This window comes from Hibiscus syriacus, unplaced genomic scaffold, assembly GCF_006381635.1.
Source record: "Hibiscus syriacus cultivar Baekdansim isolate YM2019G1 unplaced genomic scaffold, ASM638163v2 tig00110044_pilon, whole genome shotgun sequence".
Classification (NCBI taxonomy): Eukaryota; Viridiplantae; Streptophyta; class Magnoliopsida; order Malvales; family Malvaceae; genus Hibiscus; species Hibiscus syriacus.
In genome coordinates this window covers 1,773,808-1,917,495 of record NW_024062574.1, presented here as the reverse complement: position 1 = coordinate 1,917,495, position 143,688 = coordinate 1,773,808, and the positions used below count along the sequence as shown (strand labels likewise).

The 143,688-nt window shown below is 33.6% G+C and overlaps 10 protein-coding genes, 2 long non-coding RNA genes, 1 other non-coding gene and 3 pseudogenes across 16 annotated transcripts; 10 read left to right on the top strand and 6 right to left on the bottom strand.

Annotated features, from left to right (window-relative positions):
- Positions 1-23,600: 23,600 nt before the first annotated feature.
- On the bottom strand, positions 23,601-26,262 carry LOC120213861 (ethylene receptor 2-like). The gene is made up of 2 exons (XM_039211910.1): positions 24,493-26,262; positions 23,601-24,178 (listed from the first exon to the last, which is right to left on the bottom strand). Exons 1-2 carry the CDS (start codon positions 26,245-26,247, stop codon positions 23,651-23,653), a joined length of 2,283 nt encoding a protein of 760 aa, XP_039067841.1. The 5' UTR covers positions 26,248-26,262; the 3' UTR covers positions 23,601-23,650.
- An 11,752-nt stretch (positions 26,263-38,014) lies between these two features.
- On the top strand, positions 38,015-38,532 carry LOC120213862. Of its 2 annotated transcripts, XR_005524816.1 has the most exons (3): positions 38,015-38,099; positions 38,204-38,282; positions 38,401-38,532. It is a non-coding gene; the product is annotated as an uncharacterized LOC120213862 (long non-coding RNA). The 2 variants fall into 2 exon arrangements; XR_005524815.1 differs by having other exon boundaries at positions 38,204-38,532.
- A 7,976-nt stretch (positions 38,533-46,508) lies between these two features.
- Positions 46,509-47,942, top strand: LOC120213653. Its single transcript, XM_039211735.1, has 4 exons — positions 46,509-46,920; positions 47,037-47,241; positions 47,293-47,676; positions 47,834-47,942. Exons 1-4 carry the CDS (start codon positions 46,509-46,511, stop codon positions 47,940-47,942), a joined length of 1,110 nt encoding a protein of 369 aa, XP_039067666.1.
- A 760-nt stretch (positions 47,943-48,702) lies between these two features.
- On the top strand, positions 48,703-49,678 carry LOC120213860. The gene is made up of 4 exons (XM_039211909.1): positions 48,703-48,889; positions 49,008-49,123; positions 49,257-49,367; positions 49,497-49,678. The coding sequence occupies exons 1-4, from the start codon at positions 48,732-48,734 to the stop codon at positions 49,499-49,501; spliced, it is 390 nt and encodes a 129-aa protein (XP_039067840.1). The 5' UTR covers positions 48,703-48,731; the 3' UTR covers positions 49,502-49,678.
- A 362-nt stretch (positions 49,679-50,040) lies between these two features.
- Positions 50,041-63,925, bottom strand: LOC120213859 (GPN-loop GTPase QQT2-like). Of its 2 annotated transcripts, XM_039211908.1 has the most exons (9): positions 63,920-63,925; positions 52,578-52,597; positions 52,320-52,439; positions 52,092-52,206; positions 51,725-51,951; positions 51,068-51,358; positions 50,597-50,802; positions 50,189-50,493; positions 50,041-50,154 (listed from the first exon to the last, which is right to left on the bottom strand). In XM_039211908.1, exons 3-8 carry the CDS (start codon positions 52,413-52,415, stop codon positions 50,205-50,207), a joined length of 1,224 nt encoding a protein of 407 aa, XP_039067839.1. In that variant the 5' UTR covers positions 52,416-52,439; positions 52,578-52,597; positions 63,920-63,925; the 3' UTR covers positions 50,041-50,154; positions 50,189-50,204. The 2 variants fall into 2 exon arrangements, with proteins under 2 accessions (XP_039067839.1, XP_039067838.1); XM_039211907.1 differs by lacking the exon at positions 63,920-63,925 and having other exon boundaries at positions 52,320-52,437; positions 52,578-52,655.
- An 8,218-nt stretch (positions 63,926-72,143) lies between these two features.
- On the top strand, positions 72,144-74,086 carry LOC120213578 (40S ribosomal protein S15-4-like). Its single transcript, XM_039211681.1, has 4 exons — positions 72,144-72,212; positions 72,327-72,475; positions 72,567-72,624; positions 73,707-74,086. The coding sequence occupies exons 1-4, from the start codon at positions 72,210-72,212 to the stop codon at positions 73,953-73,955; spliced, it is 459 nt and encodes a 152-aa protein (XP_039067612.1). The 5' UTR covers positions 72,144-72,209; the 3' UTR covers positions 73,956-74,086.
- Positions 74,087-75,077: 991 nt separating this feature from the next.
- Positions 75,078-76,365, bottom strand: LOC120213652 (transcription factor bHLH92-like; the record flags this gene model as incomplete). Its single annotated transcript, XM_039211734.1, has 2 exons — positions 75,078-75,197; positions 76,090-76,365. Coding segments are annotated over 2 exons (387 nt in total), but the record flags the coding sequence as incomplete, so codon positions are not given.
- Positions 76,366-78,859: 2,494 nt separating this feature from the next.
- On the top strand, positions 78,860-80,763 carry LOC120213856 (annotated as a pseudogene).
- A 692-nt stretch (positions 80,764-81,455) lies between these two features.
- On the top strand, positions 81,456-82,199 carry LOC120213855 (annotated as a pseudogene).
- Positions 82,200-83,492: 1,293 nt separating this feature from the next.
- On the bottom strand, positions 83,493-86,568 carry LOC120213853 (protein transport protein SEC23-like). Its single transcript, XM_039211905.1, has 2 exons — positions 85,666-86,568; positions 83,493-85,243 (listed from the first exon to the last, which is right to left on the bottom strand). Exons 1-2 carry the CDS (start codon positions 86,320-86,322, stop codon positions 83,585-83,587), a joined length of 2,316 nt encoding a protein of 771 aa, XP_039067836.1. The 5' UTR covers positions 86,323-86,568; the 3' UTR covers positions 83,493-83,584.
- On the top strand, positions 86,308-87,057 carry LOC120213858. Its single transcript, XR_005524814.1, has 2 exons — positions 86,308-86,342; positions 87,024-87,057. It is a non-coding gene; the product is annotated as an uncharacterized LOC120213858 (long non-coding RNA).
- On the bottom strand, positions 86,974-88,486 carry LOC120213854 (auxin-responsive protein IAA14-like). Its single transcript, XM_039211906.1, has 5 exons — positions 88,127-88,486; positions 87,725-87,945; positions 87,488-87,623; positions 87,351-87,412; positions 86,974-87,267 (listed from the first exon to the last, which is right to left on the bottom strand). Exons 1-5 carry the CDS (start codon positions 88,354-88,356, stop codon positions 87,230-87,232), a joined length of 687 nt encoding a protein of 228 aa, XP_039067837.1. The 5' UTR covers positions 88,357-88,486; the 3' UTR covers positions 86,974-87,229.
- Positions 88,487-99,872: 11,386 nt separating this feature from the next.
- LOC120213600 (auxin-responsive protein IAA4-like) lies at positions 99,873-101,008 on the top strand. Its single transcript, XM_039211701.1, has 4 exons — positions 99,873-100,124; positions 100,210-100,409; positions 100,497-100,596; positions 100,687-101,008. The coding sequence occupies exons 1-4, from the start codon at positions 99,898-99,900 to the stop codon at positions 100,760-100,762; spliced, it is 603 nt and encodes a 200-aa protein (XP_039067632.1). The 5' UTR covers positions 99,873-99,897; the 3' UTR covers positions 100,763-101,008.
- Positions 101,009-120,740: 19,732 nt separating this feature from the next.
- On the top strand, positions 120,741-120,813 carry TRNAN-AUU. Its single transcript has one exon. It is a non-coding gene; the product is annotated as a tRNA-Asn (tRNA).
- A 657-nt stretch (positions 120,814-121,470) lies between these two features.
- LOC120213852 lies at positions 121,471-122,851 on the bottom strand (annotated as a pseudogene).
- Positions 122,852-132,031: 9,180 nt separating this feature from the next.
- Positions 132,032-134,116, top strand: LOC120213851 (3-ketoacyl-CoA synthase 11-like). Of its 2 annotated transcripts, XM_039211904.1 has the most exons (3): positions 132,068-132,187; positions 132,241-132,959; positions 133,311-134,116. In XM_039211904.1, exons 2-3 carry the CDS (start codon positions 132,327-132,329, stop codon positions 134,106-134,108), a joined length of 1,431 nt encoding a protein of 476 aa, XP_039067835.1. In that variant the 5' UTR covers positions 132,068-132,187; positions 132,241-132,326; the 3' UTR covers positions 134,109-134,116. The 2 variants fall into 2 exon arrangements, with proteins under 2 accessions (XP_039067834.1, XP_039067835.1); XM_039211903.1 differs by having other exon boundaries at positions 132,032-132,959.
- Positions 134,117-143,688: the final 9,572 nt, after the last annotated feature.

Here is a 143,688-nt window from a genome sequence, read left to right as displayed (position 1 = left end):
CTAGTCATTTTCTGCTAAAAACGGACGATATTCTGAGTTGAATGTTAATTTGTTGATTGTAATATGATAAAACTCGATCTTAGAATTTAAAACGAGTATCATATCCTAGTCATCATATTAACGTCCACCTTAAACAACCGTCAATTTTTTAAAGGAAAATGACGAGTTTGGAACATAATGAATATCTGAGTGACTATTTTGTAATTTTTAATAGTCGACGGACTTAAAAAATAGTATCCTATAGTCGGGGACTATTTGTGTACTTTTACCCTTATTTCTAATATAATCTTATGCATGTATCTTTTCATTCTATGTTCAAACCTATCATTGTCAAATAGTTAAATCCCACATTTTTCTCATTTCAAAAAGGATTCATATAATAGTATCTCTGTATTTTAGATTGGTTTCTACTTCGTGTATATTTTTAATATATATATATATATTCAAATTTTATATTTTTCCAATTTTAATGATATATTTGAGATGTAAATAAAAAATTGTACAAAAGATAATAAGAAATTTTCCCTTAATACAATAATTATGTCAAAGATAGTGATTAAATAATCAAAAGGACAACTCAACATCTTTAGTTTGAATTTGTCAACAATGAAGCGAATAAGGACACAAAGTGGGGGCTTATTGCCGGATTAGAAAATAAATTGTAATTTTAAGTAAGTAAATTACACGTTTAGTATATAAACTATTGATTTTGGTTTATCTTAGCATCTAAACTTTTAATTTTAAAAAATATATATTTAAAGTTTATATTTTTTCCATTTTAGTACCTGTCGTTAAAAATTTTAGTTTTTGTTTTATTTTAGCACTCATGTTCAAAATTTAATGTTAAGTTTTGATTTTTTTTTAAGTTTAGGTACTAAAATGAATCAAAACTAATAGTTTAGGTACTAAACGTATTAAATTTTTAATGGTAGGGTACGAATATGAAATGAAAAACTGAACATTAAATATGGTTTTGAAAACTGAGAGTTTAGGTACTAAAACGGACCAAAATTGATAATTTAAGTACTAAATGCTAGTTTACCCTTTTAACTACTATAATAATGGGTAAAGTACACAAATGATCCCCCAACTACATGATACTACTTAATTAAGTCCCACGACTTTTAAAAGTTACAAATGGTCACTCGAATATTCATTATGTTCCAAACTCGTCCTTTCCGTTTAAAAATTGACAGTTGTCTAGGCTTTAACATGATAATTGAGGTAAGATAGTTATTTGAGATTTTAGGATCATATTTTATTATATCAAAATTAGTAGTTTAGCGTTCAACTGATAATATCGTCAATTTGTTAACAGAAAATGACAAGTTTGGAATATAATGAATAGTCGGGTGACTATTTTGTAACTTTTAATAGTCGGGGGACTCAACAAAGTAACACTCTATAGTCGAATGACCATTTTATAACTTTTAATAGTCAAATGACTTAATAAAGCAATATCCTATAGACAGATACTTGACCCTATAATAATTATATAATAAGGCTTTTGTCTGTTTCTATTTGTAGTTACATGAACTAATGAAATTCCTTAAACGTCTATTATGAATATTCAAAAGGTAACGATAACATTATGTCAAGAAAAGTTAAAACATTTCATGCTTTTGCTTCGTCCTTCTCATACGATGTTTAACATGTCAATCGAACACACTGATGTCAATCTTCTCATCGTTAGTTTAATATGATTGATCTTTGGATTCCGTTTCCTCTTAATTGGTGTAAGGTTAATACCGATGGTTCCCGAAAAATAGGTGACGAATTTACTACATGTGAAGGTGTTATTAGATCCTCGAATGGTGGTTGGATGCTTGGATTCACTAAAGCGATCGGAATTTGCTCTATCGTTGAAGCGGAATTGTGGGGTATTCATGAAGGCCTTTCTCATGCTTGGAATTTTGGGGAGAGGCAAGTAATGGTGGAAACTGATAGTTTGGAGGTTGTTCGAATGATGCAGGAAAGTTATAAAAGAGCTTCGATTATCACGCTCCTAGATTGTGTTAATGGGTTGTTAAATCGGGATTGGAATGTGGTCCTGAAGCATATTCACCGGGCTGCAAATAAGGTGGCAGATACGTTAGCGAAGTTAGCTACAGCAAGAGGTGAAGTCCACATGGTTTTCAACACTCGGCCAATGGAAGTCAGTCAGCTTGGTGCAACAGGAAGCTGCTGGCTGTGTGTTGGAAGCAGAGTTTTAATTTATGTAGTTTCTTCATCTTTATTTCATAAAAAAAAAGTTAAAAAAGAAAAAGTAACCATAACAGAATTGGCAAATAGAAACATATAAATCTCTGTGGTTTTTTATTACCAAACTGTCAAAAGGTAATTAAATACAACAATTGTAATATTCTAGATCGTCTCATTGTGTTTTTATTATTTCACACCTTAAACGACTAATCCATGCATATAGAGAGAGTCGATTGTAATTTAAATTTAGCTGATGAGCGATCCTTATGGGTTCCATAGATCAAGGAGTCTGTATTCAAGGGCGAAGACTTCTGAAGGATAACTTGTAAGCCTCGTTATAGTTGTACTCTTAGGAAGTTGTCGGGATTAAAAGGCGGAGCTGTTGAGTTGTACGGTGTCGATGTTAATTGAAACGTTATTAACGGTGAGTGGAGAAGAAGGATTGGGTTGGTTGGCATAGGCTTTTGTGGTTCCAAGCATTCGATTGTAGCTTGGATGTCAACTGAAGACAGACCTGCTCGTATGGATGTAGCTACCGATGGGGTGTGGTGATCGTGTCACTGAGTCTAGGAATCACCTGTTAATGGAATGTTCATTCGCTTGTTGTATTTGGGGTAGTGTGCTGCTTACAGCACGGACATTATGATCGGGATGCTGCTTTTGAGATGGACTGTGGAGAATTTCAGAGGTAAGTCGTCCTTAATTGTTCATATCTTGAAATTTGCATGGGTGGGGTTTTCTGTACTTTGTCTGGGAAGAACGTACTTCAGTTGCCGTCTTGTTGCATTAACAAGATGGATAGGTTGAATTTGAGGTTATATAAGGGTTGGGGGATCCAAGAATGATTACTTCCTTTTGAATGTTTTATTACAGCTTTGTTTAAAAAATAACAATTTTTATTTTTAATTAAAAAAAATAACATAAAAAGTACATTCATGTACGGATTAGATGTGCATAAAGGTCCATATTTGAGGACTTTCACATTTTTTTTATTTATCTCAATTTTATTATTCATCAAACGAATCATATTTGAATTATTTTAGATTAAATCAAAATAGAATTGGAGTCACAAACTCTAATAGAATTAATATAAGAGTTGAGGAAAATAAAAAAAATTGCATTATAATATTTAATTTGAATTTTATTGAATTATGATCGTTTAAACAAATAACCACAAAAAAATAATAAAATTAATTTATTTAGATTAATTATGATATATGATCTATAAACCGAATAATTTAGATGTTATAAAGGTTCATTATGGGGACACTCTCTAATTCAGTAGATGAAACAAAGCCCGGAAATGAGAAACTCCATGGCCCACGTTGAATTAGGATGCTAACATCATCCTTTGGCCCAATTAAGCAATTTAAAATAGGGCAAGTTACGCGTTTAGAATTTAAATTATTAGTTTTAATCGGTTTTAGTATCTAAACTTTCAGTTTTTTAAAAATCATACATAATGTTTGGTTTTTTGTTTTTAGTATCTCACCGTTAAAAACTTTAGCTTTTTTTTAAATTTCAGTACATGTTCAAAATTTAACGTTAAGTTTTGAAAATGCTGAAAGTTTAGGAAGTAAAACAGATCCAAACTAATAGGTTTGGTACTAAATATGTTAAGTTTTTAACGATGGGTACTAAAATGAAATAAAAACTAAATGTTCGGTATAATTTTGAAAATTTTAAAAATTAGATACTAAAACGAATTAAAACTAATAGTTTATGTACTAAATGTTTAGTGTACCCTTCAAAATAACTAAAAGATTAACCATGTTACCAAAAAATCATTAAAATATTAAGGCCAAATATTTTAAAGTACGTGCCCAAATGTTTTTATTTTGTATTAATAGACATATTTCATTATCTTAATAATATTTGATACTTTTTTTATCAATAATATATTAAATATTTATTTCTTCAAAAAAAAGTACAATTGATAAATTATTTTCAACCAATTATTATTTGATATAATCAAATGAGATGTTATATCTTTTAAATAATATTCAAAATATTAAATTTTGATATTATAATTAAAATAAAGTAAATTGAGAGGATTGCATGTATGATAGATTTATAGTCTCTTATTTAAATTAGTAGGCTTGTAAATGAATCGAACGAACACAAATGATGATATGTTCATGTTCGTTCGTTTAACTTTAACCGAACAAACGAACGAACAAGTAAACGAACAAAAATTCTTGTTTGTGTTCGTTCATAAAGAAATTTAGCTTGTTCTTGTCCGTCTTCGTTCGTTTAAAGGATAAACGAACACAAACGAACGAACATAAAATTATTTGGGTTTATATTTGAGAAGAGTTTTTTTCTTTTCAAATAATTTTAGGATTTATATTTTCTTTAATTAATTTGAATATTTTTTTATTTGGGTTTAAAATTAATTGAGTTTAAAAATATTAATGAATTTAATGTTAAAATGTATTAAGTCTTAACATTTTAAACGGGTCCAGAGAACATAAACGAACGAACATAGACAAACAACCGTAAATGAACAAATTATCGAACGTTCACGAACGTAAATGAACAAACAAGCCTTTTGTTCATATTTGTTCATCAAATTAAACGGAGATAAAATATTGTTCATGTTCGTTTGTTTAATAAAAACGAACATAAACGAACTTTCCATCTAATAGTTCGTTGAACGTTCGGTTCGTTTACAAGTCTATAAATTAGTAATTAAATAAATTTAGTCTGTATTTATTTACACGGATTAATCGAACCCAAAAAAAATTATGGGCAATCCATGTTATTTTAAAGTAAAAACTTTTCAATTTGCAATGCTTAATCATATTTTAAAAGTTAAAAAATGAGAAAATAACCTAAGTGACTAAAAATCCCATATAATATACGATTTTAACTACTTTTTTCCGGATTTGTCAAAATGACCAACAAAATCGCAATGCGATCGCTAATTCGCAACGCGATCTCCATTATCGCAAATCAGTTTCCAGATTCGCAACGCGATTATGACTATCGCAATGCGATTTTCCAATTTCACGTTGCGATTTTCCCAATTCAAAATGCGAATAAGTAAATCGCAACGCAAATTGGGAAAATCGCAATGCGATACTGACTATCGCAACGCGATAATACAAAATCGCAACTCGATACTGACTTTCGCAACGCGATACTTACTTTCGCAACGAGATAATACATAATCGCAATGCGATTTTCAAAGCGTCATTAGTATCGCAACGCGTATTTTATTTTCAAATTTCAAACACGAATATTAATATTGGAACACTGAACCGTCCACAGTATATCCCGTAATCGCAACTCATAACCTAAAACCTAAAATCACAACTCAGTCCCATCTCCATCTCTCACTCTCTCACCCATCTCCGACGAAATCCGTCCCCATCTCCGGCGAAATCCGTCTATCTCCATCTCTCAGAGCCACCATCACATCAGAAATGAAATCAACCAATCAACCACCGAGGTTAGTTTTTTTATTATTTTCGTTTTGAAATTTTTGCATTATTATTAGGTTTTTTCATATTGAAATTGATGATAAGTTTACTGTATTTCAATAATAGATTAACCATTTCACTTAGATTGCTTATTAAATCAACCGAGAATCGCAACGCGAAATGAAAATCGCAACGACAAAATCGCAACGCGATTTAGTTTCGCGTTGCGATAGTCAAATTCGCGTTGCGATAGTCATTTTCCGTGTTGCGATTTTCATTTTCAAAACTATTCTTCTTCTGCAAATTGAAACTTGAATGAATTGCATTACTTCAACTAAAAACAAAGACAAATACGAAATTCACAGTGTTGCAAATTTAGTTTGAAGAATAAACTACTATTGTTATCTTCACAGTGTAGTTTTTGGTATATCTAACTTAGTATGTTTATTGTTTTTGTTGAACTTTTATTCGGCTCAATTGACCTTAAGAAATAAAGTCAGCCTGGCCAAAACAATTGCGTCGAAGCTTTCACCTGCACAAAGAAAAATGTTTGAGGATACTTGCTTCGGGCCATGGCTAAAGTACAACATCCCGGAGATGCGATGTTGACACCTGTTTCTTCAAACCATGACTAGCGATCTACCAGATATTATACAACGTCGTGATGAAGAGATATGGTTTGATTTTCCACCAGCGTATACGTGTTTTGGGCGGGAGGAGTTTTGCTTAATCACCGGTCTACGCTTTGGAAACGATGATGTAGGTCGGTACACTAGACACATTACCCGCCCATCATGGTTATCCCGGGTTTTTCCTGAGCTGGAGAGGCCGAATCTACACGTGGAAGACCTGACGAGATTATTGAATAGAAAGATGGTTTTACTCGGATGGATGACGTCGATGTTGTCCGAGTATGCCTTCTAATACTTTTGCATGTCGGCTTTTTAGGCAGAGAGGCCAGACAACCTATTGAATGATCTAATCAAATTGGTAGAAGACCTAAATGCGTGGAACCTGTTTCCGTGAGGCTCGTATTTATGGAAAGCTACATGGAATAAGTTATCGTCTGCCTTGGATGATCGAAAAAGTTTACATGGCGATGGTTCCAAATACACTTTGACAGGCTTTATTTGGGCCTTTAAGGTAAGAATTTTATATAATGTTTCCAAAATTATAAGTAATTATTTAAATTACTAATGTTTGTTATTATTGTTTGTAGATTTGGATATTTGACGCCTTTCCCGCCATGAAGACATATGCAATAAAAACTTCAAAGATATTCCCAGGGCTATTTCCTGAAGAGGAAACGACCTTGCAATGGGAAGATTTACTACTACGACACAATAATGTAAGTTAACATAATACTACCATATGTTTATAAACAAATTATTACTAGTACATGTTAACTTTGTTTGAGCTTTTATATTATAGGAGGCCAACACTCCATTACAGAGGCTGACACCCACGGAAGCTGAGCTTGCCACTGATTGGTGGCAAGCTAGTAAGCGTTTTTTTATGGCACGGATGATGAGCAGCCTCCACTTCGGGAGCCATCACCTCACCCAGAGCCATCACCTGATTGACCCGACTATACACCTCCACAACGACATCAATCACCTATTATGTCACATCATTGAGCCTCTTCTCCACCATCACCGTAAGATAGGCGACCGACAAAGATGTCACGACGTTTATCTCCCTGTTCTCCACCTCCACGGATGAGTTAGGGGAGTTACGTGATGAGGTCATGCCTTGCGTGAGGAGGTCGGTACTTTACGCAAAGATGATGGTGCATGGCGTTTGAGTGTCTACTTTACGCGGTGAGGTAGCCACTCTACGTGAGATGGTAGCATCGTTGCAGAATGAGGTTCATACTCTACGCAACGAGGTAAGTTTAAGATTTTTCATATTTAACTTGATGATAAATTTACTCGTAATTTCACTTAGATTAACCATTTCACTTAGATTGCTTAATAAATTCATTTGGTTGCTGCCAATACTGCTAAACTATTTTTGTTAGTATTTGTTTTTGGTTTTGTTTTTGTCTTTTGGTTGAAGTAATGCAATCCATTCAAGTTTCAATTTGCAGAAAAAGAATAGTTTACTTTCACAAACACGAAAATGACTATCGCAACGCGGAAATGGCTATCGCAATGCGAAATAAAAATCGCAACGACAAAATCGCAACGCGAAATGAAAATCGCAATGCGATTTGTGTTTCGCATTGCGATTTTGTCGTTGCGATTTTCATTTCGCATTGCGATTTCATTTCGCGTTGCGATAGCCATTTCCGCATTGCGATAGTTATTTTCGCGTTGCGAAAGTAAGTTTCGTGTTGCGAAAGTAAAACTATTCTTCTTCTGGAATGTTTATATATGTTGTCCTTTTAAATGTTTATATAAGTGCTTACTTCTGGAATGTTATCTGATGCATTTTGTGAACTATGATGAAGACTTGGTGAAAACAATGCAAATTGAAACTATTTGTCTTTGTTTTAATATCATGTCTGTTATTATAATTTATGTATTAATTTTTTTAGCGGCCCGATAAGGTGGATGCTTTACGTCGGGTTTTCCTTGCACGACGGAGTTCACGCATCACACGGCGTGTAATATCCTCAATATCGGGTTAGTGACCAAATTGTAAAGTTTCAGAATTTGGTGACTAAAGTATAAGAATAAAATAGTTCAATGATTATTGGATACATATGATGAAGGTTATTTTGTAATTATTAAAGGAAATTAAGGGTTAAATGGTCATTTGACTTGAAAATTATAATTAAATATATATATATGGATAAGGATGGGAATATTTTTCCAGAAATCTTCTCTCTTTCTTTTTCATTTTCTCTTCTTCACGTGTGAAGCCAAGCAAAGGTGAGTTTCTCTTGAGCTGATTATGTGCTGAAATTTAAGTTTAGTTTTGATTATTAGATGCTAAATAAGATTAAGGAAGGATTAATTGCTTTAAAACAACAAAATGAGAGTTATGAGGATTTAAAGATTTGAGTTTTTGAATGAAATATCGAAATAAAGTTTATATTGAGAATTGAAAGTTGAATTTGACTTGTCATCTATGAGAATAAGAAGATAGAAGTGTTAGAATTGTATTTAGAATATATTGAAAATTTGGTATGATTTTTGAATCTTATATGGATGATAGAATTTTGAGTTTAAAGAGGATTATGGAGTAGAAAGGAGTTTAAGTATGTGTATGAAAGTTAGGAATATTAAAGGGAATGAAGTATGATGTGTGAGCTGAAAATGAAGGATTTTCGAGCTCAAAATATGATTCTGGGCAAGGGGAATCGGACCCATTCAAGGGGAACGATACTCCTTCAAACGAACAAGAATTTCCAGTATGTCATGGGGGAACCGATACCCCCATAGGGGGGAACCGATTCCCCCTAAAGGAAAATTGGGAATATGGGTTTAATAAGTTCGTTTAAGTTGCTAGTATCCAATTACAAGGTGTAGGTATCTAATGATTGCCTCAAAATGTACATGTATGTAGATCTACGCATAAAGCAATTCCGGAACGTTTTGGCAAGTAAGATCGATCAAGGAGAAATATAAGAGATTGGAATTTACTAGTGAGGCCAGGTGAGTGCATATTCAATAGTATACGATGTGCGATGGGAATAAGACTTGCGATGAGTCTATTTCCTAAAGTGTTACACATGAATTCATGATTAAAGGCATGAGTGGAATATGCATGTATGTATGCTTGATTATATGGATTGATCTGTTCTTTTATGTGTCAGATGATAAAGTATAAGTAATTACCTAAGAAAGGTTATGAAGTTATATGAGAAGATTAGAGGAGTTATATGAAATTGATTTAAGTAAACAGATTAGATATATATAAGAAGTAATAGAAGTGAGATGTGTTTATAAGTCTGCCATAGATGAATATGAATATGAATTATAAGAGTGCTATATGATTATATTAGGATAAATCGTGAGGATATATATATATATCTAAGAGAAGGCATAAGAGTAAGATATAAGCAATGTGACTATAAGTATATGTGCTCTAAGTGATTGACTTATAGGTATTTCTATTATAACGTTACATGATATGTTATGTATGTTAAATGAATTATGCGATGGTATAAGAAATGATATGAAATATATATATGTGAAAACAAGTATATGTTATGAGATAGGACCTACGACTATAAGCTACGTGAAAGTGTTCTAGTGTTTCTATATATTATATGAAGTATATGATCTTATGTGAATAAGATATGATAAGTATGTTTACATGAATAACTGTGATTGGGTGAGAAATGATAGAATTGTATGAAAACATGATATACGTGACATGTGAATTATATGGAAATGATCTACGTGTAAGTGAACTACGTGACTATGTGATAATATGAAAAGAACTATGTGAGAACTACGTGATATGTGAATGTGTGAATTGAAATGAAATAAATGATAACGCCCATGTTATGTGTCATGAGAGCTAGGGTATAGTGGCATGCCAAGAGTCGAGGGTTTACCTATGTTCTACGGAACATATGGACAATTTTACCTATGTCTTTCGAGACATATGGACATTATACCTATGTTCTAAGGAACATATGGACAGTTACCGAGGATCTTTATGACCTCTGGACAGTTACCGAGGATCTTATGCCTATGGACAGTTACCGAGGATCTTATGACCTCTGGACAGTTACCGAGGATCTTTTGACCTCTGGACAGTTACCGAGGATCTTTATGACCTCTGGACAGTTTACCGAGGATCTTTATGACCTCTGGACAGTTACGGGGTCTGTGTGACCTCTGGATAGGTCCTTCGGGACATTATATGAGCTGTGGTGACAGCATAGTGGTGCACAACCTCAATAGACTAAATATCTACAGTTCTCGAGGTGCACATGGGCTAATAAGAGATAACTGGAATGTACTGTATATGATATATGTGTGTTAGTGATTATTGTATATGCTATAAGATATATGATGAGCTTAAGGATTATATGAACAAGAGAATAGAAATATGAAAGGGATAATATAATAATGATAGGAAAGAAGATAATTATATGTATGTGTGGATATGTATATATATATATATATCTATATGAAAGGTGCATAGTAGGAATCATACATGTATGTGGGTATGGTGCTTGTATGTGATATGTTAGTAGAAATTGTTCAAGCATGATTACGAGTTAGAGTTTTATTATATGTTTTATGCCTCCTAAGTCAAAGACTTAGCGTGTGATTGTTTCACATGTAGGTTACAGAAGTGAGAAGAGTAAAGAGCTAAGAGGAGCAAGAAGTCAGTTTCCTTACCCAATTGTCAGATCAGAAAATATATGTACGGTATATAGAGTGTAGTTGGCATGAGTCTAAGATATAAATTGTATGAACTCTGATATATTGTAAACGTTTGAATAAGTTAATATTATCCAAGTTTTGATTACTCCTATTTTATACGAATAAATGTTTGAAAATCATGTGACACTTCGAACTCGTATCCGGGTCGGATACGGTTGGGGGTGTTACATTTAATGGTATCAGAGCTACGGTTTAGCCGATTCTAGGCTAAAAACGAAGTCGAAAGTGTTTTAAAAAGTGTACATGCCAACACAAAGTGAGAAAAAAAATTATATTTCTGATCTGATAGGATAAGGAGATGTTGTCTTGTTAATAGAGTAAATTGTTACGTTATATAAGTTAAGTGATACTGAGAATGATTTATGAAAATCTATATATATGTTTATATGATATGATGATGACATGTGAACATATGCAATTGACATATGTTTACAATATGAATTGGATGAGCATATGCACACGTGATATCTGATAGAAGAATGATATAGCACATGAAAATATGAGAGTTTCCAAAGTAAAATACAAGACGATAGACCTGAAGGTAATAGCATTCACCTGCCCTGGCCAGGCAGGGAGAAGAGCGAAAACCTCAGGAATGTCTGTATAAGATTAAAGAATGATTCATGATGTTGAATGATATTCCGATATGTTTTTAATTGTATACTTCGTTAATTCATAGAATGAATGATTGAAATAGTTAAAAGAGTTATGAGCACCCGATCTCAAGAGTGAATTTGAGGAAGGCTCTGTTACAGACCTTTGGATGTATGATATGAAGATAATGCTAGAAGATGTTCATTTCTCCATAGTGGAGAAATTAAATAGAGTAGTTTGTTATTATGTGGATAAGATAGAATATGGTGAACAGGTGTCACCATAAGAATGTTAAAAAGATCTAATGACGTGATGAGTACGTGTAGAGAACTCAAGGATAAGTGCATCAGTGACAAGTGTATAAGATGTATAAAGTCAGAGCTTATGAGTTTGAAACGAAGTGATAGTATTGCCATGACAGATATATTTATGATAAGGGTTTGCAGTTAAGATGGAAAGAGTTAGCATTGCTACTAGAGTATGTGATAAAATGTACTGGAATTATAAGATTTTAAGATATTGTCAGGATATGATAACCAAATCCGCAATGGATCTGGATACAGTTGCATATTTGGATCATAGTAATGTGGTATAGTAAAGGAAAAGGAAGTAAGAATTTGTATTTAAGTAAAGCTGAGGATTGATAAGAAGAGTTGAGAATGTGTATATCGATGATCAGATTATAGGACCAGGAAGTCAGAATGTTGAGTTTAAGCAAAAGAAATGAAAGGGATTGATTTAAAGGATCAGATACGATAAATATGGGAGTACAGAGGCAATTTTGATATAGAAATAAGACAAGTGTGCAAGGTAATGTGAAGATTGTTTGACTTCTTAAAGTATATGTTTAATCACATTGAAGAAGATTTAAAGGTTGTGTTTGGTCAAATAATGACGAAATACAAGTTTGGTATGGTTATAAGGTAATTAGAGAGTTATGAAGAAAGAAATGGATTTATGATATAGAGTGATGAGATGGATGTACTGTCACGTGATGAGTAACATATATGGAATTTTGGAAAGGTCAAAGGAAAAATGCATAGTTTAATGAGAGAAAAGACAACAATGGATTGGTATTACTGGTTATTGTTTATATGATAAGCAACAGAAGAGGAGTGTATAAACGAAAAAGATAGTTGGAAAACTAAAGGATTAAAAAGTAAGTTTCTTATGATGATAAGAAAGAATAAGTCAGGGAAGCAACATAAGACATTAGAAGATATGTTATTACTAAGATGTTCAGTGAAAAATTCGAGGACGAATTTTCTTAAAAGGAGGGGAGATTTGTATATATCCTCTATCGGGTTAGTGACCAAATTGTAAAGTTCAGAATTTGGTGACTAAGTATAAGAATATAAATAGTTCAATGATTATTGGATACATGAAGGTTTTTGTAATTATTAAAGGAAATTAAGGGTTAATGGTCATTTGACTTGAAAATTATAATTAAATGATATATATATATATATGGATAAGGATGGGATATTTTTCCAGAAATCTCTTCTCTCTTTTCTTTTTCATTTTCTCTTCTTCACGTGTGAAGCCAAGCAAAGGTGAGTTTTCTCTTGAGCTGATTATGTGCTGAAATTTAGTTTAGTTTTGATTATTAGATGCTAAATAGATTAAGGAAGGATTAATTTGCTTTAAAACAACAAAATGAAGAGTTTATGAGGATTAAAGATTTGGAGTTTTTGAATGAAATATCGAAATAAAGTTTATATTGAGAATTGAAAGTTGAATTTGACTTGTCATCTATGAGAAAAGAAATGAAGTGTTAGAATTGTATTTAGAATATATTGAAAATTTGGTATGATTTTTGAATCTTATATGGATGATAGAATTTGAGTTTAAAGAAGTGATTATGGAGTAGAAATGAGTTTAAGTATGTGTATGAAAGTTAGGATATTAAAGGGAATGAAGTATGATGTGTTGAGCTGAAAATGAAGGATTTTCGAGCTCAAAATATGATTTCTGGGCAAGGGGAATCGGTACCCATTCAAGGGGAACCGATACCCCTTCAAACGAACAAGAATTTCCAGTATGTCATGGGGAACCGATACCCCCATAGGGGGGAACGATTCCCCCTAAAGGAAAATTGGGAATATGGTTTAATAAGTTCGTTTAAGTTGCTAGTATCCAATTACAAGGTGTAGGTATCTAATGATTGCCTCAAAATGTACATGTATGTAGATTCTACGCATAAGCAATTCCGAACGTTTGGCAAGTAAGATCGATCAAGGAGAAATATAAGAGATTGGAATTTACTAGTGAGGCCAGGTGAGTGCATATTCAATAGTATACGATGTGCGATGGGAATAAGACTTGCGATGAGTCTATTTCCTAAAGTGTTACACATGAATTCATGATTAAAGGCATGAGTGGAATATGCATGTATGTATGCTTGATTATATGGATTGATCTGTTCTTTTATGTGTTAGATGATAAAGTATAAGTAATTACCTAAGAAAGGTTATGAAGTTATGAGAAGATTAGAGGAGTTATATGAAATTGATTTAAGTAACAGATTAGATTATATATAAAGTAATAGAAGTGAGATGTGTTTATAAGTCTGCCAAGATGAATATGAATATGAATTATAAGAGTGCTATATGATTTATATTAGGATAAATCGTGAGGATATATATATATATCTAAGAGAAGGCATAAGAGTAAGATAAGCAATGACTATAAGTATGTGCTCTAAGTGATTTACTTATAGGTATTCTATTATAACGTTACATGATATGTTATGTATGTTAAATGAATTTGTGATGGTATAAGAAATGATATGAAATATATATATGTGAAAACAAGTATATGTTATGAGATAGGACCTACGACTATAAGCTAGTGAAAGTGTTCTAGTGTTTCTATATTTATATGAAGTATAGATCTTATGTGAATAAGATATGATAAGTATGTTTACATGAATAACTGTGATGGGTGAGAAATGATAGAATTATATGAAAACATGATACGTGACATGTGAATATATGGAATGATCTACGTGTAAGTGAACTACGTGACTATGTGTAATATGAAAAGAAGCTATGTGATACGTGATATGGGAAAGTGAATTACAAGTTTATGTGAATTTGAAATGAAATAAATGATAACGCCCATGTTATGTGTCATGAGAGCTAGGGTATAGTTGGCATGCCAAGAGTCGAGGGTTACTATGTTCTACGGAACATATGGACAGTTTTACCTATGTCTTTCGAGACATATGGACATTACCTATGTTCTAAGGAACATATGGACAATTACCGAGGATCTTTATGACCTCTGGACAGTTACCGAGGATCTTTATGACCTCTGGACAGTTACCGAGGATCTTTATGACCTCTGGACAGTTACCGAGGATCTTTATGACCCTAGTTACCGAGGATCTTTATGACCTCTGGACAGTTACCGAGGATCTTTATGACCTCTGGACAGTTACCGGGGTCTGTGTGACCTCTGGATAGGTCTTTCGGGACATTTATATGAGCTGTGGTGACAGCATAGTGGTGCACAACCTCAATAGACTCAAATATCTACAGTTCTCAGAGGTGCACATGGGCTAATAAGAGATAACATGGAATGTACTGTATATGATATATGTGTGTTAGTGATTATTGTATATGCTATAGATATATGATATGAGCTTAATGGATTATATGAACAAGAGAATAGAAATATGAAATGTGATAATATAATAATGATAGGAAAGAAAGAATTATAGTATGTGTGGATATGTATATTATATATATATATATGAAAGGTGCATAGTAGGAATCATTACATGTATATGTGGGTATGGTGCTTGTATGTGATATGTTAGTAGAAATTGTTCAAGCATGATTACGAGTTAGAGTTTTATTATATGTTTTATGCCTCACTAAGTCAAAGACTTAGCGTGTGATTGTTTCACATGTAGGTTACAGAAGTGAGAAGAGTAAAGAGCTAAGAGGAGCAAGACAGGTCAGTTCTCCTTACCCAATTGTCAGATCAGAAAATATATGTACGGTATATAGAGTGTAGTTGGCATGTAGTCTAAAGATATAAATTGTATGAACTCTGATATATTTGTAAACGTTTTGAATAAGTTAATATTATCCAAGTTTTTGAATTACTCACTATTTTATACGAATAAATGTTTGAAAAGTCAATGTGACACTTCGAACTCGTATCCGGGTCGGATACGGGTTGGGGGTGTTACACGGCGTGCACGTGCTATTACGTCTCCGTCCACCCCAATAGTGCGAAGACTCCGCAAGAAGAAGCCCGACTCACCTGTCATCCCTCAAGAGTCCCCTCCAATCGTTCAAGAGGCCCCTATCATCCCTCAAGAGTCCCCCCCACCGTTCAAGAGGTCACTGTCATCGTTGAAGAGGTCCCTCCCACCATTCCAGAGCCCGATTCACATGGGGTAATATATCGAATTAATGAGAAACCCCCACCGTTGCCGGACATGATGGATGAGAGTTGGCTCTCGTATGAGTTACCGGCTAGTACCCTTCCAGTATCTGAAGTGGAGATGAGACAACTACCGGAAACAATTCTGGATAATACCCTTTGGGCTAAGACCGCAGTTGATTTTTATCTACATGAGCGGAGCCAAGGGTGTTACACTGACATAAGCAAACTCAACGATGAGATGTATTTGTTGCTTAATCGGTCTTGGTGGGGTGTGTTATTAGGGGTTGAAGACTGTGGCTATTTCGGTGGGGAGGTAAGTCTTATATTTGTCTTATATATGATTTTGATTAAGTTTTTTAAAAATTAATGTAATTCACTAATATATGTCTTTTTTTGTAAAACAGCATATCGATGCGTGGGTATCACGTCTTCTAATAATAAGGAAGCTTAGGAAAAAAAAAATCGTGATATACAATAATGATGGCGGCTTTTCATGCAGTTCACTTGAAGAATCAACGAGATGAATCATTTTCGTTGGGCAATGGACAAGCTAAACTTTATCCTGTATGGTGGGAGGTCGATAAGGTTAGTGTTTATTTTTTAAATTTTTTAAAGGTGTTCATAAATAAGTGCGCAAATAAATGAATTATTACTTATGATTGCAGGTGTTTATCCCTGTTTTGGAACGTCGTCATTGGCTTCTCGTCCAACTTCAGCTCCCATCCCTGAAGATAATAGTATATGACAACATGATAAATTACATATCACTGTCTGATTTGAGAGATATTATCAAGGGATGGAGCTCTCATTTGGGTAAGTTCTTGGATGCGAAAGTATATGACATCATGATAAATTACATATGATAAATGTTCTCGTCATTAGAGTTTCATAAGTTAACTTTTTTAATGACAGTTTTAGTTGAAGATTCATGGGTAAAGGCATATATTGTAAAACACCATGAACATTCTCCCATGACCCTCCAAAACACAAATCTATCCAAATATGATCAATATTAGATGATTTCATGGTTGTAAATTAATTTACTAAACAAATGAGCTGCGAAACTAAGACTTGTTGCCGGATGGGGAAGGATGTAGGAACGGATATAGGAACGGATGTCGCCGGAGAGAGTGATAGATGGAGATGGAATGAGTTGCGATTTAGGGATTTAGGTTATGAGTTGTTGCTGCTGCGTAGATATATACCCAAAAAATTTGTGTTGCGAAACTAAAACCTGTTGCGAACTTTGAAAATCGCATTGCGATTCTGTATTATCTCGTTGCGATAGTCAGAATCTCGTTGCGAAAGTCAGAATCGCGTTACGAAAGTCAGAATTGCGTTGCGAAAGTCAGTATCGCGTTGCGAAAGTCAGTATCGCGTTGCGAAAGTCAGTATCGCGTTGCGAAAGTCAGTATCGCGTTACGATTTTGTATTATCGCGTTGCGATAGTCAGTATCGCATTGCGATTTTCCAAATTCGCATTGCGATTTTCCAAATTCGCATTGCGATTTACTTATTCGCATTGCGAATTGGGAAAATCGCAACGCGAAATTGGAAAATCGCAATGCGATAGTCATAATCGCGTTGCGAATCTGAAAACTGATTTGCGATAATGGAGATCGCGTTGCGAATTAGCGATCGCATTGCGATTTTGTTGGTTATTTTGGCAAATCCGAAAAAAGTTGGTTAAAATCGTATATAATATGGGATTTTTGGTCACTGAGGTTATTTTTTCTTAAAAAATTAATTTTTTTTCATTTTTTTATTGTAAACATAGCCCCTATATCCTAGCCGTGATGTTTTGTAATAAATAATTAATTACGCCCACACGGAGACAGCAAACTCTTATTTATGGGTTAATTATACGGGTGATTATATATGTTTGTGTTTTATCTATTTTTAGTCACTAATTTAAAAAATATAAGATATAGTCACTTTCGTTTTTTAATTAAGATGTGGTCACCCTAGTTAACTGTCGTTAAAAGCCGTTAATATTTTGATATAATTACACATATGGTCTATGATATTTACATATTATCTCAATTTAGTCATACTTTTAATAAATTGAAATAAATTTAATCATCAAATTGAATGATGCCACATGTCATACCACGTAGGGGTGAGCGTTCGATCGAACCGAGCCGAGTCGAGTCAAAAAGATTTCTAGTTATTCTAGTTGACGAGTCCTATTTTACAACTCGAAGTTGACTTGAAATATTTTTTAGTTGAGTTGAGTCGAGTCAAATTTTTGAATTTATATTTAAATTTAATTATAAATATTTATAATATTATGATATTATTTGATTCCAATTTAAATGTTCTTTTATAACCATATATAATACTTGTGTATTTCTTCATATTTCTTCATATTTTTTCATATGTTATATACATTTATGATACAGAGTTGAAGGACTCAACTCAAACTTGAAAATCAGTCCACTAATTACTAAAATTTTCTAGTTATTCGAGTTTTATTTTACAACTCGGTTAACTTGAAAAATTTTCGAGTCGAGTCGAGTTTATGAAATTACAACTCGAAGTTAATTCCAGTCGAGTTTTGCTCACCCCTAATACCATGTGTCACCATTCAATTGGAGAACTAACTTTATTTTAATTTAATATATTTATTTTCACCAATCAAAGAGTGACATGTGTCACCCTCTGGTTGAAAGAAAACAAATGAGATCAAATTGGGAGACCATTTTATTTAAAAGTATTTATTTTTATTTTCATTTAAAAATATATATTTTATGTTAAAATTTATTTAAAAGTGTGATTAAATTATGAGAATATGTAAATAACAATGATCAAATGTGTAATTATATCAACTAGCACGTCACATATTATGTTAATTGTTAACAACATTTAACCTGTAATGACCGCATCTTAATTAAACAAAAACGAAAGTGACTGTATATTAATTAAATAAAAACGAAAGTGACAATGTCTTATGTTTTTTTGAAATCAATGACTAACAATGAACAAAACAAAAAAAATAAGTGATCATCCATGTAGTTAACCCTTTATTTATTTATACAAAAGGATTTTGTTATTATTATTATATCATGAATGAAATTAGATATCAATTATTTTATTTTTTAAAATAATAAAACTGAATTTAAATATCTATTGTTCAGATTTAAATTAAAATGTTTTTATAGATAACTCCCAATTTTGTTCATGTTTGAAATGAATTTGAAAAACTTAACAATTTAAAGATCAATACAAAATAAGAGTTATAATATTAGTGACCCTTATTCCCATATGTAATGGGATAAGGGGAGGTAGGATAGTAAGATGTCCCCAACATCAGGTTGAGAGCAGCTTCCGTAGGAGACCTCCGAATTATGAAATGCCTTCCATGAGACTCGATCCCACGACCCCAAGATTAAGAACCTTGTGTTCAAATAAGAGTTATAATATGAAAATGCTTAATTGTATTAACTCAAAAATTAATGTTTGATTTGAGTTAATTGCATCATATGTCTCCAAACTATGACTTTCATTTTAATTAGTCCTTAAAATTTTAAATATTTTAAATTCATCCTCAAACTATGAATCTCATTCTAAATTAGTCCTTAAAAATTTTATTCCCAAACTATGAATCTCGTTCTAAATTGGTCCTTAAACTCTTAGGTCTTCCGATTTCATCCATGAATTCATCAAAATATGTAACCATATCAACCATAGTTTAACCTAAATTTTATTTTTTTCAAACATATAATAATATAAATTGGCCTAATGATTTTATTAACAAGAGATGTGATCAATATATACGTATAATTTATGATAAAATTGAAATATTCAAAAAGTTTAGGGACCAATCTAGAATGAAGATCACAATTTGGGGATGAAAATGAAATGTTCAAAAGTTTGAAGACTAATTTAGAATGATATTCATAGTTTAAGAATGAAATTAAAATGTTTAAAAGTTTAGAGATCAATTTAAAATGAAAGTCATAGATTAGAGATGTATGATGCAATTAACTCTTTAAATTTTTATATCTTTCATGAGATTGCAGTTTGTTGTACTAAAAAGTAAAAAAAAATAAAGGTAAAAAGGCGTTAGAGATCCTTGTACTTTTGAAAAAAAATTAATGTGACCCTCGTATTATTTTCTCTCTCAATGTGGTCCTCCAACTCAGAAATTAAACTCAATGTAGCTCTTTGACCAACGTTTTTTCGTCGTTGACCGTTATAGTGTTGATGTAACAGTTCACAATACTGACATGACAGTCTAGGGTGGCAAATTAACGTGTCAGGTTGACTAAATTGGTAACTCAAACCTAGCATATTGACTGCCACGTCAGCACCATGAACTGACACGCTAGTACTGTAGCAGTCAACGACGAAAAACATTGGTCAAGGAGCTACATTGGATTTGTTTTCTAAATTGGAGGGCCACATTGAGAGAAGAAATAATACGATGGCCACATTGATTTTTTTCAAAAGTACAGGGACCTCTAATGTCTTTTTGTCAAAAATAAACAATTACATGGGCATGGATAAGATATAAAATTTCCTAAAAATAAAATGGTACCACCAGCACCCAGTGCAAAATTCAAAGTAATTATTTAATGGTTATCATTTTGAGGTATGCCTAGATTCACTGCTTCCATTCCACGGAAAGAACAAAATCATTTGTATTTTATTTGGAAATGGCAAGGTCCAGAGCCCCTGGCTCTCCACCTTTTCCCCATTAATAGTACAAAATCATATTCCCCCAACTTGATGTTTACGTCAAATAATATTTAAACAAGTTGTGACATTATGTACCACTCATATTTATTATATATGTTTTGATATTGAGATTTTGAGTTCGAACAGTTGTTTGTTCGAGCAGTTAATATTATACTTATTAAATATTTTTAGTTCGAGTAATTATTTGATGAGGATATGTGAATTATCAATGAATTAAAAAAAGTTATGAACATATATTGATAGGTTAGTCTCTACTCACCCCTTTTATTGTGGATAAAATATTAGATTTTAAAAATGGATAATGAATAGAAAGTTCACCTCTTTTGAATTAAAAAATTATTATTAAATAATTACATAATACAAGTGAGAGAGAAAAAATGAAAGCTCAAGGGTTATTTTTATCTCTGTAACAGACAGTGGCGGATGCACTAAGCCCCCATAGGGGCCAAGTGCATCCATATTATTTTGGAAAAATGGTTAAATTTAGCTTAATGTGTTAAGGAAAAAAGAAAAAAAATTATAATTTTTGCATACATATTATTTTTAAGAAAAGAAAATTAAAATTTTGGACCCCCATTGGTAACAAACTCAATTTATCGTTTTTACTTCTATCGTATTTATGTATCAAATTAGTCCTTAAAGTCGTTTAATTGCATTAATATTTAAAATATTTACTATTATTTAAGATTTTAAATTAGAGTTTAGGATTCAAGGTTCATATTTAAATTAAAGGTTTAAGAGTTTTAGGGTTTATGATTATACAAAAATAACTCCAAGGACTAACCTGACAAGAAAATATAATAGGAATAAAAACAATACATTAGATCTACTACGAGAACAAACATAGCGATTAAATCAAAAATAAATAACATAACCCATAAATGAAAAGTCTTACGTGCGACACCTTTAATATAAGACTAAGGTAAGGCGCTACAAGTTTTGTTATTATTTTTTTTAATAAATTTGGTAAAAATTTACCGTAAACATTATTATTTCTACCGGTTTTGTTATTATTGGGTTCATTACTGATTTTGTTAACATTTCTAGTAAAGTGCTATCGATTTTGTTATTTTTTTCTAGCGATTTTATTATTATTGGGCATTTTACCATAAATATTAAAAAAAATTAATATTTTAAATAAAAATAATAATAATTTAAATAATTTTTATTAATTTTATTAAAAAATAATAACAAAATCGATAATATATTAACTTAATATTATATTAAGTGTGTCGCACGGTAAAATTTACCTCCTATAGCTAAAATCAAGTTGATATTGGAAATGAAGCAACCCAAAAATTTGTCTTTTACCTAATCATGAAAACAATACCTAGAATTTGCGGAAGTTGATGAGACCAAAAGCGACAACTCATGTTTTTTTTTGGTGGTAAAAATGGTAAAAATTATTCTATACGTCAACTTGCTTCAAAATAAGGGTAAATTATAAATTTGGCAATAGAACTTTACTATTTCTCCTATTTCATGCAGTGTACTTTATTTTTCTATTTAACCCTATTAACTACTTAACAACGTATTGATAAAAAATAATGTATTAAGTTCAGTGAGAAAATTGAAAATTTTTAAAGTTAAGTGAGCAAAATAGAAGATAGAGTAAAGTTTAGTGATGAAATTTATAATTTTTCTTAAAAATACTGTAAAATATCCAACTCGAATGATATGACATGAAAATAAATACATAATATTATAAATTGAAAAAAAAATCATTATAATTCGCTAAATATTATTAATTCATTCTTGAAAATTCTTATCTCTCGTACAAAAAAAGGCAAGATACTGAGCATATTCCTAGGTATAGGGCTACTAGGATAAGAAAGTGGTCCACGTGGAATGGCATGGTTCAAACAAAAAAGGAAGGGTAAAGTACATAAATGGTCCCCGACTATAGGGTGTTGCTTCATCGAATCCTTCAACTATTAAAAGTTATAAAATGGTCTCACAACTATAAGACATTGCTTTTTTTAAGTCACCTGACTATTGAAAGTTACAAAACGGTCACACGACTATTCATTGTGTTCCAAACTCATCATTTTATGTTAAAAAATTTATGGACGTTTGAGTTGGACGTTAACCTACTAACTGGGATATAATATAATATGAACCCAGAATCTCAAACGACTATCAATCCCAATCAACAAGCTAACGTCTAATTCAAACTACCATCAATTTTTTTTAACAGAAAAAGGATGAGTTTGGAACATGATGAATGTTAGAGTGACCATTTCGTAATTTTTAATAGTTGGGGAACTCAATAAAGCAATACTCTATAGCCAAGGGACCATTTGTGTACTTTACCCAAAAAGGAAAAACAAAAACGAAGAAAAATAGCTCCATATTATACGTACTTAAAGTATAGGTGTTCGTGCATGAATTTGGAAAGCAAACCAAAGAAAACAACACAAAAGGCTATGGCCGTAAATGGCCCCATTCCCTCCCATCATTCCATTTTACCCACTTTCTCAAAGCCGCCATTGTTTCATCATATCTTGTGAATTCAGTTCTCTGCGTTCTTGGATTTTTCTAGTTTTTGTCGCTTTCGTATCGAATATTTTATATTTGTATCCGATCCGACTCGATTTCGAATAAGTTTGTTCCACCTGCAAGTGATTTGCAGGTTCATGCATTAAAACAACAATGATACGGGGAGTACGTTCGAGATGTTAAAAGAAAGTATAAAATACGAAACCTGAATCATGGTAACTGTTGTAAGATCTGCAATAATTTTTCATCTTTAATCTAGTTCTTTGCACTGTGAATGTAATCTGTTTTTGTCATGAGTGATGTGTTGTAGAGGATTCTAACAAGAGTTAGCTCTGATTGGATCTGAAAAACTATGTATGTGAATCGAACATGAACTCGAGCACGTTAATCCGGGGAGAATAGGTGAAACGGGAGCTGACTTTGTGCACCGTTTTGGTCGGAATCTGGATGCGAATAAGCACGGTGCGATTCGGTGACCTATACTTCGTTTGCCTGCATCAAGACTTTCCGAAGCTCGATGGCGATTTCTTGCAACAGTATTGGTTTACGAATGACTCCGTTGATTCCGATCTGCGAACATTTTTCCCATATATCTTCTTCGTCGCTAGCGGTCATGGCAACGATCAACGGCCAACTGCGGCTTCGGAATTTCCGGATTCTCATTGCAACTTCGTATCCATCTAGCTTGGACATCTGAAGCTCCAAAAAGACGATCTGGAAAGGAGATGTGGCTGGCCCGATGGAACTGAGGCAATCAAATCCGGATGGCACAGCGGAGACACTGCATCCCAACTTCTCGAGAAGTTTTCGAGTCCTGGCACGGTTCACATCGTCTTCTTCGACAAGTAAAACTTGCAAGCCTTTGAAAAGAGAGTTGGAGCACGGCTGGTCTGAAGATTCTCCGGGCTCGTTGATGGATGGTCGGACTTGAAACCGAATAACGAGTGCCATGCTTTGAGCAGAACCTTGAGGATTTTGTACTACCCAGATGTTCCCATGCATCAGCTACACATTGGTTCGAAAACACGAAAAAAAATTAATCGAGCAGCATAGCATCATTTGTTTCGTCACCGAGTAAATTTCCGGCTTGCATTAACCGGCGGTAGAAACAATTAACACCTCTACCCCAGCAAATTATTATAAAAACTATCGACTGCGGATAACGTTCTAAACGAAATTCAACCACGGTTTCAGAATAGATCTAAGCATCAAAAGCATTAGCATTATATAGCACAAGTACCACATAACATACACAAGCATGCAATAAGGTAGTGATCGAACAACGGATGCAGATTCGGCCAACAGTTTAGCATTCTTACCTGCACTAGTTTTTGGCAAATGCTGAAGCTCAATAGTTCCTCGGCTCTATGGCTGTTGTATTTTCTCCCACTGATCTGTAACTCTGAAATCGAGCTGCCCTCTGACTGAGAGTTGCTATTTTCGATCCTAATTTCGAACCTGATATGTACATCTCCATCCAGAGAGCTGTGCCTCCATGCAGCCCGTCTACGATCATTCCGTTCCCGACTACCGTTCTCAGAGACCACCCGAAGTACTACGGTTCCGCCTTCGCTGTTGCCTTCCAATAGGCTCCCAACCATATGCAGTAGTACCTGAAAAACTCTCATATCATCACCATAAACAAGATCGGGCACGGATTTATCAACCTCAATTGAAAAGCCGAAACCCCTATACACAGCCAAGCACTTGGCAAGACAAGCGGCTTCTTTTATCATGGAATGTAATCGAAGAGCTCTCTTCACCAATGAGGATCTTCCACTATCCATTGTTGAATTATCCATCACATCGCTTATCAATGTCGATAGCACATTACTGGTCTTCATCATTGAATCGACGATAATACGTTGATTGCTATGCAGATTTCCGTCCTGCGTCATCGAAAGCAAGCCTAAAATCGAGTGCATTGGCCTCCTCGTTCCATCACTCATCACCTTCTGAAACGAATTCCTAACTTGGCTTGCCCTCATAGCATTCCGTCGTGCCAATTGCAACGCTTGATTTTGCTCCACCAATTGATCCCTCATGAGTTGAGAGTCTTCGAGAACGGCAGCATGAGAGAGCGCGACAGCCACCTGATCAGCAACGACTTTAACCATCTCTAGTTCCTGGTTGGTCCACGACCGATTTTGCTCGCTCGGAAGAACACAAACCAATATCGCATAGCATGTCTGAACTACCTCAGGAGTCCCCCCTTTGAAATTCGATACTCGAAGCATTGGCATTCGAATTGCAGCCACTGGTCCTGGCTCACCAGACTCTCCATTGCTAGCAGTGGCGAGAACCGAGTCGGGATCAAGAATGTTCACTTCATCACTTTGTTTAATCCTCACGACATCCCGATCCGAAATCGGAATTGTAAAATTACATGAATGGTTTCTTGCATTGAGTTCATGTGTCAAGTTCATCTCGGTCTTGATCTCATTAGGCATCCATACAGCACAATTCTGCAAACATAATGTCTTGGACAACTCCACCATTGTCGTGTACAAAATGGTATGTCGATCCAACGATTTTCGGATTTCTCGAGTTAGCATTCGGACATGTGCACCGATCTCGTTCTGTTTTGTTATCATACCGACTTCTTGGCCGAGGTCCCGGGCCTTTTTCCGCAGCATAAGCTCCCTCACCTTGGCCTTGAGAAGCAAGGGAATGAGGGTAATGAGCGTAACGGCGGTGGCGCACGAGACCAACGCCGTGAGAATCTTGAACACGGTGAGAGCCACCGTGAGTTGAAACGGATGGGGACCATAGGTCCAGCCATTGAGCAGGTGAGTCAACCCGCAGAGCACGATGAAGGCGATGAACTGGAAGAGGACCCATTTGAACGGCACATTCGAGCAGCTGACAAAGTAAAGCAGCTCGACGGGGATCGAGAAATACGCGACAGCGATTAAGAAATCACTCACTCTTTGAGTCTCCAAGATGCCCTCGGTGCTCCAGAAACTCCCCTCGTCGTCGCAATTACACCGGGGAAAGCCGGCGGCGGCGGCGGACGCCGATAACAGAAGAGAAGAAATCAACAAACCGGGAGCTAAAGCTAACGCCTTTAACATTGCATCCAAATAAATTCAGTCCATTTATTCATACAAATTTCAAGCTATTTGGAAACACATTACAGCTCCCTTGAGCAACAACAGCATCATAATTCGAAACCTCAATTCTCATTGCCTGCAATGAAGAAGACAACTTAGTACTTTCGAAAACATTTGTAATAATTAAAAAAAACACACCAAAATACGAAATTTATAAGAACAAACACACCGAACAAAAAAAAAAAACAGAAAACAGAATGGGACAGCAAAAAGAAACCACCTTTCAGATCTTTTGATTTTCTATGACATGCAAAGCTCGAGTCTTTTTTTAACGTTCCGAATTCAATCACTTGAACCAAAACACATTAAAAGAAAATAAATATGTATGTGAATTCGAAAGCTTTTCCATTTCCTTTTCTTTTTGAACTGCTCAAACAAAAACCAAACCTAAACAACACCAACAAAGACAAGAGAAAGAACACTGCTTTAGTGTTGTGTGTGTGTCTGGTTTTGGTTTAAAAGGTTTTTCCCCTCAAACAAACAGCCCCTTAGGTGGTGAAGAAGAAGAAGAGGGGGACCCACTTTCTTACATGAAGAGAACTTAGACGCCATTTTGAACCAAAACGTCCTTCTCCTACCCAAAAAGATTTGTTTTAATTACACTTCAAAAAAAAAAAAAAATTGTTTTAATTAATTTTTTGTTTTTAAATTTAATTTCCTTTTATCGTTTGGCTGAATCCCAATCTAATCTCTGCAGTCTTTCCTGTATATAAAAGGAAATGTATTTTAATCAAAAGAAGAAGAAGAAGGAAATGTTTTTAATTTTAATTCTTTTCTTTTAATTCCATTGGTCGTTTGTTTTGAGTTTTGACGATAGCCTGCGTTTCGTTTTCATTTTTCTATTGGGTAAACTATGAATTTAGTATTTAAACTATCAATTTTGATTCGTTTTAATACTTAAACTTTTAATTTTTTTAAATTTATACTTAAAATTTAGTTTTTGTTTCATTTTAGTACTCAATTCAAAATTTAACGTTAAGTTTTGAAAAAATTGAAAGTTTAGGTACTAAAACGAATCAAAACTAATAGTTTATGTACTAAACGCATTAAGTTTTAATGGCGGATACTAAAATAAAATAAAAAACTAACGTTAGGTATAGTTTTAAAAAAATTGAAAGTTTAGTTATTAAAACAGATCAAAAATGATAGTTTAGATATTAAATGTGTAGTTTACCCTTTTTCTTCTAAATTGCCAAAATGCTTGAAATACCTAATCGCTTGTCTAGTCCTTGAATTTATTTATTTTATACACATTGGTACTTAACTTCTTTTTTCCATATTAGTGTTTAAATTTATCTATTTTTTGTATTGATACCTTCTTGTAATGGTATCACTTTATAATCTTATACATTTTTATTACAATTTTCTATTTTTAAATTATTGTATATTTTATAATTTCTTATCATTTATTATATCTCCGCCAAATTTCTTCTCAAAGGAATATCCCTACTGTTGTTCGTCCGTCTATAGAACATGAAACCTCCGAAGTTTCTCGAAATCTTCAGAATACCACATCTTTTGAGCAATTAATAGTCTTTTTATGCATGATATATGACAAGTCCACGTGATGTACAATATATTATCTAATAGTTAAATATATTTAATTTGTCAATTTATGAGTAGTCATCATATCTTTACGTCTTACACTGATATCGAAGGTGACTATAAAATCTCCCTGTCAAAATTGAGTAAGGAAATCTTCTTTTTCATTAGTTATTTTTCTTCTGAAAACTCTATGAACCATGTGACATTGACCACGTAAAACTCCATCATTAATAATTGATTACAACTCTTCGCCTAAATAAAAAAAAAAGGATGAACAACCTATAACAGTAACAACCTAAATATAACCATTAATATAATTTTATAAAATTATTAATATTTTATTTTTAATAATAATGTGGCATAATCTCATAGTATTACATCATCACTTTTAACATTTTTAAAATAAACTAATATTGATAAAAATAGATAAATTCATACACCAATATGAACCGAATAAAAGTTTGAGTACTATTGTAAAATAGGAGTTAATTGCATCACATATCTTTAAATTATAATTAGTTTTTAGAATTTTTAATATTTTAATTTCATCCCTAAACTACAACTCTCATTCTAAATTAAGCCTCAAGTTTTCCCTCATATGTGTGAGGTAATGAATTCGAATAGTTACGTCTGCAGGATGTGTATTAAAAAAGCTTGTGAATACATATTATATTGTAATCATTTTATTAGTAAAAAGGGGTAAATTACACGTTTAGTACCTAGGCGATCATTTTATATTAGTAAAAAGGGGTAAATTACACGTTTAGTACCTAGGCGATCAATTTTGGTGTTTTATACCTAAACTTTATTTTTTTTTTCAAAACATTGCCTAAACTTTAGTTTTTATTTCATTTTAGTACCCCATCATTAAAAACTTTAGTTTTTGTTTCATTTTAGTGCCCATGTTCAAAATTTAACGTTAAGTTTTAGAAAAAAATGAAAGTTTAGGTATCAAAACTTATAATTTAGATACTAAACGCATTAATTTTTCAATGGCATGTACTGAAATGAAAACTAACGTTAGGCATGATTTTAAAAAATTGAAAGTTTGGATACTATAACTGACCAAAACTGATAATTTATGGACTAAATACGTAGTTTAACCTAAAAAATTTGTTTCATTCGTAGTACTAGAGTGATACATATTTGGCAAATACAATGAACAAAAAGACTTTTAAATGACACCGTTCATACAACATATTGAAATTAGGGCGTGAAGACAATATATTGTCCACGAAAATCTTTGAAAAAAAGCCTATTTTTTTGGGACGTGATTTAGAAAGTCAATTGTTGGGGGGGCATTCTTGTTTGGTAATAGCTCTCTTTTGCTTTTTGGTTGTAAAAAGCTAAGAGAATTAGGTGACTTAACTTGATTATAGCATAACATATCATAATTTATGGTCCTAAAACGTGATTTCTTCTTTTAACATTGTCCATGCCCATGTTCAAAGTCGGCATGGCGGGTTAAATTTAAGGTTCAAAATGATATTTAATTTAAAGTCTAGAGATCAAATTAGACATTAATATATTTATTATTATATCGTATCATCGAACTATATGAGTTAACAACTCAACAATCTCATTAAATTATCTTTTGTTGCAACCTATCAGTCATTTATTATTAAGGTGTAATGCTGAAATTAGCCCTCAACATCTACCAAAATAGTCATTTTACCTTCTATTTTATTTTTTTAAACATTTTGCCCCCCTAACATTGGCATAAAATCTCTATCATTTGCAGAATAATCATTGTCCCTTATTCTTTTTTTGAAACATATTAACACTTAGGTGGTGTTTGTTTTTACTATGCAGTCTGCAAAGGTCTATGTCTGCACCGCGCAGACCACGCGCAGACATTGGGCTTCACAGATCGTTTGTTTTTAGAAGACAGAAGTTCTTCTAACGTCTGCGCGACGTCTTCTTGGTGCAGACATGATTTTATGTCTTCAAAGGTCTTCAAACCTTTTCAAAGAAATTAAAATTATTTAAATATATTTTAAATTTTATTTTAAAATATGTATTGATTTATTTTAAAATATGGATTGATTTATTTTAAAATATGGATTGATTATTTTAAAATATGAAAAATTTATTTTAAAATATGGATTGATTTATTTTAAAATATGGATTGATTGATTTATTTTAAAATATAGATTGATTTATTTTAAATATGGATTGATTTGTTTTAAAATATGAAAAAATTTATTTTAAAATATGGATTGATTTATTTTAAAATATGGATTTATTTTAAAATATGGATTTATTTATTTTAAAATATGAATTGATTTATTTTAAAATATGGATTGATTTATTTTAAAATATGGATTGATTTACGTTGGGATTTTCGGAAGCTCGATTCGACAACCAGAACGGTTTGCAAAGAGGGGTCGGAACGGTTTTGTGTTTAGGGAGTAAAGAGATTGAAATATAGAGAATTGCACAACGCTTTATAGTGGTTCGACTTTCTCAACCAAAGTCTACGTCCACTACCTTAGCTCTTCACCAAGGATTTTCCAACAAATTCATTCTTTCTTTTGAGGATAAAGAGTAACTTTACAAACTCCCTAGTTTTTCCAGGCTAAACTAGAACCTTTCCCTAGCTTTTACACGGGATTAGCTAGAACCTTTACCCTTTACAAAAGGATAAGAAATATAAACAATAAAACCTCTCTAATGTAGGTGTTTACAAGAATTAAGCTCACAAGAACAAAATATTTACAAGAGAAAGATGAAATAAGAATTAAAAACTCTTCTCTTGTGTTTGATTGCTTGGATGTTGTTCTCTTTTTTCTTTAAGTGTCCTTAGCTTGTATTTATAGCATGGAATGTGTTTGAAGTCGTATATAGTTGTTGGGGATGAGAATCAATTAATAAAACAGTTTGGAGCGTGGGGGATATGGTACCCCTCGTGGGGAATCAATTCCCTAGTGTAAAATTCAAATATTTCGACCGTTGAACAGGGGGAATCGGTACCCCTTGGGGGGAATCGGTTCCCTCTGAGTAATCTGTTATTTTCGGAGCCAAACCATTCAGGGGGAATCGGTTCCCTCTGGACAATCTAGAATTTTTGGCTTTGAAATGGTTCGAAATACTTTGTAAAATTGTTTTGAGATTATTTTAAGATTAAAACTTAATTTTACACTTGAGTAAGGATTAAAATGATCTTTGAAAGACTTGGAGTAATATTTTATATTCGAATAATTATATGAATATACTTAGAAAATCTTTTGTAATATCTTAAAATTCATTAACACTTAATTTGTTATATCGAAACATCAAAATGTTTCAACAATCCCCCTTTTTATATAACAAAACATTTAGTAATTTTAAGATTTTCTAATTGAAAATCATTTTTGAAATCAAGTTTGAAAAAGTACTCCCCCTCACTCTAACACTTCTCCCTCTTATTATATTTCTCCCCTTTTTGTTAAATCAAAAGACTTTAAACATTTTAAACAAGGTTTCGTAAAACATAGCCAATTGATTATAAAGAAATATAGCTTAAGCTGCTAAGATCAAATATCAAGAGAAACATTAGCCATTAGTTTCATAAGCAATATCCATAAACAATGTGACATGGCAAAATTGGTCATATATCTAACATGATGTAAATGATGCAATAATGAATAAATTTAACCAAACCAAATATAAGTTCAAATATCCATAAAACATCAAACAAATTCAACCATCCAACAATCAAAGTCAAGTAATTCAAAAGCATTCAAAATGTTTAAAAACAATAAGTTTGAAATTTTCAAATAAAGCTAAGCAAGAGACAAGTTTGAAATGTTTAAAATATGGATTGATTTATTTTAAAATATGAAAAAAATTATTTTAAAAATGGATTGATTTATTTTAAAATATGGATTGATTTATTTTAAAATATAGATTGATTTATTTTAAAAAAAATTATTATTGTAGTTGTATGAATTATTTAAATTTCAGTATTATAAAACTAAAATTATTTAAATTTCAGTATTGCAAAACTATTTTAAGTTTAAAAAATCAGTTTATTTATATTTCAATTTATTTTAGCAGTCTGCAGACGTTAAAAAACAAACAGTCTTCGTCTTGCAGACTACAGACTTTTGGTCCACCTCTTCTGCTGTAGATGCCTACAGTCGTGGTCCGTATACTGCAGACCTTTTATCTCTGCAAAAACAAACATCACCTTAATGTTTCATTTTAGGTTAAAAAGGGCTCATATTGTTTAGCGTTAATTGTGTGTTAACTAATAGTTTTCATCTATAGAGGGTGCTATTTAGTCTCAAAGTGGAAAAGTTGGGGGCCAAAATGCTAAAAAAATATGAGATAAAATGATCATTTTAATAATTTACCCCCTTAGTAGTCATCATAATTTAAACCCCCGACTTTACTTAAAAAATTCAATACATCATTCCACTGGACCAACTGATAAACCAACTAATAATTAACCATACATCTTCTTATTTTAAATTAAGAAGAGTTGTATCCACTAACATTTTCTATTTTTTTCCTCAAAAATTTTAAAAATATTTTTAGTAAAGATTTATTTATTAACTTCATTTTAAAAAACTAAAAACGTTTTATTGTTTTCGCATGAAACAAGTATCAAATATTAGTATATATATTTTTAATTTTAAAAAATTCAAAAAAAATATATATCCTCATTAATTCAAATTAGACTGTAAAACACCTTCAAAACATTAATTCAAGAATCACCTGTGAATGTTTTTGTTAATTCGATTGATATCATTGTTGTTATCGAAACGTTAAACTTTAAAGCATTACACATAAATTTATAATGTTCTTACACGTATTTAAGAGCATCCCTACCGAAGTTCCAAATCCAAATCTTCATCGAAATCACTAATAACAATCTCATTCATCATCTTCATCTTCAACTTTGAGTTCTTCATCAACTTATCACCGCAACCATCATCGTTGAACTCTTCGACTCCGAAACCCTTTGAACTCCGAGGACTGGCGAAGCCACCGTTGCCACGCCATTTCTTCATTTCACAAGGGAACCCGTAAGACGGTAAGGATGAAAAAGAATACGAAAAATTAGGGTTAGGGTTAAGGTTGAGAAAAGGAGGAGGTGATATGAAATCGGGTTATGAAGAAACGAAAAGAACCCTGTTTCTCAGTTGCTGGAAACTGGGATTATATGGCGAGGAAATGGGGTTTGGCAAAACTAGATTCCATTAAAAAATTACTCGACTTTATATATTTTATATGAAAATTCTTTAAATCGAGTTTGAACGATAAAACATGACTGAACGATTCAGTTAACTCGAATACTCATCCATAATTCATCCGTCATTTTAAGTTCATATCTTAGCAAATTTGAATCCCAACGCTCACACCTCTGGCATCTATGATGCTCGAACTCGGGTCCTTAATGAATAATAACAATTCCTTGACCAAATAGGTCACTTGATTCGTCATTTAAATTGGATGAATCTACACCATAACATTATAAATTTTACAATTAAATTAGAACACAAATCCTGAAACTTAACTCGGTTTTATTCGAATCAATTTTTAAAATAAAATTTAAATCCTATGATAGGACTCGTAAACTCGACTAACTCGAAAGATTTCAAATCTATGGAACCCATAAAAATGGAGAATATTAGTAATTCAACTTTTGTTCCACCTTTGCTTTGCACGTCTCATGTCATTTAGAAAAGCTTTGATTTATCTCAAACGTAGGGTAATTGATCTCAGTGCACCCATGGATTCTTTTTTCCTTATTTCTTGAGATGAAAGAGATGAATTTTCAACAGAGAAACCGATTTAAACAAAAGATACGACGTCATTTACCTGCCTTTTTGCGGTATTTGATTGGCAAAAACAGGTGGTTAATATAATTCATTTTACTGATCAATTAAATTTTCTTTGCGTTTTCAACAAACTTTTCACTTCGGATCATAGACACTCAGACATTGTTATTTTTAATATTTAATATTAATATACTATTTTAGTATCATTTTAATAAAAATATTAGTTATTAAATTATATTTATTGATCATTTTAATAAAAAATATTGTATTTTTTATTGTTATAATTATATTATTCTATATATAATATTGTAGTTTTATTTTAATAATACATAATAAATTCTGACAATCATCTCTCATTGTTTCTCTGTGTTGCTGATCATGACAAGCTTCTTCCAGGTTTGATATTGTTGGATGTCAGTGAATCTTTTATATTGGATTTATTATCTTGACAAGCTTCTTCCAGGTTTGATCATACTCTAGTAATACATAATAAAAGCTCAAGTTCAAGTTATGTGTCTCAATCATACAGAAATGCCATAATGGGTAATCATGTTGCTTCTAGTTCAGCTGGTTTCACTCATCCCACTCCCCTAGCTCAGGAGTCAACCCACTACCGGCACACTTGCAACCACCTGCCTTGGTATCTACATCGGTTTATTTAACCCAAAGTTCTGATCGGATGGAGCTGAATCCTGCCCAGTCAGGCTTTCCGTTTGGCATGGCAACTAAGGATAGTTTGCCAAATGCACCCCAATGGTTGGAGAGTTCCCAAAGGGATGGCAGTAGAAGTAATCCTTCATCGCTTAGTGAGATCCAAAATCCTGACTTGTACAATTCCGAGCATAATGGAACCCAAGAACGCTTTGCACGATTTGCTGAGCTTCCAACATCTACACCCGGACATCATACCCAAGGTTTATTGGGAGATGAGTTTCCACATCTTGACATCATCAACGACTTGCTTGATGAGGAGCACAATGTTGGGATAACAGTTGGGGCAGGATCAGGGTTCCCTTCTCTTGGTAATCGCTCACATTTATTAAACCAGCAGGTTTCTTTGCCATCCAATTTCGGCATTTCAGGTGAGATGGGACTGTCGAGTGGTGACCGAGCACGAAGTTTCCACGATGATGGGTTCCAACAAGGTTACAGCAGTTCCTCGAGCAACCATTTTGATTCACGGAGGGAATTTATTCCGCATGCTAGCCCCCCTACCGTACACCAATGGACAAATTGGTGGTTTGGTCCCAACCCAGTGGCCAGCCGCCTTTTAAATTATGCCATTGGTTCTTCTACTATGAATAAATTATGAACAAATTCTGGACATCTTTCCATTTAGACAGTTAATAGGTTTTTTCAGGGACTAGATATTAAATGTACAAAACTTATAGGGATTTTAGGTAATTTTAACCATTTAAATACGAATATGCGCTGATAATTAAAATATGAAGCAAAAATACTTTTTCCAGTAAGGAGCAAGGCAAGGCGTGAGAGAAGCACGTTATAAACACGAAACCAACGCCATAGATCTCTCCTCTTGGCTTCTTCAAATCAAAAGAATTGGTCCGTGGAAGGATTTTTGTGTTCGGATCCAGTACGTTTGGTTGGACAGAGTAATCACGGTCGACTTTCTCTCAGGTCTGTTTCGGATTATTATTCTCTGTGCTTTTAAACAGATTTTGTGTTGAATCCACCGTGTTACTCTGCCCAATCAGATGTTTTGGATCAGCATCTTCCTCTTGAAATCCCCGGAGAGGCAAACCGGAGGTAATCGGTAATCTCTCGATCGGCAAAACGGTATGCGATAATTCAGAATGAAAAGCGAGGTGATTCTTTTTCTTTCCTTTTTTGGGGAGATTCTTTCTAGATCTTAATTGTCCCACAAACGGTGAAACACGAGGGGCTGTGGCAGGTGAGTGACGTACTTAGAAAAAAATTTAAAATAAAATATACAAGTGGGTTCTTTAATTATTAAAAGATATAAAATAGCGTTCTAATTATAAGATATTATTCTGTTAAATTCTCAACTATTAAAAATTATGAAATAATTATTCGACTATACATATATCTTAAACTCATTAAAATAGTTACAAGTGGTTTTCAAGCATAGAGCATCCTCCGATTATAAAATAGTTATTCACTATTTATGATAGTCTGAGTTAGATGTTAACATGTTAATTAAGATATGATAGTCGTTGTATGAGCTGAGATTAGATTTTATCGTATCTCAATTCATGTACAACTCATGTTCCGTCAAATTATTTTTAAGAAAAATGATAGTTTAGAATATATTAGTCAAATCATCATTTAGTAACTTTTAATAATATAGAGATTCAACAAAGTAATAATCTATAATTAATGTATCATTTTATAAGTTTTAATAATGAGAGATTTACAAGGGGAGACCATTTATGTTTTTTACCTATTTTTATGTTAAATTTTTTATTTTATTTAATTAAAAAAAATTAAAATTTAATGAATAAAATAAAATTAGAATAAATTAATTTTTTTAATTATTGATAAATTGCTTTTTAAATCTGAGTTAAGTCTCTTAATTTCAATTTTAAAAATATAATTTGATGACTAAAATGAACTGTAAGAATAGGAGAGTGACTAAACACTAAATTTATTCAATGTTTTTTTTACTTAAACTTCAGTGACCAGGCAGATATGCCCCCATCGTCTAGCGGTATAGGACATCACTTATTCAAGGAGGCAGCGGGGATTCGACTTCGCCTGGGGGTAGGTTACTTCCAGCGGCCGTTGATCAGATAAGTGAAGTTAGGTCGGTTTCTTCAGTTGAAATTCATGTCATGTGCTTCTCTTTGGTATAGAACAAAGTTTCTCTCCAGAGCAGGTGACTCCATCTTCTCATTCACTATTATCACCATAATTTTCAATTTCCCATGTTGAGTTTTCTCTCCAAAACAATCCTCCATGGGAGGAGACCCGTCAAGATCAAAGCTTTCAAATGCCACGGTCTTTTAAACATTTTCGAAAACAGCCCATCACTTTCATTCTCAACCTCTTCAGATCAACAATCATTTATAGTCTCTTACCTCATGAAAACTTGTGGGTTGTCCCAAAACTGTTTTATCGGTCTACAAACATGTCAACTTTGGAACCCCAAATCGACCCGACTCTGTCATCTCCTTATTAAAGAACCAAGGATTCTCGAAACCCCAAATTGCTGTCAATATCGGGAAGATACCATGTTTGCTTTCCTGTAATGCTGAGAAAACCCTTTTGCCAAAAATCACGTTTTTGAACTCAAGAGGCATCTCAAGCTCTGTTCTTACCAGATTCTTATCTAAACACCCATATATTTTAAGAATTAGCTTAGAGAATAAAATTATCCCTTCTTTTAACTCCCTAAGCAATCTGTTTAAATTGGATAGTGATGCCCTTGATGTTGTAACTGCACGGCCCCGTTTTCTTATATATGGTGTTTATTCTTACATCTTGACTAATACCAATGTTTTGAGGAAAAATGGAGTGCCTGAACTTAACATAGCTAAAGGCTTTCGTTGGATTCCTTTTCCACTCTGTTGCTCCGGTTTTGTTCAAAGAACATGTAGAGAAAGGAAAGAAAATGGAGTTCAATCCTGAGAGGTTTAATTTTGTTTTATCTGCCTGTGCATTAGGTTCGACGAGCAAATCCACTAGGGAGAGAAAGTTTGATGTTTATAAAAAGTTTGGTTGGTCTGAGAAAGAGATTGTAGAAGCTTTCAGGAGAAATCCCTCGGTAATGGCGACTTCTGAGGATAAAATTAAAGCAGTGATGGATATCCTTGTAAATGTAATTGGGTTCCAGGCTTCACTTGTTGCTTAACAACCGAATTTGCTTGGAATGAGCGTGGAGAATTGTTCCTAGGGGTTTGTTTGGTAAAGACCTTGTGTCAAAGGGCTTGCTTGAAAAGGCATTGTTGTTGAGGATGTTTGATATTCCGGGTGAATTGTTCTTTAAGATATTTTTGTATTGTTATGAAGAAGGAAAAGCTTCTGAGCTGCTAAAACTCTATAACGAAAAATTTAACCTTGCTACGGGGGGAAAGCTTAAGACAGACAAATTTAAGAAGATATGTTGAAATATTTTCTTTATTAGTATTCTTTTTCTGTCATAACTTTGATGTGCTATTCGACTCTCCATAGAAGATCTCACTTAAGATGTCTGTTTCTCATCAAACATTGCTGTTGAAGCTTTAGAAAGAATAATTGAATCTTCCATGTTAAATCTTGCTATATTTCAAGAGCAACAATGAAATGTGTGTTCACTTAAACACTTCAATTTCCTAATATTTTAAGCGATATAGATATGCAATCTTGCTGTTCTGTTTGTTTTCTGTTAGTCCATGGTCATATTTATGATTTACCATAACCATTCTCTACATTTTTGTTGGTTGGTTTCTATGGCAATTCAGAAAGAGCTTGACATTCAAGGCAAGCAGAACGTTAAGCTTCTGTTACGAAGGACCTCCACCAACTGTTGAGCTGAAAATGGTATACTGCAAATTCTTTTTAATGTCATTTAGCATGGTTAAAAATATATCAGAAACCATAACCATTTTCTACATTTTTGTTGGTTGGTTTCTATGGCAATTCAGAAAGAGCTTGACATTCAAGGCAAGCCGAACGTTAAGCTTCTGTCACGAAGGACCACCACCAACTGTTGAGCTGAAAATGGTATACTGCAAATTCCTTTTAATGTCATTTAGCATGGTTAAAATATATCAGAAATAAGTGCCTGGTTCATTGTTGATCTCTCTTCATGTGCGTAACATTTCATATGCTGTTTGTTCAGATGCTGTTTTGTGTTTCGGGTGAGTTGTCCAATTTTAAAGGAGATAAGGGTTTGCTCTCATGGTTTCTTGTGACTCCTCTAAATAATAAATATCATGTTTTCTTTGAGTTGCCAAGACTTGTTGCTTTTTTTCGGTTTTGTTATCATGTGAGAAATCTCTGTAAGTTATAACCTTTTCATGTATAAAAAAAACTTATTTGTTGTAATCTTTCACAAAGTAAAGAAACTCCTAGTTCACTTTTATGAACAATCCAATAAATCTAAGCATAGGTTTCCTGCTTTGTTTGAGCTGATGGGGAAAGGTAGCACATACGTTTATTTTTGTTGGAGTATCGTGTCCAACATGTTCGACCCGTATAGGGATATGTACTGGGACGAGTGACGGGTTAACATAGGTCAGGTGCATCTAGTTTACCCTCTTGGAGGAATCATTTCTTTCTATGTTTTCTATAACCATTGTCGAAACCTTTTGAACTTTGTGAAGATTTGTGCATTCAAATTGTCTGGTTTATGGGTAATGTGTGAATTGAGAGTAATGCCTTTTGCCTCCATTAAGAGGTGAACAATGAAGATAAAGGTGCGTAGATGGGGCCATTAAGGGGATGCTTTTGTTAAGGTGGAAGTTGTGCTTTTGCATGATATGTAGACACGTATTTTGCTTAGTTATGCAAGCATCATCATGGAAAGGTCTTCAAGAAAAAGAGAACAGGATGCCAATATAGTGTAAAGCACATAGTGTTGATTGTTTTTTGTGTCAATATATAATATATAACCATCGAATGAATCTGAATGAATGGCAGAAAGAGAGAGGATAATGCTAACGCACGGAGTTTTAATCTCCGTCATCTATTCAGATTCATCCCATGATTATATTTATGTATAAAAAGAGTTTTACACCGTGTATATGGATCATTTCGATATATATATGGTGACATGACAGCAAAAGATTACTTTCTGAGAACAAAATGACTCACTAGTGCTGGCAAATTTTCTAGTCAAAAGGGATTGTGGCTTTAAATTTTTGGTGTTCCATAACATGCTTTTCCCATGTAGAGTAGTTGCTTTCTACACCATCTCACTTCCTTCACAATTAGCAATGCTTTTAATTTAGGTATAAAAAGGGATGGACCGAAGGGTGGTGAGGTTGCGGTCGAAGTCTAAAAATTTCAAATACTCATAATTTATTCATTTTCTTTATTTTTTTATTGATTATCTATTTTTTGAAAATTTTATAATTTTGCACTTCTCAAAATTTTTAATATGATTTTTTAAATCCGCATCTTTAATAAAAGTGTCACTAAATATAATTGTAGGTTAACCTTGGCATTGAAAACGATCTTGTTTTTTATTCATCATTAGGTTGTTTTCCGTCAATCAAATTATTTTTCGTAAGTCATTTTTCGTGGAACGAATTCGGACACAAATGTCAAAGAAAATGTCTTAGCTTCCATCACAAGGAAAACAAAATTAATAAGCTTCAAATAATTGCATTACTAGTAAAAGAAGGCAATGGATATGGGTTAATAGAATAATATTTCTTATAATATCAAATTATTAATTTATTTTCCAATTCAAAGTAGATGACTTTTGTGAAATTAGGGAATGATTAAACAAATAATATATAATAATATAATATAATTAAAATTTCCCCTTTTTTGGTTCCAACTTGATTTGTTTTACCACAGCTAAAGGTTTTACAGCCTGTATTTCTTTCTATTTAAGTAAGAAATGACCATCCAACTCAGTTGGTAGAGCACAAGGTTCTTAACCTTGAGGTCGTGGGATTGAGTCCCACGGAGGGCATTTCATAATTCGGAGGTCTCTTACGGAAGCTGCTCTTAAAACCTACTATCTTACATCCTCCTTACCCCATACATATGGGAAAAAGGGACAGCCATTTCTTTCTATTTAAGCTTGGAATAACTATTTATGGCATTTCCTTCAAGCTGGAAAAGAAAAATATAAGAGTAAATTACGAATTTCATCATCCAATTTTCTTTCCACTTTTATTTTGATCAATAGAGTTTTAAAAAGATTTGGTTTATTCGTTAAACTTTCGATTTGCTAACATAAATGAAAGGGTAGCATGACATTCATCTTTACTAATATTGATACATGTTTATTGAAATAGAATCCATGTGTCGTTCATACCATTTTTTCCCTTTTTTTTTTCTTATGTTATCTTTATTTGAAGATTGAAGTTTTACAGTTTCATTCATGCGTCACGCCGACACTGTGATTACTATTTTCAGGCATCCTCTTCAATCACTCATGATATCGACGAATTCGTCCTATTGTCTTGTTTTATTTTATCAACTTAGATTTGACTTAAATCATTTTAAAAACTCAATCTTAAACTCGAAATTCGTAAAATCACAAACCACTATGATCTTTAATCTTCACCATCTAATTAGCGAAGAATTAAAATATACAACTCATTTTTTCCTTGTATGTCTCCCTGTTATCGGTAGGGGTGTGCAAATCCGGGTACCCGGATTTTCAGGTACCCGATTTCCGGGTACCCGGAACTTCCGGGTCGACGATTTTTCGGCCCGTGTCCCAACCCGGATGTTACGGGTACCCGGTAATCGGGTACCCGGATTTTGCGGGTACCCGATACCCGGTTTTTAATTTTTTTATTTTCAAATTATTAATTTAAAAAAATATATACACAAATTTAAATGTTCGAAACTTCGAATTACATACTCTAATATCCGAACATAAAATTTAAAAGTTCGAAATATAAAATATAATAATCCATAATATAAATAATTCATTATATTTTATATAATTATATATAAAAAAATAAAAAAAAATAAAAACTAACCGGGTACTCGGGTAACCGGGTACCCGGAAAAACTATATTTTGTGACCCGGGCCCGACCCGGGAAATGTCGGGCCGGGTACCCGACCCGGCCGGGTAATTTTTTTTAGAGAATTACCCGGTTTTTTTTATATCCGGGTCGGCGGGTCGGCGGGTCGGGTCAACCGGGTCGGGTAATTTTGCACACCCCTAATTATCGGGATTTGAAAGAAGATACTTTATATACACGGTATAAGCTTTTTTTATCTACATTTGTTAGTTTGTTTTATTTTTTTAATATTTTTTTATATTTTCATATTCATGTGATCTCCCTAAAACAAATCGGTTAAAATTAACATCCGGTCCTTGTACTTTAATGAAGTTTGAGATTTAATCCCACGTTCAAAAAGTTAAACATCAGTTATATATATATTTATTTCAAAATCTCAACCCCTATTAACTTTGAAGTCAAACAATTTAGCCCCTCCCATTATCTAACCTCGACCATGTTCTTAAATCGAGAATAAATGTTCGAACGTCAAACATAAACCCTACGAAATTCAAACATGAAAGTTCAAAAAAAAATACTCGAAACCAGTGAAAAAGGGCAAAGGTCATTTGTCATCTAAGCCACATCATGAGAGCCTCATCCTCACGTATATAAAGGCCCCTCTAAGCACCAAAAAAGATAAACCCTAAATCATTGCATGGCTAAATCAAAATATCGATCAGCCTCTTTTCCCTTTGCTTGCATCTCTCTTTCTTTTCTCCTCTCGGAAGCCTCCAACAGTTACGGAGAATGTAGTCTGGTTCGAGGTCATTTATTTCAAAGGGGTCTTACGACTTCGTCTCGAATGATCTCGGACCAGGCTTCATTCCCCCTAACTCGAGATATCTCTCGGGCGAATGCATGGGCTGACCGGACGATTCGAGGGTCGAAACCCTGATTTTCGTTTTGTTACATTGATGAAAATCTGAGGTCAGTAGTTGCTTTTCTGGTTAACATTTCAAGCTTTATTAAGTATCGGAATGTTGTTATTTGCTTATTGGAAGTAAATTTTAAGGGAGTTTTTGTTCTTGAATTTTCTCTTGAAGCTTTGCTATTGATATGATGTTCTAAAGATGAATGCCTGCAGATTTTCATATATATATATATATATGTATATGTATATGTATATGTATGTATGTATATGTATGTATGTATGTATGTATGTATGTATGTATATGTATGTCTGTATGTGTGTGTGTTCACCATATTCCCAAAGAATTTTGGATTTTCAAGTGATAACAAGCATTTGGGTAAAGTACACCGAAGGCCACTAAATTATGATTAAGTGGCCTTTTTAGCTATTGAACTTTAAAAACTTACAACAATGATCATTAATTTTAGGTTAAATTACACGTTTAGTACCTAAACTATCTGTTTTGATCCGTTTTAGTACCTAAACTTTTAATATTTTCAAAACCATACGTAAATTTTACTTTTTGTTTCATTTTAGTATCCCGTTCAAAATTTAACATTAAGTTTTGAAAAAAAATTGAAAGTTTATGTACTAAAACGAACCAAAATTGATAGTTTAAGTACTAAACACATTAAGTTTTTAACAATGAGAGTACTAAAACAAAATAAAAACTAAACATTAGGTATGGTTTTGAACAAAATTAAAAATTTAGGTACTAAAACGGATCAAAACTGATAAATTAGGTACAAAATATGTAGTTTACCCTTAAATTCATCAAACAATTACAAAATGGTCATGAGGGTGTTACAGATAGTCATTAGTTTTATCGAATTGTTATATTAAACTCCTACTCATTTTTTTCTCCGACGCTATTAAATTCATCGGGAAAACAATAATTCGAATCGAGTTTAAGCACATTGTGTGAAAAATGTCTAAAAGAAGAAATCAAAGGGAAAAAAGTTGTGTTTGATCTTGTAGCAGTTGGTTTTTCTTTTTGTGTTCTAAATTAGCTTTGCTTGTGGAGAGTTGCAAAGAATATAAGGTTAGGAGCAACTTTAACTTTACTAGTTGCATGAGAGGGAGATATTCCCCTATCAACCACCTAAACCTTTCAATTTAATCAATTTAATCCTTTGATTAATTTTAATAAAGGAAAAAAATATGCATAAAAAGAAGTTTTAGCCTTGAACCGAAATTATTTAATGGTTTATAGATTTATATAAATTCTAGCTTTAGGGTTTTCATAGATTTTGGCTAAAGACTGAGTTCAAAATTATTATCCGTACAATTTTTAATATTTTTTTAATAAAATAATAATAATTGCAATAATAATTAAGAGTGGTCAAAAGAGATGAAGACATCTTGAGTGTGCATTACAACAAAAGTGATTCCTATGCTCCATAAAGTCATATATTACCTTTATTTTATTTTTCAAAATTGAAGACGATGTTTTAAAATATATATATCGAGTCTATCGAGCGGTTTTAATGATAAAAAATATTTTTTTGGAGAATTTAAATTTGAATAGTTATATCTACAGTATATGTATTGTCAATAACTAAAATATTTTTTAACAAATGCATGTATTGTTACAAAATGGTCATCCGACTATTCATTATATTCCAGACTCGTCCTTTTTCGTTAAAAAAATTATAGTTGTTTAAGTCGGACGTTAACATGGTGACGGAGATATGATAGTCATATGAGATTTTGAAATCAACTTTTATCATATCGCAATTAACAAATTAACGTTCAACTCGGAATATCGCCTAATTTTTAAAGGAAAACGATGAATTTGAAACATAATGAATAGTCAGGTGACCATTTTGTAATTTTTAATAGTCGATCGACTCAACCAAGAGCACTCCATAGATGGATCTAGAAATATTTTTTAGGGTAGGCACACACATTAATTATTGAAATTTTTCGTATGAGGTGGGTACAAATAGAATTTCAGGGTGGGCACTCATAGTAAAATAGACAATTAATATTTTTTGTAATTATTTAATTTATTAAAAATTCAATATTATTTTTTTCGAATTAAATATCAAATAACTCATTTTTACTTCTTAAACATTCAAATCTAATCCATTCTATTTGAATATTGACCGAAATTTGACAAAGTAAAACTCGAACAACTCCTATATGTAGACATCAGATCTGGAGAATTGATCTAGAGAATTGTTTCCATATGTTCATTGATCTGGGACCTAATGGTTAGACAAGATAGTTTAGGACACGAATAGAGTAACTTTAATAATTAAGAGATTTGTCGTTATGTTTTGAAGTTTCGAACTCAAACATCGCTCATATAAAAATACGAGTGTTTATTATCAAATGATTGAGAGTCTTTGAACATCTATTATCTTATATTCACCACAGATTTATAGATAAACAAATAATTTTTCGACTGAGGTCACTCATTCAAACTGTACCAAAGATGAAAGGATAAATAGAAATGGATATTTAATTCAAATTTGACGAGTTTCAATCTGATCCGATCTACAAAATCGAATTCTTCATCAAAATTTCATTCAGATCAACTAATTCAATCCATAATAGTTCCTAAATATAACTAAAACTATAATAATTTAAAATTTACTCTCTCTTTTCTAAAACAATTAATCAATTAAAATGAATTATATATCATTTGTTTATATATGCAAAATACCTTAATCTAGTAAGCTAATAAAAAAAATTCTAAAATTAAAATAGATAAATAATTCAAATATATAATTTCAGTATACAAAAATAAAATAGATTGAAACAATAAATATCTTTATTCAAATTCCAATTATTATGAATAATAATATTCAAATAATAATTTGCATTCGCTATTTAATTTTAAAAATATTCGTGTTCGATTCATTTAATGTTTATGAATAAATTGATTGCATCATTTTCCTATCCTTTAATGTACCAGGCAAAGAAAAGTAGTGAAATTACACCTTTAATCTTTAAATTTTTTAAATTTTACAGTTTGATTTCTAAAATTTACCTCGTGTTCAGTTTAGTCTCTACCTTCACCAATATTTTAAACGTACACAAAATAAAAGGAAAAAAGTACCGTGTAAACGAGCCAATAAATGAACTTGTTTGTAAACATAAACGAATCAAACATATATGTGCTCTTTCGTTTTATTAAATGTACATAAAAAAATTGTTCATACTTATATATTTAGCTTAATAAACAAACGTTATAAGAACGGTTCATCGAACACTTTGTTCATTTACATTAATAGGCAATCATTCTATGTAAATTTTAAATTATCAAATAATTTAGATATTTTTCTTTACATTTTTTTATTAATAACCTATTTTTGTGCTCTAAAATTTTATAAATCCACCCCTCTCAAAATTTTATAAATTCATCCTCAAACATAAAATCATGCGTATAGACACGGACTATTTTGTTAATGTTTATAATATAAAGGGGTGAATATACTTATTTTCCAAGTATAGGAATCACAATGTAATCCGATAACTTTTATGATAGTTTTACCCTGTTATATATATACACACACACACACACTTATCAACGTGACAATACCTGTACCTCATGCTGCAGAATCCTTCAAAAAGCTTGGAATCCACCTTCACTTCCATGAAAACTGCTCCAAGTTGCAGTTGCATACAAGATTGGTGATCCATTTCCATGGCAGCACCTACTTTTAGCTTCAAAACACTTTCTTCTCGTCTTTAATTACTCATTTTTTCATTTCCTGTGAGCCTTATATAAATAATATGCCAAAGGGATCATATTTATTGTCGGTAGCTTCTTTCTTCTCAGCTTTTGGGTTTTTTTTCTGTAGTTTTCTTCTTCTTCTTTCTGCATTCATCAGAACTTTCATTTGATTTACTTCTGTTTATATATATATGTATGTATGTATATATTTAGGAGTTGATTTATGTGGTGATGCTGCAGTAGCCAGTAGGAGTAACTAGATTATGTTACTCGAATTCGGATATGATACGAGTATGCTTAGTTTTCATGATATTAGAAATATTCGTATATATCTCGAATACGAATATGAAATGTTATGTTTCTCCAACTCTTTATCATGTTCAATAGAATGGAATTTGGATGCTTGATGTTGGATTTCAATGGTGGGATTGCATTTGCTGTTGATTCAAATCCGAGATCTTTTCTTCGAAATACCGAAAAAATTTGTTGATTAAGTTATATATCCATGGTGGTTCACTTGAAATGTTATGTGAGATCAAACTCGGGTTCCATGTAGTTTAACTGCTGCTAGACATGTCTATATGTTCTTGCCACATGACATTAACTTCCCTTGGATTTCAGGATTGCGGATCGAAGGAATCATTGTTCGAAACCGAACATGGAGAACGAAAACCTAGAACCGGGGACCGATTTAGGCCTTGCACTGGGGTGTTCCGGTTACACGATCGCGAGAAGGACCAGCAATGATCTCGGTGCAGGTGCAAATGCAGCTTCAAGTATCATCGTGAATTTCGTGGCCGCCGATCCCTTGTCCGAAATAGTTTGGTCTCCACACAGAGGTCTCTGTCTCAAATGTACCGAATGCAGCTTTTTGGACAATGAACATTCCCTTCTCCGGGCTGCAGGAGCGAGTAATATGGTGAATCAGCAAACCAATACATCCTCCTCTACATTCCTTGATCTGAATGCTAAAGTTTTAGACATGGACTACTTGGACAAATCGGCCGGAGATAACGATGGCATCCGGTTGTGCCATGAGCCACAGATCGATAATGACGATTCTTTACAAGGCATGTTATGTTTGCATAAACTATTTATGTGTTCATGGTTTGCTTTTTGATGTCCTTGCAAATTGCTGATGCACTTGACATGTAACTGATATGTTCTTTACTTGACCAAAAAACAGAAGTGGCACGAATCGAGTCTTTATTCGATGATCCCGCAAATGAAGTCGGAGATGTCGGTCATCAGACTTGGTTGGCACGGATGGAGATGGTTTTGGCATCTGAAGTTCAAACCAACAATGAGTGTGGAGCATCTGGACCTCCAGAGAACAAATTGACTTCTGCTGAAGCTGAAAAGGACTATGAGCACCATGAGGGGATACAATCGTAGAATGTGTCCGCTGGCAAGCATTCTCTGACTAATGGCGGAACCCATAGATGCAGAAGAAAAGGAAAGGAAAAAACTTTATCTGATGGAGATGTTAAAGGGATGATGTCGAAAGCCGAGGTCGATGACAGCGACGAGAGTGTTGAAAGTTGTAACAGTGCTGCATTATTCTCTACAGGCAAAAGACGGAAGGGCTTTGAGCAAGAGTTGATTGTTGGGAGCAAAAGAGTGAAACAAGATAGTCCCTTCATGAACTGGATATCAAATATGATGAAAGGGTTCTTGAAAGCGAAAGACGAAACGCCCTCTCTTATGCTTACTGCTGCAAATACCAATAAGGCACACGGGAGTGCCATCGAGAATCTTGATGCAAGCAATACGAAACGAGATCCGGGGTGCGGAAGTTCGGTTTCCAATCTGTTTTTCACACCAAGGTCAAGGAACATCACTACTTGAAATTGATCAAGCTGGACTCGATCCAACTAACAAGATTTGTGACATCAATGCTACTTCAGTCACTTGTCATGGAGAAAACCTAAACTTCCTTAATGTGTTTAATGAAAGGTTCAAAAAACCAATTTGTGGTGACAGGGTAGGTCCGAGTAAGAGAAGTAACGAGGAAAATATTGCACAGAATACGAGTTCGAACAATTTGCCTGTGGATGTGATGAAGAAAAAGCAAGCACTAGTTCTTCTTTAGGTAAACTGATTTGGACGCACCATCAGAAGCAAAGATGGTTCATAACAGTGGTCATAAAAGCAATCTTCCAGGGAGCTTGTGGATAACTCTGTTTACTCCCAAGTCTTTTAGCTCGTTGTCGAACAGGGATACTGCTGGCGCTGTTGAGTGCTTGAGTGACTTTTTGAAACACACTCCTTGCTACCAGAACAATGATAATATTCCCAACAGCCTCAAGACTGCAGGGACTAGGCAGCAAGGCCCCGAAGAGCAGCTAACCCGTTCGGGTAAAGAATTACCTTCTGCAACTGAAATGGAGGCATCCATTTCAATTGGTTTACAATGCCTTAGGTCGAACGATTCAGAGATGATGGCTTCTTTTTGCTCTAGGAGATTACACGCTCTCAAGCACATCATGCCTTCTGGTGTTCTCGACAATTAAACCTCGTTGACTGTCACATGTTTCTTTTGTGGGAGGAAGGGCCATCATTTGGAATATTGTCCAGATATAACAGATAATGAAATTGAATATCTGAGGAATATGAAGTCATCTAATAGATTCGAAGAATTATCTTGCTCGTGTTTTAGATGCTTTGAACTCGGTCATTGGGCTGTCATATGCCCTACTGCATCAAAAGTTCAACATCACTCAGCTTGTAGGGCTTCTTCGTCTAGTTTCGGTGAAGTGCAATGTTATGCAAGATTTGAAGAGAAAGCTTTTAGACGAAAACCAAGAAGCGATAGCTGGACAGATAGTTCGGATTGATACTGGAAAAGGCCCTCGTACTCTATGAAGTTATTGTAGACAGAATGAAATCAAACACAAATGTGAAAAAGAAATATGTAGGTTCCAGTTCCAAGGAAATCAAACCTTGGGATACTTCAACCAATCAGCAGGATACAGATACACCAAAGGTAATATTCGATGCCATGAGGAAGCTTCGTTTATCGCGGACAGACATCCTGAAGTAGACCATCATTTCCACTGGTAAAATCATATTAAAACATGAAGATATTATCACTAATGTTTTTTTATGTTACCTAATTTAATCTTCATTTCAATTTTTAATTCTGTGTCGATGTCTGGTGGAAGAATTCACGAATATCAGTCCCACGTCTCGAAGGATTTTTCCTGCAATTGAGGCTTGCGAAGTGGGAGCAAGGACTAGGAGGAACAGGATTTTATGTTGCCTGCATAACTGGTATGACACTGAATCGTTTGTTGTTTATCATTGATTAATGGTGGATTGTTAGCAAGTTATTGATTCATAAGGTTTTTTTAGAGGCATAATTTTCCCTTTGTTATCTATCATTTCCCTTCCTGTAATTGCCCAGAGGGAAACAAACAGGGCACACAACGAGATTCGAAGAACTCCATCACCGATAACATAGGGGGGATCATGCTCTGTCGAGAGCCAGTACATCTCCAACCACGATTTTCTCGAGGTAAGACTCAACTTTACATTGTTCATTATGATTTCTTGAGAGTCAAGCATGTTAATTGCATTACCCTTAAGATGACTGTCAACTTACTGGTTTATTAGTTTGATAATATGGTCTAACTACATATCTCAGGATGAGCTTACGGCATGGCTGGGACAACCAAAAAGAGCGGCGGAAAGATTCCGTCGGAAGAAGAACTTACGGTTCGAATCAAAGAGAGAAGAATGTTAAGGTTTCATGCACTTTTTATGTTGGTTTCGGCTGTTGATGTGTGTTATCTTGTTTGCACACAACTTGTGAGGTCGTCAGCAATAGTGTGTCCCTCGAGTGTTCTTCATCTTGTCGTATGATTCGATCCTATATTAGGTTATTTGCATAGAGGGACTGAAAATAGTGTGAAAAACCAAACAATCATACAGCACTTGCCTTACACTACATGCAAACAGATTGGGATTATATAGTTATTATGTTCACAGAACCGATAACAGCATCAAAAGACTCGATTAACACGGGTTTTGGTTCTTTCCGAACTAAACCGAACGACTGCAAATTACTTTCCAGGCCACTTAGAGCAGTACATAACATGACTGGGGAAAATCAAACTACTATATCACATAGATTTACTTCGCTTTTCTGTTAAGCTTACAACGAGCATCAAACTAGTTAAGCATTTTCATCCAGAAAAAAGTTGTTCTTAAGAACCTACAATATTCACCCAAAATAGTGTATCGATCCAATCGTAAATCGTGAAGGTCATCTACGAAGTTTAAAGAGAATTTACAGTCGCAACAAATCCGATACGATGGTTGTGCTGCTAGTCCTGCCAGAGCTAAACATATGTTAGAAGGAGAACCTGGCAATCTCTTCATCTTCATCCTCCTCATCTATAAGATCTTCATCCTCTTCACTGAACCTCACAGAATCATCATCTTCGTCCTCTGGTTCTTCTACTTCATCTTCGGGATTCATCATAGACTTTCTTCTCTCATCTTTGTCTTTCAAACCAGTACTCAAGACAACAGTTTCACCTCTTGATTGTTCCATATCCCTCCTCAACTTATCCATGGTCTCCTTCTGGCATTCTTCCTCTAGGCGTTGTTTTTCTGTTCGTCTCTTGTCGAGGTCAGCCCTATAAACAAGGATAGCAAGATACAAATAACTTTGGGGAATTACCATGAACTTTTAAAACACTCCCAAACTGATTTTGCAAGATTAAAAGAGAAAGGTAATACTTATAATTTTCCATGTATTCCTCAGCACTGGCTTCAATGGCTTTAAAGAATTCATTCATTCCGGCCCCAGAAATAGCCGACACTCCAACAGATCGTAAATTCCTATAAAATTCATCCAGGGATAGGGACAGGCTCTCAGTTAGAGCTGATGTGTATGTACTATCCGACCTTATTGCCGCTTGAAATGCCTCGAAATCTTCCATCCACTGCACAAACGATTTGTTTTTCTTTTTAAAGTCTAAATTGATAAGAAAGCAAACAGCATTACGTATATTGCATGTCAACAGAAAAAATCTGGTGACGGATAAAAACTGATGAATCATGAACAAATGAACGATTGACAAAATTCGGGAAAAGCACAACACACAACCTAGCAATTGTAACAAATATGAACTTAAATGGCAGCATCCACAAGATGTTATCTAAATACCAAAACAAAATATTTGCATCTAATATGGAAATTAAATATACCTCCAAAGCAAATTCATGTTGTGCAACATCAGTCTTGTTGAATGCTAACACAAGAGGCAACCTCGTCTTGTAAAGTATGCTACAAGCATAAAGCATGTTGCTCATGAAGGTAACCGGGCTTGCTGAACGAGGTGTATCGACTACGTAAGTGACTACAGTAGGAAATGTTGAAGCAAATGCTTCTGTAATGATAGCCCCTGAAGCAGACCAGGTAAATATCTCAATCTGCCCTGGAGTATCCACAAGAACATAGTCAAGTTGATCTGCTCGCCTCTCAATAACCGAGATAACCTGAGATTGGGTATTTGCAAAGTCAGTTGCTTTAAATGACAATGGAAAAGTGTCAAAAAAAAGTAAGAATATAACAAGCAAATCGATGGAGAGAATATAGACGATAAAAACAGCTACTAAGACAACTATACAGGTACATGCATTGATGCAAGTTAACTTGAGACAAAAACAGCTACTAAGACAATTCTGCACGTACATGAATTGATGCAAATAAATGATGCCTGTATATGCCAGCACCATTACAGTTTGAAGTAAAATCCAGTACATAAACTTCACGACAACACTAGTTATCCAAGTACCAAAAGTATTGGTATTGTTTTGACAGTTCGTCACAAAATCTAATACAGAAATTTCGAAAGATTTTACCTCAGCAAACTTGGTAGCAAACAAATTAAGTGATGTAAGGATTCCACCATTAGGTCCGAGATTGAACTGCTTCATAACTTCCTTATATTTAACAGTATCTCTTATATCGATATTAGCACCGAATGGAAGGGTCATTACAGCAGGATCAAGATTCATCACATAACCCCTAATATTCGAAGCTTGAGTGTGGCAAACCAGCCTATGGAGGAATGTCGTTTTCCCACTCCCTAACCAAATCAAACACCACATTTCAACATTCAAACATACTCGAACAAGTTGCTAGTAACTTGAATTTCAATTAGAGACCAAAATATGTAATGTACAGTAAACATTAAAAAGAAGACCCAATTCAAGTTCCTTGTTTTACCAGCCATTCCAACAACAATAATAATAACTGGCTTTCTCTTGAAACCGTCTGAAGACGACTCGATATTTAACTTGTCCATAATACCAGCAAGCTGCTCCTTTTCATCACTGTCTCCCTACATAATGAAAAATCAAATAAGTCGGATACCGATTACAAGAACCACTCACCATTTATTTTCAATAGTTTCACTAGAAATTACTTTATAAAAAGGAGGGCACGTTTAGTTACCTTTGTTTCCGAGGGTTCCTGGGAATCCATATTCATTGAACTGCCTTCTTCTGGGATTTTAACATTTGATTTTCCCGACCCAGAATCAATTTCCATCTTCAATAAAACCAAGCTATTTCTGAACAAAAACAGAAGCCCGGAAAATATATACAAGAGTTGTGATCAAAATGAGAACAAGGGAGCCGAGTGTTAAGCACAAACCCAGAAAAATGGAGAACATAATAGTTGGAATTTGCAAAAAAAACGTTGAAAACGAACCTCTTTGAGTCTTGACAGAAGTTCTAGAAATACTTTCGAGCTTCAAGGGCTTCTACCTCCCCGATTGTCAGGGAATGATAGAACGAGGGTTTTAAGTATTTATATACACAGAAAATGGGTTGAAGGTCCCTAAAGAATTTAGGATAAATTACGAGTTTAGTATCTAAATTATACATAATGTTTAATTTTTTTTTTCATTAGTACCATGTTTAAATTTATAGTTAATTTTTGAAAAAAAATTAAAAGTTTAGATACTAAAATATATCAAAATTAATAGTTTAGGTGCCAAACATATTAAGTTTTTAACAGTGCGTAAAAAAATAAAACAAAAACTAAATATTATGTGTGATTTTTAAAAGGACTTAAATATACGAAAGGTGCCCGGTGTATGCTCGTTTTTCCAGTTTAGTGTTTAACATTTTTTCGTTACAGTTTGGTGCCTAAAGTTTCATTCCGTAACTCAAAATGGATCACACCGTGACGGACCGTTAAATTTAATTGTTAACATATTAAAAATGTCACGTGGTATATTTTTTAATATTAAAAATAATTTTGCAAATAAAAAATAAATTAAACCGAAAAAAACATTTTAATGGGGAAAAATCAATTACCCATACTGGTCGAAGGAACTAGAACCCCTTCCCCTATCGCCCTCCGATCAGACATCTCCGACCACTGTGGAGGTGCCCCTTCGCAACTAACGGCCTCAGCAACTACTAGTGACTCAATCCCGACACTCTGATTTATCACCATTATCCCCCAATCATTTTTGAAATCCATCTTTATGAGGAGGGGGGAAGGGAATGTAGAAAAAGACATTGACTGAGAAAGATCTCGGGACTCCTTGCTTCTGTTTAGCTTTTGAATTTGAAAATGGGTTTGTTGGAAGTTTTTCTCAATAGGCTTCGAAGGTATGAAATTTTGTGTCTCTATTTTTTTTTTTTTTTTGGTTTCTTGTAATACCACTCTTTTATTTCCGTTGGATTCAGAATTTTGATTTAGATTAAATTGTGTTTTAGGATTTAAGTTTTAGGATTGGTCAAGTAAATATGTAAAAAAAATAACAAAATTCATAGACATGGACATGAACAAATTCATAGAAAATTCAATAAATTTGAAATGACTAAAAACCCTTAAATTTTAAATTTGTTGATCATATTTTCATATGTAATAGGGTAAGGGGAGAGATAATATAGTAGGATGCCCCCAACGTTAGGTTGTGAACAACTTCCGTTTCGTTATGAATTGCCCGAGACTCGATCTCACGACCATAAGATTTTTTAACCTTGTGATCTACCAACTGAACTAGACTGACAAGACCTATAAATTCTCATAATACATAAAATTTTCTAAAAAACTTACATTTAGGACACAGAAAGCGATCAAACGCGTTGTCTTTATAAGCCGATAAGCTACAATGGGTTTGAAACTCCTCATCCCATAAAACGACGTCGTTCGCGTTAACGCTGTCGACTTCTTTCGTGATATTCCTCTTCACTGTTCGCCTCAAAGAACTGAGGGATGCCTTTGGACCTTTCCATCGAATCTCCACCGTTAATTTCTTCGGCTTCTCTGCACATTGCCTTACCGAATCCCAACCTTCCAGCCTCGTCACGATTAATTTCACCTCGTACTTTTTCGAAACCAGAGGCGGTCATGGTCGCCACTTCATCATCTTCACCGCCATTTAAGAGAGAACCCAGAAAAGGAAAAAGAAACGTAATTTCCTTAAATTGATTGCAGAAAAACAACAAAACCCAGAAATCTAATATGTTTTCACCCTGGATCTTCTGAAATATAAACACAAAAAGGAAGGAAAGAGACAATCTTGGGGGTCCTTGAATCAAAGAGAACGTAGTTAAATAATTTATCAAAAATGGAGATTTTTAGAAGTTAGAAGTGGAATTGATTTGATTTGGAAGAACAAACGAAGAAAGACCAATCGTTAGGAAAGAGAGGGCGACGGGGGAAGGGGGTTATGGTTCCTTGGTTTTCCCCAATAAACGTTTTATTTTTCATTTTAATTTATTTTTAATTTGCAAAATTATTTTTTAATATTAAAAAATTTATCACGTGGCATTTTTAATGAGTTAACAGTTAAATTTAACATTCCGTCACACGGCGTGACTCATTTTAAGTAACGGAATGAAATGTTAGACATCAAATTAGAACAAAAAAAACATTAGACACTGAACTAAAAAAACGAATATACATTGACACATTTTGTATATTTAAGTCTTTAAAAAATTTAAAACCAATACGAATTAAAACTGTAGTTTAGACACTAAATACATAATTTACCCAAAAAAATTATATACTATTGAAACACATTTTCGCAATGAAAAGTCAAACACTTTATATCATTTTTAGTGGTGGAAGATTCGGGTTAATAATTATTTCTTTAATCAAGTAAGATAATTTGATTTGTAATTTAGTTTTTAATTTTATATAAATACAAAAAATGAAACTAGGGATGACAAAGGGTCAAATCTGGACCGGATCCAACTAGACCCAGACCCAGACCCATTTTCACATACTGGATCTAAATCATTCCCCGATCCACAACTCATAAAAATTGTGAACCAAACACAAATCTAACAGATCTCACGGATCTATGTCTAAAACGAATCCAAAACGGGTCTGTTAAATAAACGATCATTTAATTTATTTTTTAATGTAATAAAATTATTATTGACTAATTTCACAACATATCTCCAATGGAATAAAGATTAATTTTAATACAACTAGTAACATAATAAAAAATAATAAATTAAAGTCTAAAAAAAAATCCAACACAATTATACAAATATCTTTTGAATAACACAAACATTAAAAAATGTAGATCGAAAAACATTCAATTGTTGCAAGTCGAATATTGCACTTCTACCTCCTTAGAATGCTACTCTTCATCACCACTTAAATCATCAACATCCTATAAAATAAAAGGTGGGAGTTTCTATAAACGGGTCTAGACTCGATATCTAGTGTCATATCCGGACCCGGATCAATACTTTAATAAGAGAGTCCATATCCGATCCGAATTTATCGGGTCTAAAATTTTAGGAACCAAACCCTATAAAATGGATCTGGATCTATGAATTTGGGTCAGGTTTAGGATCCATTGCCATCCCTAAATGAAACTTAATATATATAATTTTTATAATATATAAATTCACACATTTATTTTATAATTTGGATATATTTATTATTTATATTTTTTATACATTTTAACTAAATATAAAGTTGTAACATCCCAAACTATGGGTTAGTGATCAAATTGTAAAGTTTCAGAATTTGGTGACTAAAGTAGAAGAATGAATTAGTTCAGTGATTTATTTGGAAGTATTTCCTAAAAGTTGTTAGTAATTATTAAAGGAACTAAAGGGTAAAATGGTCATTTGATCATTTAAGGAATTAAAAAATGTGATAGTGGGGATATATATTTTACACGTAGGAAATGAGGGAAATGAGTTTCCAGAGTTTTCTTCTTCTCCTTTCTTCTTCACGCGTGGAAGCCAAGAGCAAAGGTGAGAATTTTTATAAGTTGATTATTATTTGAATTTTAAGTTGGTTTTGATTCTTTGGAAAGTAAGAAAGCTTAAAGAAGTCTAAAGATAAGTGAAAACTCAAAGATGAAGAGGTTAGAGGAGATTAAAGAAAATGAGTTTTTAAGTGAAATTTTGAATAAGAAGGTTTAAATGAATTTGGAGGATGAATTTGACTTGTCATCTATAAGAATAAGAAGTTAGAAGTGTTAGAATTAAGTTTGGATAACATGGAAAATTGGGTATGATTATTGATTTCCATATGAAAGATGGAATTTTGAGGTTAAAGATGAAATAAATGAATATTAATGAGTTTAAGTATGTATATGAAAGTTAGGAATATGAAAGGGGTTGAAATATGAAGGATTTAATCCAAAAAGAATGAATTTTCGAGTTCAAAAAGAGGATTCTGTGCAGAGTGCATCGATGCATATTCATAGTGCACCGATGCATCAAGGTTAAAACCCAGAAATTGTTTGAAGGTGTATCGATGCACATGTAGTGCATCGATGCACTCTTTTAATCTAAAAACATCGAATGCAATTGGTGCATCGATGCATAAGGCATGCATCGATGTATCACAGTATTAAACAAACATCAAATGTATTTTATGCACCGATGCACATATAGTGCATCGGTGCACCGATAGGGAATACATCGATACACTGTGCAGTGCATCGATGCATACCTTCATTAAAAGATGAAATGGGCTTTTCTTTTAGCCTAAGAATGACATTTAGAAGATATCAATTAGTATACTGATATGTATCAATGTATTATTATGATGTAGATATAGAATGAAGCTTGTTCCGGAACAATCTAAGGATTAAGATTGATTCAAAGCAAACAAGGCTAAGGTGAGTGTACATTCTCTAGTATATGAGGTTCAAGGAAAATAAGACTTGTGATAAGTCTATTTCCAATAGTGAAAACATGAATTCATAGAAGTATGTATTTGTTATGATTTATATGTGTGCATGAGTATATGTTATTGATATGAATATGGTAAGTAAAAGGGATTAATGGTGATGATAAGAATAATAAGGATAATGAATGATAGGTATATGTGAATATGTATTGATGTGTTTTTGTATGTATTGTAAGATGATATGTTTATGTGATAACATGATAAGATGACAATGATTTACATGTCATATGAACACGTGAGAAATGTTATGAGCCATATGAAAGAGAAAGTATATGTGATACATGAGGGTGAATCCTATGTTTATATGAATATGAACTCATATGAGAATTGACATGACTACGTGATTATATGTATATGTGAATGAACCATGAGCTTATATGAATATATGATATGGTTACATGAATGCAAAAAGATATAAAAGATAATGCCCATGTTATTGTCATGAGAGCTAGGGGTATAGTTGGCATGCCAAGAGTCGAGGGTCTATGTGGTCCTTCGGGACATATATGTATTCTTTGGAACATGTGTGAAGTCTAGTGAGACACATACTTGATCATTGGCATATGTATATGATTCTTAAGGAATGATATGTGGTCCTTCGGGACATATATGTATTCTTTGGAACATGTGTGAAGTCTGGTGAGACACATACTTGATCCCTAGTATATGTATATGATTCTTAAGGAATGATATGTGGTCCTTATGGACATTATTATATGGCACTACGGTGCAATTCTACACGGCACTCCGGTGTAATTATATGTGGCACTTCGGTGCAATTATAGAGCTGTGGTGACAACATAGTGCACAACCTCTATGTACTCGCATATTAGTTCTCATTGATCATGGGCTATTAAATAGATAATATTAATAAAGTGATATGATAATATGTTTGTTTCCTTGTGGAATTTCATGTGCGATATTGATTGTACAAATGGTAACTTATAAGACCATATGATGAAAGGAATCAATGATAGTGATAAAATAAGAAAGAAATGAAGATGATAATATAGTTGCTTGGGTGTACGTGTTTTATGATAGTATATATATATGGTTTACATGACATGATATGTATATGTGCAATTGGTTATGGTATATGTTATATGATAATGACATATATGTATGCAGATATTTGTTACATGTAAAAGTACGAGTGATATGAAATGATAGTAGTAATTGTTTAGGTATGATTATTAGTTACCGTTTACCTTATATGTTTATATGCCTCACTAAGTATTTGACTTAGCGTGTAAGTGATTTACACGTAGGTTTCGAGAAGAGTAAAGAGCAATGTGGAGCAAGACAGGTCAGTTATCCTTACTAAAGGTCAGATCAGAAAAGATGTGAATAATATGTATTTTAGTATATAAAGTTCTAGTTGGCATGTTTCAAAAGAATATATTGTTTAAGCTATGAACAGTTTTATAAATGTTTCGAATAGTTATATGTAAATAAATAAGTGAAATATACACGCTCTGATTGGTTTTGTAACAATGAAAATGGTTTTTTTTATGTAAATTAGTCATTTATATGTTATAAAAGTTTTAAATTACTCACTATTTTATACAAGTACATGTTTTAAAAGGTCAATGTGACACCTCGGATTCGTATCCGGGTCGAATACGGGTTGGGGTGTTACAAAAGTAATATTTGTTCAAAAACTTGTATCCATTTGATAATCCTTCAAAAGATATATTTATTATTGGTGGCTTGGTGTTAAATACAAATTTTTATAGAAAGCGGTTAGTTTTATGAAAAATAAGAAATATTTTGAATTACAATGAAGGTTTGCAAGCATAATAGAGAATGTAGCTGTTGAAAGACTATCGACAAACCATAAATTAAAGTCGAACGAACTGAGAAAACTATCTACTAACGTAAATCACGTATCCAAATCAATTCGAATGTCCATAGCAAGGAAGACCAACATGATAATAAATAAAGTGTCATCTTGATCAGTCGTTGTGAAATCAAATTTAACCCTGAGAAAAAATATAAACGAAAATAACGATTAAACAACCGAAAACGTACCTAAAAACAAGAAAAACATTCTATAAAAGCAAAATAAAACATTTCATAAAAATAAAATTATTAAAAAATTATGATAAAAAATAAAGATATAATATAAAAATAGATAAAAGAAACTAACAATGACGATCAACACTAAAATTGGTAGAGTTATCTATAATCAAAGAAAAGAAAGGAAAAGCCACTAAAATTTGTAGGGTAGAGAGAAAAGGAGTTTTTTTTTACTAATTATGTTAAATACAATTACAAAAGAAAAATTATATATAAAAATTAGAATACAAATATATATATAAATAAACAGAAAACTCTAGATGCATGTGTACTAACACTAAACCAAATACAATAACTATATAAAATATCAAATACTAAATTCGTTATTATGTCATATTATATCACCATTTTATCTAATACTAATAATAAATAATTTATAAAATAATATTTTAGTTAAATGGCATATTTTATATATCTTTAAAATGATTATGAAATGGTTATAAAATGTTACTTATTTATAATTTTGTAATCAATTCACTTAAGATCTCTAAAAGAATAATAATTTTCTTAACTACCAACCCGAATAATAAATTTTAGGGTAAATTATGCGTTTAATACCTAAATTATCAGTTTTAGTATATTTTAATACCTAAATTTTTTTAAACCATACATAAGGTGTAATTTTTGTTTCATTTTAATATTATCGTTAAAAATTTTAGTTTTTGTTTCATTTTAATATCTCGTTCAAAATTTAATGTTAAGTTATAAAAAATTATAGTATAGGTACTATAACAGACCAAAACTAATAATTTAGGTACTAAACACGTTAAATTTTTAACGACGAGTATTAAATGAAACAAAAACTAAAATTTAAGTATTAAAACGAACAAAAACTGATCGTTTATGTAACACCCCAAACCGATGCGGGTAGCCCGATCCGATTCGGGAAGTCACATTAGGGTCACCGGAGTGACCCACCGTAAAAATAACGGAAATTTTAAAACTTTTTATCAGAACATGTAAACTTATAAAATCATTTATCACTATTTAAAAATAAAACAGATTTCCAAACTTGTATATAAATCAAAATACAATTACATGCCCCCTAATCACAAATACCATACTCTGCAACCACGCCGGAAGAACTCCCTTACTGAAGTCGATAGATGCACTGGTACAATTGTTTTAACCTGAAAAGGTGAGTAATAGAGTGAGCTTTGGAAAGCTCAGTAATACAGAACTACCAGATGATGCTACATGACATGTAGATAAATAGAAAGCCATATAATTTCCTTATTGAATCATATGTATACCAGCTTGTAGAATAATTTGGGGTTCCCTTAGAAGTTCATCGAGTAAAGCCATGAATCTCAGTTCATAAGAAACCTTTCAAAGTATGACATTTTCAGGAGATCGAATAGGATGTCTAGTGTGTTCCAACAGTATAATAAATCATAATAGGTACAAATCATAGTCCAGTAAATATCACAATTTCGTAAAAGAGTTTAACTTTTGAAAATCATAGTTTAAACCCTTTTCTGGTACACCATCATAGTTGCCAAAATTATTTTCCATATAGCTTACTTTATGCACATAGCAAAAAGAAAGCCGACTTAAGGATAGGCTCTGAAGCTTGTATCCTTAAGCCCAAGTCAATAAGTCCATATAGCTTACCCTAAGCACACAGCAAAGGAAAGCCGACCTAATGAAACATCTTGGGGCCCTCAAGAGTCACATTAGGCCCATTAGCTTGATCAGAGCTATTCCATCGTAATTCAATTCCAAAATTCAATTGCACCGTGACATAAATTCCATAAATCCAAAACATGGTAATCATATACCATTTCAAAACAAAAATTAGATAGCAGCCATATTCCATAAATTGTCACATTAAATTGGTGCATCCATAAAACAATAACCAATGAATTCGGTGTACCACGTATTAAAACCAATAAAATAGTTCAATAATAAGTAGGGAACACACTAGAGAATCCCAGTATTTCCAGAGGCCATTGTAGTTATCATTTTGGATAACATGAAACTTATGAAATTTGATCGAATTCCTGGAACAAGGTCCTATTGAGGAGAATCGATTACTAACCGATCTAGCCAGACATTTAATGTTGATACATTAGAATCCCACTATATTTTCGTGTGCTTTAGGAAAACGTTCAGGAACCTTTACATAATAATTCTAAATTCAGATTTACTGCGAGTGATTCCATTACCCAAACAATCAGGGGTATTCAGGAATATACTTTAAATTCATAGGATTTCAGCCCAATTGAACCAATGAGATATTCAGAATCTTTTCCATCTGCGTTACTTGTTTTTTTTTTCAAACATGACCGAAGTGATTTTAGATGAAATATAGAATCGAAGATTCAAGTCATTTACAATCTACGACTATCGATCATATTATCAAACAACTCGAGTTACACAAGTCTCAAACTGATGCATGTCAACAAGTCAATTCATTATCCTTCCAGTGTATTCACTCTTTAATACCATAGTGCAGATCCATAGATCATCCCCATAATCATCACTGAATAAATCTTCCAACGGTCTTTATTTCATTTCCACGTTTCAACAATATCAGGAAATACTGACGTACTTGATCCATGGCTCATAACCCATAATGACAATTCATCATGTAAGTTCAACAGTGTTCCAAACTCATCAAATCACCTATTTAATCCTTACTCATTGATGTTACTTAGTTCGTTTGGTAAGCAAGTCTATCTCGATTACTTTAAAGTTTTCCAGAATAATTCAGACGTTTCTGAATTTCAAATACACGTTGTACTACATTTCATTTCAATTTATTCATATAATAAAGTCATTCTGGTATTCGTGGTTGATTTGACTAACGACTACTCACTTATTAGTACTGTATGCGCTCTAGAGTTGAGCTGCGCCAAGTACTTCCAGAATTATCATCGATCCAAATTTGAGCTGATGAACAAACATTCAAGTGATACTTATATCATTCAGGTAATGATATAGTACTAACGTTGGTTAATCACTTAAGTTGCGTTTCACAACTTTTACTGGTAGCACAACATCCATGTTTATTTGGATTTCTTAATTAATCCAAGACATTTACTTATTCTAGGTCATAAGGGCATTTTGGTCATTTTGGTGCTTAACATTTTTTTTCTATTCATTTCAAAGCTTGAGTATATCCATTCTTCCTGAGCTTGGTGACATTCTTGAGTTATTTCCATTCCAGGGGTAATTTGGTCATTTTATAATTCTAGAATATTTCAATCATTTCCTTCCATCCGGTCTTTTATTTAATTCAATCTTATCATTTACTTCAGTCCTTTCGAACAATTCTGTCAGCAGAATACCTCCAATAAATTACTCTTCAAGTATTTACCCCTTATCGAATATTTTCGGGTCAAGTGTCTTCTCAGATTTTACAAACAGAATATTATAAATTTTTCTGTACAAAGACAGGATCTTAACAATTAAATTCGTACTTAATCGAGTTAAGTACAAATCCTCAAAGTACTCTCTCATTCAGGGTCAATTCAGACTATTTTATCTCTCAAGGGCATTTTCGTAATTTCTTAACCAAATAATTTCAATATTAGCACTTAACGAAAATAATTATAATTTAGAGATCCTATGATCAATTGCTTTCCCGAACATTCTTTGATTTTGAAATGATTCCTTCACAAACTCTCATAGGATTAAAACCGGTTATCCATAATTTCCAAATAAAACTAACATTTCTTATGCACATCAGTAGTTATATCGGATCAATATGTCTTTTCAGAGTTATTAACCAACTTCCAGGGGCAATTCTTATCATTTTCCAACATAAGGGTAATTTTCGTAATTTTACCATATCGGAGTATTCTCATAATTTTTCATCCAAGTATCTTTAACATTTAACCCTTGATGATATAAAATATAAGTTACAAATCCAGAGCTGATTTCTTTATCACCAATCACAAACTTGTAATTTAATTCTAACAATTATCAATCTCTTATCTTAGTCATTCGTCCGTATTCAGTTACAGATTTCTACCACATTCATATCGAGTGAATAAATTATTCAACTCCACAAAAGTGACCAACATTATCTTATTCATGCATTTACCAATATCAACATGTTCCATAAAGCATAAAGAGGTAGTAAAGTATTACCTCGATTTCCCTGTAATACTGATCGACCATAAAATTCCATTCGAATGCCTTTGATCTTCAATTCAACTTCCAATAATTCCTCAGATACATATCAGCATAAATTATATCAGAAACGGAGCTTAATTACGATAAACGGATCGAATCGGGTGATAAATCAGTGAAAGACGGCTTACCGGGTTTGAATTTGGCGAAACGGACTTCGGATTCGGATTCAGGACGTCGAAAGCATAAAATATGACTTTTCGGAAATTTGGAATTTTTTGGTCAAAATCAAAGTCAACGGGTTTGACTGACAATTACGAGGCCTTCGGGTTCGAATTTCGAAAAACGGACAGCGGAATCGGATTTGGAACGTCGAAAATGTCAGGATAGGTATACTCGGTCGAAGTCAAAGGTCGTTTAATGCCCGATCAAAGCCGGTCAAAGTTTTGGTCAACAGTGGTCAACTCCGGTCAATGGTCAACGGGTCAACGGTCAACGGTCGGGTCAACGGGTCGGGTCGGGTCAACGGGTCGGGTAAACGGGTCGGGTCGGGTCAACGGGTCGGGTCGGGTTGTGACCGTCAAACCGGTCAAAACAGTTCCAAAACCGGTCAAACCGGTCACTTTTTCCTTCCCCACGCGCAGTGGCGGCGCGTGGGGGCGCGTGAACAGTGATAAAATCCCGGAAAAATTTCTAAAAATTATTTTGAGCGATTTCGAGATACTTACAAAGCTCGGTTCACAATTTTGAACGGCGGAGAGCTCGATTTCAACAAATCGGGAAGTTTGACCGGTTCACCTCCCAACGCGCCGCCGCCGCCGGAGAAAAAGAAGAACACCGGTGGACTCGGAACGGCACAAGGAACACGATGGTGCGGGAGGTGTCGTAAACAGATGACCCGATCGTCGTGAATCGATGAAAAACCAACTAAAACCGAGTTATTACCGACGATACTTCCAACTGAAATTCACGACGAACGGTGATGATTCACGACGAAAGGTTTGAGGGGTTTTGTTCCTCGGTTGGCAACGAACACGATGGTGGTTTCGGCTCGTCGATCGGAGGTCGGACGGCGAGTAGATCGGAGTTCGAAGTAAGGAGAACGGGAGAGGAAAACTGGAAAATTTTCCAGAAACATACGGGAGTCTGGGGGTTTATAATATCTCATAATTAAAATGGCTAAACCAAGAGTTTAGCCATTGAACTTCCTGCACTTCTTAAACGGTCTGTCAACTTTGAAATCTTACAATTTAATCCCTTATTTCTTTCAAAATACCAAATTAAATCCACCAATTTATATTTTCTTAATTTTAGCCCCTAAATTGGGGTGTTACAATTCTCCCCTCCTTAAAAAAATTTCGTCCTCGAAATTCATTCATGTCACATAATTGCATAAATAAAACTTCCATCAGTTCTTTCAAATCTATCAATAGCTTTTATAAAAGTACGATTCCTCCACTTATCCTTAACCAGCTGAGCATACATTCTTATCATAAATTTTCCTTATTTCAATAAAAGAATTTAAAATTTTCTCGAGTAATCAATCTCTTCAGAATTCTCCCTCAGTCCAAGTAAATAATCAGAACAACTTTATTCTTGTGAAATCAATTCAGCATTGGATACGTGAATAGGCTCGTAGAGCAGCAACATATCTCAATTTCATTTCCGGAGTCGAGTCAGAAATTCTCAGATGAATAACTCTCACATGGCTCATGAGATACTTTACAGCGTTTAGACAATGTTACTGGTATTCCTTTTTGTACAAGTATAGCCTTAGCAGATAGAAACTTTGGTTTACTCAATACAGATAGGGACTCAGCCCTGGAGTTCCGGCTCAGAGAGTACGATTGCAGTCTAGGGGCATGTACTGATCAGACATATTTTGACATTTGACCGGCCGGTCTATCTTGAAAAATCTTAACTCAACCATAGCTCTGATACCACTAAATGTAACACCCCAAACCGATGCGGGTAGCCCGATCCGATTCGGGAAGTCACATTAGGGTCACCGGAGTGACCCACCGTAAAAATAACGGAAATTTTAAAACTTTTTATCAGAACATGTAAACTTATAAAATCATTTATCACTATTTAAAAATAAAACAGATTTCCAAACTTGTATATAAATCAAAATACAATTACATGCCCCCTAATCACAAATACCATACTCTGCAACCACGCCGGAAGAACTCCCTTACTGAAGTCGATAGATGCACTGGTACAATTGTTTTAACCTGAAAAGGTGAGTAATAGAGTGAGCTTTGGAAAGCTCAGTAATACAGAACTACCAGATGATGCTACATGACATGTAGATAAATAGAAAGCCATATAATTTCCTTATTGAATCATATGTATACCAGCTTGTAGAATAATTTGGGGTTCCCTTAGAAGTTCATCGAGTAGAAGCCATGAATCTCAGTTCATAAGAAACCTTTCAAAGTATGACATTTTCAGGAGATCGAATAGGATGTCTAGTGTGTTCCAACAGTATAATAAAATCATAATAGGTACAAATCATAGTCCAGTAATATCACAATTTCGTAAAAGAGTTTAACTTTTGAAAATCATAGTTTAAACCCTTTTCTGGTACACCATCAGTAGTTGCCAAAATTATTTCCATATAGCTTACTTTATGCACATAGCAAAAGAAAGCCGACTTAAGGATAGGCTCTGAAGCTTGTATCCTTAAGCCCAAGTCAATAAGTCCATATAGCTTACCCTAAGCACACAGCAAAGGAAAGCCGACCTAATGAAACATCTTGGGGCCCTCAAAGTCACATTAGGCCCAGTTAGCTTGATCAGAGCTATTCCATCGTAATTCAATTCCAAAATTCAATTGCACCGTGACATAAATTCCATAAATCCAAAAACATGGTAATCATATACCATTTCAAAACAAAATAGATAGCAGCCATATTCCATAAATTGTCACATTAAATTGGTGCATCCATAAACAATAACCAATGAATTCGGTGTACCACGTATTAAAACCAATAAAATAGTTCAATAATAAGTAGGGAACACACTAGAGAATCCCAGTATTTCCAGAGGCCATTGTAGTTATCATTTTGGATAACATGAAACTTATGAAATTTGATCGAATTCCTGGAACAAGGTCCTATTGAGGAGAATCGATTACTAACCGATCTAGCCAGACATTTAATGTTGATACATTAGAATCCCACTATATTTTCGTGTGCTTTAGGAAAACGTTCAGGAACCTTTATACATAATAATTCTAAATTCAGATTTACTGCGAGTGATTCCATTACCCAAACATCAGGGGTATTCAGGAATATACTTTAAATTCATAGGATTTCAGCCCAATTGAACCAAATGAGATATTCAGAATCTTTTCCATCTGCGTTACTTGTTTTTTTTTTTAACATGACCGAAGTGATTTTAGATGAAATATAGAATCGAAGATTCAAGTCATTTACAATCTACGACTATCGATCATATTATCAAACAACTCGAGTTACACAAGTCTCAAACTGATGCATGTCAACAAGTCAATTCATTATCCTTCCAGTGTATTCACTCTTTAATACCATAGTGCAGATCCATAGATCATCCCCATAATCATCACTGAATAAATCTTCCAACGGTCTTTATTTCATTTCCACGTTTCAACAATATCAGGAAATACTGACGTACTTGATCCATGGCTCATAACCCATAATGACAATTCATCATGTAAGTTCAACAGTGTTTCCAAACTCATCAAATCACCTATTTAATCCTTACTCATTGATGTTACTTAGTTCGTTTGGTAAGCAAGTCTATCTCGATTACTTTAAAGTTTTCCAGAATAATTCAGACGTTTCTGAATTTCAAATACACGTTGTACTACATTTCATTTCATTTATTCATATAATAAAGTCATTCTGGTATTCGTGGTTGATTTGACTAACGCTACTCCTTATTAGTACTGTATGCGCTCTAGAGTTGAGCTGCGCCAAGTACTTCCAGAATTATCATCGATCCAAATTTGAGCTGATGAACAACATTCAAGTGATACTTATATCATTCAGGTAATGATATAGTACTAACGTTGGTTAATCACTTAAGTTGCGTTTCACAACTTTTACTGGTAGCACAACATCCATGTTTATTTGGATTTCTTAATTAATCCAAGACATTTACTTATTCTAGGTCATAAGGGCATTTTGGTCATTTTGGTGCTTAACATTTTTTTTCTATTCATTTCAAAGCTTGAGTATATCCATTCATTCCTGAGCTTGGTGACATTCTTGAGTTATTTCCATTCCAGGGGTAATTTGGTCATTTTATAATTCTAGAATATTTCAATCATTTCCTTCCATCCGGTCTTATTATTTAATTCAATCTTATCATTTACTTCAGTCCTTTCGAACAATTCTGTCAGCAGAATACCTCCAATAAATTACTCTTCAAGTATTTACCCCTTATTCGAATATTTTCGGGTCAAGTGTCTTCTCAGATTTTACAAACAGAATATTATAAATTTTTCTGTACAAAGACAGGATCTTAACAATTAAATTCGTACTTAATCGAGTTAAGTACAAATCCTCAAAGTACTCTCTCATTCAGGGTCAATTCAGACTATTTTATCTCTCAAGGGCATTTTCGTAATTTCTTAACCAAATAATTTCAATATTAGCACTTAACGAAAATAATTATAATTTAGAGATCCTATGATCAATTGCTTTCCCGAACATTCTTTGATTTTGAAATGATTCCTTCACAACTCTCATAGGATTAAAACCGGTTATCCATAATTTCCAAATAAAACTAACATTTCTTATGCACATCAGTAGTTATATCGGATCAATATGTCTTTCAGAGTTATTAACCAACTTCCAGGGGCAATTCTATCATTTTCCAACATAAGGTAATTTCGTAATTTTATATCGGAGTATTCTCATAATTTTTCATCCAAGTATCTTTAACATTTAACCCTTGATGATATAAAATATAAGTTACAAATCCAGAGCTGATTTCTTATCACCAATCACAAACTTGTAATTTAATTCTAACAATTATCAATCTCTTATCTTAGTCATTCGATCCGTATTCAGTTACAGAATTTCTACCACATTCATATCGAGTGAATAAATTATTCAACTCCACAAAAGTGACCAACATTATCTTATTCATGCATTTACCAATATCAACATGTTCCATAAAGCATAAAGAGGTAGTAAAGTATTACCTCGATTTCCGTGTAATACTGATCGACCATAAAAATTCCATTCGAACGCCTTTGATCTTCAATTCAACTTCCAATAATTCCTCAGATACATATCAGCATAAATTATATCAGAAACGGAGCTTAATTACGATAAACGGATCGAATCGGGTGATAAATCAGTGAAAGACGGCTTACCGGGTTTGAATTTGGCGAAACGGACTTCGGATTCGGATTCAGGACGTCGAAAGCATAAAATATGACTTTTCGGAAATTTGGAATTTTTTGGTCAAAATCAAAGTCAACGGGTTTGACTGACAATTACGAGGCCTTCGGGTTCGAATTTCGAAAAACGGACAGCGGAATCGGATTTGGAACGTCGAAAAATGTCAGGATAGGTATACTCGGTCGAAGTCAAAGGTCGTTTAATGCCCGATCAAAGCCGGTCAAAGTTTTGGTCAACAGTGGTCAACTCCGGTCAATGGTCACGGGTCAACGGTCAACGGTCGGGTCAACGGGTCGGGTCGGGTCAACGGGTCGGGTAAACGGGTCGGGTCGGTCACGGGTCGGGTCGGGTTGTGACCGGTCAAACCGGTCAAAACAGTTCCAAAACCGGTCAAACCGGTCACTTTTTCCTTCCCCACGCGCAGTGGCGGCGCGTGGGGGCGCGTGAACAGTGATAAAATCCCGGAAAAATTTCTAAAAATTATTTTGAGCGATTTCGAGATACTTACAAAGCTCGGTTCACAATTTTGAACGGCGGAGAGCTCGATTTCAACAAATCGGGAAGTTTGACCGGTTCACCTCCCAACGCGCCGCCGCCGCCGGAGAAAAAGAAGAACACCGGTGGACTCGGAACGGCACAAGGAACACGATGGTGCGGGAGGTGTCGTAAACAGATGACCCGATCGTCGTGAATCGATGAAAAACCAACTAAAACCGAGTTATTACCGACGATACTTCAACTGAAATTCACGACGAACGGTGATGATTCACGACGAAAGGTTTGAGGGGTTTTGTTCCTCGGTTGGCAACGAACACGATGGTGGTTTCGGCTCGTCGATCGGAGGTCGGACGGCGAGTAGATCGGAGTTCGAAGTAAGGAGAACGGGAGAGGAAAACTGGAAAATTTTCCAGAAACATACGGGAGTCTGGGGGTTTATAATATCTCATAATTAAAAATGGCTAAACCAAGAGTTTAGCCATTGAACTTCCTGCACTTCTTAAAACGGTCTGTCAACTTTGAAATCTTACAATTTAATCCCTTATTTCTTTCAAAATACCAAATTAAATCCACCAATTTATATTTTCTTAATTTTAGCCCCTAAATTGGGGTGTTACAGTTTATATCACAATTACGTAGTTTACCCTAAATTCCATTATAAAACAAAAAATTGAATGACATAAGATATATTTTTACTCATACAAATATGTGTTTAATTTTTTATTATATTACATCTTATAGATCCATTTGTCATAGGACTAAATATTAAAATGAATTTATAATAAAAATATAGATAAAATATATAAATGATTATTTGATTATAGGATGTTGTTTGATTAAATCTCCAACAATCAAAAGTTATAAAATGGTCCACTGATTATAAGATGTTACTTTTTGAGTCCCTCGACTATGAAAAATTATAAAAAAAGTCAGTTGACTATTCATTATGTTCCAAATTCATTATTTCCCTAAAAAAATTGACATAATTTGAGCTGAATGTTAATATACTATATGAATATTTTAAAATTTGATCTTAAAATATCAAACGACTAACATCTAACTCAAAATGTCGTTCATTTTTAACGAAAAATAATAAATTCGAAATATAATGAATAATCGTATGATCATTTTGTAACTTTTAATAGTCGAGGGACTCAACAAAGTAACATCCTATAGTCGAATGATCATTTTATATTTTTTAATAGTCAAAAGACTCAATAAAATAATATCTTATAATCAATATTATTTATATACTTTATCCTAAAAATATTAACCAATATAAAGACGAGAATTACAATTAAATGTCAAAATTGATTAACGATAAAAATGATCTAACATTTGATAAAACTAAACCCTAACCCAATTGCAAGCCCAATGTTGGTATCCAAAGATATGATCTTTAGGGTTTTCAAACTCTCTCTCTCTATATATAAGCAATTTATCATAAGCATTTCTCTATCGTCCACCTTCCCCGGTGGAGCTTCAGAAGACCAAAGCATTCAACCATTGTAGATCGGTAGTTATCGTTTTTCCCTTTATTCTTGAAAGCGCCAAAGGCCGAGCGCTTCCCCCGTGAAACAAGGGGTGGCGTGGTATTCCACGGGGAGAGGTTGTGGCGCACGTTAGTGCGATTGGCGCATATTAACACCGTTTCTTTTTCGACTCGGTGTGGGATTCCATGGCCGCTTCGTTACTTTAGTTATAGTAGTCGGGGCGAGGGTATTGCCCTACATTTCTTCTTCCTATGTTATATCTTTACACCAGGTTTTGAAAATAAATTGTTTTTTTTAATATTTTATAAAAAAGCATTTTCCGTTGTTCGAACTCTATATTATAAGATATTTTTTTGCTAATTTTAAAAAAAATAATTTCAGAAACTTATGTTTTCGTTAATTTTCCTGAAAATAATTTACATCTAATGTTATACAAAACTAATAAGAGTACCCATGGTAGTCTGAAAGGGGAGGGATGAAGTGAACCCTCGACATAAGAATCGTTTGGGATGAAAATAGGGAAGCACAAATCTGAAATCGCAAAAGGTAAGAATCGTTTGATTACCTGAGGAGATAAACGATGATGACCTGAATAATCGTCGCCGGTGAGAAGAGTATTTGATAGGATGATTTGGATGTAAAGAGCTTTGAAGGAGTGATTTTCCTTTGAAGATGAAGGCTGCTGTTGTTTTACGGGAGAAAAGGAATGATTTTCCTTCGACCGGAGAATATTTCCCTTTGACCAAAAATTTTCCCTTAAACCAAACATGAGAAAACACGAAAAACATTTTCCATAATTTATTTTCTTCCAATAATCAAAATAATTATTTTCATTATTCGAGGGAAAAGCAATAATCTTCATAAAAGTCATTACTTCTATATTTACAAACCTCATGTAAAAACATATTTGGATAATAACTATTTTTGTGAATAAAATATATTAATTTTTCAAGTATAATACTAAAAATTAATTTTTAACATTTACTCAAACAATCATTTTAATTTTTAGTATTTTAATTTTAAATTTATTTTTTATTCAAAATAATATGTATTAGATAAAATTATTAATTGACTAATGATTTATATATATCATTGATGTAGGCAGGTAGAATGTCTCATATTACTCAAGATACTAACGAAAATATATATTATGTCATCTAAAATGATGATGTGATATATATCACGTCAATAGTTTATTAAATGTTGAAACTAGAGATGATAACGGATTGGATTTTTTACAATTGGGTCCGATCCGAAAATAGGTATCCTTCATTCAAACCTTATCTAACCTGATTAGAGTATAAATTTGACCCGACCTGGCCTAATTAAAAATCCTATCCGACCTGACCAAATCTCGATTTTTTTAATAAAATCTAACTCTATCTAATCAGATTCGGGTTAAATTGCAATCGTAGTTGAAACTCAAAACACTAGTCCAAATTCAAAAGTAAACCCGAACCAAATTGCAAGCCCAACTTTGGTACCCAGGAGTCTGATTCTAGGGTTCACAGACTATATATAAGCAAGTAATAAGCATTTATGTCGTCCCCTCCCCAGAAAAAAACACTTAGTGGCTGCTGCTCGAGATTCAGTGAACACCAAAGCATTCAACCATGGTAGTTAACAATACATTCGTCTCGTTACTCTTCAGTGTTTTTCTCTCACTTTATTGCTTTTATTTTTTCTTTTTTTCTTACTATGTAATGTTCATTTGAATGCAACTTTAACAGGCGGATGTGGAGACGGAGGTTGCAGCTGCTGGAGTCCCCAAGAAGAGAACGTTCAAGAAGTTTAGCTTCCGAGGAGTTGATTTGGATGCTCTGCTTGATATGTCCACCGACGAGCTTGTTAAGCTCTTCCCCGCCCGTGCTCGTAGAAGGTAAATAGCTAAGATATCATCCCCCCCATTTTTGATAAAAAAGTATCAATCTCGTTTTGTTTTCTAATTGTTCTTCTGATGTGGTTTTTAGGTTCCAGAGGGGTCTCAAGAGAAAGCCAATGGCTTTGATCAAGAAGCTTCGCAAGGAGGTAAGCTGATCTTTAATTTGCTCCTTTTTGTTACTTTTTAATAAATTTTATTTGTGGGATTTATAATTAGGTTTAGGGTTGACATAGAGTTACTTGGCATTGTTCATTTGATTTCTGTTTAAACTTGTTTAAGGGTAAAACTCATGTATTTTATTCGGCATGTAGCATTTGATTCTTATGGTTATTATTTTAATTTCTTGAAAATTTTGTAACACATCTCACTGAGCTAAAGTTGATCTTTTACTCCTTTCGATGTCAATAATATATGGTTACCACTCATCTTGAAGCATATTGCATTTGCCATTTGCTTGATTGATTATGATTCGAATCCCTCTTGAATGCATTTATTTGAATGTAGCCTTGAAGTTGATATTTTACTTTTTCTTTCGATGATGTTGTTGGGAATCTCACATCGTTACCACTCATCTTGGGGTATATTGCATTTGGTTGATTGATTATGTTTCAAATCCCACTTGAATGCACATAATTGAATATAGTCTTGAAGTTGATTTTTTCCTTTTCTTCTTTCGATGATGTTGTCGGGAATCATATATTGTTACCCATCATCTTGAGGTATATTGCATTTTGTTGATTGATTATGTTTCGAATCCCACTTGAATGCACATATTTGAATATAGTCTTGAAGTTGATTTTTTTACTTTTCTTCTTTCAATGTGTTGTCCGGAATCGTTACTCTTGAGGCGTATTGTATGATTGCATTTGTTTGATTTTGTTTCAAATCCCACTGGAATGCACATATTTGAATATAGTTTTGATTTGATTAAGTAAAAGGTTTTGGCTCATTCTAATTGCAAGTAAAGTAACTAACTCTATCGCATGTGTTGTAGCCATCTCATCTTCTCTATTGTTTAGCAGTTTATGGTTTCGTTTTCCAATCTCGAGTTCCATTTCATATATTTACGGTTACTCGAATAAGTTTAGTGTTACTCATCCTAGGTTGTTGAATTGTCATTGTAGTTCTATAGCTTTAGCGAATATTATCTTTGATCGAACTGCGTTAGATGCATCGGTGTTTTGATTATTCTGTGAAAGTTTAATCTTACATTGATGTATTGATATAGAAAAGGGAGGCACCACCTGGTGAGAAACCAGAGCCAGTTAGAACCCACCTGCGTAATATGATCATCGTGCCCGAAATGATTGGAAGCATCATCGGTGTGTACAACGGCAAGACATTCAATCAAGTTGAAATCAAGCCTGAGATGATCAGCCATTACCTCGCCGAGTTTTCTATTTCGTACAAGCCGGTGAAGCACGGTAGACCCGGTATCGGTGCCACTCACTCTTCTAGGTTCATTCCTCTAAAATGAAGTCAGTTCCATGTGGTTTGGGAACCTTTTTATATCTGTGGTGTATGAAGAGATAATTCATGTCGATCAAGTTTTGATTGTTGCAACCTTAGGCATTTTAATTAATGACAATTTTATATTGTTTCGGATGATTATTGTCTATGTTTTATATATTACCATTTAAAGGCATGCTTGACGAGGTTCATGTCTTTGATAAATTATGCGTTTAGTACCTAAACTATTATTTATCATTTTTTTTGTATCTAAATTTTTAACTTTTCAAAACAGTACATAATGTTTAGTTTTTGTTTCGTAGTAGTAATATGTCGTTACATCATTCGTCCCTCAACTATCTTCTCACTCCTTTCGTACTAAAGTTTATTTTTTTTTAATTTAACTACTCAACTTTCTAAATTTTCTTATTTTAATCACTCTAATTTATTTTATTAATAATTTTTGTGACATGATGTTTTTAATATTATTTTGTTATTGTATAATTAAAAACTAAAAATAAATAAATTTGAAAGCTAAAGTGATTTAATTAGGAGTAATTTGGATGTTTAGTAATTAAATTAAAACAAATTAAATTTTAGTGATTAAAATAGGAGTGAGAAAATAGTTGAGTGATGAATCATATAATTTACTCGTAAAAAAGGTGTTAAGTACAAATCATTAAGTTAATGCGAGGTACTAAAAGCAAAAATTAAACGTTAAATATAATTTTTGATAGATTGAAAGTTCATGTATTAAAATAGATCAAAACTAATAGTTATGTATTAAATACAAAATTTACTTTTTTTTTAATAATCTGAGTTGATTATAAGTTATAATTTATTTGTAATTTTTCTAGTTATTAACAATAAATATAATTGTTCGAATATGAGAAAACAACAATTTTATATATTATCCATTAATAGAGTCAATTTAGGTTATAGAAGAAGAATTCAAGCTACCAATTAAAAACTAAATTGAACCATACTTCATTGTTCATCCCTAATTAAGAAATGGAGAGAAAAGTCAAAACTATTACACCAGAATTAACTTTTTGTGCTACAAATTGGCCCGATTAATTTTACATTTTTTGTCAATTGACCCAATCTTGAATCATCCATGAATTGGAGCCACGTGTGATTTTCCATTAGAAAACTTTGATCAAAACTTGCGGCCGTGTATTAATATTCGGTCGGTCCAACGTTGCCGAAGTTTCCTCTCAGCTCCTTGCAATGCTTTAGTCACTGCCTCCTCTACCCTGGCAGCTCCCATCTACAATCAACGATTAGCATTACTACGATTCACATCATTTTGGTAAAACTACTGTATAGATCCATGATTAGATCGCAGTTTGCATTTCGGTCCCTATACAAAAATGTTCGTAACGTTAGGGAAAATGACATCAATTTTCATTTAACATAAAAAGTGTTGATTTCATAAGGTGAATTTCATTACATGATATGACATCAATTTAAGATATGATATGATATGTTTAACGGGTTGAATTGATCAAAATCATTTTTAATTAATCGGAATTTAATTAGATATCATGATAATTACAATTTTAAAATTTTTACATATTTTTTTGTTAAAATAAAAAATTGAGTAAAATACTAATTTATTTAATTTAATAACATGAAGTTAAGTAAACTTTAATTCAATACCCCAATTTTAGTATCTTATAAACTAATTATATATAGGGTAAAGTACACAAATGGTCCCTCGACAATAGAGTATTGCTTTATGAGCCCTTGAAATATTAAAAGTTAGAAAATGGTACCCTGACTATAAAATATTACTTTCCTAAGTTAAAAGTTAAAAATGGTCACCCGACTATTCATCATTTTTCGTTAAAAAATTAATGGCAATTTAAGCTGGACGTTAACCTGCTGAATGTGATATGATAGTGGTTTTAGATTTTGGGTTCATATTACATCATATCTCAGTCAGTAGGTTAACATCAACTGCCATAAATTTTTTAAAAGAAATGGACGAGTTTGGAACACAATGAATAGTCAAGTGACCATTTTATAACTTTTAATAGTCATGGACTTAAGAAATCAATATATTATAGTCAGAGGACCATTTGTAACTTTTAATTGTTGAAGGACTCGATAAAGCAATACTCTATAGTCGATGGACCATTTTATTTTTTTTAATTTACCTGAGATTCAAACTCCATGACAGCAAGGAATTGTTGATGAGTAAACATTGAGTGGATCATTGTGGGTTTGGAATCCATAGCCTTCAAGCATTTGAGAGGTTCCAACATTGAATCAATCCCAGATATTGGATTCTCTATCTTCACTCTGTTTCCCCCATTATAGTTTGCTTGCAGCTCAAGGTTTCTCCTCTCCAAATCTTTCTTCACCCATTCCAGCTCTTGAACTCTCTTCATCGCCATTTGAACTATCGAGTTCTTATCATTCCTCCATGCCAAACATCAGTCCAGATGTTCAATGGCTAAGTTGGAAAAGATTACCAAATATGAGGACTAGAAGTTGTTTTATCCATATTTATCAAAGGCATAATGACGAAATTAACCCTCAATGTTTACTGAAATGGTTACTTTAGCTCTTATTCTTTTTCTCTGAGCATTTTAGCCTAACATTTCAATATTTGGTCAAAATGAATCATGCGGAATAAAAATCGTTAGTTGACTAATTGACAACATATGTTATTGACGTAATGTTTTCACATGTGTTAAATTGGTAAAATGTGACATGCCACGTCGTATAAAGTGATGACGTGGTATGTGACACATCGCCTAAGGTTATGACATAACATGTTATATGTTAACAATTAAATATATGTAAAAATGTCACGTCAGCAACATGCGTTGTCAGCTAATCAACTACTGGTTGTCATTCAATAGTTGTTATTTTGACAAAAAATTGAAACGTTAGGTTAAAATGCTAAAATAAGGAGTAAAATAAAAATGACCATTTTAATAAAAGTTGAGGATTAATGGGGACTAAATCCACGGGAAACGCACATTGTAGGGATCATTTTAGTAATCTAACCAAATCTCTTCTCATTCTCTCATTCACCATGTGACGGAAACACCTCTCTTTCTCACCTTCTTTAGCATCCTCCGTCGCCCCCGGCCAACTCTTCTTCAAGAACCCAATCATCCTCTTGCTCAAATTCCCGGAATTCCCACCACCGTCACAACCCAGAGCGACAGTCGAATACGGAACGAAAGCACTCGGTGCAGTAGCAGCAGCAGCAGCAGTACTCGACGTCGTCGTTTCATACCAGAAGATTTCTCCTTGTAGCATCTGCTTTATCAACTCACTTTCCATGGCGTTTTTCTTTTAGTATACTGGTGTTTTGTTTTTTCGAGCTGGGATTATATATGTATACAGGGTTCAGTGGATTCTTCTTCGAGGTTAACAATAAACCTTGACGGAGGCCCCAAATTTCAGCCATGGCACTAGTGGGTCTTTCAAGATTAAGCATGAACCCTTGTATTCAGCTTCCTTCCTCGTCTCTAACAAGGTCTCTGATTCTACTTTGAGTATTTTAAATCCTATAACCCTGAATATATTTATATAATTGTGGATACAATAACTTCAATTGAATAAGCATTCATCAATGTTTTTTAATCGAGTCAAATCAAAAATAAATTATAATATTATGACAATTAATTATAGTTATACATTTTTAAGCATAAAAAGATACGAATACGATTTTATGAATGAAATAAGGTTGACTTATGATCATTTGGTTCCCCGCGATTGTGTAGTATTATTTCTTTAACTAACGATACAAACGTTATCAATTTAGTGTTTAGGTCGTCAACGAAGTTAAATTCTCTCGTTAAGTGGCACATGTTATAATTTTAAAATTTATTTTTTAGAAAATATTATTATATTTATAAAATAACATAATTTCTCTTAAATTACAAAAAAGTCCCAAAATTACTAAAATCTCTAAATCTTAACCCTTTCCAGCCATGACCAATGCCGTCGACGTAGTCTTTTCTATCCTTATAGTCATACGATGTCGTAGTTATCGTCGATTGACCGTCAAAATCGCGTGGATCGCGATTTTTATCTTAGGTTTTGCATGGTATAAAATATCGATTCGTCGTCGACCGATCATGATTTCATAAGGGTTTTAGTCGCAGTGACAGGTAAGGTTGGGTGGAGCTTCGTCGACGACAAATGTCGATAGTCGACGTGGGCTTAGGGATTGAAATGAAGGTTTTCAAAGTTTAGGGTTATTTTGAAATTTTTGTATTTTGTTAAAAAAATGATTTTAAATTTTAAATAAAAAGTTTTAAAAGTATAGAGTGCGTCACATGTCTCTTAATAGAGGAAATTAACGTTGTTGATGGTCCAAACACCTAAAGTGGTAACATTTGTAACGTTAGACATCATGATCATTCAAAAAATAGTTTAGGCACATTCGTCAAAACCGTTATAGTTTAGACGCTTATTTTATAATTAAATATTTTAAATTTATTTGATTCTGTTTATAATATTAGTATTTAAGTCATATATATTGTATGAAATATTTAACCTATTTATTAAGGATATAATGTTAAATTTCATTTTTAATTTTAGTTTAAATTATCACTTTAATATTTATTTTTTAAAATTATTTAATTGTCAAATTTTTATTTCTTTTAACAATATTTTTTGAGTAAAATTCTTAAGTGATTAACCATCATCGTTAAGTGACTAACAATCAACGTTCGAGTGACCAATATGTTATAATCCGAAAATGTAGATGATAAAAACTAAACTCCTAAAATAAGTGACCAAATAAGAACATTAGTAAAATAAAAGGGACCATACGCGTAGCTTACCCTATTCAAAATGAATTTGACCGACTCAAATTCTGAGCTTAAATCGGTCGGGTTTCTAAACAAAAAAAAACCAAAAAACAAACGTAGCAAGCAATTCGGCCAAGACGGTACATTTGATCAATCCACATAATTCAATATATCTACTCTGCGCACACCGTTTCGTTTCAAATTTTCCCAGAGAAAATAGTTGTTTGGAAAGGAAGAAAAAGGAGGAAGAAGAAGATCCTATTTGTGATTTCAGATAATCAGGTTCTTTTCCTTTGAGCCTATTTTCATATATTTCTTTTCCTGAAGAAAGACTGTATTTTTTTTTTGTTTCATGGTTTATCCTTTCGATAATTATGGGTTACACTTGAAGCAATCGTAATCGAATAAAGAATTTAGGGTTTTGATTGTTTTATTTGGCACAATTGAAGAATTAAAAAAAAAAGTTGTCCCCAAGCTCAAGGAGTAGGATTTGCTGTTTTAAGCATGATGATCGACTCCTGGTTGAAATGTTTGATCTGAAATTATCTAATTTTGCAGTGGATTTGACTGTAAATTTGAATGTTGTGAGGCAGATTTTAATGCATTTGATCAAATAAGAGGTTGTAATTGCTTAGTTTGATTCATGGGTTTATCTAATTTGTTGTCTTACGTCTAGATGAAAATCACAGACCATGATTCTCACTGTTAGAGGATGAACTGTTTGTAGTTTGTAGGCTTTTTCTCGATCAATCAGATCGGTCAAGCAAGTTTTTCGATGGTATGCCCCTCGGAATATGTGCTACTTTTCAGCTTCATGATTGTATTCCGGCCAAACGCGGCATCCTTATGCACGGTTCCTTGGTAATCTAATTTCTAGTTTGATCAGGGAAGCCACAGAAAATGAATCTTCTAAAGTAGGTTGTCGATTTGGTTAGATGGAAGACACTTGCGAAATCATGATACTCGTGGATATTTAGGCCAATCGATCTTCTGATATGCTAGTTTCAACATTTCTCGTTCTTTACTTTTCTTCTTCGTTGCGTTATGAATAGTTGAGATGCGCGATCCGTTCTGCTGAGGTCTGAAAAGGAATCCAGCAATGGTCATTGGCATTAGCTACTTTCTGTATTAGATAAGCTTGATATCGAAATTTATAGCCAAATGATGGCTCATGGGGGAATATAGATTTCCTTGTTCCTTTTCTTTTTAATCATTATCATCGATTGATTAGTTTCAATTCGAACAATTGTTGTTACTTCTTGATTTAGCTGGTTTGTTGTCGGATTTTTTCTCACGAGTGCTTTTATTGTCTTTCTGAAGTTGATAATGTTGTGTGAAGTGGAGTTGCAAAGGGATGTGAAGGTACATGCTAGAAACTTGGATAAAAACGGACTGGTTTCTCGAGGGTTCATTCTAGCACGCCTACTCGAGGACCTGTCTGAGGAGAAAGCCAGCGAGGATCACGGTTACTTTCTAGCCGTAACTAGCTTGAAAAGAATAGGTAAAAAAATGTACTGGACGACTCGGGGAATATGGTTTTCACCGTAGTGTTTACATGCCGGGCCTTCAAACCCTTAAAGGGAGAAGTCTTGCAGGGAGTCGTGCGCTACATATCTCAACACGGTGTGTTCTTGAGGTGTGGACCCGTGAGGAATGCTTTTCTCTCGGCTTGGAAAATGTCGAATTACCAATATGTTCCCGGCACCAAACCAGCCTTCCTAAGCGACGAGCTGTCGAAGATAGAGAAGGGTGTCGTCGTTTGTTTCTTGGTGCTTGCCGTAAGATGGATAGATACAAGTAGGGATTTTGAGATGCTTGCCAGTGTAGATGCTGATTCACTCGGGCCGGTTTCGTTACCGGGTTCCGACGAGTCGGAGTGGTGAATGAATGGCCGCCCGCCCAGCCGTATAGCAGAATTATACGTGTTCTTGGCTTCGCATTGATGAAGACGTGATTTTGGGGAATACTAGCAGGGATTTGTATATATTTTGCAGCCTCGAGGTTAGTTAGAGGTGTTTTTCTCGTTAGATTAAATTACTTGAAATGATTTAAATGAAAAGTGAGCTAATTATAATATCTATTTCTATTGTTATTTTCAATTAGATTTTTATTTTATCGCATAAAAATATTTTTTTATTTATGTCGAATTGAGTTGGATGTAAATTTTTTTTTTATCTCAGAACTTGAATTAAGTAGAATTTCTCTAAACTCGAATTAAATTCAGGTGAAGGAAATATGCTTCTCGAGTTAGATAAGTCGGAAATTCGACTCGATCAGTTATCATCCCTAAGTAAATCATTAGTCCTAATACTATATATTATTCTTTGTACTCTAAGCAATTCAATTTTAGTTTTTCTATTATTTCAAATTTTAAAATATAAATTTTGACTTGAATAATAAAATAATAATATTACTAAATTATATATATATATATATAACGATTAAATTAGAGAATATGAGTGAAATTTATAACGTACGTATAAATTATAAATATGGTCTAGCAGAATTTGATTAAAAATTAACAATTATTAAAAATATAGGATTAAAATTATTAATTTAGAGTATAGAGATTAGATTTAAAATATTTATATAATGTAAGGACTAATTGAAGAGTTTTGAGCATTGAAAAGAATGAAGAATTAGCTCAAGAAGTAACAAACATATTAGGGGCTTCGATATTTCAGGAGCTTAAATTGACCTTAAATTCTCTGGAATCAGACAATCATTTTACTGCAAAATCCCTCCCTCTTCGTCTCTTCAACTTCCAAATTTCTGGGTTTTTTTTTTCTCGTCTTCTTCTGTTTTGGGTGTGATTTTTTCCCGGGAAATGTCTTCTTTATTCTCTAGCTTTAAGGGCACCGCCCAGTCCTTGACTTCAATCCGCCGTCCGTGGCGGGATTTCTTCGACATCACTGCCGTCGACATCCCAACCTCGTCCTCCGACGCCACCACCCGGATCGCCCAAAACATAACCCATTTCCGCCTCAACTACACCATAGTCCTCCTCGTGATCCTCTGCTTATCCCTAATCTACCACCCTCTAGCCCTCGTCACTTTCTTCGTCATCCTCCTCGCTTGGTTCTTCCTCTTCCTCGCCCGCGATCGCGATGAGCCCATCGTGATCTTCGGCTTCTTGATCGACGACCGCCTCGTCCTCGCCGCCCTCGTCGGCTTGACGGTGGCTGGACTGGTCTTCACAGGCGTTTGGGGAATGTTCTGGTGGCGGTTGCCGTCGGAGTCGGTTTCGTGATCTTGCATGCGGTGTTGAGGAGTACGGACGATCTGGTAATGGATGATTTGGAGTCGCCGTACGGGCACGTGCTTGCTGGTGGGGATGAGGGGCTCGATAGTACTAGAGGGGATTATTCTTCTATTTGATCATTTGGGTCTTTTCTTTAGATTGAACATGGTACATTTGCAGAATTGTTTAACGTAGTCTCATTGTTGACAATGAAAAACCATCAGAAATTATCAGTTTTTTTTATTTTTTATTTTTCATTTTCATTTTCCACAACAATCTCTTGCATGTTTTCAATATTCTTGAACTGTTGTGTTCTAAAATTAGTATGAATGAAAGTTGTTACTGTTGTTTTAGTTGAATTTGGAAAGCCTTATTGTGAAAATTTTCGTACAAGGATTGGCATTAATAGCAAAATCAATGCAGTGATAGGAACAAATTAATAGTGTTAGGGTCACCATTTTGCAGTCATTGTTGATATGCTACCGCAATGAATGTCCGAAAACGATTCACAGTCACAATTTAAATCCCCATGGCTAATAAGAAAGGGTGCTATGAAGCTTTGCTGAAAGTAGAGAATTTGGGTGCAAACCACAAAATGAGGGTGTTATTGCATTTGTAAAGTTGTGAAAGGTGATTCTGTCAAGCATCGTTTTTGTTTTGAAATGTTGATTTCGCAAGTCTGGTTTGATTTGTTTAGATGGATGTAGAAATGGAGAGTGGAAAGATCGGGACGTTTGGCTTAGGATACCTGTTTTTGTGCCTCTTGGTTTGCCTTTGTTCATTGGAAAATAGGTGAGCTGAGAAATTTGGAATGCCTTTATTACTACAATCACAAGCATTCGAGTTGTGCAAATTGAAGCATGTTTTGAACTTGAGAGATTGTCTCAACATTGTCTGGGTTCGTAGTCAATGGAACAATGTTGATTTCGCAAGCCTTGCCTGATTTGTTTAGATGGACGTTGTAGAAATGGACCGAGTGGAAATACCGGGACCAGTATGTAGATTGGCTGTTGCACCATTTCCATGGGGCCTGATACTAAGAGACTGGTGTTTGCGCCTCCCGGTTTGCCTTTGTTCACCGGATAAAGGGTGTAGTGAGAAACTTGGAATGCCGTTACCGTTATGATTGCAATCTTCCAAGTTGTACAAATGAAGCATGTTTCGAGCTCGAGAGATTTTCCTCAACATTATCTAGTTTCGTAGTCAATGTAACAAGATTCCCATCGTCGGAAACGATGGGGTACTGGTTTGGAAAGCTTTGGCAGGAATCCTCATGGATGCAGGTACAGCTGCTCTTGGTGACCAACCTGCGTCATGAGCTTGAGGTTTCAAAGATTTAAGCAATGCATGTATTCATCTCCTAATACTCAAATCTCGATGCGAGTTTAGGACATGGATATGTCGAATAATTTTGCGTATTTGAAGTAATTTTAGAGGATCAAATCCCTCGTATAAGTTTTGACTGCTAGTTTACAAAATACAGATATCGAAGGCAAAAAGAACAAGTAAAATTAGAGTTGTAGCAGAAATGACGCATATATATGGCCCTGAAGCGAATATGTATGTCTAAAATTGGAAACCACACTAAAACAAATATATGTAACCCTAAAGAGACGTGTACAAAATCTCAGTTAGTTAGCCCTGCACTGCAAGGGCTTGCAAGTGATCTATGAAAACTTGTAAGCTCAAATCATCTGTAAATAAAATGTCTGAACCATCCGAGTAAGTCGAATCTTGAGTAACCGATGGGTTTAACTTGGCTAGAAGAAACCTTGCTTGACTGCTATGCTGGTCACATTTAACAAGCTTTGGAGGTGGAACTCGTTCGGCCACCAATTGACCTGCATCGAGCTCCGGGGCTTCGAACAACTTTCTCAAGTTCCCGTGGTTTGGATCTTTATCGTAACCGAGCTTTCTCCATTGAGCAATCTTGGATCCATAATGAATAACCACACAAAAGTAAGAGTCGAAGAGTAAAATAACATCCGGGGATAACGAGCGAATATCTAAGAGAACCGGAACTGGAGGTCCATCAAAGGAATATTGTAAAAGTGTGGGCTGGATCATGACAATTGAATCCGTAACTCCTTCACGATTCAGCATCAGTCGAAAGAATGCAGTCTCGTCGGGAGTGCTGTTAAAGACATCAAGAAATTGGGACCTCCTTAAATAGAATATGAATTGGGGATAAAGTGAGAAGTTTGATGCAAGACGAAAAGACGAAGGATCTTCCTGTATATAGTCTCCGAACTTGGAAGCAAACCGTATAAGTGTATCATCCAGCCATCTGATAACATCTCTAGCAAGACATGTCTCTGCTCGATGGATGGCAAGTCTGGCCATAACTGCAGCTGCTGCTTCCTGATCAAACCCAGCACGAATTTCCGGTGACTGCTTTGCAACCCATCTTCTTGCAACGGTTGTCACCCGTTTCCTAACTCCCATGTTCCCATCTCTATAGCGTGTTATGAACTGTATCAAAAATGCAGCTCCAGGTTGAGGTTTATGCTCGTAGTTTACTTGGAAGAAGATAGCAATACATGCTTTACTAGTAAGTGTCCCCAACTTCCACATATAAGTAGCGCCATCCCCGATCACATTCTCGCACACCAAAGTATTCAACTTCCGAAGAGAAACACAAGGTCCAAGGGCTCCGCAGATTTTCAAGTCTTTGGTAGTCACTATTTCGATGGTTGCATCAAAATACATCTTCAAATTCCCCTCTTCATTGTGACTAAATATATGACGCATGCATTTTCTGAATTGATGGGATTCAAAAGACTCTCCTAGAATCATGAATCCCCCCGAGCTCTCAACAGGGACCTTCAGCTCCGCTGCTCCAACTTGATCCAGAGAACAAGCGAACAGATCAAGAATAACAGATGAATCACATAGCCTTTGCGATAATCTCTTATAAAAGTCGCAAGACTTCTGGTAGTACGGTGCCTGACCGTTTATGAGATCCTTATGATTCCTAATTGCAATAGCAAGATCCGAGTCTACAACAATCCCAGGGCCACGAGTAGCAGGTCCAGATGTGAAGACCATGATCCTGGATCCCGTGTTAACCAAGAAACCTTCCAAAAGTCCAAGTGCAGTCACTATCGCCGCTCCAGTCGATCTTTGGGGCCGATGACCTGGTCTCACCTGCACAGAGGAACGGATTTCCTCTATTGCAGATGTTATACTGAATTCACATTCCGATATTGGCAGCAGAAAACTCTGCTTTTGGATAGCAGGACTCTTTCCAAGTTGCTGTATCTTCGTACCACCGATTCCAAGAAGCTTTTGTACCTGAACACATCATACCGACAAAATTAATCATCAGCATTCCGAAAAAGGCAGTGCCGGGATCCTTACCTCCACTCTTAAACATAATCTAACGACTTAAACAATCACCGTTCTCTTCTTTTCAATTTAGCCTCCAAATAACTATATGAGAAACTAAAAAATTCCCATCTTTCAGGTTTATCTGTAAAGAAAATTTTGCCTAAAAACAAAAACCAGAACTTTCTAAACAACCAAACAGTTCTCCCCACTGCTAAACAAAATGCATTCGCTACCGATACTTTCAACCTTTCAATTTAGCATTCAAATTACATTACAGCACATAATTCTTGATCACATTGAATGATTGAATACCATAAAAAACAATTTGAAACTAATAATTCAACATATATAAAAATGGGGTCTTGATGTTTTTTTAAGCTCATTACCTGCTGGGAAGAAAGCTCGCGGTCACCATGAAACACGACAACCCTCAAACACTCCGAAAACCCGAGGTCATACACATTCACCATTGCATCAAATGTAACCAAGCCAACCAACGCGTTCTCCGGCAACTGTTCCACCACGCGCCGCAACTCACTCTTAACCGCTCTCAACTCCTCTTCCTCCATACACCCATCAACCACGAACACAAACGCCGGCCCTCTTCCGCCCACCTCTCCGGCCATCGAAGACGTCATCGACGACAACGAAGACGACGACAACAACGACCCCATAGGCTTGGGAGCGGAATGAACGGTCTTTGCGTACTCAACGGAGCTGTAATTGGGGAAGAGCTCGGCCGGGAGGTTGGATTCTTCGAGGGAAGAAGAGTAGGTTCGAGGGAAAGGGTTTTTGGAGAAACAGAAGGAGCAATACCATATACGGTACGTGTAATCGACGCGCGCGTATGGGTTCAAAACGGCGCCGCATTTGGAACAGATAAGAGGCTCGTAAGGGAGGATCGGGAGCTCCGAGAACTCCGTCAACGGCGTGCACATGACGGAGAGTGGGATCGTCAATGAAGCGGCATCGGGCTTTGATGTGGGCCATGAGTGCCACGGCCATCGCAGGCCCTCGATTGCTTCTAGTTCGTTGAAATCCATTTGAGAGAAGAAAAACAAAGGTTCACTTTTTGATTTTTCAGCTTGGTGGAGAGAGATGGGGTTTACTTGGATGAAGAGAAAGTGAGGGAAAATGGGGAGGACAGTGAAAAAACCCGGGTCCGGTGCAGAGTTTCGGTAACTTGATCGGAAGTTAATGATGGCGGCCGGCCGATTATGTATTTTTCATTATTCATTTTTTGATGGGTTTTTGGCTTTGGACTTGAGCAAGCCATACACCCAAACCCTTTATTTATTATTATTTCTTTTTCCCTTTTAAAATTCATGTAAGGTTGATAGTCGTAAATTCTTATAATTTTATTCATAACTTTTCCCTTTTAAGATTTTCTCTACGTAAATCTTGATGTTATTATGTTTAATCTTATTTTTAAGTCGTTACCTTCTTAACAACACAATTTCGTTATAAAAAAACCCTAAATGTTAGCGATCCCATAAAAGAATCACTTAATACATAAAGCATTATATAAACTAATGGCCATAAATGAATGCCCCAACACCCTTCACATGGTCATGTTCCCCATCCGTCATGGTGATCCTCAGAATCCCAATTCAAATATTAACATTATATTTAATACAAAAACCCCATATTAAACTCAATAATTAAATCAATAACAATATAAATATATTGAATTATACATGATATGAAGAATCTTTTCAATTTGGGAAGATTAAAAAGAAACAAGTACCATTAGCATTAAAACTGAGTGGGGGGAAGAACAAAACACATGAACAACAAGCTATGACAATCCCCCCATCATCAGTTCATTACAAATGTACTATCGTCACTTCTTTAATCATATCTATATATGCCATTTATATATGTGTAATAAAAATGCATAAACACAATCCCATGATCTTGGTTCCAGCAGGCAGCAAATACATGTCGATTTTAGGTTCTGCTCTTGCGTTTCTCCATTGCTCTTGGTGCTGCAAAAATGTATATATAATGTTTTAACATGATTATTCATTGTTATGTGAATACATGTGATGCTAGAAGTTTGAATGTGTACCGAGACCGATTGCTTCTGATCCTTTCATTATGCGTAAGCGTTTGCAGGAATCGACAAACATTCTACGGAGTAAATATCGAAAGTGAGTGTGTAGGTTTGGGAACGAGTTTAAGTTTTTGTGGATGAAATTGACTTACTGCCATGGGACATCACCCACGAGCATCCAGTCACCATCTTTATCTTCATAGCTTGGGACATAATCAGAACTGTTGAGAAGATCCATCAGCTTGCTCTCGTTCATGAAGTCTGTCATTCCTTGAGATTCATAGTTACCTTAAAAAATAAATAAATAAACAAATAAAAATCAACTTGACCCACGTTATATGACATGTTCATGTACGTTTTTTTTGTATTGATAATTTGTGTAGGCTTACTCATAGTGAAAGAACTGAACATCTTGGCCAAGGCATCAGACAGCTCTTGGTAGCTCTTGTACATCTTCAAATCTACCTTGCGAAGATATGGGGCACCATCCATGCGCACCTTCACAAACGCTGCACAGCTAGCTTTCTCACTTTCCTCGCCGGTGCTCTTATTGTTAGCCATAACGTTCTTCCGGTAAGATCGAACCGGCGGCCAACCCACCACCTGTGCCCTAAAAAGTCAAAATGACCGACCTCGATCGAGTTCAATTAGAATTTGAATCAATATATAACTGTTTCTTCCGAGCAAAAGGGATCAAACTCGAGACCTTGTTTAAGAGACAAACACACAACATAACCCTAATTTATACATGAAGAAACAAAAGCTATGGTGTTGGTGTTATTATGACTTACTTGGCCGGTGGTTTTGCAGGATCTTTGGCTGAAATCGGTTTCTCTTTGGAACCATTGTCAAGGTTCTTGTTAAGAACCATGTCGGTTTCCTTAGCCTGAAGGTTAAGCTTCAAGTCGACGGTCTCCGAGAAGCCTCGTTTACCGGTCGTTCTCGGAGAACCGTCGATTTCATTTCCACTACCGCCACCGGGCAATCCGAGGCACAGCTCAGTTCCAAGCATGTTAGCCATTGAAACAAAAAAAACTCTCTTTAACCCTTTTCTTTTCTCTATCTTCTTTTATAATATATCTTCAGCTTCAAATTTTCCTTCTTGGACCAAATTGGAGAGGAGATTGATGAGAAATGGAGGAGAATACAGTGAGAAGAGCAAAACCCTCAATAATATAAACTGTGGGGGGCTAAGTTGTATGGCTGCATGTGTATGTCACATCAAGGTTCATGATTCTATGGCCTCTCGACACGTGGAGAGAGATGGTACGTTGATCTTCAACAATTGATGAACGTGATTAGATTCTTGGGTGAACTCTCTTCTCATTGGTCAACTATGTATTATCACATGCAAATGTATAATACAAAATAAATGGTATGTCCAATTGTGTCAAAAAAAAAAAATTGGTATGTCCAAATTATTATGTTGATACATCACCAACTTATGCTAAGTAAATTTTAAGATATATTTTTACATTTATGAAATGTATTTAACAACTATCATCGTAAATTAATTACATAATTTAGATTATAATATTAAAACTAGTCACTTTAAATCATAAAATGACCATATATAAAAAAAGTTAAAAACCCTACCAAAAGATTTAAACAAAAAATAGGTACGAATAAATCTGACTGCAACGACAAACAAATAAAAAATAACCATATTGTAAGAATTTAACATCTTGATTGTTATTAATTTTTTTCATTAATATTAGTTGGGTGTTGGGAAAAGCATATGATAATGGACCACCCAATACCATATTATATATTAGTAGTATGAAATTAAAGAAAAGTATACACGTTATTATATGGTTAAGATACTTCTAAGAACCTTCCAATTATGCAAATTCTCACATGAACCAATAATTCATCCCAAGCAATGCAATTAAACAAATATATTTAGAAGAATATATATATTTATGTCCACACATACAAATAAATATGACCAATAAATAAATAAATATATTGTTTGTAAACCCAAGTGTTTTTTTCTTATTTATTTTCCCCAAAAACCATTTTTAAAAATATTTATTGTCTTAATTCTTAAAGGATTGAAAATCAAATAGACAAATAAATAAATAAAATATGTTATGATGAGCTGCATTTGCAAGACAACTTAATTGAACCGACACTTGCTCACCCCCTATGATTAATGTCACATATATTGCTTTAAACAATTAAATCCTCAAATATTTCCCCCCTAGAAATTTCAGGTAATGTTCATAAAAGTTTACAATAAATCATATAAAAATAAATTTTAATATCTAAATTTAATTTTAATATTTAATTGAATTCATCAAATGATCTCAACGATAAAAAAAATGTTGTTTTTTCTAGAGGTATTGGCTCGAACAATTATATTTAGTGATGGTAATTTCACCCGTATCCAACGGGTTCCGACCCGATCGAGTTAGATTTAAAAAAAAAAACAGGTTCGGATTGAGTCGGATCGATTTTTTAAGGGGTGAAGTCGGGTCAGGTAGGGTTCATATGCAAGATGAAAAAGTCCGACCCGACCCAAAGATAATAATATAATTTCTTTAAAAAATTTACTATTTTTAATTAAATCTTTAATTTATATCGGGTCGGATCGATTCAGGTCGGATTTATACTCTAAAAAATCGGGTCGGAATCGGGTGGAGGATATATATTTTCCGGGTCGGGTTTGATTTGAGGGTGTATATTTTTATGCCAGGTCGGGTTGACCAAAACCCGACCCGTTGCCATCCCAAATTATATTTGTAAGGTGTGTATGTAGTTAACAGGTTAAAAAAATTCTTAAGATATAATTACAAAATTAATATTTTATTTTTCTCGTGCATACACACACCAGTTAAATATCTGAATATGGTTTATTGATTTAAATTAGAATTCGAGATTGATTTTCTTTTTAATTCAATTTAACACTTATAATTTTTTAATCTAATAAAATACTTAAACTTGACATCTTAGTTCAAATTAATAATTGAATTTAATTTTTTAGTTCAAGACATGAGTATTAATTTAAAGACATCTTGCATACTTAATTTTTCATGTGTATGATATAACCCTTTATTTGATCTAAAGTAGAAATATTTTCCTTTTATTTAATATTTTTAACAGATCAGTCCCTCATGTGAAAAACCTATATATATATATATATAAAGAAGCCTCCAATTATTTTTTTTGAAAGAGAATGAGCCTCATTAACATATATATATATATATATATATATATAAATGAATGAACATCAAGTGATTGTGAAGGTGATTTGAAGGGCATGGTGGTGAGTTAGAGACAGGTCACATCCCTATGTGAAGGATGCATCCCTAACCCAAGTTGTGCCCTCTTATTTGTCCATGATAGATCTAAAAATATTTTTAAGAGTGAACGTGTATATATATATATATATATATATATATTAACAACATAAAATTTTATTAAAATTTTAAATATAATGAATACAAATAAAATTTTAAGATGAATCGAAGAAAACTCTAATTTTGAAGTGGACATAAAAAAAATTCAAGATTGACACTGTTAACAAAATTAATGTTTAATCAAAAATTTTAAATTTCAAGATCAACATGTATATACTCTTATATATGCGTCATTATTACCATATATTGTCTATATATAAAAATAAACGAATTTAAATAAAAATATAAAATCCTTATTTTATACCGAAACAAACTAGGGGTAAACTTGACACGTAACTCACGTAAATTTAATTCGACTCGATCCATGAACAATTCTACTACATACTACATAGAATAATTTATAAACAAGTGTAATTAGAAATAGTCCTAAATTTATTTGATTTTCTAAATTCTCAACCCTCTCGTAAGAATCAGAATAAATAACTTAGTTCCTTTAATTATACTCCGATTTAACGAGTGTCGCGTGTATAATTATAAATAATTACAGTTAAATTCAGATAAACTCTTTATATATCAAATGTTTAATACATAATGTATAATTTTATTCACCTATGATTAATTAATCGATATCATGGCATTAAAAATGAAGTTAAATGAATATATATATTAAAGTTTTTGAGAATCTTGTTTATTAGTTCATGGTCCTACAGAACGAGATGTGTACTATGATTCATAAGTGAGAATCTTTTTCACAATGGTATTATTCGCAATGTTGGTGGAATTTGGGACAGTCGACACCATTGGTGGGGGCTGACCAACCTACTCTTCCCATTGTAAATATGTCTTGGCTCCTATTATATAACGTACGAGACGGATGCATGATTTTATATTAGGAGCGAATTTGAATTTATAAAATTTTAGGAGACGAATTTAAACTTGGAAAATTCTAGGGGACGAAAACAAATTTACAATAAGAAATACGTAGATAAAATCTAAAATATACGGGTTACGACAACCCCCACCCACTCCCACCTAAGTCCATCCCGGTATAAGACCCTCTGATTGATTTCATTATTTCATATCTATCTTTGTTTAGGATCTAATATGTGATTAACCCTTTTGCTAAGCCGTATCAGTACGAAAGATCTTTCAGGTCAAACATCAGTTTTTTCACTCATTATTTTATTTTGGTTTTATACAAAAATTAGTCCCTTAACTTGGTAATTTTTCTAAATTTGGTTTCTAGGCTTTTTCTCAATCACATTATTCCCCCCGAATTAATACACGATGTTGACGAGACATTTTAACAAATCATCCAAAATGTGATGTGTGGCACTTATGTAGCCAACGTTTTCACTAGTGAATGTCACATGCCAATAGTCTGATTAATTATTTGAATTTTTTTAACTTTAGATATAAAAATAGTTTTTAAAAAATTAAGTATTGAACTAAGAAAAAAAATCAAGTTTAAAGGTCAATCTCGAAATAAAATATTTTATCGTAATACCTTTTTATAAGTGAAGATGGTTATTTATAATCGAACCCGAAATCTGAAAAAATCAAAAGGATCATTATTCGTTCAATTTTATATTACCTTATTCGTTACATATGTATAATCACTATAGCAAAAAAAGAGCATTTACGTCATTTTTTTGCCTATAGCGACGTTTTTAAGCGTCGGGCAAACTAACGCCGCTAAAGTTCGCGGCGTTTGAATAAAATACATGGGAATCCAACACAACACAAGTAAAATGGGCATGACGAGTTTAAAAAAATATATTTTTATTGAAACTTATCACTTTGATGTGATAAAATTTAATAAAAAATATATTTTATTAGAACTCGTCACTTTAACGTAACGAGTTTGAATAAAAAATATTATTTGAGCAAACTCGTCATATGAGCGTGACGAATTAGCCCTGCACTGTAACATTTATCATAAATCTCAAATTAATTTTGAAGTTAACATAATAAACTAATTTTTTACCCACATGACCTGTTGTGTCAATTTTATTAACTTGTTATATAAGTTAGGCTGCATTAAAAAAATGTTGGGGTTATTTCAAGTTAGTTATCAGACTATAAATGCATAGTGTATGTGGCCAAGACCCACGACAATTGTAATCCATTTTACAATTAATATTGAATTTTGAACTCATATTTTTCTGACAATTCAACATTAAAAAACCTTAACATTTATCGACGGGTTAGTTTAAACGATAATAGCTTAATACTATTTAAGTAAATTTTAAATTCGGGTCTTTATATATGAAGAAAAATTTTTTTAGAAGACTCATCCACCGAAACCTCCCTTCCCTTTGCATGACTTGAACAAGTTTAGTTTACTCTTTCCTTATTTCATCCACCCCATTAGACTCTTCTTAAATCACTATTGATCAAGGGGTTAGTAGGAACAATCATCTTCTTAAAAGTTTCAAATTCTCATATATTTTAGATTATTTTTTGTATTGATAATATGTTTTCCGTCTTCTAAAATGTTATAAAATTCATCCTATACATGATTTTATATTAAGAACGACAAACTTCTAAAATTTTAGAATGAATAAACTTATAAAATGACGAGACAAAAACATATTATCAATAAAAATATCTTAAGTATAATATACTTACAAATTTTCAAAAGATCAATTGTTCTTCTTTACTTCTTTTGATCTATTCCTACATAAAGTTGAATTTGAAGAAACAAGTTAGGGTTTGAAGCAAAGAGAGGGGTCGACATATCAGAAGATAATAACGTAGGACAAAATGTCCCATGATAATGGATCATGTTCCACGAGGGGACCTCTTTCATTTCAACCATGAATGGTTATGTATGCTTGGACGTGGCTTCATCACCATCTATCACTTCTTCTTCTCCTTGCAAAACTAGGTTTGCTATCTCATCTCCTTCGTAGGGAAGATGGGATAGGGATGATCACGGGACTTAAACTAGGTGTGTTTCGATCCGACCTAAATTAATTAGGTTAGATTTTTGAAAAAAAAAATCATGTTTAGTGTGAAAAATATCTGATCGGGTCCGACCTAAAAATAATATAATTATAAATGATATATTTAAAAACAATTACAATTATACCCTTCTTTATATTATCATTTTTCGTTAGATCCTTATTTTGTTAAATAAAATTTATAATTATTCATAAACATATAAACTAAGAATATTGATTCAAATTGCGGATTTTTTTTATCAATTTGAGTAAGTGCAAGGCAATATATGTTCAAAGATAACTCTCAACCTTTCGACATTGAACGCTCACACCCCCAGGATCCCTGTAATCTATGATGCTCGAAACTGAATCCTCAAGGAATAACAACAATTACAAAATATACTTTTATTATTCATTATTTGAATTTATATCACTTATGCAGATGTAGATTTGATGTTCAAATTCGATTCTACGTTACAAAATAGAGAACATATTTACTTATAAGCAGATTCAACCTTAGTCATCCAAAATTTTAATACATTTAGATTCATATATCGTTTAAATCTTTAAAATTAAATTTTTGTATATATTCAAATGTATGATAAATAACAATATTTTATTCAAACTCAAAATTTGATTTAACACTTGGATAATTTATAAAAAAAACATGTTAGGCATATTTACAAATTTAAAATGATAGGAACATAATCTCGTAATGATTAAAGACCGATCATAATTGAGTTGCGATAAAGCTAATTTGTCGGTGTGTCCTAATTGTTTGTATTTTTATGTTAATGTTAATGATGTTTATCTTCCATCTTCAATAATAGTATATATTTATATCTATCATTGTTTCTAGTTATATGGTTAAATTTTTAGCCTTATCTTATATATATATATATATATATATTGTATAATAATTGAAAGATATCAAAGGTGGAAGTACTGCATATATATTGCGGCAGAAGAATTGATGGGCCCTTATTTGTCCCTTTGAAAGTTGGTCCTAAACAAGAGCCGGTGAATGAATCCCAACCCATTTAATGCAAGGGAAAGGTGCCCTAAAATTTTGTCTGGGTCACTGCCCTTTATTTCAAGGGTGTGGAGGCTCCTTCTACAGGGTTCTGTTTTGGCACTTTGGCCTTGTTTTGGAGCCCTTTCTACAGCTTGAAAACCCTAGTGTCCTAATGCCATTATATTTTTATTTCGAAGTTACTGTGAACTTTTTCTGCGTGGAATATCTATTATATCTGCATTCGATAAATATGAATACATTAGATTATGAGTTATTAATTCATACATTGACGGAGTCGTATTTAATGACTTTGAATCTTAACGTTGACGAGTCGTAGTTGAAAGCTTTGCGGATTCCAACCGTCGATGAGTCGTATTCGAATGCATTATCCAACCTGGGGAAGTTCTTAGAGGATCAAATTCTGCGAAAATAGAATCCGAGAAATTCCGATTTCGAGTTTGTTAAACATCGCGATCAAATTTAAGGTCACACTCCTCAGGCACCACAAAAGACACAGGCTTTGAGTTTCGAGGAGTACCACAAGTTTTAACTAACAAGTTGGTGCAAAGATATTTCGTCGCAATTGCTGTCGTTTGCATTGCTGGAGCAATAATGGTGCCATAACCGCGTGTGAATGAATATCCCATGCATGCATGCAAATACAGCTACCGTGCTCGAACATCAATTTGTGCTAAAACTTTGGTAAGAGAATCCCTCGTTAGGTTTGGTTTTCGGAACATGTTTCGATGCTCAAGCCGTTATGGAATACAGGGACGGAACCAGGATTCTAGTTTAAGGAGGGCAAAATATAATAACAATAAAAAATGAGATGACAAAATCAAAATAAACCAAAATTTAAAGGTCTAAATAGGTATTTATCCTTATATATATTTTTAATTAAGCTAAGGTAATATATGTTCTAAATACCTCTTAAACCATTTAACAATGAATTATCAATCACCGCAGTTGTTGGTGTTCAAACCCGTGACCTTTTGAAATAACAACGATTCTTCTAACAACTGAGATAAGTTATTCGTGCATTATCCTTATATTTTTTTAATGATATATAAATAGAAAAATATTTCATATATGATATACTATTAGTATAGTCAAAAAAATAATTTTTTGGAATTTTTAAGATTTATCTAACAACAACGATTCCTTTAACAACTGAGATAAGTTGATTCGTGCATTATCCTTATATTTTATATGATGTTTAATATATAAATGATATATATAACATTAAGGGTATAGATTTTAGAGTCAAAGTTTTAATATTTATAATTTAGTTCAAGATTTTAGGGTTTAGGACGTGTGATAGTATTTAATCACGTCGTATAGAATTAAAATAATTCATCGACAGGGCTTGACATTGGATGCTTAAAATAAGATTAAGAGTTTGAATCTTAACGTTATGAATGGAGTGAACTAAGTTGGAAGAGTCACTCTGGTAATAAACATTTGCAACATTCGATTTGAATTATTCGATTTGAATTAGTCGATCAATAAATCGAATATAAACAATTAATTAAAAAAATATTCCATTAATAATGTATCAAATAGACAAATACTAACCATATATATTATTTTGTCGTGGATCGTGTTTGCTTGGAAAAAAAGATTTTTTTGTGAACAAAATCTATCAAATAATAGGGATTGGATGTTATATGTATGACTAATTCATAACAACAATATTAATGATTAAACATCTTTTTAATGTGCACGGGTTGGGATGGGCATGGGTTGGGTTTCGGTCAACCCGACCTTAAAATTTTACATCATTCACTTGATCTGACCCGAAAATATATACTATCCACTCGATCCGAACCGATCCAACCCGAAATAATAATAATAATATTATTTTTATTTAATAAAAGCAGTGATTTAATTGAAAAAAATAATATATAGAAGAGTATTATTGTAATTATTCCTAAATATATAAGGTAAAATTATATTTTTTTCGGGTCGGATCGAGTAAGATATTTTTCACCTTAAATCCGAATCAGACCCGATCCGAACATCAACTTTAAAAAACTCGACTCAAACCCAATTTTTTTTATTAAAAAACCCGACTCGATTAGGTCGGAACCCGTCGGGTTCAAGTTCCATGCCTATCCCTATGCACAGGTGAGGCTGAAATGGACCCTCCTCAATAATTTTTATGCCCCGTCTCTTCCTCAATTGACCGTCCATATGAATTATTCAACCTTATATTATATCATCAAAATCCTTATTTTTTCTTTATAACCATCGGTATATAATTTATTGATCGACTAATTCATATTAGATACTATAAAGACAAGGGCGGCCCTCTTAACCCAGTTTTCTCTATTCACAATCGTCAGGATTCAAATCCCTGACCTTATTTAAGAGATCTAATACTTCGTCCCACTATACCAACTAGTTATTGATACAATTATTATTTTTAAAATAATATTATATACTTTAAAAATTATTATATTAGTACCCTTTTCTAATAATTAACAGCAAACAGGCTAGATTAAATGAACTTATATTCCCAAGTTAGAATGTAATAAATATTAATTTAACACTGTCAAGCTTAAGCTTTAATTAATGAGTTGATTGCATCATATGTCCTAAAATTATGACCCTCTTTTTGAATTATTCCTTAAGCTTTTAAACGTTCCAATTTCATTCTCACATCATGATTCTCATTCTAAATCATTCCCTAAACTTTTGAACATTCCAATTTCATCCCTAAACTCTAAATCTCATTCTACATTGGTCTCTAAACTTTTAGATTTCCAATTTTATCCCCAAATTATTCAAATATGTAATCCATTTCAAAAATAGTTTAACCTAAATTTTATTTTTTCACCAAAACATATAATAATATAACTTGATCTAATGATTTTATTAACAAGAGATTTGATTCGTATATACGAAAAATTTAAGATAAAATTGAAATATTCAAAAAGTTTAGGGACCAAATTTGAATGAAGTTCATAGTTTGGGGTTGAAAATGAAATGTTCAAAAGTTTGAGGATTAATTTAGAATGATATTCATAGTTTAAGGATGAAATTAAAATCTTTAAAATTTAGGGACTAATTTAAAATGAGAATCATAAATTGGGGACGTATAATGCAATCAAGTCTTAATTAATTAATTTTTGTTGTTTGAATTTTAACTGAGATTAGGAATAATCAAGAGCTGACACAGTCCACCATGAAAATGAAGCCCTTTGAGCCCCACACGGTATTGCACTTCCCCATACCCTACACCCAATATGGACCCTTTTATCACATGGGGATGTTGTCCTTCAATATTTTAATCTACATATTGATTTTTGTTATTTTGAAATTTAATTGGACCGGAATTTAAATAAATATATCTTTTTAATATCTTATTATTTTTATTTATAAAACTCGAACTCGAAATCGAAATCGAAATTCATGTGAGGGTAAAAGTAGAGAATATAGTAGAGATAGGTAGACGCCTTAGTCCCTCAAAAATGAAAAGTATACTATTAAGTTTCTTTAAAATAATAAAGTTAGAGTTGAGATTAAGTATGTTATTTTCTAATACATTAAGTATTACCTTAAATATATATATAGGATAGGTTCTGAGGTGATTATCAAGCGAGTCGATCATGAGTTAGGCAGTGCTCGTTAAGCTAATCAAAATTTTCATCTTATTTTTTTAACTATAGTTAAAATCTACTAATACTGTATAGAGTTTAATATAAACCTAAATTAATAATTTAACAAAAAAATATATCAGAAGAGTGTATGAAACAAATTAAAACCTTAAACTCCAAAATAATAATCCACAAATGCATTAAAATGATAACTAGGGTTTATTTTTGGGTGTAATAAAATAATAATTGTTAATTTAGTATTTAGTATTTTTTTATTTTTGTATTAAAAAGTTAATAGATTAGTCATTTATTATCTTTTTATTATCTATTAGTAAATTAATAATTTTTGAATAAAATATTTTTTAAGATAACTACTAAAAAATTTAAAAAAAAATTAACGAGTTGCTCGTGAACTTATCGATTTGAGTTAGACTTTACTCAACTTAGCACATTTAGGTTTCGAGTGGAGCTTGAGTTTGAATTTAGTCAATTTGAGTCCAGCTCGAGTTCAAATCGAGTTAATCCGAATCGAGCTTTTACCTAATTTTGATCGAATCGAGTTCAAGTTACTCACGAGCTACTCAACTCATTAAGCCTCTAGTATGTATATAAAGTTATATAGCAATCCAATGGTAGTGAGTTAGACTTTAATCAACTCAGCTCGTTTAGGTTTCGAGTCGAGCCCGAGTTTGAATCGAGTCGATCTAAGTCCAACTCGAGTTCGAATCGAGTCAATCTGAGTCCAGCTCGAGTTCGAATCGAGTCAATCCGAATCAAGCTTTTACCTATTTTTGACCGAATCGAGTTCAAGTTGCTCACAAACTACTCAACTCATTAAGCCCCTAGTATGTATATAAAGTTATATAGTAATCCAATGGTAAATTTTTTATTTAGTACCTCAAAAATTATTTCTCAATTCTGATTTATAGAGTTTTTTAACTCCATCTCGGAATAGATCATATACAATTAGAAGTGAGTTTGTGATTTGAATTCGATAGATTTTTATATGAACTACTGTTATAAAATTATTTTTTTTAAATTTGATATCAAGTTGGGTGAGGTTCGAGTTTAGAGTTAAAATTTTTGACCCAAAATAATAATATAATTATCTTATATTTGAAAATAATTGTAATAATACTCTCTCTGTATATTTTAATTAAATTATTATTTCAACCAATAAAAATAAAATTATATATATTTATCGAGTCTAATCCGATTAAAATTTTACCTCAAAAATTAAGTTAAAATTTAAATTGATTTGACAGATAACTCGACTTCATACTCATCCCCAGAGGACAAGGTTTTGATTTTTATTAAAATTATAATATAATAATAAAATTACATTTTTAATTTTCTTCAATAAATTATTATTTATTTTTAATTATTTTTTTTTAAAAAAATCCTACTTTTTCACGACCAATTCCAAAAGAATTAGGTTTTTAATATAATTTAACTTGGGTTTGCTGAGCATGTCTCCACCATTGTCCCCCTGATAACAAGGCAGGTTGCCTCAAAGTTGCTGCCATTGCTACCGACAACATAGCTTGCCTTTGTCCATAATTCATGCATTGAGAGAATAACAAGGCTTTCCCCCTTCATTAAACCCTATAAAATTATCCATTCCCACCACGAAAACACCATATGTTAGCAAAACAACAACAACAAGAAAGAAAAATGGAAAGCAGTGCAGCATATGAGAATGATCTCAACTTAAAGGCAACTGAACTCAGATTAGGGTTGCCTGGAACAACATATTATGAAGAAGAAGAAGAAGAAGAAACAGCAGCACTTTCCAGTGTTAGAACCAACAAGCGACCATTGCAGGACGATGAGAAATGTGGAGCTAATGGCATCAAATGTCCTTCCAAGTAATGATTCAAAAACAAAGATTTTAACTCTATGGAATCAGATTAAAAAGAAACTAATGGACGAGCTTTGTTGGAAACTTTGTAGAGAACAGATCGTGGGGTGGCCGCCAGTCCAGTCCTATAGGAAGTACAACTCTCAGGCGAAGAAAACAGAGTCGGAGCCCGGGATTTATGTGAAAGTGAGCATGGATGGAGCACCGTATCTGAGAAAGATTGACCTGAGAGTTTACAAGGGGTATCCCCAGTTGTTGCAGGCTTTGGAGAACATGTTCAGGTTCACCGTAGGTAAGAATTTTGGATTTCTGATGAGGTATTATGATCATTTCTTTGTAAGTTAATGAAAATGACTTGACATTATTTCATCTTCCTCAGGTGAATACTCTGAAAGAGAAGGCTACAAAGGATCTGATTATGCGCCTACGTATGAAGACAAAGATGGAGACTGGATGCTAGTCGGTGATGTTCCTTGGCAGTAAGTACACACACATACATATATACCTATACATGCATATATAGACACATGATTGTGAAACTTACAAGGTTGTCTTTGTTTGGTTTACAGAATGTTCGTCACATCATGCAAGAGACTGAGAATCATGAAAGGATCAGAAGCTAGGGGATTAGGTTGTGGTGTATGACAAGATTCAGTCTTATTACATATCAAACAACACATCTATCCCTTGAGGGAGAGAAAAAGTAGTTTGTGCTTGGGTTGTCCGGTCTGGATCAGATTCTCTCGGTTGCTCAGAATTCAGAAAAATTACCAGGAAAAACAGATCAAGCAAACATGTATATGCATATTTGGTGGTTTCATCATATGTAATGTTTATATAACCATCAAACCATACGAGCAAAAGGATGCATGGGGTATCCGAGTTTCTTTTCATATCAGTTTTATAGTTCCATGTTCAAGTTCATCTACGGTTTGGTTCTGTATATCATTTATTGTTGAACCTAGAAAGTTATGTGTGTTTTCTTATTCCTGTTTTCATAAATAAATGTTTCCATTATATGTGTTCATACATTCCTGTTCTGGGTTAACCATGCATGAGAGATCCCATCAGATTCAGGAGATTTGCAAAAGGTTGACAAATCTACACTTTATGGATTATCATGCTTTAATTTTACAGCTTATTTGTGTGATATTCAAGCACTAACAGGAGAAACAAAGCATTTTTGTTTTGATTTTGATGGAATAACAGAAGATTGGATTACTCAAGACTCTTATATATTTTCTAAATTCTAAAAAGATTAAGACGTTTTAAGATGTATTGAAAAGATAAACGAAAAACGATTGATCCGCAATACATTTTGATCTAAAAATACCATGATCACATCAAAAAAATTTGTCACAAATGAGTTGATGTTTCACCCAAAGTTTTAGTTTTCTGGTTAGTGAGATAATTAAAGTAGTATTAGCTTTTATTAGGAAAATCTTATCGAGCAATGAGAAGATTTCTGGGAATTTGTAAACATTGTTTTTTTGTAAAATTGTGTCTTTTGGCAAAAGGGTGCCTTGTTTGCGGTCCCATGCTTACAGCCACTACAGCAAAACAGAGTTTTAGCAGCGTTTTTTTAGTCTTATAGCGGCGTTTTTAAGTGCCGCTAAAAGTATTTACGGCGATAGGAAAAACGCCGCAAGAAGCGTCGGCAATACCAGCGCCGCTAAAGTTAGCGGCGTTTGAGAACAAAAAACGCCGCAATAGGTCAATATCTATTATGGCGTTTTTTGAACAAACGCCGCAAAAGGTCGATATCTATAGCGGCGTTTTTGGAATAAACGCCGCAAAAAGTTATGATATATAGCGGCGTTTCTAGAAAAAACGTCGCAAAAGGTCAGATCTATAGCGGCGTTTTTGGATACAAACGCCGCAAAAGAGAAGACCTATACTGGCGTTTTTAGAACAAACGCCGCAAAAGGTTAAACCTATAGCGACGTTTTTGGACACAAACGCCACAAAAGGTTAGACCTATAACGACGTTTTTGAACACAAACGCCACAAAAAGTCAGACCTATAGCGGCGTTTTTTGATACAAACGCCGCTAATTACCTTTCTTTAGCTAATATTAATTGATTTTGCATATTTCATTTCTGCTATACATCACCTAAATTTATATCTAGCTTTATCTAATTAACAACAACCATACATTTTAATTAAGACAAAAAACATAAAGAAAAATACTTAATAATAAAATAAATTAAAGTTTTTTATGGAGAGAGAACCTTAAAAGACATTAAAGTACAAATGAGTTACAACTGAACCTCAAAGTGTAGATATACATGGATTTGTTGTTCGATACATCCTCAATTTCACTAGCGTCATCATCATAACCTCCAGATATGCCTTCTAAAGCTACTTGTTTCACACTTCATTGGAATTTGTCATATTCATCGTCTTGACATCTTATTTGAAAGTATCATTTGACAGTGAATGATCTCTCCTCAATAGATTAAAAACAAATGGGAAACGCTGTGCCAGTCTATTGAAGAAGCTGTTTTTTGTTGAAGTTTGTTCTTCAAGATTACTGCAATTACAATAATTTAGATGAGACTAAGAAGAGAAGGAAACAACCAGCAGAACTTGCATTCATAACATACATGTGAGTGATTGAGAACTGAAAAAAGATGTTGCAACAAACAACAAAAACAGGAAGTCAGGAACCATGAAAACTAAAATATATTCTACATAAGAATGTAAAAAATGTCATCATAAAGAAAAAATTTAATAATGTATTGGTTGCCATCTTACTTTTAGAAGTTAGAATTCTTACCCCAAGAATCTGAGCAAGTTTGTATTCTTAGAAAAGTTAAGGAAATACAAAAGAGGGATAAGCAATGAAATCTTATAATTTTGGATCAAGAAAGCATGCATGTCTAAGTCCCTCAAAGTTCATAGGGAAAACCCTAGTAGGTTCAATCATTTCAAGATTGCTTCATGTGCCTTTTGATCCTATTCATGATCAGTAAAATAAACAAATGAATCAAGGAACATATATTTCCAGTTATAACTTTGTACTATAAGAATTTTAGACGTTAAAAAGAACTCAAAAAGTGAAGAATATGGGTTTTAGACAAATATATTAATAGATTATCTACAACTGTATCTGTTTCCTCTGTAGACAAATGCAAGCATGAATTTTGGCGGCACATGACCTGCAGTCCAAATAATCACATTCTTATCATCACAGAAGAAACTACATCACAATAATAAGATGAAAAACAGGAACACATGCATCAGCACTACGATTTTCATTGTATGCAATGGTGAGCAGTGATACATATCAAATCAATTTTAATAAAATGTATGCAGATTAACCAATCAAACAGCCAATAAGTGAAAAAAATCTAGATTGAATTTGAATATCTCAAATGAATGTAATGAAGATGAATATATGGTAGACTAAGACAATTTTGACGAGGATGTTAATACATAGGCTTCATTAACATGGTTGGTTTACCCCAATGCAGATGTCAGAATTTCTTTAGCAAACATGAATTTAAAAGGATTATTCCTAGGGTTTCCAATGAGAATCTACATCATCTCTTATTAGTATAATAAAGTTGACGATCAGCGACAATTTAACAACAAAAATATGCTACTATTCCATTGTTTACATAAAAGATAAACCAGAGCTCAAACAATAATTCAGAAGCAAAGTGCTATTATTTCACCTAGAAAATATGTTGTGTTGTTTGCTCCTGCATATCTAAAGTTAAACGGAACACTGCACAAAGGCGACTAACCCCGAATCAAACTATTCAATAATTCTACGAGAAGGACAGCATCGTGATTCAAAGAAATCCTAGGGTAATATATCAGGAAACCCTAATTCATCAAGAAATTTATAAAGATTATTCTGAAAATAAAACCGATAAGAAATTAATATATATATCAGAAAAGAGGGGTAGAACTAAAACCCAATTTCATGAAAGAAGAACAGATGAATTAGCTTACCCTCATATATCGCCTTCGATCTTTCGAGCTTCTTTCCTCAATTCATCCCCAACCCGGTTCTAGTTGATTCAGGTTTAGATCCATCATTTGGATCTCTGTAATTCAACTTCAGATTCCTTGCTCTTCAATTCCAGCGATGAGTTCTTTTAAAAATATGGATAAGGGAATCTAAATCAGAGATAACATAAAAATGGTAGTGAAACATATGGGGTTGGGGTTTGGTAGTGAAGAAGATGGGTTTGGGTAAACAGCGGGATTGAAAAATGCTTGAAAGGGAAAAAATGAAAAAAAGGTTAAAGGGCGCGACACTTAAAATTTGTAAACTTGACAAACGCCGCTATAAAACGCCACTATAGTACAAGTGTATAGCGGCGTTTGAATAAAAACGCCACTAAAGTACGAGTCTTTAGCGGCGTTTGTATAAAAATGTCAATAAAGTACGAGTCTTTAGCGGCGTTTGTATAAAAATGCCACTAAATTACGAGTCTTTAGCGACGTTTGTAAACACAAACGCCACTATAGTACAAGTGTATAACGGCGTTTGCATAAAAATGTCACTAAAGTACGCGTCTTTAGCGGAGTTTGTATAAAAATGCCACTAAAGTATGAGTCTTTAGCGGCGTTTTTATAAAAACACCACTATAGTACATGTGTATAACGACGTTTTTATAAAAACGCCACTATAGTACATGTGTATAACGGCGTTTGTATAAAAACGCCACTAAAGTACAATTCTATAGCGGCGTTTGTATAAAAATGCCACTAAATTACGAGTCTTTAGCGGCGTTTGTATAAAAACGCCACTAAAGTACTACTCTTTTGCGGCGTTTGTTGAAAAAACACAACTATCGATGAACCTATTGCGGCGTTTTTATAAAAACGCTGCTAAAGTTACCATTTTGTGGCGTTTTCTATGTAAACGCCGCTATATGTTTAAAATTAGTGGCGTTTACTCCTAAAACGGCGCTAAAAACGCCGCTGTAGAACAATTTTGTTGTAGTGAGCTTACGGTCAACAACCCAGATGGTCAAGTTATGCTTACAGCTTGTGGGACTGAGATGAAAGACATCCTTTCACTCATTTCTGAGTTTTACTTGTCAAGCAACTCATAAGTGGAGAAAGCAATCGCAACTGGTCTCGTACTTCGTCTCAAGTACAAACAAACAAGTCTTGTTATGAGTAGCACTATATTGCAGTATTTTGAGTAAACATATGACGAAAATTTTCTACTGTCATTGTTTGCATTCTTATGTTCAATTGACTTGTGCTTCTGGTTCGAGATTAACAAAATTTGCTGCTCAGGTTTGATCTTATTAGAATGTAGAACTATAAGTTGATTTCAATGTTTGAAAGGCATTAGGCATATGATGCTGAACTCTCTAACCAAACAGGAAACGGGTCATGAAAGCACGTGCTGGTACTGACCTGTCTTCTCCACAGTCCTGAGAAAATCAAGGTGAAGCCATCACCAAAGAAGACCTCAAGGAGAGAGATCTGTACAAGAAGAAGTATTTCCATGCATGTGAGTGCCTTCTTTCCTTGATGGTTTAAAATAGCTTCATCATCTAATTACAGTGTGTTAACCACCACACCATGATTTGTGAGAATTCAAGAGCCATATCATTGGGAAATTAACCTTTAAGAGAGACACATGAAAACTAAAAGTAATTTGTAAACAAATCTGATCAATTCCTATAAAATAACTTTAAAAATTAAATCAATGTTTTAAAAAAAATTAACGTATTATGTTTACATTTAACTATTACTCAACAAATGATGCCTTCTCCAAATGCACTTGAGAGGAGGCTCAATCAATATTACGTTGCTCCTCGGATCATAATATCCCTGTGACTTTCTTGTCCAGACATGGTAAGGACGATCCATTTCTGAATAGAGATAAGCATAGAGATGATGATCCATTATATAAGTATGGTAAGGATGATCCATTTCTGAAAAGAGATAAGCATAGAGATGATGATCGATTGATGATGATTCTCCTAAAGGTTCAGAATTTGATAAGAATCTAAGATCAGGGTGTACCATCTCTTTGAAATTCAAATCCTCCTCAACCCAACGCTTGGCTAAAATATCAAACTTCATAACTCTTCGACGCTTATATGGCAAACATGGGAACCTAGGAACTGCCACTAATTCGCCGTAAGTACACACATCTATGTCTGGCCAACCCTCTACAAGCAATTCCCATTCTTGGCGGCTAATATAGAATACACCCAGAGCACCAGTAGCAAAAAGACAATAAAAACATCCACCTAAGTAAGTTGCACCCAATGGATAACGGTCCATGTAAATAGGATTACTTTCTAGGAATTCATACATCTTCCAATACTCATCTCCTGGCCGACAAGTGCTAATTCCGATTGTTCCTTCCCTTACATGGAAACCGAAAACAAGACACTCCGAGTTTTTCGAATTCAAGTAAAAGGTGGCGATCAAGTGTTTACAGTGGACAGAGTAACCTACATCCAACGTCTGCAACTCAATAACCTCATCGGTGAATGGGGAGTATAATAAAAAGCGGTATATCTGACAGTAGTGGAGCTCATTTTTTCGGAGAAGCACCCAACCGTATCTACTAGTCACACGTTGATATTCACACAAAAAATTAGGCTCCCCTAGCTGAATGCCCTTGTCGATGAATATCACTTTGCCCAACGAGGTGTCTCTTAACTTACGTTCACCGATCAATCCCTTAATCTGGTGAAACCGCAGATATCGGTATGTCATGAGCCATGCAGCTTTATCAATGGTCGAATGCATTCGAGAGCTACGCGTTGCCAACTCTTGCAAACAGCTCGTATTCGGATTCGATCCGACCAATAAAGTTTTCCCACTATGTACGTAACGATATCAATGGGAAGCTCAGACCAATCTCTTTCTTCTTCGTTGTTTTTTAAAACCGCAACTTCCATGACAACGTTATATGATCTGAAAGACATAGATATAATCAGCAACCGCAATGATCTTAAAATATAATAAGAATATGAAACCTACACTTTTATAATAGAAGTTATTTAATATATAAAATATTATCAAATATTATATTATAAATTTATTATTTAATATATAAAATATTATCAAATATTATATTATAAAATATTAGGATTTCTTTACATGTAAATTTATTATTTAATATATAAAATATTATCAAATATTATATCATAAATTTATAATGTCAATGTTAAAGTTTTTCCCTAAAAATATTAATTGAAAATATAAAGAAACAAAAAATTGATGGTAAGAATTGCAAAAAGAATTGACGGTAAAAAGATTAACCAAAAAAAATTATAATTACAAGATTAAATTAAACAAAAAAGAATTAATATTAAAAAAATTTAATAAATAGCTTTAGTCATAAGACTAAATTAAATAAAATTAAAAGATTAAATGACTTAATTATAAAAAAATATTTGTAATTAGAGAGTATATAATATAAATCTAATAAAAAAGTAAACTTAAAATAAAATATTTTTTTTTATTTTTTTTATTTAAATTTTATAAATTCAAAATTAACTAAAATTTAAAATATGAATTCAAAAAATTGACTCAAGTAATTCTAACGATTTAAATTTAACTTAAATTAAAAAAAAGTGCTACCGTCATGTATTGGTTTAATATTTCCTTTATTTCACCTTGATTTTAAACCAATCAAATGGTGATATTAATTTAATAAAAATAATTATTTATAATTAATTTAAAAATATCTTTTTACTGACGTGACATTACGCGTTGACATATTACGTAAGTATTTCAGATCACGCAGACCTGCTACATCTTCATCTACTATGATCTAGACACGCCATGTCAACGTCTTATTCCGCATATTCTTGTTGAATCAGCTTCAAACGTTGATTGTTAGTTTACTAACTTTTTTAATCCAACGAAAGTATTCTTTAACCCAAAATAAAACATTAAGTGGTAAAATATTCTAAAAATTAATATAAATAAAATTGACGTGCTTCAAATGTTAGGAATATTTTATTATATTGCTCACGTCTCACCAATTAGGTTATTGAGCTGCCGCTGTTGGATGTAGGTTACTATGTCCATTGCAAACACTTGATCGCCACCCATGGACCGCTACCCATATAGGGTATGAATTCGTAGAAAGTAAGAGGGTATATCTTGTAATAAGATTACTAGAATATAATATTACTGTGAGAATATTACATTATATTATTTGATTTTTTTAAAATGAATAAAAGATTATAAAATATAATTAGAGAAATATAAAATTACTTGGATACATATTTTACTAAAGTATTATTGTGATATATGTTTTCTTTTAAACTTTAATAATAAATTATAAATATTTGAATGAAAATTTATAAAAATATTATAATTATTATTGTCGGAACCGTCTTTCGGTTGGACCCGGAATTGGGCTTCGACGTGAATAATTGGGTTAGAGTCGCCACCGATATTTTATTTTAAGATAAATGGGTAGATCGGATACCTTATTTCTTACCTGATCTGCGTCTTGCCAGTGATGTGTCGGATTCGGGAGTCGGTTACAGTCAAGGAAGGGTTAGCACCCTTGAACTGTCCTTTCGGTACTATGTAATTTGCAGTTATCTTTAGTTAAGAAAAATATAACTTTAAATTGAAAGGTAAAATAACGATCCGAATTACTTACCTCTGATTGATTGAATGTAGACCCTCAAAAAGACTCAAATATTAAGTTAGAAACAAAAAGCTGAAATGAATTAAGATAAGAAAAAACAAATAATAAACAAAACAAAAAAATGATAATGATAATAACATGATTATGAGGAAAACGAATGAAATAGAAAAATAAAAATATGTGAAATAAAATGAGAATAAAACAAATAAAACAAGGAGAAAATAGAAAAGAAACGTAAACCAAAAAATATAAAAGGAAAAAATAAAAAAAGAACATAGGCAATATACCTATAGTAAGATATAAAACTTAACAAAATAGGTGAAATATATATATATATATATATATATATTATGTCAAAAAAAAGGTAAATATATATACATGGATATATAACAAACACTAGGCTAACATAATATATATATATATATATATAACAAGGAAATAATAATATTAAAAATAGTTATAATAATAGTTATAGTAAAAATAAATAGGGATGAATAAATAAATGTTCAGTTAATCGATCGATGGAATCAGCCAAGAGGAGGGTGAATTGACAATAAAAAATTTGGTGGAAGCTTTTGTAGAAAATTGAAAGTAATTGCACAGCGATTTAGAGTGGTTCGACTTTCTCAACCAAAGTCTACGTCCACTACCTTAGCTATCCACATTAAGGATTTTTCACAAATTCACTAATTTGTCTTTCTTTTGAGGACAAATAGTAACCTTACAAACCCTCAAGAATTATACCCCAAATTCTTGAGAACACTCTCTCCCAAAGAGAACAATACAAATTTGCAAACTTACAAGGAAATCCTCACAAGGTAGATTGTTTGCACAATTCTATAACCAAGAAAAGAACACTCAAGAATGAATACAATTGAGTACAATAAGTGTTCTTGAAAGCAAAATGAATATTGAATGAAAAATAGGCTTGAAATGCTCAAACTTGAGGTTTGATGCTTTCTCTTTGATTCTCTCTTGATTCTAGTTGCTTGATGTTTCTTATTATTGATCAATGGCTTCTAAGCTTGCTTAAATACACCTTGAATCACTTCTGAACGTTTGGGATCATTAATGAAGTTTTTGGAGTTGTTTAAGTGTGAAAACAATTAATATTTCTGCTTGGAGCGTGGGGGGAATCGGTACCCCTCATGGGGAATTGGTTCCCTAAGTGTAAAATTCAAATATTTTGACCGTTGAACAGTGGGGGAATCGGTTCCCTCTGAGCAATCTGGAATTTTTGGCTTTGAAATGGTTCAAAATATTTTGTAAAATCGTTTTGAAATTATTTTAAGATTAAAACTTAATTTTACACTTGAGTAAGGATTTAAAATGAACTTTGAAATACTTTGAATAATATTTTGATATTCGATTTAATATATCGAATATGCTTAGATTTTTTTTTTCAAAATTAAAATTCTTTTAATTTAATTTGTTATATCGAAACATCAAAATGTTTTCAACAATCTCCCCCTTTTTGATATAACAAAACATTTTAAGATTTTCTAATTTCAAAATGAATTTTGATTTTGAAAAATACTACTCCCATTTACTTTAACACTACTCCTCTTTAAAACGCTTTTAACATTTCTCCCCCTTTTTGTTAAATCAAAAAGATTCGAAAAAGTTTTTTTTAAACAAGGTTTTAAAAACATTTAGCCAATTGATTATATATATAGTTTAAGCTGCTAAGATCACAATCAAGAGAAACGTTAGCCATTAGTTTCATAATCAATATTCATAAACAATGTGATATGACAAAATTGGTCATATATCTAAAATGATGTAAATGATGCAATAAATTTAATTAAGCCAAATATATATATAAATTCAAACATCCATAAATCCAAACAAATTCAAAGTCAAACAATCCACAAAATCAAACATTCCAAAAAAAATTCAAAATATTGAAACGATAATCTTTAAGTTCAAAGCATAACACAGAATCAAGTATCCGTAGGAGGATCGGGATGAGAAAAATGAGCTCGCATAGCGGCCATCTCATGTGAGAGTGTATCAATGCGTTCATTCATAGAAGTGTTGTTTGTGCGCATCTCCCGAAGAATTTTCAATTGCTGAGCTCCCATTGTGGATAAATGAGATTCTATGGAAGAGAAACGAGAATCCATGGAAGCATATCGGAAATCGAATGTCTCCATAAAGGATTGAAAATATGGAGGCACTTGTTCTTCGTGCTGAGCTTGTTCCTCATGTTGTCCCGGCTCATCGTCGGCTTCGTCAATATCTTGCATTAATTGCTCAAGTTTGGGATCGTTGTCATCTGCTGGAGGAGCTCGTGAAGAACTAGCTCCCGGAGTATCTTCAAAAGATTGAACCCATTCACCGGTTTCCTTATTCTTTATCCATCCTGCTCTCATTAAGAAAAGAAGATTAATTTGTTTCTTAAGAGGAAAGACGACATCTAGACCTACTCTAAGCCCGGCTTTAGAAAATAGATTACTTAGAATGCAACCATAAACGAGAGAGGAACAAAGTTTCTTATTTGACACTAAGTTTACGGTTTCAACGATTTCAGCAAAAATAATCTCAGGAAGATTTATTTTAATATTGTTTTAGAAACAATGTAACCACCAAAGATCTAAAGCACGAAGAGTAGAGTAACGACCTCCGGATGGTCGAAACCAACAAGAAATAATTAAATGAAGAAAACGATCATGAAGATCTAAGACACTCGCACTATCCCTTCTTTTATAACGAGAACCTAAAAGCTGTTTTTCATTTGATATACCATCATTATCTAATCCTAATTCATTAGCTATGTAAGCCGAGTCAAGATGGATGAATTGTCCTAGGAGATAGGAACGAACTGTTATGGTTTTGGTTTGAGCTTGGTTTTTAATACAAACGACATTAGAATAGAATATGCAAACAAGTTGATGGTAAACTATAGGTTCAAGGTCACAAAGTTTATCAAATTTCCACTCTTGTAAAAGAGGAAGATATCTAAAATCGATATCTATCATAGCTTGACGAGAAGGGATACGTTCTTCTCTAATTTTGTAAGAGTCAAAATATTGATAATACCAAAAATGATGATTTATAGGACCAGGATGATTGAAGCACGAGTTTTTGATTGTCATATTAGGATCAACGGGATTAGGAATAGGAATTTCAGGAATAGGAGGAGGATTTAGAGGTGGATTAGGTTGATGGTTTGAGCGACTAGATGATGACCTAGCACGTTTAGGATTTGACATGGTTTAGGAAATCAGAATAGAATGGATAACCTGCAATTTAGAAAACATATGTATGCAATTCAATCAATCCCAAAACTCAATTGAGTCCTCAATATTTTAAGGTTCTCTAAACTAATCCTAATGGACAAAGTTTTTGAAAAACCTATTGAAAAATAAGGTTTTGAAAATCAATATATGTATAGTTTTTACAACAACATAATTCAATCAAAACACAATAATTTGAATTTTTTTATTTCGAAAATTTCAAAGAATTTTGAAAAATTCTTGTGTTTTTAATGAAATTAGTTGTAAAATCTAGTTTCTAATCACTAAACAATCAATGCTCGATCACTATTTCTATCTAGAACTAATTGAAACTAGTCCTATGTTCAAAATCAATGAAATAGAGAGTTTAGAAAAATTTACCTTGAAATATGAGAATGAGTGGATTTTGATGTTGTTTGCATGATTTTAATGATGCTAGCAGGTTTAAGAGATGATATTTGAAGATGATTCCGATAAAAAAATGTTGATTTGAGGCAAAATGGAGATAAGGAGAGAGTAGAAGAGGAGAACAACGTGAAGAGAGAAGAAAAGAGGGTTTGAGCCAAAAACAAGGGTTCTGCCCGATAAAACCAGAACCCCAAGGGGGTATCGATTCCCCTATGAGGAATCGGTTCCCCTTCAAAGGGGGAATCGGTTCCCCTTCAAGGGGGTATCGATTCCCTCTGCCCTATAATTAAAAAAATATGTATTTTAAACACTGAAAATGCTAAATTAATCTTTTCTAGTGGTATTGGCAACTCATATATCAAAAATTAATTATGTTCAATCAATCAAATTAATCCTTAAACTATATTTGAACATAAAGTTAATTTTCATCAAGAATCATAAACTCCTCCTAACTAATAGCAATGAATGCAATCAAAAATTAATATTCTAAGTATTTTTCAGTTAGTCTTAAAAGTGCTAAAATTATTTTAAACACTAAGTGAAGATAGGTTGGTCAAACCTAATTCTCTCCTAAGTTTCCAAAATCTTTCCTTGTCTAAAGGTTTTGTAAAGATATCCGCTAATTCGTGCAAAGTATCAACAAATTCTAGAACTACATTTTCCTTAGTGACATGGTCTCTAATAAAGTGATGTCTTATTTCAATGTGCTTAGTTCTAGAGTGCTGGATGGGATTTTTAGTGAGATAAATAGCACTAGTGTTGTCACACTTGATAGGAATGATACATACTTCAATTTCATAATCAAAAAGTTATTGTTTCATCCATTAAACTTGTGCACAACAACTACCAGCTGAAATGTATCCAGCTTCAGTGGTAGATAATGCAACACAACTTTGTTTATTTGAAAACCAAGAAATCAGCATATTTCCAAGGAATTGACAAGTACCGGAGGTGCTTTTCCTATCTAATTTGCATCCTCCATAATCCGCATCAGAAAAGGCGTGCAATCTAAAGCTAGAGTCTCTAGGATACCAAAGTCCTAAACTAAGAGTGTCCTTAAGGTATCTAAAGATTCTCTTAACAGCTAGTAAATGTGATTCCTTAGGGCATGATTGAAATCTAGCACATAAGCAAACACTAAACATAATGTCCGGTCTACTTCCAGTTAGATAAAGTAGAGATCCAATCGTTGACCTATATAATTTAACATCTATACATTTACCTCCTTCATCTAAGTCAAGCTTTGTAGAAGAGCTCATTGGAGTGTCATGAGATTTGCCATTTTTCAGTCCAAACTTCTTGAGCATATCCTTGGCGTACTTAGCTTGATTGATGAAGATGTCATCTTTTCTTTGCTTGATTTGGAGTCCCAGGAAAAATGAGAGCTCCCCCATCATGCTCATTTCGAATTCACTTTGCATTAGCTTAGAAAATTCTTGGCAAAGAACATCATTAGTAGAACCAAATATTATATCATCAACATAGATTTGAACTATTAATAAATCTTTACCTTTATGCTTTAAAAACAATGTAGTGTCAACCTTCCCTTTTGAAAAACCCTTTTCAATTAAAAAATTTGACAATCTTTCATACCAAGCTCTAGGAGCTTGTTTTAAACCATAAAGTGCTTTTGTCAATTTAAGAACATGATCTGAAAATTTTTAATCTTCAAAACCTGGAGATTGTTCTACATACACTTCTTCTTTTATAAAACCATTTAAAAATGCACTTTTAACATCCATTTGATATAGTTTAAATTCATGAAAACATGCAAATGCTAATAGCATTCTAATTGCTTCCATCCTAGATACGGGAGCGTATGTTTCATCATAGTCTATGCCCTCTTCTTGAGTATACCCTTGAGCAACAAGTCTAGCCTTATTTTTCACTATATTACCACTCTCATCAAGCTTATTCCTAAATAACCATCTAGTACCTACAATATATTTATTACTAGGCCTTTCAACTAATGTCCATACTTTACTTCTCTCAAATTGATTTAATTCTTCTTGTATAGCTATAATCCAATGTTCATCATTTAATGCTTCTTTAATATTCTTAGGCTCTATGCATGAAATAAATTCAACAAAATTACAAATATTTCTAAGAGAAGATCGAGTTGTTACCCCTTTGGATGGATCACCTATAATCTCACCATCCTTGACATAGTTGTACTCTCTTGGATAAGATATTTCCCTTTCTTCAATGGTTGGATTCTCAAGAGGATTATGAGTTTCCTCATCTTTTGTTTCTTCCTTTGATGATGATTCTCCAACGTCGTGTTTAACGTCATTTGTATGTACAATACCTACATCATCATTCACACAAGAATCCTTCCTCGGAAGGGGATTATCATCGAAAACAACATGTATAAACTCTTCTACAACTAAAGTTCTTTTATTAAATACTCGATAAGCTTTAGAATTTAAGGAATAACCCATAAAAATTCCTTCATCACTTTTAGCATCAAATTTGCCAAGGTTTTCTTTACCGTTGTTCAAAACAAAACATTTACAACCAAAAGGATGAAAATAGCTAATGTTAGACTTTTTATTTTTGAAAATTTCATATGGAGTTTTCTTTAAAATTGGCCTAATCATTACTCAATTTATAACATAACAAGCGGTATTTGTGGCTTCCGCCCAAAAATATTTTAGCAAATTATTTTCACAAAGCATAGTTCTAGCCATTTCTTCTAAAGTTCGATTTTTCCTCTCAACAACTCCATTTTGTTGAGGGGTTCTAGGTGCTAAAAAATTATGGCTAATACCATTAGAATTACAAAACTCAATAAATCCAAGTTTTTCAAATTCAGTGCCATGATTACTCCTAACACTAGTTATAGAGTAACCTTCTTAATTTTGGATTATTTTTGAAAATGTGATGAAATGTTCTAATGCTTCATCTTTAGTACTTAAAAATAGAACCCAAATATATCTAGAATAGTCATCTATCAAGACAAATGCATATTGTTTTCCACCCAAGCTAGTAGTTCTAGTTGGCCCAAAAAGATCTATATGGATCAATTGTAATACTCTACTAGTTGATACGTCATTAATGGATTTAAAAGAAACTCGCTTTTGTTTTCCTTTAGCACAAGCATCATAGATTTTATCATTATCAAATTTTAGTTTAGGCAGCCCTCGAACCAATTCTCCTTGAACTAACCGTTGCAAAACACTCATGCTAGCATGTCCTAGTCTCCTATGCCATAACCAACTATCATGCTCATCCTTAGCAACTAGGCATAAATTAGTCATAATGATAGAATCTAAATGCACCATGTAAATGTTTCCTATTCTATGACCAACAAGCATAACCCGATTAGATACAATGACAATGACTTTACAACCATTAATATCAAACATGACATTGAATCCCTTATCACAAATTAACTAATACTCAATAGATAATGCTTTAATCCATTCACATATAAAACATTCTTAATTTGTATGGAAGAGGTATTACCAATAGTACCAATACCTTCAATGTGACCTTTTGAATCATCACCAAAAGTCACTTCTCCTCCATTTTTGGCGTTAAGCTCAATGAACCGGCTTTTGTCTCCGGTCATGTGTCTTGAGCATCCACTATCAAGGTACCATGAATTTGGATTTGTTTCCCGTGCCTTGTAGCAATGCTCCTTTTCCTACAAACATAGATTAATTTCTAATTTTTGGTACCCAAATTCTTTTGGGTCCATATTCATTAGTTTCCAAAATCCTAGTCCCCTTAGGTATCCATTTGTGTAGGATATCATTATCTTTAGTAGTAATGAGCTCTTTAGGAACCCATATACTTCTAACGATTTTTCTATTAGAAGTTCTTTGGGGACCTCTATGATTATAGTTTTTAAAACTTTTTCTAACAAAGTTGGATTTTGAATTTTCTCCATTTTCAAAACATTTTATTCCAACTTTATCAAAAGAAGCTTTAAGATCATCAATTTTCTTTTGATGATCATCATTGACCTTTGAAAGTAAATTTTGCAAATCCAAATTTTCTTTTCAAGCTCATCTAGTTTGATTTGCAAATCTTTGATTTTACTTTCAAGATCGTTGTTGGTTTTGGATATGAGTTTATTTTCATTTTTCAATTTTGAAACATCATTTTTATATTTTAAAAACAATTTCTCATAATCCGAAGCCAACCCATTATATTCCTCTAATATCTCATCATAGGATAAATCATCAAAATCATATGAGTTAGAGGTTGCCTTAGAATCTTCCCCGAATGCCATCAAGCACAAGTTTGCTACTTCTTGTTCCTCTTCATCAGAACCTTCTTCATCGCTCCATGTAGCCACATGAGCCTTGTGCTTATTCTTTGATTGACACTTTCTCTTTAATTGTGGGCAATCATATTTGACATGCCCCAACTTTTTGCATTCATAGCAAATGATCGGGTCCTTCTCTTTTGGTTCATTTTTGAGGCCTTCATTTCGTTTGAATTTTCTCCCTCGATAAGGTCTCATCATTTTTCTGAACCGTTTGGCAAACAATGCCATTTCCTCATCATCGTCATCTTCATCCGAATCACTCTCATCTTTAGTGGATTTAAGAGCAACTCCAATATTTTTCTTTTTCTCCTTCTCCTTTGGTGTCTCTTCAATCTTATCAAGGTCCACCTCATCTTCAAGCATCATTTCATGAGTGAGGAGTGAACCGATTAGCTCTTCAAGAGTTAAGGACGTTAGGTTCTTAGACTCGATGATTGTCTTCTTCTTTGATTGCCACGATTTTGGAAGAGAGTAGACTAACTTCCTCACAAGCTTTTCATTTGAAATGATCTCTCCATATGATTTGAGACCATTGACAATCGTTGAGAATAAATCCGTCATAGCTTTGATATCTTCATTTGGTTTCATCCTGAAATTTTCATAGCTATGCGTTAGAATACTAATTTTATATTTCTTTATCTCATCGGTACCTTCATGAGTGACTTGAAGTTTGTCCCATATTTCTTTGGCGGCTGTACAAGATGAAACTCTTCCGTATTCATCTGGTCCAAGAGCACAAAATATAATATGGATGGCTTTGGAGTTGAGCTGGAATATTTTTGTCTCTCATTCACTCCACAATCTTGGATGAGTGAGAGGCTTGATGCATCATTCTTCTACGACATTTCATGCTCCCATGTCACTTGCTTGAATGAAGTACATCATCCTATTTTTCCAATAGGCATAGTTAGCCCCATTGAAGAAAGGAGGCTTGTTGACGGGCATCGAATCGAGACCGAAGTCAAAGTTTGAAGCGGAGGCCATTGATTATCGATATAACTCTTCCCGAATGGACTCAAGAGGCGATTAAACCTTCAAATGAGTTAGGCTCTGATGCCAATTGTTGAGTTAATCGATCGATGGAACCGACCAAGAGGGGTGAATTAGCAATAAAAAATTTGGTAGAAGCTTTTGCAGAAAATTGAAAGTAATTGCACAACGATTTAGAGTGGTTCGACTTTCTCAACCAAAGTCTACGTCCACTACCTTAGCTATCCACACTAAGGATTTTCCACAAATTCACTAATTTGTCTTTCTTTTGAGGACAAAGAGTAACCTTACAAACCCTCAAGAATTATACCCCAAATTCTTGAGAACACTCTCTCCCAAAGAGAATAATACAAATTTGCAAACTTACAAGGAAATCCTCACAAGGTAGATTGTTTGCACAATTCTAGAACAAATAAAAGAACACTCAAGAATGAATACAATTGAGCACAATAAGTGTTCTTGAAAGCAAAAATGAATATTGAATGAAAAATAGGCTTGAAATGCTAAAACTTGAGGTTTGATGCTTTCTCTTTGATTCTCTCTTGATTCTAGTTGCTTAATGTTTCTTATTATTGATCAATGGCTTCTAAGTTTGCTTAAATACACCTTGAATCACTTCTGAACGTTGGGGATCATTAATGAAGTTTTTGGGGCCGTTTAAGTGTGAAAACAATTAATATTTCTGCTTGGAGCATGGGGGGAATCGGTACCCCTCATGGGGAATCGGTTTCCTAAGTGTAAAATTCAAATATTTCGACCGTTGACCAGTGGGGGGAATCGGTTCCCTCCGAGCATACTGGAATTCTCGGAGCCAAACCATTCAGGGGGAATCGGTTCCCTCTGAGCAATCTGGAATTTTTGGCTTTGAAATGGTTCGAAATATTTTGTAAAATCGTTTTGAAATTATTTTAAGATTAAAACTTAATTTTACACTTGAGTAAGGATTTAAAATGAACTTTGAAATACTTTGAGTAATAATTTGATATTCGATTTAATATATCGAATATGCTTAGAAAAATTATTTTCAAAATTAAAATTCTTTTAATTTAATTTGTTATATCGAAACATCAAAATGTTTTCAACAATAAATAAAAATATAAAATAACAAAAAAGTAAAAATAATCATAACGGGACCAAATTGGAAGGAAAACCAGATTGTAGGGTCAAATTCGAAGTCAAGTGAAGGGCATAATGAGAAATTAAGAGGATAATGCGCGTTTTAAAAATCAAAGGGACTGAAATGAGTATTAACCCTATTTAATTGGAAAACACGCGGGTCAGAGCCTCGGGTCGGGCTAACACGCGGATCCAATGGGTATTATGGGTCGAGTATTTAACTTAAAAAAATTAAAAAACTTCATTTGCTCTCTCATTTACACGAGAGCCTCTCCTGTTCTCCCATTTCTCTCCGCCTTGTTCTTCATAAACGAAGAACACATGCGACATTTTCCAGAAACCGGCCATTGGCCTCCTCTCGCCGCCTCGTTGCCGCCGTTCATCGGTGGCAAAACCCGATTTTTTCTTTGTTTTCCAAAGCTTTTTAAATCTAGTTTTCAAAAATCAAAATATTTTTTATAAAAAATGAGCCTCGGGGGCTAGATCTACAAAAGAAGATCCCGACCAAGCCCCTCCGTTCATCGGTTAAAAACGCTCTCTTTGGGTTTCTTTCGAACCAAAGCACAACAAAGACACAAGACAAGAAAAAACAACATGCAAAGGTATGAACTGTTTTACCTTTCATTTCGAAATATTTGCAAGAAACCTTCGAAATGACTCTGAATGTTTGGTTGTGATTTGCTAGTAATTTTGCTTGTATTCAGTATGAAAATCCGTAGTGTTATAATGGGTTCTGATTACATCTATTTATACTCTAAAAAATAACCTATTTTTAGAGTCCTAACATGATTACAACACTGATTATTCGCTATCTTCGTGGGTTGTTTGGTGAGATTGGTGTTATAACTGCTTCGAGATAGTTGGTGTGAAATGCGGCCGAGGGAAACGTGAAGGACAAGGGGTCTTCGGCGTGGAGTAGTCTTCAGCGTGTGATGCGACCTGGGGTGAGAACCGAATGGAAAGCTAGGGTTTCTGGAAACCTTTACGTGTTGTGGACCGTTGGATCACACCTTGATCCAACGGTTTCCATTGTTGGCGGCTGGGAAAAGAGTGGAGTGTGCTAGGGTTTCTGAAAACCCTAACCTGTTGTGGGTCTGGACTATTAGGCATTGTTGGGCCTGATACAAAATGTAAAACGTGTTAATAGAATAATAATATTTATGCAATATATAAATAAATGTTTATTTCAGTCACAACAAGTGTGTCTACAATTATATTATCTAACTTTTTAGGAAAAATACATTTAACATATAATTAGTATATCAAACTTATAATTTAGAATAATTTTCATAAGTATCATATTTATTTATATAAAACATAAAATAATATTAAAAATTGATATTGTGATCTCGAGATAAATATATCGTTTTCGGTGCACCGTGCATAAGATTCATTTCTTTAATTACTCAAAGCTATGTATTATTTAAAATAAATATATTTTTATAATAATGTTTTTCACCTTATAAAATTATAAATAACTAATATATTAAATATTAAAAAATAAATAATTTTAAATATTAAAATTTATTAATATTTTATTAAATCAAACTCTTTGTATATTATTATTATATTTATGATTTTGAGTAAAACAAAAAGAATAAGAATTGAAATGGGTTCATATGAAAAGAATTCATTGTTCTAAGGATATTCTTGTCCAAAGGGGTGTAAATTGTGTATTACCTAAGAATTTGGATGTAATGATATTTCCACCATTTTAACCAGAAAATGTTACTATCAGTAATAAGTTATTACATGGTAATAATTTTTTCTTTGAACCAAACATGAGAATGCAATTCCGGAAAATATTATTCTCTAAGTTAATGATATTTTTCGCGAACCAAACGCTCTCTTATTATTTTAATTTTCTCTAATTATTATTAGGATATATTTAGATATTTTTCTTAAAAAAATCCAATTTCAAACGTGATAAAGTATAAGAGCTTTGAATATATTTTAATTAAATGTATATAATTAGTGAAATGAATTGCCTATCCAACTCAGTTGGTAGAGCGCAAGGCTATTAACCTTGTGGTCGTGGGATCGAGTCCCACGTTGGGCAATTTATAATTGCTGGAGGTCTTCCACGGAAGTTGCTCTCAACCTAGCGTTGGGGGCAGTCTACTACCATACATCCCTTTACCCCATTACATAATATGGGAATAGGATTAGCTAATTTTATATAATTAGTGAAATGTAAAATATATATATATATACATGCAAGTTGAACAGTGACATATCAAAAGGGATCAAGCCGTGTTGAGAAAGGATGCTAAAGCCCCCTTTAGGATTGATACAAGTCCTCAACTTCTTAAAAAAATACAAATGATTCATTTAATTAGTTAATTATTACAAATAAGTCACTCAATCAATCTGTCATTAAAATCAAATTCATCAATTGTAATAATTAGATCACTTAACTTCAATTATAATAATTAAATAATTTAATTTATCGATTATTATAACCAAATTATAATTGAGTGACTTGTGATATAATTGCATATTAAAAAATAATTAATATATATAACAGACAAAATGGGAAAAAATAGAAACAAAACATTTATATATATATATTTAATACCAATCTATTATTACATGAAGAGAAAAATAAGAATTGCTGTCCTTGGCTCTCGGATTTTCCATGAGCACTATTATTATATTCTATATCATTTTCATTAAAATTATTTAAGGATTAAGTGTGTAATTATACCAAAATGACTTCCAAAAACTTTATCCCAAGTTATTGGGAATCGAATGTACTTATAATAATCATTTGTTACACAAAGATTAGACTATGAATGATATTACTACTTGCAAAATTCACAAACATTGTTATCCCAAGCAACAAATATGTCTCCAAGGCCGGCTTCTAGATCCGACCACCGCCCTTCCTCAAACTCCACCGTGCCTTCCACCACCTTCACCTCCACCAAAACAAACAACTCCGCAATCTCCACCACCTCCACCGTAAGAACCACCCTCCCTTTCCCTAACCCCAACACCCCTCTCTTCCCATTCTCAACTCTGTACCCAATCTCTCCCCAGCCTCCTTCACCCTCTCCATCACACCTTCCAACTCCATTGATGTCCTATACCTCTTCTCCTTCCTATTCACCTCTTCAAAAAGACCAGACAAATCCAACCCAGAAGACAATGATATTATGTCAAAAGCATTAACCCCATTACAGATCATCTCATGTTTCAACTTCCTGCCCTGTAACAAACTGTCCTGTTCCTTGTTCGATGAAGCGTACGCAATTAGAGATTTCTTAAGCAATGGTGTTTCCATTAACTTCACCAAGCTCATTCTCGTGGAAGGATTGGGATCCAAAAGCTTCCGTATGATGGTTTTCGCTGGCTTTGATATCCAAGATGGAAACTCGAATTCCCTACGATGGATCTTTTTATACATACCCACTAAATTACTGTCATCGAAGGGTAATTTTCCGGCCAGCAAAACGAACAGAATCACCCCACAAGACCAAGCATCGGCCTTGGAACCGTCGTAGCCTTTCATCCGGACAACCTCGGGAGCCGTGTAAACCGGTGTTCCACAAGCCGTGTGTAAAAGCCCGTTGTTTAGCTGCTCCGGGAGAGCCGAGAGACCAAAGTCCGAAACTTTAAGGTTTCCGTTTTGGTCTAACAAGAGATTTTGCGGCTTCAAATCACGGTGGGCGACGCCGTTTTGGTGACAGAAATGGAGGGCGGAAACGAGTTGGGTAAAGTACCTACGAGCGGAGGTTTCGGTCAATCGGCCTCGGCGTAAAACTTTGGCGGAAACTTCACTGATGATCCTCGGTTCCATGGAGGCGTCCACCGTTTTCGTCTTGTCTATAATCTTAATCGCCACGACGTTGGTGCTGTCGTCGAGTAAAGTCGCCTCGTGAACCTTGGCAAAGCTTCCATGTCCCAACAAACGACCCAACTGATACTTTCCCAAGAGTATGCTGCCGGTGGGCGTTTTGGTTCGGGTGATTCTTATCGGCGGTGGCGATGGAAGTGGTGGTGGTGGTGAATCATGCTGTGACGGTGACGGTGGAAGGGGCGGAGGAGGCCCCAATGGCATGGTACTAGTGGTGCTAAAAAAGAGAGTTTGAGACCAAAAGGGATGATTGGGGACAAGTAGGCTTATTATTAAATATGGAGAGAAGTTGGATTCGCCCTGAACTTTATTATTGGGTAAATCCATCATTAGTCTTGAATTATAATTAAATAATTATTTTGGTCATTATATTTTTTAAATTTAAAATATTTATTAAATTGTTATAAAAAATTAATTTAATATTATAATATTTTAAATATGATAAATTTAATAACTTCTTAAATAATTTTAAAGGCATCAGAAGCTCTTATACTTTAGAAAAAAAATTAATGTGGCTCACGTATTATTTTTTTCATTGTGTCCCTCAAACTAAAAAAAAACTCAATGTTTTTCGTCGTTTGACCGTTATAGTAATAACATGACATTTCACGGTACTGACGTGACGGTCCACGGTGTTGATATGACAATCTACGGTGATTGATAATGTGACGAATAACATGACAGATATGCTAAATTGATAACTCAAACATGACATATTGATTGCCAGGTTAGCACCAAGAACTGTCATGTTACTGTCGTAACGGTCAAACGACGAAAAATATTGGTCAAAGGATAACATTGAGTTTGTTTTCTGAGTTGGAGGGTCACATTGAGAGAGAAAAACAATACAAGGGTCACATTATTTTTTTCCAAAAGTACAGGGACCTCTAATGTACTTTAACCTTTGTTATTATTTCTTAATTCACCTTAATTAATGACCAACGGGACTACGTACAATAATTATTGTAAATCAAACCCCCCCCCCCACCCCCACAACGTTTGTTCAAGGAAATATTCGTTTTTGCTTTCAAGTCTATTATATAGGCACGTAAGAATAGATTTTGTTAAATCGTTACAATTTTAAAAAAATAAAAATAAAAATATTCAAGTTTAGACACATGTACATGTACATAATCCAACGGTTGTAAATTCCATAGAAAAATAAATAAATTATAAAAAAATATTTTTATCAAAAAATAATTTGATTTGTCCTCTCAAAGTGGAGTATTCAACAACAAATAACCCATTATAAGCCAATTTGCTAACGAAAAGCAAAATTAAAGATAATTATCTGCCTTAATTAAATGATAAATCCAAGTCCGGAATACATTCATCACATAGCAAAAATATATATTTATATTAAATATCTTTTAATTACCTTCTATAAAATAAATTCATTTAACAATATTATAAAAAATTAAAAAATATTTAAACATATATTAACTTATAATAATCTCAAACTATTTAAAGAAAATAAAATTAGACGAACTACAGTTAAGTCATTAATCTAAAATATTTTATTTGAATTTGATTGAATATTTTCTATAGATTAGATAAGTACATAATTATATTTAAAGTTATATTTGATTAGACTTCTAAATGAAAAAAATATACTTTAAGATATTATATTATTGGGTGATTACGTGTTTAGTTTAAATTATCAGTTTAGATTCGTTTTAGTATTTAAATTTTTATTTTTTTAAAAACTATACATGATATTTTATTTTTATTTCATTTTAATACCTCGTTAAAATCTCAGCATTAAATTTTAAAAATAAATAAATAATTAGGTACTAAAATAAATAATTAGGTCGCATTTATGGTGGCTTCTTAGAGTCACCGCCTCACGGGATGCGCGCACACGCGCACCACCAAGATATCGGCTGTCGACAGCTCGCCGTTGCATCCTTTTGCAAGATTCGAACCAAAATATCGGCTGTCGTTTTCATCGATCAACTTTCCTCCAACTTTAATGAACACACACCACGCCGCGTTTACTTATCAAGATTATTTGTACCATCAAAGTTAATCTTATTATTATTCGATATCACAATCAGGGTCGTGGCTAGGTTGTCGGGGGTCTGTGCAAATTCTTAAAAGTGGTCTCTATTTTTTAGATATATTCGATTTCGGGACAACAATAGTAACGTTTTTTTGACAAACGCCGCAATAGGTCCATCTATAATAACGTTTTTTCCAATAAAAACCATAATAATAGTGACGTTTTTTTAAAAAACACCGTAATAAATTCATCTATAGTAGCGTTTATTGGAAAAACGCCACTATAGTTATACTTTTTTGGGGCCTTTATTTTTTGGGGGCATGCACGGTCGCCCATCTCGCACCTCCCCAATCACGACACTGATCACAATCTATTGCAACTATTATAATTTTAAGTACTAAAGATGTCGTTCTTCTTATTAAAAGTTACAAAATGATCTTATGATTATATAATGTTACTTTGTTAAGTTTATCGACTATCAGAAATTACAAAATGATTAGTCGATTATTTATTATGTTTCAAACTATTCTTTTTATGTTAAAAATTTAACAGTCATCTAACTTAGATGTTAACATTATGACTGATGTTAACATGTGATATTTGTAAAAAAATAAATTTTATCTTATTGATGTGTCGTTTATCTCTTTGTTGATTGCCGACTACAAGTATATTTTATTGTTTTTTCTTTTCTTTTCTTGTATCTCTATCTTTTTTTCATTTTCAATAAGTCTACTTATATGACATGTTTTTTCTACCTTTATTACACGTTTTTATAATAAAATAATATTTATTTATGTAATTTATTGATTAATTCAGTTTTTATAATATTATTTAAATGTATGAAATAATCAAACTTAAATGTCTTCTTCTATAATTAAACTTGTGCAGTATATTAGAAAAATAGTATATTAACAACTCCGACTAAATTAAAAGAAAGTAGAACACTCTTGAAGAGTATTGTATTTGTATGGCGGTGCATGTTGACACGTTGATGCATTTGTCATGAGGAGTAGTAAAAGCATGGGTTGGTGTGCGGTGCGGTGGTACAACGCAGTTGGACTTCAACCGGACGGCTTAAAACGTGCCGTATAACAAGCAATAACCTCGCTGCTCACTTCCGCTGGACCCACGGTGCGTCTGCGTTCAAAAAATCACCTACCGTTTAATAAATCCGAATTTATTTAAAAAACTGAAATTTTGTTTTATTTGATGATTGATAATTTATTTATTTTATTTCATTCCATTAGATTTATAAATTTTAGTTTAGGAGGTAAAGTACATTGACGGTGGAGATTAATTCAAGTGGTATACAGTTTAATATCGCTTAAGTAATATCTTGTGTTTGAGTCGTTATGTATACAAAAAAATCTTCGCTGGAAGACTCACCCATCAAAATCAAATGTGCGATGTGAGTCAATTCGAATTAGTGAATATGAAACCCTAGAATAAAGAGGGCAACAAAAAAAATACAAAAATAGTCCTTTAACTACTTTGTTGAGTCTCTTGACTATTAGAAGTTATGCAATAGTCCCTCGACTATAGGAAGTTGCTTTGTTGAGTCCTCTAAAAATTAAAAGTTATAAAATAATCATCTAACTATTCATAATCACCTAATTTTTAATAGTTAGGGCTCAACAAAACAATACCTTGTAATGAAGGATTATTTTATATTTTTTAATAATTAGGGGACTCAATAAAATAACACCCTATAGTCAAGGGACCATTTATATAGTTTACCCTTTAATTTATTGGTATGGACTTATGACTTATTTTTGGTCCAATTTGCTCTTAGTACCTATACTCTTTGCACATTCAAATTTAATCCTTATACTTCTAATTCTAAGAATTTAATAATTAACTGCAATCATTTTGAGAACATTAGGCCATTGTTTGAGCGTATACGAAAATGTTATTTGAATAAATTTTAAAAATTAGGCCCTTGTTTAACTATTTTGAAAGGTTAAACTCGTATTATGTGAGAAATCCGAAACAAATAGGTACATATTTAAGTATTTTGCTGAAGTAAAGGGGACAAATCTCATATATATGATGGTTTTAGGGACTGAATGTATAATTAGACCTTTCCTTCCTTAGAAGAAAACCCCAAATAGAATAAAATAAACTTGTACGACTAATAGCTGTCATGCCAACCTTCCATGTATATCTTGAAACGTGCTTTTATCGCTTTGATTATTAAACAATTAATTATATAGGAAAATCATTGATAATAATATATTATCTCTTCAATCCAACACTTGGCACGTTAATCTTAATCTAATGTTTAATTTGTTGCCTCAATGCCACCATTTCATATTTGATTATGATTTTTAAAATTAAAAATTGATAATCAAATTATTAAGATTCATAATCATCTTACCCAAACTTTAAAAGATACATATATAATCAAATTAGATGACAATTATAAAGACACAAATTTTGAATCACAAGAAGTAAATGGTAGGTATGATTTTTTTAAAAATGAAAGTATAGGTACTGAAATGGATCAAAACTGATAGTTTAGGTACTAAACGGTTAAGTTTTGAATTACGGGTACTAAAATGAACAAAAAATTAAACGTTATGTATGGTTTTTTAAAATTAAAATTCTAGGTACTAAAAAGGGCCAAAACTGATAGTTTAGATATTAAATGCATAATTTACCGTAAAATTAATCCATATAAAATACAAATGGAATGTAACTTAAATATAATTCTGAAAAAAATTAACATGTGATAGATTATTTTTATTTTATGGTTGGATTGGATTAGATATTAAATATCTAAGAATTAATGTTTATATTTATTTTAAATTTAATGTAAATAATAATTAGAATATCTTAACCTAACTATTATATGAATTTAAAGTACATGAATTCATAAAAAATAAAATATTTATAATTATATAAATTGACACTATTCACTATCATCCAAATAAGAATTTTAGGAGATGCACTTTCATGATGGAGTTTGGGGTGCCCAATATCAAAAGGTTTTTTTTTGGCCCAATAAGGATAACGGATTTTTTATTTAGCCCATTAGGGCATCTCGGTTTATATTTTGGAATCTACGACATTTTCTACAGTGTTATTGGAACTCATCATACCGAGGTGATGAGTTCCAATAAAATATATTTTTTATTAAAATCTACCACATCTAAGTAAAAAGTTAGAATAAAAAATATTTTTTATTGAAACTCGTCACCTCGACATGACGAGTTCCATGTCACTGTAGAAAATACTATAGATCCCAAAATACATTTTTATTTGCCCTATTAGGCTAAATAAAAAGCTCATATACCTTACTAGGCCAATTTTGCCTTAAAGGGTAGCATTGGTCATTGCATTTGATGAATTAGGAACATTGGGTTGCCCAGTATTATCAAGGGTTAGTTACTTGTTTAGTACATAAACTATCAATTTTAGTTTGTTTTAATACTTAAACTTTAAATTTTTCAAAACCATAACTAAAATTTAGTTTTTGTTTCATTTTAGTACACTTTCAAATTTTAATGTTAAGTTTTGAAAAAATTTGAAAGTTTAGGTACTGAAATGAACCAAAATTGATAATTCAGGTACTAAACAAGTTAAGATTTTAACGGTAGGTACTAAAATAACACAAATCAAAATCACCTAAAAGAAAATTCTATTTTAAAATAAACTCAAAGAGTCAAAGTTATTAATGCATTGAACCCTAAATTATGTAGGAAAATCTTAGTATTGACTAACAAGATACCATAGAAGATGACAAAGATTTCTCAATCAGGCTGCCAATAATATAATTCCTATAGGGCAAGCTATTAACCCCAACAAGAAATGTGCATGGTGATTGCACAAAGGTGTAATGTTAGTTGATTTCGTGTTTAGGGTTATTTCTTGCAAAACAATTTCCCCTCAAATTTAGGGACAAATCTTTATCCCCCTAAGCCACCCTCACCACCAACACCAATTATAAAAATGATTACTATTTTTTGAATTAATAATTGGTATATGATCTATTGACCGACTAATCCATATTAAGTTTTGCATAGGCCTATTATGAGGATGACCCTCCCAACCCAGTTTACTTAATTCATACGCAAACGCCATGATTCGAAACACTTACTTTACTTAAGAAATCTAGTGTCTCATCCTGCATTATTGGTAAAATGATTAATATTTAGTATACAAGTTAAAATATTATTTACATTTTTTTAATTTTATGGTGGATTATAATGATTCATATTTAAATTTTGGTCATCGAAATCAAAAATTCATTAAAATTATTATCATTAAGAAAAATTCTCGTTTTGATCACTTAACTGTTAATTTATTAACAACAACTAATGTGACATATTCGCATGTCAATGACAATTGAGTAAACATGTTCCAATTTATTTAAAAAAAAATGATGTGTGAGCAACTGATTCAGTTGTTGTTGACACGTGGATGTGTCACGTCTATTATTGTTAATGGTTTAATAATTTAGTCACTATAACAATTTTTTTCCCTTAACGATTATCGTTTTAATGAAATTTTTTCGATTTTAATGATTAAAGGGTAAGTATCCGATATATCCCTATCGGTGAACTAAATTTTTTTTATTATCGATATATCAATTAATTATCTAAAATTATTTTTATTACGATAAATGAAAAATACAAAAATATTAGGCTTAACAAATATTTAAATTTTGTGTTAAAATGAGTATTTCTTGTAAGGTTTGAATGTGAGTAGGTGTTTGGTTAGAAGTTTGAGCATTAAATAAAGGATATGATTTTAAATTTTTTAAATAAAGCTTGTTCGATTACCTTATCAACCAAGAACAAAGCCTCTAACTTTGACAATGAATTTTAAAGATAAAATGTCGAATTCCATGAAACATCCCTCTATTGTTCATTTTTCGTAAATTTAGTCCTTCAACTATAATTTAATTGCTATTAAGTCTCTATTTCTCGAGACGTGTATTTTCAGTCCCAATGTTAGGCACACCATATAAAAATGTCAAGGGGTTTTAAAAAAGTTACCCGCATTAAATTATTCGACGAAATTAATAAGTTTGGAAGTACACATTCGAAAAAATTGATAAGTTAGAAATAACCGAACTATATTAGAGGGACCAAATTCATAAATAAAGCATAGTATATGGATCTTTTGTAGAATTAGACCTTAAAATTGATGTCTGATGAAAAGGAGAGGACTTTAGCTTCAAAGTCAAAGAGGAGGCAGCTGTTACCAGTTATCTGACACGTGTTCTTTTTACTATATTTTTGTTGTTTGGTCCTTTTAAATACTAAAATACCCTTAATATGGCGTAGGAAAAAATTGGTCAAATAATTTTTCAGCCCTTGTATTATATCTAAGTTACGAGTCTTGTCTCTATACTTTTCTTAGTACATAAATTTTGATTTTATGCAATTATATACATGAAGTTTTTGTTATACATGAGATGTCCTTAGAAATATATCAATTAGTCCAAAGGAAAGAAAAGTTCCTACATGAATGATTAAAGTGGTCCATTAATTTTCTAAATAAATTCGGCATGTCATATATAAATGTATCGAGTAGATCTTTGCATTTAGATGGTTATCTCTAATTTGATTTTAGGGTTGATTGATCACTTATGTTTGTGTTTTGTTCAATTATTCTCATTGAATAAAAAAATAATATATGGTCATTTTCGTTTTTATTTAATTAAGATATGATCACTTCCGTTTATTTAATTAAAGCGTGGTCACCACGTGTTAACTATCGTTAACAATTAGTAGATTAGGTGACGTGAGGAAAAGTGGACAAAACACAAACATAAGTGATCAATCATGTAATTAACCCTTGATTTTAATATCTAGTTCAGCTTATTTTTTATGATTAATCTAGAGTAAGTACAAGACAATATTTGCTCAAAGATAAACTCTCAACCTTTCAACATTTAACGCTCACACCCCTGGCATCTATAATGCTCGAATTCGGGTCCTTAGGGAATAACAACAATTCTTTTACCTCGAAAGCCACTTGGTTCAATCCTACCTACCCCACCTACTAAGGCGATTGACATGAAATAAAACAGGCAAAGGGTCAATCTAATATCACTTGTCACAAGTTCATTATCCTATTCTTAAAAGACATGTTCGATAGGATATGTAACGTCACCACTTCTATACTCCAAAACTTTCCTTTTCCTTTCTAATGTGAGATTAATGTCTCTCACCTTTTTAAGACATGACATTGAATAATTTTTTTAAAAAAATTATATTATATTTCGATTCAATTTGCAAACTTTTTAGACATTTTTAAAAGTCACAATGTAATTACATGATAATTCTATTACTTACCCTAGTCATTGCACTCATATGTAATTGCAAAATATTTTAGTTCCATAAACATATTGGATTAGAAGAGCGTAATTACATCTCAATTCTCTGTCTTATTTAGTAGTATAAATTATTATTACACAAGTATATATTTGTTCACCAACATATTTTCCAATCGAGACTAAATTGAAATATATGATTTTTTTAAAAAAACATTTACTAAAATGATCCTTTAACATAGGTGGCCCAAGTTGTTCACCAACAAATTATGTCATTCTAACACTAAGTCACTATTCATTTGAACAAGTTGACCAAGTTGTAAACCCTAAATCCCATGAATTCAAGTCATACAACAACACAAGAGAGGGCAAACATGGAATTTCTACCTTAAAAGAAGCCAAAAAAAAAATAAAAATTATTATTATTATTAAAAAAATATTTCAATATATAAATACAAAATTATTATTTTTTACAAAAATACACCAGAGGTCCCTATACTTTTAAAGAAAAACCAATGTGACCCCTGTATTATTTTCTCTCTCATTGTGATCCATCAACTCAATAAAAAGGCCCAATGTGGGCCTTTTGACCAACTTTTTTCATCGTTGACTGTTACAGTTGTGCTAGTTTACGTGTTGACATGACGATTCACGGTGCTAACGTAGTAGTTCATCTGTCATGTTTGAGTTATCAATTTGGCCCAGCTGCCATGTCATCCACTATGTTAATCTGTCACATTGGATTGTCACGTCAGCATTGTGAACTGTCACGCCAACGTTGTGAACTGTCACGCCAACGTTGTGAACTGTCACGTCAGTACTGTAACAATCAACAATGAAAAAACATTAATCAAAGGGTCACATTAAATTTATTTTATGAGTTGAAGGACAACATTAAAAAAAATATGATGACCACATTGATTTCTTTTTAAACACAACACCATTGATGTTTTTTGCTTTTTTTTTTTTTTAAGAAAAAAAGAAGCGTAATTTCCCGGTTGTCAAATTCAATGCCAAGGCGTGTTAACAATTAAAAGTTCGTTGGGTAGTTGCATCCTCCCATCTCCCCTCCAAGCTCTTTAAATTTCCCCCTAAACCTCTTCCCACAAACCGCAACTCATTAACCCAAAGTCTTTATTTTCCCACACGAATTCATTTTCTCGGGAAAAGCAAAGTCGAAATCACTCCAAAAGTTTCCATTTTTCTTGATCCTGATCAACTTTCCGATCTGGGTTTTGCTTGAAACTCAATAAAAGTTCAGTTTCACAGCAGAAAGAGATGACAGAAGAGAGTAGAAAAAGCTTGAACCCAGACCCAGTCAAGGTTCAAACAGGCTCTTCGTCGAGCAACAATAATCTCCCAAATTTTCTTCTTTCGGTGAGATTAAAATACGTGAAGCTCGGCTACCATTATTTAATCTCCAACGCCATGTTTTTACTGCTGGTGCCGCTCTTGTGCATTGCTTCGGCTCATCTCTCGACGCTCAAACTCAACGATTTCGTTCAACTATGGGACCAGCTCAAGTTCAACCTGGTCTCGGTGACTCTTTGTTTAGGCCTTTTAGTGTTCTTAGCCACGCTTTACTTCACCAGCCGTCCGAGAAAAGTTTACCTGGTGGACTTCGCTTGTTACAAGCCCGAACCCGAACGCACCTGCACCAGGGAAATCTTCATGGAGAGGTCCGGTTTGACCGGGAGTTTCACCGATGAGAACTTGGCTTTTCAAAAGAAGATACTCGAGAGGTCCGGTTTGGGACAGAAGACGTACTTGCCGGAGGCGGTGTTGCGCGTGCCGCCGAACCCGTGTATGGCGGAGGCGAGGAAGGAGGCCGAGACGGTGATGTTCGGTGCCATTGATGAGTTGTTGGAGAAGACCGGCGTCAAGGCTAAGGATATTGGTATCCTTGTGGTGAATTGCAGCTTGTTTAATCCCACACCCTCGCTTTCGGCCATGGTTGTTAATAGGTACAAGCTTAGAGGCAACATTTTGAGCTATAATTTTGGTGGAATGGGGTGCAGTGCCGGTCTCATTTCTATTGACCTTGCTAAACAACTCTTACAGGTATACATTTTCATTTTCGATGTCCGATAATCATATTAAACTTCGAGTATATGAATCGAGAAACTCGACTATCAAATTTTATGTTCGTGATAAATGACTTCATGTTGATGCACTTTTTGTTATGAATGAGCCGACCTTCATTTAATATGGGTTCAGTACGTGGGATTTGAACCATAGGGTAAAACATTTTGCATGTATTATAGCACATGTGCTTGTGACTGGCAATTGGGTCAAGTAGGTGCGGGTGAATTTATTAGGCTAACCGACTTCAAAGAGTAGATGTATATTATTATCATCGAATAAAATTAAAAGGGTTTCGAATACTTAAATGTTATGTTTCGATTGATACAGGTGAATCCTAGCTCTTATGCCTTGGTGGTTAGCATGGAGAACATCACTCTCAATTGGTACTTCGGCAACGACAGATCTATGCTCGTCTCGAACTGCTTGTTCCGTATGGGAGGTGCCGCTATCCTTCTCTCGAACAAGTCGTCCGACCGTCGTCGCTCAAAATATCAACTCATCCACACCGTGCGTACCCACAAGGGAGCCGATGACAAATGCTACAATTGCGTCTTCCAACGAGAGGACGACACCAAAAGGATCGGTGTTTCCCTCTCGAAAGACCTCATGGCGGTCGCCGGAGAAGCCCTGAAAACCAACATCACCACCCTGGGACCGTTGGTCCTTCCCATGTCCGAACAACTCCTGTTTTTCATCACCCTGGTCGCGAGGAAAGTCTTCAAGATGAAGATCAGGCCATACATCCCGGACTTCAAATTAGCGTTCGAGCACTTCTGCATCCACGCGGGAGGCAGAGCCGTTCTCGATGAGCTCGAGAAGAACCTCGAGCTCACCGAGTGGCACATGGAGCCATCGAGGATGACACTTTACAGGTTCGGGAACACATCGAGTAGTTCCCTGTGGTACGAATTGGCTTACTCCGAAGCCAAAGGGAGGATCCGAAAAGGCGATCGGACATGGCAGATTGCATTCGGGTCAGGGTTTAAATGCAACAGTGCTGTTTGGAAAGCTTTGAGGACCATCAATCCAGCAAAGGAGAAGAGTCCATGGATTGATGAAATTGATGAATATCCCGTTTATGTGCCTAAGGTGGCCAGTGTTTCATCTCCACAAAAAACCAATTAATTTTCATAGAGTTTCAGGGACTTGATTAGTAATTAGTGAAATATGATTTATTTTTATTTTTTTACACACGTGTGTTGATTTTAAGATTTATTCCAAGTTTAAGATAAAAAAATTATATATTTCTCTTTTTTATAGTGTTATAAAATCTATTGTTTTATGTTATTAAATATTAAAGATAATTTTAATATATTCTTTTCATTTTTCAAGTTTTAGAGCACTACAAGTCTTCAAATATAAGGGAAGGTGGTTATAAAATAGTGTTTGTTCTAAATATTCTCGATCATTTAACAATAAACGCTTAATCACTCTGCTGTTGACGTTGGTGTTCGAACTCGTGACTTTTAAGAACAACAACGAATCCTTTAACCGCTGAGGTAAGTTGATTAGTGCAACTAATAATAAATTTTAAATACATAGAAAATTTACAATAAAGATTGAATTATTATTTAATTCTATTAATATAATAATAATAGTTCATTTTTTTTGTTGTTCTCTCGGTTTTTAAGGCTTCATCTTGACTAATCCGAAGTAATTCGGGTCGCAGATCTGGCTTTGAAGGGTGAGTCTCCCAGCAGAGATTTTCTGCATACACAAGACTCAAACTCGAAACTTACTTAAATGATATCAAACTGCTTACCACTTGAACTAACCCGATAAATAATAATAGTTCTTTGAGTCATACTAAAATGATCATAAGTGCCTTTAAATATTTATTTTAGATTGAAAATAAATAAATAAATAAAAGGCTTGAACCAAAAGTGAGCATTAGAATTCATACAAGCCTTATATCACTATATCAATGACTTAATTATTAATCCATAATTCACTTTATCGTTATACACATTGTCGTTAGAATTCATACGAGCCAAGTCGATCTCGAATATTGCTGAGTTCGACTCAATTCGAAAACTTGCGAGCTTAAAATTTTTAAACTCCACTCGAACTCGAAATCATGAATTGAAGTTCGAAAAAACTCGTCAAAGCTCGAAATTAAAAAACCTTGAACTTAATTAGATTAAAACTCAAACTCGAATCTAAACCTTAAGGATGCGTTTGGTTCACGGAATGTAAGATTACCAGGGAATAAGATTACTGGAATGTTGTATTTTGTGTTTGGTTGGCTTAGCAGGAATGTAAGATTACCGTGTTTGGTTAAAGGAATAAAAGATTATTAGAATGTATATTTAACTAAATTGTCCTTATTATATATTTGTTTTTTTAACAAGTTGAAAAATATTTATATATTTTCTATAAAAAAAATTAAATTCATAAAATTTATATAATTTTTTTTACAAAATTGAAAATATAAAAAGGTTTAATGAAAGGGTAAAATTTTATTTTAACCCCTAAACTTCATATAAGATTTTAATTATAGACTTTTTTGTAAATTTAAAATAGTTTAAGGATAAATTTGTAATTTAACATTCGTAGAATTTTTATTATTCAATGACAGAATAATGATATTTTTGAAAAAAATAAAAATTTAAGGTCATTTTAGTCCAAAATGTCGGTAATCTAACAATACCTAAGAAAATGGAGGTAATGACATTCCCGATAATATACCCCAAAAAATCCATTATTGGTAATCTTATATTACCGAGAATGGGATTCCCGGGCTAACCAAATGGGGGAATGTAGATTTCATTTCCATGGGAATCCCACATTCCCCCATCCAAATGCCCCCTAAGTACATGAAAACCTTCTACTACATTTAAAAAAAACACATAAATATTAATATTAGAGAAAATAACCTCAGTGACCAAAAATCCCATATATAATATACGATTTTAACCAACTTTTTCCGGATTTGCCAAAATGACCAACAAAATCGCAATGCGATCGCTAATTCGCAACGCAATCTCCATTATCGCAAATACGCGTTGCATTTTCGCAATGCGATAGTTGAAAATCGCGTTGCGATGGTCTACAGTATCGTTGCGATTTTCCCAATTCGCAATGCGAATAAGTAAATCGCAACGCGAATTGGGAAATTCGCAATGCGAATAAGTAAATCGCAACGCGAATTGGGAAAATCGCAATGCGATACTGACTATCGCAATGCGATAATAAAAAATCGCAACGAGATACTTACTTTCGCAACGCGATACTGACTTTCGCAACGCGATTTATTTAGCGCCATTCGTATTAACGCGTATTTTTTTTTTCAAATTCCAAACACGTATTTTTTCTTAATAAATCGGAAAATGAACCGTCCACAGTAATCGCACGCAACTCATAACCTCAAACCCAAAACACACAACACTCAGTCCCATCTCCATCTTTCACTCTCTACGGCGAAATCCGTCCCCATCTCCGAAGATTTCCGTCCCCATCGCCGGCGAAATCCCTCACAACCATTCACAGTCAAAAATCCCTCACAATCATTCAGAAATGGAAAATCAACCTCCGAGGGTTAGTTTTTTTTATTTTTATTTTGAAATTTTTGCATTATTTTAGGTTTTTCATATTGAGATTGATGATAAGTTTACTGGTAATTTCAATAATAGATTAACCATTTCACTTAGATTTCTTATTAAATTCATTCGATTGCTGCCAATACTGCTAAACTGTTTAGCCTGTGAAGTTAGTATTTGTCTTTGTTTTGTCTTTTGGTTGAAGTAATGCAGAAGAAGAATAGTTTCGAGAATGAAAATCGCAAAGCGGAAATAACTATCGCAACGCGAAACCAAAATCGCATTGCGATTTTCATTTCGCGTTGCGATTTTCATTTCGCGTTGCGATTCTCTCGTCGCGATAGTCATTTCGCGTTGCGATTCTCTCATTGCGATAGTCATTTCCGCGTTGCAATTCTCATTATCTCGTTGCGATTTTCATTTCAACCAAAAGACAAAACAATGTTGCAAATTTTAGTTTCAAGAATAAACTACTATTTATGTTTATTGTTTTGTTTTTGGTATATCTTGACAGTGTAATTTTTGGTATATCTAACTTGGTATGTTTATTGTTTTTTTGTAGAAATTTTTTTCGGCTTCATTGACATTAAGGAATAAAGTTAGCCTTGCCACTACAATTGCTTCGAAGCTTTCACCTGCACAAAGAAAATTGTTTGAAGAAACCTGCTTCGGGCCATGGCTGAGAGTACAGCATCCGGGTGGAGATGCTAGTTTGACCCATTTGTGGCTTCAGACCATGACTAGCGATCTACCTGACAGTATACAACGTGGTGAGGAAGAGATATGGTTTCATTTTCCACCGACGTATACTTGTTTTGGGCGGAAGGAGTTCTGCTTAATCACTGGTCTACGATTCGGACACGATGATGTAGGCCGGTACACTCGTCATATCACCCGCCCATCATGGTTATCCAGGGTTTTTCCTGATGAGTCAATAGAGAAGCCGAACTTACACGTCGACGACATGAAGAAATTGTTTAATAAGAAAGATGGTTTTACTCGGATGAATGACGTCGATGTTGTCCGAGTATGCCTTCTACTACTTTTGTATGCCGGCTTTCTAGGCAGAGAGGCCAGACAACCTATTCCTCAGGAGCTAATATTATTGGTAGAGGACCTAAATGCATGGAATCTGTTTCCGTGGGGTTCGTATATATGGAAAGCTACCTGGACTAAGTTGTCGTCTGCCTTTGATGACCGCAAAAGTTTGCGGGGCGATGGGTCGAAATACACTTTGTCAGGCTTTGTTTGGGCCTTTAAGGTAAGAATTTCTATATAATGTTTTCAAAATTATAATTAATTATTTAACAATTACTAATGTTTGTTATTATATTGTTTGTAGATTTGGATATTCGAGGCTTTCCCCAGCATGCGGACATATGCATTAAAATCCTCAGATGATATTCCTAGGGCTATTTCCTGGAAGAGGAAACGTATGTTGGATTGGGAAGACTTAATACCATATGCGACAATAAATAATGTAAGTTAACACAAATACTATCATATATAAACAAGTTATTAATAGTAGACGTTTAACTTTGTTTTAGTTTTTATATTATTAGGAGGCCAACACTCCATTAATGAGACTGACACCCACGGAGGCTGAGCTTGCCACTGATTGGTGGCAAGCTAGTCAGCGTTTTTTTGATGGCACGAATGATGAGCAGCCTCCACTTCCTCCACTTCGAGAGCCATCACCTCACCCAGAGCCATCACCTGATCGACCCGACTATACACCTTTACAACGAGAGCCATCACCTATCCTGTCACATCATCGAGTCTCTTCTCCACCATCACTTAGAGCGTTAATTGATTCTGCACTATTAGACGTCATGAAACCATATCTTGCTCCAAGTTGATGTACTCTTGACCATCTTTCAAACCCGACATCTTCTAGTGTTTGAGCACACTGAGGCAAAACACGTCTTAAACAGTTTATATGCTTATTGAAATCCACTTCCCGATAAGCCTTTACAGCCTTCCAGTATGTCCATTTGTGCTTTTTTATACCAGCAGACCTTGATTTTAGATTTCTATACAAATGAACACCACAAAGTCCATGAAAAGCATCTGGGAAACACCTTCTAACAGCGTTGTCAATTGAGTTTGCCCTATCGGATATGATTGTCAGATTGCTAATAGGACCTATGCAATCCCTAAGATGCCCCATAAACCATGTCCATGAATCGGAGGTTTCAGATTTGCCAACCCCGTAAGCTATTGGCAATATCCCATTGTTAGCATCCATGGCTACTGCTAATAAGTTTACTCCAAGGTATCGACCTTTCAAATGTGCTCCGTCAACTATAATAACTGGGCGCATGCAAGTAATAAACGAACGAATCTACAAAATAATATACACAAGAAATATAATCATTTAAATTTTAAATGCATGTAACTAACAGAAATGAGTCAACAGAATTATATTGATTTACTAACCGCAGCACCAATGGCGATAAACAGCAACTCAAAGCGTCCATCTCTATCTGTTTTAATATGAGTTACCGACCCAGGATTTTTCAGCTTTAAATTATGACAATAAGCCGGCAGTTGGGCAAACGATGCTTCTGGCGACCCCCTCAACAATTCAAAGGCATAACATTTGGCTCTCCAAGCTTGAGAATATGATATACTAATCTTGAACCGAGCATTCATGTCAGTCATAATTTCATGTCCCCGATATACCCTGCCATTCAAAAACATTAACTCAGCCAGAAAACCACCTAACACTTTTTTGTTTGCCTGTCTATGGTGAGGAAAAACTTGGGTTCTTGAACATGTATGTTTATCAATAAAGGTCCTAACTTGAAACATTGCGCAATCTTTTATCCTCTTTGCAATCATACGCCACGTACAGTTTTTGTCAACCGTACACCTTGTTTCGAAACGATCTTTGCTTGATTTGTTAACTTTTAGTTGATAGCCATCTTCCACACATTTCGTATACAAAGCTATCTTCAAGTCTTCCTTTGTATCAAAACAATCATCTTTCTTGATACGAATAACTTTTGTGTAACAATCAACTGCTTTCTTTGCCAACTCTTCTTCCGGTAACTGAAGTAATTCTGGCATATTCCAGTTATACTCCCGTGGCATTTTCTTTTCTTCGGGGACTTTTTCTTCTTCTTTTTCTTCTTCAGGATTATATGAATTACAGAATGGATGTTCAACATGTTCATTCACAGTCGTAACTTCCTCCTCATTATCATCAACAACATCTTCCTCGACAACGGGTGTTTCATCATCAAAATTCGGGTATTGACCAATATCAAAATCATTACACGCAGGGTCTGTTTCTTCTTCTGAAACATCATCAAAATTCGTGTATTGACCAATATCAAAGTCCGGGTATTGACCAAGATCAAATTTCGAATACTGACTAGTACTCACAATTTTTTCTCTTGGCTCATCATCGTCTAATTGGTCAATACGAAAACCGGAATTTGGTGCTGAAAGTTGATTTGGATTTGGATTAGAGAAAGGCTGTGGGTTTTGAGACCCACTTAGTTGATTACTACCCGCTACTGACCCAACAATACTACTTCTAGGTTCAACAACATACAATGTAACATCATCACTTGAAACATTAATGTAAGCAATGAATCGTTCAACATCTTCATTGTCGGTTAACAAATAAACTTTACCATTTCTCTGATAAGATAGCCTAAATACACTTAGGGGCTCTAAATTCAATTTTTTTGAAACACGTAACATTAGGGTTTCATAAGTTAACTTCTTTAATGACAGTTTTAGTTGAAGATTCATGGGTAAAGGCATATATTGTAAAACACCATGAACATTCTCCCATGACCCTCCAAAACACAAATCTATCCAAACATGATCAACATTAGATGATTTCATGGTTGTAACTAAACAAACGAGATGCGAAACTAAGACCTGTTGCCGGATGGGGAAGGATGTCGTTGGATATTGGAACGGATGTCGCCGGAGAGAGTGATAGATGGAGATGGAATGAGTTGCGATTTAGGGATTTAGGTTATGAGTTGTTGCTGCTGCGTATATATACATACACAAAAAATTTGGCTTGCGAAACTAAAACCTGTTGCGAACTTTGAAACTCGCATTGCGATTCTGTATTATCTCGTTGCGAAAGTCAGAATCGCGTTGCGAAAGGCCATCATTTGACCATCGCAATACGAACTGCAAATCGCAACGATAGAATCGCAATGCGAAATGAAAAAGGCAACGAGGATTAACATGCATAAACTTTTAACAATTATTATTGAATTCTAGGTACTTAACCAAATATTTTCAAACCAAAAGGAGTATATATGTTAACAAAACTTGCATTATGTGTATTTTATGTGTGCACTTTTAACATTTTCAGTTAGGCATGTATTAGTAACTTGAGTTTGAACATTGTTATGATCTGTTCAGTTGTCATCACTTATTAGACATTCATTTGACTATCGCAATGCGAAAATGGTTATCGCAACGAGAAAATCGCAATGCGAAACGAAAATCGCATTGCGATTTTCTCGTTGCGATAGCCATTTCGCGTTGCGATAGTCTGTTTTGCCTTCAACATAAAGCAGATTGAAAATCAACAAATCAACTATTACATTTCAACACAAATTATGTACACATCAATTAAACAAATCAACATTTACAAATCATCTTTTACAAATCAATTAAACAATCAAAAATAATAATAATTCTTATTTCTTCATCAATTATTGAATCAAGAATCAACAACTTTGTGACCCCGTACATCCATTTCACGCAGCTCACTTAAGGATTAACCTGCAGAAACCAAACATTTGCTCAAACAAGACTTCCTACACATCTAAAACCTACAAACAACAAATTATTGAATTCTAGGTACTTAACCAAACATTTTCAAACCAAAAGGAGTATATATGTTAACAAAACTTGCATTTGACTTACCAATTAACAATGGACACTTTCATAACGCGGATGCAGGTAGGCAGCGTCTCGAATATATTGCTCTAGCCATATAATGCCGAAACCACAAGCCTACTGCAGCTCTATCTCTATCGGTGGGAGGTAAAAACTCTGTACTTCCCGTCGTCAAACGCGCCAAGCAAAGGCATACGAGAGGACCACAATCCCCTCTGGCTCCCGGCGATTGCTGTGGCGCGGTCTCGTCTCTGACAACTGTGACATTGAACTTCTTTGGCTTCTTGTGTCCAGAATGACTCCAATACTTAATCACATCCAAGAATTTAGCCAAATGAGAGCTCCATCCCTTGAAAATATCTCTCAAATCAGACAGTGATATGTAATTGATCATGCTGTCATACACTATTATCTTCAGGGATGGGAGCTGAAGTTGGACGATAAGCCAGTGACGACGTTCCAAAACAGGGATAAACACCTGCGATCATAAGTAATAATTCATTTATTTGCGCACTTATTATTTATTAACACCTTTAAAAAATTTAAAAAATAAACACTAACCGTATCGACCTCCCACCATGCAGGATAAAGTTTAGCTTGTCCATTGCCCAACAAAAATGATTCATCTCGTTGATTCTTCAAGTGAACTGCGTGTAAAGCCGTCGGCATTATTGTATATAGCGAATTTTTTTTATTTTTCCTAAGCTTCCTTATTATTAGTAGACGTAACACCCATGCATCGATATGCTGTTTTACAAAAAATACATATATTAGTGAATTACATTAATTTTTAAACAAATTAATCAAAATCATATATAAGACAAATATAGTCTTACCTCCCCATCCAAATAGCCACTGTCTTCAACCCCTAATAGCACACCCCACCAAGACCGATCAAGCAACAAAAACATTTCATCGTTGAGTTTGTTGATGTCAGTGTAACACCCTTGGCTCCGCTCATGTAGATAAAAATCAACTGCGGTCTTAGCCCAAAGGGTATTATCCACAATTGTTTCCGGTAGTTGTCTCCTCTCCACTTCAGATACCGGAAGGGTACTAGCCGGTAACTCATACGAGAGCCAACTCTCATCCATCATGTCCGGAACCGGTGGGGGTTTCTCAATACTTCGATATATTACCCCATGTGAATCGGGCTCTGGAATGGTGGGAGGGACCTCTTCAACGATGACAGTGGCCTCTTGAACGGTGGGGGGGGAATCTTGAGGGAGAATAGGGGCCTCTTGAACGATTGGAGGGGACTCTTGAGGGATGACCGGTGAGTCGGGCTTCTTCTTGCGGAGTCTTCGCACCATTGGGGTGAACGGAGACGTAATAGCACGTCCACGCCGTCTGATGCGTGAACTCCGTCGTGCAAGAAAAACCCGACGTAAAGCATCCACCTTATCGGGCCGCTAAAAAAAATTAATACATAAATCAGTAAATAAACAGACATGATATTAAACAAAGACAAATATGTTTCAAACTAGCATTGTATTCACCTAAATCATTATTCTATCATAGTTCACAAAATGCTCAGATAACATTCCAGAAGTAAGCACTTATATAAACATTTAAAAGGACAACATATATAAACATTCCAGAAGAAGAATAGTTTACTTTCGCAACACGAAACTTAAAATCGCAACGCGAAATGACTATCGCAACGCGGAAATGGCTATCGCAATGCGAAATGAAAATCGCAACGACAAAATCGCAACGCGAAATGAAATCGCAACGACAAAATCGCAACGCAAAATGAAATCGCAACGACAAAATCGCAACGCGAAACACAAATCGCATTGCGATTTTCATTTCGCGTTGCGATTTTGTCGTTGCGATTTCATTTTGCGTTGCGATTTTGTCGTTGCGATTTTCATTTCGCATTGCGATAGCCATTTCCGCATTGCGATAGTCATTTTCGTGTTGCGAAAGTAAACTATTATTCTTCTGCAAATTGAAACTTGAATGGATTGCATTACTTCAACCAAAAGACAAAAACAAAACCAAAAACAAATACTAACAAAAACAGATTGGCAGCAACCGAATGAATTACGAGTATAAAAAATCTTAAACTTACCTCGTTGCGTAGAGTATGAACCTCATTCTGCAACGATGCTACCATCTCACGTAGAGCGGCTACCTCACCGCGTAATGTAGACACCTCAACACGCCATGCACCATCGTCTTTGCGTAAAGTACCGACCTCCTCACGCAAGGCATTGACCTCATCACGTAACTCCCCTAACTCATCCCGTTGAGGTGGAGGTGGAGAACAGGGAGATAAA

Coding starts and splice junctions, on each gene's coding strand:
- LOC120213861 (XM_039211910.1), bottom strand. CDS start 26,247: ATGTTAAAGGCGTTAGCTTTAGCTCCCGGTTTGTTGATTTCTTCTCTT. Junction 24,179..24,492: donor TTTGCCAAAAACTAGTGCAG/GTAAGAATGCTA, acceptor ACCAATGTGTAG/CTGATGCATGGGAACATCTG.
- LOC120213653 (XM_039211735.1), top strand. CDS start 46,509: ATGGAGAACGAAAACCTAGAACCGGGGACCGATTTAGGCCTTGCACTG. Junction 46,921..47,036: donor TAATGACGATTCTTTACAAG/GCATGTTATGTT, acceptor ACCAAAAAACAG/AAGTGGCACGAATCGAGTCT. Junction 47,242..47,292: donor CACCATGAGGGGATACAATC/GTAGAATGTGTC, acceptor CGGAACCCATAG/ATGCAGAAGAAAAGGAAAGG.
- LOC120213860 (XM_039211909.1), top strand. CDS start 48,732: ATGAAATCAAACACAAATGTGAAAAAGAAATATGTAGGTTCCAGTTCC. Junction 48,890..49,007: donor TCGCGGACAGACATCCTGAA/GTAGACCATCAT, acceptor TGTCGATGTCTG/GTGGAAGAATTCACGAATAT. Junction 49,124..49,256: donor TTATGTTGCCTGCATAACTG/GTATGACACTGA, acceptor GTAATTGCCCAG/AGGGAAACAAACAGGGCACA.
- LOC120213859 (XM_039211908.1), bottom strand. CDS start 52,415: ATGGAAATTGATTCTGGGTCGGGAAAATCAAATGTTAAAATCCCAGAA. Junction 52,207..52,319: donor AGGAACCCTCGGAAACAAAG/GTAACTAAACGT, acceptor TTCATTATGTAG/GGAGACAGTGATGAAAAGGA. Junction 51,359..51,724: donor TTGCTACCAAGTTTGCTGAG/GTAAAATCTTTC, acceptor ACCCAATCTCAG/GTTATCTCGGTTATTGAGAG.
- LOC120213578 (XM_039211681.1), top strand. Junction 72,476..72,566: donor CCCGCCCGTGCTCGTAGAAG/GTAAATAGCTAA, acceptor TGTGGTTTTTAG/GTTCCAGAGGGGTCTCAAGA. Junction 72,625..73,706: donor TCAAGAAGCTTCGCAAGGAG/GTAAGCTGATCT, acceptor GTATTGATATAG/AAAAGGGAGGCACCACCTGG.
- LOC120213853 (XM_039211905.1), bottom strand. CDS start 86,322: ATGGATTTCAACGAACTAGAAGCAATCGAGGGCCTGCGATGGCCGTGG. Junction 85,244..85,665: donor GCGAGCTTTCTTCCCAGCAG/GTAATGAGCTTA, acceptor TGATGTGTTCAG/GTACAAAAGCTTCTTGGAAT.
- LOC120213854 (XM_039211906.1), bottom strand. CDS start 88,356: ATGGCTAACATGCTTGGAACTGAGCTGTGCCTCGGATTGCCCGGTGGC. Junction 87,946..88,126: donor CCTGCAAAACCACCGGCCAA/GTAAGTCATAAT, acceptor TTGACTTTTTAG/GGCACAGGTGGTGGGTTGGC. Junction 87,413..87,487: donor GTGGGTGATGTCCCATGGCA/GTAAGTCAATTT, acceptor TTTACTCCGTAG/AATGTTTGTCGATTCCTGCA.
- LOC120213600 (XM_039211701.1), top strand. CDS start 99,898: ATGTTAGCAAAACAACAACAACAAGAAAGAAAAATGGAAAGCAGTGCA. Junction 100,125..100,209: donor GGCATCAAATGTCCTTCCAA/GTAATGATTCAA, acceptor GAAACTTTGTAG/AGAACAGATCGTGGGGTGGC. Junction 100,410..100,496: donor CATGTTCAGGTTCACCGTAG/GTAAGAATTTTG, acceptor CATCTTCCTCAG/GTGAATACTCTGAAAGAGAA.
- LOC120213851 (XM_039211903.1), top strand. CDS start 132,177: ATGACAGAAGAGAGTAGAAAAAGCTTGAACCCAGACCCAGTCAAGGTT. Junction 132,960..133,310: donor TTGCTAAACAACTCTTACAG/GTATACATTTTC, acceptor CGATTGATACAG/GTGAATCCTAGCTCTTATGC.